The sequence below is a fragment of the Podarcis pityusensis genome, assembly GCF_964106645.2.
Source record: "Podarcis pityusensis genome assembly, chromosome: 7".
Classification (NCBI taxonomy): Eukaryota; Metazoa; Chordata; class Lepidosauria; order Squamata; family Lacertidae; genus Podarcis; species Podarcis pityusensis.
Window position 1 is genome coordinate 37,048,849 of NC_138031.1, and position 144,179 is coordinate 37,193,027.

At 42.0% G+C, this 144,179-nt stretch overlaps 1 protein-coding gene and 2 long non-coding RNA genes across 5 annotated transcripts; 1 reads left to right on the forward strand and 2 right to left on the reverse strand.

Annotated features, from left to right (window-relative positions):
* Positions 1–570: 570 nt before the first annotated feature.
* On the reverse strand, positions 571–4,106 carry LOC308481421. Its single transcript, XR_013988663.1, has 3 exons — positions 4,037–4,106; positions 2,601–2,768; positions 571–778 (listed from the first exon to the last, which is right to left on the reverse strand). It is a non-coding gene; the product is annotated as an uncharacterized lncRNA (long non-coding RNA).
* Positions 4,107–6,322: 2,216 nt separating this feature from the next.
* On the forward strand, positions 6,323–57,697 carry CA8 (carbonic anhydrase 8). Of its 3 annotated transcripts, none has more exons than XM_081013616.1 (9): positions 6,328–6,586; positions 9,474–9,665; positions 13,185–13,309; positions 44,122–44,217; positions 48,747–48,809; positions 49,088–49,136; positions 49,791–49,903; positions 53,540–53,707; positions 57,335–57,697. In XM_081013616.1, exons 1-8 carry the CDS (start codon positions 6,511–6,513, stop codon positions 53,672–53,674), a joined length of 849 nt encoding a protein of 282 aa, XP_080869742.1. In that variant the 5' UTR covers positions 6,328–6,510; the 3' UTR covers positions 53,675–53,707; positions 57,335–57,697. The 3 variants fall into 3 exon arrangements, with proteins under 3 accessions (XP_080869743.1, XP_080869742.1, XP_080869741.1); XM_081013615.1 differs by having other exon boundaries at positions 6,329–6,586; positions 55,777–57,697; XM_081013617.1 differs by lacking the exons at positions 49,088–49,136; positions 49,791–49,903 and having other exon boundaries at positions 6,323–6,586; positions 55,777–57,697.
* On the reverse strand, positions 34,819–77,556 carry LOC308481403. The gene is made up of 5 exons (XR_013988640.1): positions 77,310–77,556; positions 73,547–73,682; positions 51,616–51,780; positions 40,265–40,404; positions 34,819–36,442 (listed from the first exon to the last, which is right to left on the reverse strand). It is a non-coding gene; the product is annotated as an uncharacterized lncRNA (long non-coding RNA).
* Positions 77,557–144,179: the final 66,623 nt, after the last annotated feature.

Genomic DNA, 144,179 nt, shown 5'->3' on the forward strand with positions numbered 1-144,179 from the left:
AAAGAAATTTTACAGACTAACATTTCACCCATTCGTAATCTTGGCTAGCTTGGCAAAGTCTATCAGCACTATGATTACCCCACCCTCCATTAAAGTTTGTTTGGGTTTTTTTAAAGAAAATGAGAGAGAGAGAGAGAGAGAGAGAGAGAGAGAGAGAGAGAGAGAACGCAGCAGAAAGAACACAGCTTCAGTGAACATTGCCATTTGTTATATTTGTGGCACATGGCTCTTTCTGCCTTTATAGGGGTGATTTTCGGCATTGCCCTTCAGAAAGATAAGATTTCATTTCAAATTTGTCAACAAGAAGGTTTAATGTCACTTTGGAACTCTGTTCATTAGAGTTTTTTATATTACTTATAAATGCTGAGTACATTAATGTTTTGGAATATAACATCTCATCATCACACAGGCAAATGAAAAGAACCCAAATAAGACTCTCAGTACTTGCAGTTGCTCTAAATTTAAAGCCAGTTAACAAGCTAGAACATGAACAATTAATTATAAATGTTAGCAATAATATCCAGCACTTTAGTATTTTAGAGTGCTCAGAGGTACCCAACTAAAATGGAATTTTAACTGCTATACCAATTTACATTGTTAAAAATCCAAGAATTGAGGATTGAAGTATGAAGAAATGGTGTGCCAGACCAGCTGCAGGATATTCTGCCTCCCTGTTCTACAATCTTCTGTTTAGCATTTTGAGTTGTGCAGAAGCAATTTGTGTTTCACTGATGAAACAGATGGTCCTCTATAATGATGATCAGGTTCAGAAGTAACACTAAAACATGAATAGGAAACCTGTGGCTTTTCAGAAGTTGGTTCTGAAAATCATGGTTCTGGTTGGTTCTATTGGGAATAACAAGAATGAGAGTCTGATAACACTTGGGTAATCTTTAGTAATATGGGGCCCTAAAAAGGTAAAGAACCCCTGACAGTTAAGTCCAGTCATGAACAACTCTAGGGTTGCGGCGCTTATCTTGCTTTACTGGCCGAGGGAGCTGACGTTTATCCGCAGTTTTTCCAGGCCATGTGGCCAGCATGACTAAGCCGCTTCTGGCAAAACCAGAGCAGCGCACGAAAATGCCGTTTACCTTTCCGCTGGAGTGGTACCTATTTATCTCCTTGCACTTTGACGTGCTTTCGAACTGCTAGGTTGGCAGGAGCTGGGACAGAGCAACGGGAGCTCATCCTGTTGCGGGGATTCGAACTGCTGACCTTCCGATTGGCAAGCCCAAGGCTCAGTGGTTTAGACCACAGCGCCACCTGCGTCCCTAATATGGGGCCCTATGTGAGGCCAAAATTTGGTGCCCACAAATGGATCTTCTCAGTTTTGTTCAGCATCCTGTGTGGGGGAACCGCCTGCACTGCCCTAAATCTGGTGCTGTACCTGAAGAACCACAGGTTCCCCAGCACTGAGCTAAACCATAGTTTAATGCTATATGTATGAGCCTGCTCCCCAGTCCCATCTCCTTCAGTGTAGATGCAAAGAGGAGATGGGAAGCATCCACTTCTGTTTTAAACTAACCATTTTGTTGTTGTGTTCAAACTAAAAGCCGTGGTTAGTTTTAATTGAGGTTTATCTGAACAAGGCAGGATCTTGGTTTGGTCTTGGCTTGTTCTAGCAAACCATAGTTCAGATGAAACAACGTTTGCTAGCTTAAAATGGGAGCAGATGGTTCTGATCTCCTACACGCAGAGGAGGAAAAGAGTAGTGGGGGAAACAGATGAGATTGAGGGTCATGTACATAACATTAAACTGGTTTATCACTGCATATCACTATATGTCCAAGGGCAACTTTTGCGCATTAGCAAACAGCCCGATGAGGCAGAAAATTGCTTCATTTCAGCTAGGTGGGCCTGATCAGCTTTATACATTACTGTGAAGCACATCATATCTCTATGCTCCCAAGTAACGTCTGAGGAAGCAGGCACCACTGTGAGCTAAATGTCTCCCAATGGAGAAGTGCAAGCCATAACCGGTTCTGTCTCGGAAGCATGAAAAGTTGCGTCGCTTTTTGATGCTTCTGTGTTATGTCCTAATAAGCAATATTTACTTGATGGGGCATCTCACCCTTGTTCTCACTACCTGTGTTATACCCAAAGTATTTTGCTCTCTTAATATGTTCAACAAGGGGGTTTCCTTCATTAAAAACGGTCAGAGACCATGGCTGTTAAATAAGTATTATGTAAACAGACAAAACAGGAGGCAGGCTAGGCAATAATTAATTCTAATATTTGAAATTCATTATTTCTTTGGTTTTCAAAACTGCACTTACATTATGTGACCTTTTACTCCAGCCCTTGTTTGTTCACATGAATTTTTAGCTTCTCCCAGCTCACTCAGTTACTTTAGGTAATATTTAATTTCTGACACCACCACAATAAATAAAAAGACCAACTGAAGCCAAGAGTGTCCCAAATGACCTGATTAGTCTCCCTAATTCTTTCAGGAATCCCTTCTGGCTTTCAACCTGATTAAGATTAGGCAAATGATCTTTCAGGACCTCATGACGGCAGTTTTTGTTTAGAAAATCTCATTCTATTCCTTTTATTGAGTTTGAGTTATGGTAAAGGCCATAGCTTAGTGATAAAGCACATACTTTTATTGCAAAAAGATCTCCAGGTAGGACTGGTGACTCCTGTCTGAAACCCAGGGCAGGTGCTGCCTCCAGACAGCATAGACAAGCTACGTGGACCAAAGGTCTGATCTGGTACAAGGCAACTTTCTGCATCCTATGTTGCTGTGCATTTTGTATCCTGCATCTTTCCTACAAAGACATCATGGATGAAATTCAGCATCATGCTATGACAGACATTCCATCTGCATCAGCATTTCAGTTTTCCAAACAGAATGATCCTCGCTCTCATCCCCCTGTGTGTTGTTCTGTGGTTTCTACTGACCCCCTGAGCCAATTAAGTGGAAGTCTCTGCACTAGTCTACTGTTTGGTTAATCTTGCTCCATATTGCTATTTCATACCCCTTGTTGTGTGTCATCCCCTTCCCTTGCTCTGCATTACAAAGTTCTTTTTTTTTAAAAATGATATTTATTAAGAATTTTAGAATTACAGAAAAAAGAAAAAAGAAAAAAAGAGAAAAAACAAAAGTTCTTGTTTCCACTTTTGTTTTCCTCTTTGGCTAAACATTTTAGAAAGTCTTTCAACTATCTTGCCAAACTGAATTTTGTTGTAGCTGTAGCTTCCCCCCTCCCATAGTGTTCTTCAGATTTAGCATTGCCTTGTTAAACATGGAACTGAATCACTGCTTGTATATATGCATATTGGTAGGTCATCACACACACTATAAAGCAATGGATGTATCCTTCATATTTGATAGCCACCAGGGTTACTAGCCTGAGTCTACTAACCAGCAGTCAAATAATGTAAAGATAGCCTAGGGGTGTGTAACAGATGCCCCCTTTCCCCCTTTAGAAAAGTAGCTTTGATCGACTGGGATCATGTGGGTCAAGCAGGGAAGATTCACAACCATATGTCTATTCCATAACTTCCCCTAGTGACTCCCTACCCTTAATGTTCAAAATGAGTGCTTTGTGCAGGCAGTAACACTTCTGAAACCTCTTGGGAGAGCAAAAAAGGGCAATTTGGAGAAGGGTGTTGAGATGATTAAACACTGTTTCCCTCACATAATTCCTCCACTCCCAACCATCTCCTCTCAGAGCTGCTTTTCTTAAAAACAAGTAAAAGTGATGGGTATCTACTATACATAAGTGTACACAATGTGTAACCCATGCTGGTGGGCAGTACAATAAAATTTCCCCTGAGTTCTGGCCCAGAGACAACCCTGAATAAGCAATGTTACCTTCTTTATTATGGAAAACCCCTATTATATAAGGTATGCATTTCTGTTTTTGTTTTTCTGAAAAGTTAATCTTTCCCCCAAGCTTTGTTTACACAGCCTCACTGCCCTTGTGGCCATGTAGACTTATAGTTGGGCACATCCTTGTTTAAAGCAAATGTAGAAAGAGGAATAACCTTCTGGTCCCCAAAGGGTCAAATTAGATTCAGCACATTGACTCACTTCAGAGTCTTGCTCGTTGATCAAAGAACAAACAACAAAGGTCCTGCAAAAAGAAGCTTGTGTTGACATTTCTGTTTCAGGGTTTGGTGTTCTTTGTCTTCTTCCTCTTTGCACCTTCCTCTAATAAAAATGTACAAGCACAAAATGTAATTCATAATTTGTTCTCATGTTTCTGAGCACCTTCTGCAGCTGTGTATAATGTGTCTACAATTTTCACTGCCAAGATGCACGCTAAGGGAAACTTTGGAAGTCACTCAGGACACTAGGCATCACTGCTACGAAACAGCCATGTTGAAATCCATTTTTAAATGATGTTTGTGGCATGTGTAAAGAACTACAGGCAGGGCTTTTTGAAGGGTTCAGCTGGGCTTGTTCAGTACATCAGATTGTGTATGGAAAGCAATGTTGATCTGTTCCACAATAGGATGACGAATCAGTGGCTTCAGGATAGACCCACTACCTGCATAGCCTGATGTGAAGAGGCCCTGCAGCACTATATTTTATTTATTGTTGCTATTAGGAACTTCTCCTAAATTTCCAGTTTGGTTCCAAGGCATGCACAGCCTAATATATGGTTATTAAGGTGTTTTCTTATAAAATTAACCTGGGAAGTCATCCTGCTCTCCACAGTGATCATTATAGGCTGGAGGTTTAGGATAATTGATACCTAAGTAAAGTCCTGTCTAATTGGACATGCATATGAGTGTGGCAGGGGACGCGGGTGGCACTGTGGGTAAAACCTCAGCGCCTAGGACTTGCCAATCGCATGGTCGGCGGTTCGAATCCCCGCGGCGGGGTGTGCGCCCGTCGTTCGGTCCCAGCGCCTGCCAACCTAGCAGTTCGAAAGCACCTTCGGGTGCAAGTAGATAAATAGGGACCGCTTACCAGCAGGAAGGTAAATGGCATTCCGTGTGCTGCACTGGCTTGCCAGATGCAGCTTGTCATGCTGGCCACGTGACCCGGAAGTGTCTGCTGACAGCGCTGGCTCCCGGCCTATAGAGTGAGATGAGCGCACAACCCTAGAGTCTGGCAAGACTGGCCCGTACGGGCAGGGGTACCTTTACCTTTACCTATGAGTGTGGCAATTGAGTTATAAGACAATGAGCATTTGTCTTGTTCATTCATCCTGATATGCTTGTAGGGCCTTTACACATGTCCTCCCACTAGTCGTTCATTCACCCCACACTTTTTAGTGCATTTTCACCATCACTTTCCAAATGGCAAAAAGTCATGTTTTTTAAAAAATGAATTTGTTGCAGCAGGGTTTTAATCCGTTTTTATTACACAAACATAAACTTCAGATATGTACTTGAACCCCTCCCTCAAAACAATGAGAGTCTGGAATGCTTAGTAATAGCATTCTGGGGCATGAAAAAGAAGTAGTCTTCCTTTCTTAAAATGCAAGTGAGTCTAACTCAAGACAGATCGCTAGAGGCTCTCCAGCATACAGAGTAAACTTGCTACTCTGGAGTCATGTGGTCAGTGCTTTGGTCATTGTGCCCCGGGATTTTGAAACATATCTTTCACCAGCCTTTCCACATAGCAATACAGTGGTACCTCGGGTTACATACGCTTCAGGTTACACACTCCGCTAACCCAGAAATAGTGCTTCAGGTTAAGAACTTTGCTTCAGGATAAGAACAGAAATCCGGCTCCGGCAGCACGGTGGCATCAGGAGGCCCCATTAGCTAAAGTGGTGCTTCAGGTTAAAAACAGTTTCAGGTTAAGAACGGACCTCCGGAATTAATTAAGTACTTAACCCAAGGTACCACTGTACTTTGTTCTTTGAACAGATGCATTCTAACATGGGACAGTTCCTGCTCAAATGTTGTCGGCTTAGCTACAAGTCTAGACACAGCTGGACACAGACGTCACAGTTCTCCAGTGAGTTGGTTTCAAACAGGGAAGTTGTGGCCCTTCAGATGTTGTTGGCTACAACTCCCATCCTCCGTCTCCATTGGCCATGCAGGCAGGGGCTGATGTGAGTTGTACTCCAACAACATTTGGGTCCTCACCCCTGTTTTAGAGGCTCCTGGAGGCAAACAAATCCCTTCACCTTGTAGAGCATCTATCTTTCTTCACAGCCTAATTGTTTGCCTTAAATGCCTGGATTTGATTGCTCCACCTACCCACCCATTCCTGTACTGTATTATATTTCATTAACCCATATCATACACTGACTAATAATACCATCACATTTCAGGATTCTCTAGAAACGTATATAAAAGTGACAGGGGCCAAACAAACATCAACCAAGCTTCCTGACTCTCGTATGTGTTTGTCACACGCTGTCATAGACGAGCTGTTCTCCAGTGCAAGTCTCCAGCTCCTGCTTTGTGCGCGCGCGCACACACACACACACACACACACACACACAGAGCCTGGCTGCCTGCGGAGAACAGACTTCCTCAAGGCAGCCTTCCAGAGACAGCCAGAGTGCTCAGAGGGAAGGAGCTGCTGGAGAGCGCCTGGGAATGGCTGACAGCTACATTGAGGAATCGGATCTCTTTCCTGAGAAAGAGGAGACTCTGGAGTGGGGTTATGAAGAAGGTAAGGAGGTTGGGGCTTGAAACTGTGAGCTGCTAGGTGGGCTGAGCGAGTGAAGCCTTTTCATTGTGTGCCTGAGTGTGCATGTGTGTGAGAGAAAACTTAAATATAAAGTTCGCATTTACTCTTGTCACCAATACGCCTTGGAAATACTGTTTGAAGATCAGGTGTCATTTTAGCACATTGAAAAAGGGTGTGTGTGCAAACTATCAAGTTAAGAAAAGCATGCTATTTAATTTTAGGTTAAAAAAAAACAACCAACACAAAACAGAAACTCTAGAACTGCTTCAGCAGTAAGCCCTTCTCTTTCCGAAGGCAAAGATGCAGCATTTCCACAAATAAGTTGCACATTCCCTCGCTGTGTTTGAAAGTCAAACACTGTAGCTCTGACAGCGCCACTGGCTGTACACACAAAAAGCTGGGTTGCTTTTGTTGCTTTTTACTGTCCAGTGAGCACTGACTGAGGGAAATCAAAAGGGATTTCTAATCTCCTCTCACATTTGATAATCCAAGCTGAATTTAATAACATGGGTACAGAAATGTTTATGGCTAGGACTCACAAATGGCAGCAATGTGTAGATGAAGCACACAGTCACAGTTGTATATGAGTTGTGTAAATGATGGTCTTGTGACAGAAGGCTAAGAAAAACAAAAGTTGCTGGTTAGATGTGTTAGCCCACTAGCGGGGGATCCTAAAAGTTAGCAGCTGGGTAATACCTCTTTAGTAAAGCCAACTAAACCTTCACGAAGTAGTGGGGTAACTTTCAACTTACGGAGTGTGTGTGTGTGTGTGTGTGTGTGTATTACCTGCAATGTTGCTTGGATATGGTGAAAAGATCCAATCTACAGTTTCTATGAGGAAATGAAGATGTTATGAAAACTTAATAAGACTAGACTGTGTTAAGTGAAATCAAGATCTTGGGTGCAAGCATAGACTGACATTTTCTTCAATCCGAAGAAGCATTCTGGTGAACACAGATACTTGCTTATTTGCTTCAAGATGTTTTATTTGAAACTGATTTTGTCTCAGCAAAGTTTCTCTTCAAAACCAGAACAGGGTTTCCATGATTTGGGCTTAACTGAATCAGATGCTGGTTGAAAAGACATTGCTGTCCAGTTCAGATGGGTCAGTGGTCATGGCAAGCATTTTACATTTGCTTCTTGGAATATAGAAATGTTAATTTCTTTTATCAAATATATTTTGTCCCCTAATGAAACTTCTTTGGCATGTCTCACAGCCACCTGGACCAAATTAAATGTGCCCTTTCATTTAACGTGCATGTTTTAAAAAATATGAATGGCAGGAGCTGGGCTGGGCTGGGGGATGATAACTATCAGGACTGCAATTGATAGGTAGGGGAGAAAAACCTGATGAAAATTGCTCTTTGAAGTATCTGTTTTCACAGCAAATGTAAATTTCCTCCTAATGCAAGCAGCAGCTTTCAATGAGTGTTTTCCCATCAGGACTACAGCAGGGGAGGAGAGTGTTAAAATCCACCTCCTTATCTGTTGTGGATCTTATTACTTTTAGCACCCTAACGGTTTTAAAATATAGGCACAGTAAATGTAAAGATTCGCTTAACTAGTAGTGGCTAGGGTGGTGCTGCAGAACCACCCTCCTAACATTGTCATTACTGCCATTTATTTGGATGATGCAGGGAGGCAGGGGACAAGGTGTCAGGGCTGTGTTGGCACTGATGGAGTAAATCCTGCACTCCTGCAAATGTGCCCACAAAGCTCCGAATGTCACCACTACCCTGCCCCAGCAGTGACACTAGGGTCAGGAGGCCAACAACGCTCCCTGCTATGAGGACCGATTCTGCATTTAATATCATATAGATAGAAATATATAGGTAAAGGAACCCTGCCAGTTAAGTCCAGTCACGAATGACTCTGGGGTTGCGGCGCTCATATCGCTTTGCTTGCCGAGGGAGACGACGTTTGTCCGCAGACAGTTTTTCTGGGTCATGTGGCCAGCATGACTAAGCCACTTCTGGCGAAACCAGAACACATGGAAATGCCATTTACCTTCCTGCCGGAGCGGTATCTACTTGCACTTTGATGTGCTTTCAAATTGCTAGGTTGGCAGGATCTGCGACCGAGCAATGGGAGCTCACCCATTGGCGGAGCTTCATGCTCTGGCACCGGGAGGCAGAGAGCAGGCGGAGGCAGGGCGTGTGGCCGCAGGGGCGTGGTGCCCAGCATGGGAGGGGGGCAGCCACAACAGCACCCTACCGGGATTGCGCTGCCAAGGGCAGTGTACTCCCCCTGCACTCCTCTTCCTCCACCAGTGAGCTCACCCCGTCGCGGGGATTCAAACCGCGACCTTCCGATTGGCAAGCCCTAGGCTCAGTGGTTTAGACCACAGCGCAACCCGTGTCCCCTAATATCATATATAGTTTGGTCCTGAGCCTAGGACTTGCTGATCAGAAGGTCGGCAGTTTGAATCCCCGCGACGGGGTGAGCTCCCGTTGCTCGGTCCCTGCTCCTGCCCACCTAGCAGTTCGAAAGCACATCAAAGTGCAAGTAGATAAATAGGTACCGCTCCGGTGGGAAGGTAAACGGCGTTTCCATGTGCTGCTCTGTTCGCCAGAAGCGGCTTACTCATGCTGGCCACATGACCTGGAAGCTCCCTCGGCCAATAAAGTGAGATGAGCGCTGCAACCCCAGAGTCGTCCACGACTGGACCTAATGGTCAGGGGTCCCTTTACCTTTACTATTTTGCACTTTGGACATCTAGAAGGAACAGGATGATTTGGGTGAATCCTTTTAAGAAACTTGCATCAGCATAAGGAAGTAGATGGAATATATTTTAGGGCTCATGATTCGAAGAGCATATAGAAATACTTTATTTTTTAATTTCAAACAAGTATGATTTCTTTTATCCTAGGAGTTGAGTGGGGATTAGTCTTTCCTGATGCTAATGGAGAATATCAGTCTCCTATTAACCTGAATTCAAGAGAAGCAAAATTTGACCCCTTGCTGTTGGAAGTATGTTTATCACCAAACTATGTTGTGTGCCGTGACTGTGAGGTCATCAATGATGGACACTCAGTTCAGATCCTCTTAAAGTCCAAATCAGGTATGCTTTCCTATTCTTTATTGTTTGCTTTGGGATATGTCCAAACCATCATTGCTGTCACTTATCAATTATGCTATCCTTATCAACAACAAAAAGCAGACAGTTTCATACACATTAGCTCAATATTCTCAACAGCACCCTGTAAGGTCGGTATTATTATCCCCATATTACAGGTGTGAAGACTGAGGCTGAGAATGGCTTGCCTAAGGCCACCTAGCAAGTCTACAGCTGAGGTGAGCATTGAACAAGGGACTGACTGACATGCTTCACACTCTTAGCTACTTCAGACACAGGCTCCCGTTTCATTTCATTTTTTCCCTTCATTGTGAAAGTCATAAACCCCTGACATACCCTTCTTTTTTCTTTATTGAAAAACTCTCAGAGAAAACTCTGTGGATGCTTGTTTGTAACATAAAAATAGTAGTTACAAGTCATAAGACTGCAAAGAAGGTCCCAGAAGCGTTCAAGCAAGGAGTGCAATGCTTCAAGCATATGTGTTTTCAGCCACTTTCTGGCTGCCTTCCTCTGGTTCAGACACATAAAATAGGGAGAAATAATGCTAGAATTGGCTTCTAACCAACAGAATTGTAATAATCTGTAACAGTGATGGAAATTGGCTTGGCAAAAATGGGCAACACTTAAGATGCCCTCTCCATGTTCTTGGGTCTTCGCGTGCATGTCCCATTCCCAAATTTAAAATTGTCTCTATGGTTTTTTTTTTACTTCTATTAAAAAGAAAATCCCCCAACTTGCCACTATATGCTGACATAAGACACCAGCATCAAGAGTTAGCAATAGGAAGAAAGCCTTTTATTTATCATATTCTTGGCAGTCTCTAAATGCTACGAAACAGCTGGGAGACCACAAGGAAAGTTCTCACTGTGTCTCTAGCTGGCTGGTCAGCAGGAAATATTTGTCAATGGACCCGTACCGGATGCTTGCAACTCTTAGGTTGGGAAGAACACAGGAAGGTGGCTCAGTCCTTTGGTCTATCCAGCTCAGTATTGTCTGCACTTACCAGAAGCAGTTATCCAGATTTTCAGGCAGGGGGCATTCAAGGATTGAACCCAATACCTTCTGCATAGCTCTACCTACTGCTGAGCTATGGCCCTTGCCCACCTGCAGTCCCTACCTGCAGGCTCACAATTGAATAGACTTGATACCAAGGGGAAAAGGAATGGGAGGGAAGAGGAAAACCTTTGGCGCAGCTGCTCCTTCAGTGGCCAATGGATAAAGCCAGTTCAGTCTCTCTTCCCCTTGCCAATTTTCTTCCTGAGAGGCAGAGGGTGCTGATGTTACAAGAGCCCTTTATCCCACAGTTGAAAGCCTTTCCCTTCCTGCTATTGCTGGTGGGGGTATTTGAGGGAGGCTCCCTTTCTGCTGCTCTTCTTAGAGCCACTTAAAATATTCTGCACAAGTGACAGGAGAGGAAGTACAATTGACTTGTGCTTCATCTGCCTGCACTTGCAGGCCATGTCCAAATTGGAGAAAAGCATCTAACTTGTATGGGAAAATATCTTCAAATTCAGGGCAGAATGCACATTCTCAGGGATGCGCATAGATTTCCCCCCAGCGATATTATCTGGAAGCATAGCAGATCCTCCTTCTCTTACCTTATGTAGAAAATGTCTAAAATGGTCCATGGTATTTCAAAATAAGGAAGAGGGCTTTAAAAATCACTAACTTTTTCACTGCTGCTAGTATCTCATGGGAAAAAACCTAACATTTCAAACATATTCCCCACTGAAAATGTCCTTACTGCACCTCTAGAACTGATCATTCATGTACAATATATATCTACTTTTTCAGCAGAGAGCAAACCATGAATAGATAATATAGGTAGTTCACTTTTAATAGCGAAAGAGATGTGTTATATGGTTAAAGGTGGAAATGTGCATATTTTGTCAATATATTCTATGCATGTTCTGGAGGAGTAGCCTTATTACAGTGAAGCAGATGAGGAGTTTTATAGCACCTAAAAGACTATCTGATTTGCTGCAACATAAGTATTTGACAATGAAAGCCGGTATTCAGCAGTTCCTGCTGCAATAAACGAGAATTTGTTTTGTTTTTTCATGTTCAGCTTCCTCACAACAAACGTAAGCACTTTGAGGTGCTATAGAACTTCCCTTACCAGTTTGGAACTTTGCATTCAGTTTTCAAAGGGAGAAAAACTATGAAGAGGAAGCTGACTGTCAGCCTTAAAGGTAGCAGTTTTATATGCAGGATCCAAGACAGTCTTGTGTTTTGCCACAGACTCTGCCAGTTTCCGTAACCAGGGGAACACAGGATCACTAATTGCTCATGTAATGGCTTTTCTATAGACCATCCTCTGAGTCCCAGCTCTGAATCTACTGGAAGCCGTCCTGGAAGAAGTTCTTCTAACATGGGACTCATAAAATACCCATTAGAGTTGAGAGAAGTTCTTCATAGCCCTATCCCTACTGAGTCTACAGGCATGTGGAAAAATAATGTCTTTTGAAAAGTCAGCCTTGGGAGATCTTTCTTACTTTCTCTGCTCTGAAAGGACTGAATCAACTCTCTGCAGAACGTCATGGTTACTTTTCTATTATCATCCATTTGTATCCCTTCCTTCTGCATATCTCATTACAATCTGTGTCAGTCAAACCTGGGTCACTTTGATGCTTTTATGTAGACATGTAAAGAAACCCACAGTGTTCTTGGCAATATTCCAAATATATAATGCTGTGACTTGTAGATCCAGGCCATATCACTGTAGATCATTCACTCAGTTTTCTAGTTCTCGTAGAAATTATATGCAGATATATATTTTGATTTTCTTCCTCTGGGCTCTGACATTTGGATATCCTGGGTTTGTGAAAGATTAGCAAGTTTATACTTCTTTTTAAAAGCGAGGCCATAGAATAATAGATAGTTTATTTCATGCATAAGATGATATTGCTGAGGATTCAAGCTTATCTTATCTATCTATGTCTGTCAGTTAGGACAAGCTGTTAGTTTGTTAGCCGTTATGGGCCCAATTCAGATGAGCATGGATGCAGCACCCATGTTCAGAGGGACCCTGCCAGGCTCAATAGACACATGTTTTCTCCCGACATGCTGGATGGGGAAAACAGGGCTCCATTAATCTCTTTAATGCATACAGGTGCTGTGCCTGCACTTGACTAGACTGGGCCCAAATATGACTCAAATGGTTGAGAATTTGTTTTGTTTTTTCATGTTCAGCTTCCTCACAACAAACGTAAGTTACATAGTATGCACAGAACTCCATCAGCTAGTAAAGATGCAGGCCTGATGTATGGATATGTACACATTCACGCCTAGAAGGGATAAATACAGACAAGCAAATTTATCTTCATGAAAACTGCTCTGCCTCATCAAATTAAGAACGCAACAAGAAGTGTGCAGCCATGGAGCACAGCTTGTCACATGTGACCTCTCTCTCATTCTCACTAACTATTGTTCTGTTGGCTGAGAAAATCTTCAGAAAACGGCAGGCTATTTATGTCACCTGCTATTATTTGTGTTCTTTTGCAGCGTTAGCAGGAGGACCCTTGCCTCGGGGGCACGAATTTGAACTGCACGATGTCCGGTTTCATTGGGGGAGAGAAAATCAGCGTGGCTCTGAACACACTGTTAATTTCAAAGCTTTCCCCATGGAGGTAAGAGTGGTCTTGCCCTTATCTAGCCTTACACTTTTCCTTTGAATTTGAAACCAATGTCTTAAAAACCTGTTGGTTTGATTTTAACCCTGCAGCTTATTGATTTATAGTCACTTTTAAAGGCTGTCATCTTAAGTATGCATTGGGAACTTATAATTAACATGTATAGCATTGTGCCTCTGGTGCAAATTCTACTGCATGATTAATTGGTCATAAAGTTAACCTTCAGCACTATTAACTTCTGCATTAATAATATTCTAACAACCTCTGCTAAACTTAGCATTTCCTTGACTACTAGCTGGAACATGGGCAGAGGCACACCTGGCTTCCTGTTTTTTTATGGACAAATAAACGTAAACCAAGCCAAAATCATCAATGGATTTGTTCGTAAACAGTTTTCAATACTTAAAAGGAAGGTCTTGAATGGTACTGATCCACAGTGGGTTTCCAGTTTTTAGTGAAATGCAACTTTTAAAAACAGGTATAGGGTTACTGCAGTCCGCAATGTGAGCTATGTGCGGTAGTCCAACTCCATGCGTGCATTTACGGTGCTAGTTGGTGATATTCAAGTGTTTCCTCATGCTATGCAGTTAATCTTTTTATATTATAAAAGCTCTTTCAGTGCATATTTGTTTGGCTTTAAATATTTTCATGCTATTTATCTTAATCCCCTTAGAAGCTTGAAAACAAATTTCCTTGCCATTTTAATTCTTTGTGGGATTTGTTACGAAGCACTGAGCTGCTGCGATAAAGGCTTGTTTTTAAGTACTATGCCAAAAGGATTTTGGGCCCACTTCAGACATTAGCTCTGCTCTGTCACTAAAAGGGAAACATTAAAACAGTTGAAAATCTGCACAAAACCTTGAGCAGTTAATTGAGAAAATTAAAAGTGGGAAGGGCCAGTTCTGTTCCTTTAGAACGTCAGGAATTTCATCATCATTTGTTCTGAAAATGAGCATAAATCACAGTGCAGAGGTCTACTCAGGTGTAAATCCCATTGAGATCCAGGTAAGTGTGCCTACTCAGAAGAAAGTCTTATTGAATTCAGTGGTGCTTACTTCCAAGTATGTGGTGTTAAGATCACATCCTTGATGTATGTATGAAGGTGGAGTAGCACAATTGGCTTTGGATCTCTGCAACCTATATACACAGATGAAATTGCATGTTATCATCCCCCACCTCTGGGTGTATACCTAGGTACCTAGGGATGCGAATGGGATCCGTTCCGGAGCCCCGTTCGCATCCTGAAGCGAACGCAACCTGTGTCTGTGCGTGCGCGGGTCGCGTTTCGCCGCTTCCGTGCATGCGTGTGACGTCATTTTGACCGTCTGCGCATGCATGCACGGTGAAACCCAGAAGTAACGCGCTTCGTTACTTCTGGGTCACCGCGGAGCGCAACCCGAAAATACTTAACTTGAAGCACATTTATCCTGAGGTATGACTGTACTCTTAATATACATGTAGGTGTGTACTCACTAATTTCATAACTTGTGGACCTCAGGTCTTCATGTATCTCTGTTTCCTCTAGTTGTACAAAAATTAAAAAGAACATTAGCTTAATTTACAGAGTTATAGTCCCTAAAATTCCTAGCTAATATAGCATAATGTTAAAATACATTTCTAAAATACTTTTTTGGGGGGGCCTTTGAAACCTGGAATATATTTTAAAGATTGACAATGAATAATCTGGATAAAGTTTTAAGGAGAAAGCTAATCATGTGGTACAAAAAGAGATTTAGCTAAATCTGTGAACAGCTTTAAGACGGGAACCACAGGCTTTAGCTACTGAATGATGTTAGATATCTAAATCTACTGAAGCCAATGGAGCAAATGACAAAAGATTCTAGCTTTGCATATTCACTTGCTTTTTCATTTTAGTTTCTGCCAGAAAGCTGCAGAATACAAAAAATATATCCATATAGAAACATTGAGAAGAATGTATTATTATTTTTTCCAAAACTTAGAGAAGCTCAGTACTGCCAAGTTCCATGTTATTTTTCATTTTTTAAATGAGAATAAAACAACATCCTGTATCTTTAAGTGAAACAATGTAATTTCATTCTTCCTGCATATCTGGGAAACTGGTACTCAAGGTTAGGACTTTTTGGTTCATGGCTTAACAGATTAGCCAACTAGAGGTTTCCAGTATGACCTCTCAAAATTAATTATTGCGTTGTCTATTGACCAACTCTCCTTATGAAATTCAGAAGTTGTTCTTGGTTGTATTTGTTAACCTTCAGTAAAATCTTCACAAAAATGCTCTGGACAGCTGCAGCCAGGCATGGTAGACCAGGGGTAGGCTGAAGGTAGATTGGAATCTCCTGGTAGACCTCTGGATCATAGAATCATAGAATCATAGAGTTGGAAGAGACCACAAGGGCCATCGAGTCCAACCCCTGCCAAGCAGGAAACACAATCAGAGCATTCCTGACATATGGTTGTCAAGCCTCTGCTTAAAGACCTCCAAAGAAGGAGACTCCACCACACTCCTTGGCAGCAAATTCCACTGTTGAACAGCTCTTACTGTCAGGAAGTTCTTCCTGATATTTAGGTGGAATCTTCTTTCTTGTAGTTTGGATCCATTGCTCCGTGTCCGCTTCTCTGGAGCAGCAGAAAACAACCTTTCTCCCTCCTCTATGTGACATCCTTTTATATATTTGAACATGGCTATCATATCACCCCTTAACCTCCTCTTCTCCAGGCTAAACATGCCCAGCTCCCTTAGCCATTCCTCATAAGGCATCGTTTCCAGGCCTTTGACCATTTTGGTTGCCCTCCTCTGGACACGTTCCAGTTTGTCAGTGTCCTTCTTGAACTGTGGTGCCCAGAACTGGACATAGTACTCCAGGTGAGGTCTGACCAGAGCAGAATACAGTGGCACTATTACTTCCCTTGATCTAGATGCTATACTCCTATTGATGAGGCCCAGAATTGCATTGGCTTTTTTAGCTGCCGCGTCACACTGTTGGCTCATGTCAAGTTTGTGGTCAACCAAGACTCCTAGATCCTTTTCACATGTACTGCTCTCAAGCCAGGTGTCACCCATCTTGTATTTGTGCCTCTCATTTTTTTTTGCCCAAGTGCAATACTTTACATTTCTCCCTGTTAAAATTCATCTTGTTTGTTTTGGCCCAGTTCTCTAATCTGTCAGGGTCGTTTTGAAGTGTGATCCTGTCCTCTGGGGTGTTAGGCACCCCTCCCAGTTTGGTGTCATCTGCAAATTTGATCAGGATGCCCTTGAGTCCATCATCCAAGTCGTTGATAAAGATGTTGAATAAGACCGGGCCCAAGACAGAACCCTGTGGCACCCCACTAGTCACTCTTCTCCAGGATGAAGAGGAACCATCGATGAGCACCCTTTGGGTTCGGTCAGTCAGCCAGTTACAAATCCACCGAGTGGTAGCATAGTCAAGACCGCATTTTACCAGCTTCTTTACAAGAATATCATGGGGCACCTTGTCAAATGCCTTGCTGAAATCAAGGTAGGCTACATCCACTGTGATCCCTTCATCTACCAGGCTTGTAATTCTGTCAAAAAATGAGATCAGGTTAGTCTGACATGACTTTTTTTCAGAAATCCATGCTGACTATTGGTGATCACAGCATTCCTTTCTAGGTGCTCACAGACTGTTTGCTTAATGATCTGCTCCAGAATCTTCCCTGGTATTGATGTCAGACTGACTGGGCGGTAATTATTTGGGTCCTCTCTTTTCCCCTTTTTGAAAATAGGGACAACATTTGCCCTCCTCCAGTCTGCCGGGACTTTGCCTGTTCTCCAGGAATTCTCAAAGATGACTGCCAGTGGTTCTGAGATCACATCTGCCAGTTCTTTTAATACTCTTGGATGCAGTTCATCTGGCCCTGGAGACTTGAATACACTTGGATGACTTGCAGTAGATAGTCAAGGGTATCTGCTTCCCAGTTGCTTACTCATAGCCACAACTAAAAAAGCTCAGCCCTCTCCCACAAAAATTAGCATGCTGAGAAAGAATGCTTTACTCCTTTGCCCCACCATGGTCCCAATCAAAACTAGGACCCCAAGTGCCTGCTAGTCGCTCCAGGAGGAAAGCTTCCATTCAATGAAAGCTTCCCACCTGGAAAAATAGCAAAAGCTTGGTGTCCAAATTCAGATTAGAACTGGGTGGGGGGCAAAGGGTTAAAGCTCCCCTCCTTCCCAGGCCATTGTCCCTTTCCCATCCCACCCTCCACCCCTGTTGAAAGGTATTTTTAGAGTCACTAATGTAAGGGCTCATGACACACTTAATACCCCATCTTGTTTGACCCTTAGAGCAGGCATAGAGAACAGAGCAACAGCAGATGTTTCACAGTCTTCCGTTCACAGTTGTTAAATGCATTCAATGTTTTCCTAGTAGCAGATTGTAGAGAATGGTAAATTTGTATGCTTTATAAAATTGAAGTCTTATCCTTAACCTTCTGTCACAGAATGAAAAGTGTGTGTGTGTGTGTGTGTGTGTGTGTGTGTGAAGCAGTTGATACCACCTTTAAATACAAAGAAGAGGCATGAGAGCGTAGCAGTTATTTTATTATCTGTTGATAAGGTCTTCAGGATATTGGGTTTGTTTGATCAGGTTTTATTTGATGCAAGTGGTACATTCGCAGGGCCTGAGATGGACTTTGGTTTCAGGTAATTGAGTAATGAGGGTACTGAATACTGCAGCTGCTAATTAACTAAGACATATTAACGACACATATTACTTGCAGATAGAACACTTAACAACTTGGCGCTGCACTGCTGTCAGGGGCTGACCTGGGGCATGTTCAAAAACTGGTCTCCTTTCCTGGGAAATGTTGCAGGAAAAGCTAGGGTGGCCTCAAAAGCTAAGTCATCATCCAAAGAAGAGGACAAGGAGTATACAGATATGTATAACATGCATATATATATATATATATATATATGCTAATTTATATGCATCGATGCTAATTTAAAATACTTCAAATAATATTTTAAATAGCAGTATAATAGCATAGTGAAAAAGGCCATGAATTAGGAACCCATCTGCCCTATACATTTAAAGCAGTATTATACCACTCAAAGCAGTATTGAACCCTATGGAAGTAAGCAGATCACAGAAGAGCTGAAAGTGAAAAGACGTATCATTTTAAGGCTCCAGGTTCTCCATATTTTCCAGAGCTATTTCTTTGCATAGATATAGACAGATGCTGCAAACCTACAGAGGCACACAGAACAAACAACAGATCCTTCTAACTGATCTACGGCTACTTTTGAAACAATAACATTAGAATTTCGATCGGGAGTGGTGTGTTTTTCTTTCGATCTGTTCTGCACATAAAATTTAAGACGAGAGAGTGAGAGTGATGCAATTTAAATCTAACAACAATATTGCCACAGCTGGGCTGCTGAAATAGTACAGGGAACTGCAGAGCAGAGATTTATGGTGGTACCCTCACTGCCCCTCTTTCCCCTCTTCTCAACTTTTTGTGGTACCTCGGATTTCTAAGCAAAACCAGAATAAAAGGGTTTGTGTGGAGGGATTAAAAGGGGTTTGTGGATGAATGAGTCATCTATCCTTCCTTCCTCCAAGTCAGGGCAGCAGGGCAACGGGGATATGTGAATGCAGCTAGTGAAGTGTGCAGACTGGCATGAAAGCACAACCTCTCTGTGCTGCACATTCAAAGAGGAAGCCTTCGGAGGTTGGCTGCCCTTCCAGAGGGACTGATTGTTAGGAGTAGGCTTCGTATCCTATCGCCATGCTCAGTGTTATTCCTCTTACATTAGCTGAGGCAGCAATGGGTCTGAAGATAAAGAAAGCAGTGGTGTGTAGCTTCTCCTAAGAAGCCACACGGCTTCTGATTGCCTTCCAGGAGTGGATATGGAGACATGAGACGTTTCATGCTTTGCTGAAAATTAACAGTGTGCTACAAAAGTAGCCGGAACAGATCTACCTCAGGGTGCTTTATTCATTAGACCATGTTGCCTAAGTCAAAAGCACTGTCTCTAATCTCATATTCATGAAAAATAAAATTTCCTCATGCCACATAGTATGCTAGGCTGAAAATTCCTTTCCAGCATTACATGGCAGTCCCATTAGGTGTGTGTTGTACAAATTAAGCTGATCCACCCTCAGGAAATGGGAGCTGAGGAAAGGAAACAGATCTTAGGTAGTGACAAAGACCCGATACTCTGGAAACCTGTTCCCTGACAAGGTGTCTAGCCTGGACTAGCCTGGACTAGCATAAAACAGCTTAACATATTAAATCTCTGCCTTGTGGGAAGTTCTTCTGATAATGCCATACTACTTAAAAAAAATATTTATTCTGTTTGGTTTGAGATGAGGTTACTAACATGTACACTCTTTGATTAAAGTAACGATATCCCACTTCTACTTTATCTTCCACAATTGTTTCCCTGCACCAGAACTTTTGTTGTTGCTGTTGCAGTTGTTAACATTGTACATAGAACTTTCCCTGAAATGTTAAGAAGAGTGAATAGATCAGGTCAGTTTATTTCTTGAAATATTTTGAATTTCAGGCAAGCATTCTGTCTGACCATTTGCTCCAAATTCACAACAAATTTTAACTTCATTGCCTGTAAAACTGTTGCAGCTGCTCTGTGGATAGGAATGGTGTAAAATCTGTGTTCTGTGTGGTGCTTAATGCCCCATTCAATTAAGCACGAAATAATTCCAGTGGTCTCTGAGATTTCCATATCATTAACTATTCATCGTTTCCCCAAAACCAATGTTCTGAACAAACACTGATTTGGCACTATCCTATCAACAAATCCATTCTCTCAAACTGGCCGTTTTTCCTATTCAGAGCTTTCCTGCTTTTGCCCACTTTATCATTCCAGACATATAATCAGCTTCATCTCACCGAGTTGCTGCTATGTTTACTGCAATAACATTTCACTGTTAGTTTGAGGCTTGTCTATTGTATTTGCTTGCTATCTCTCATTTCAAGTTGTAAGCTCACTCATGCCTGGCATTTCTGGGTGTGCGCTGCTATCTTTCATAATTTGGCATGTCATGGGCTTAGATCATTATACACGGCTGGGCCTACTTGTCAAGGGGATTTACTCCCGGGTAAGTGGGATGCGGGTGGCGCTGTGGTCTAAACCACAGAGCCTAGAGCTTGCTGATCAGAAGGTCGTCGGTTTGAATCCCCGCGACAGCGTGAGCTCCCGTTGCTCGGTGCCTGCTCCTGCCTACCTAGCAGTTCAAAAGCGCATCAAAGTGCAAGTAGATAAATAGGTACCGCTCTGGCAGGAAGGTAAACGGCGTTTCCGTGCGCTGCTCTGGTTTCGCCAGAAGTGGCTTATGTTGGGATACTGCCAGGGAGACAAAGTCCATCATGCCCCCACGCCGATGCCGGACGATCCATCAATCTCCCGTAGATACGCAGTATCAGTCAATTAGCGACACGAGGCCTCAGAAATAGCTTGCCACATTCCAGAGCTCATGCACGCTCTATCAGCAGAGTTCGCACAACAAAAGATGCACTCAGGAGAGCATATTTACAAGTTTATTCAGCGTTGGTCAGAACAAAGAAAAAAAACATGACTGCCTGCTTCGATGTCTCAGGCACAGAGAGAGAAACGAAAGCAATAGACAAACAGAAACTTCCTGTAAGCAGGAAATACGTAGGCTGTGACTCACAACAGCCTGTCCCCTTTTTAAGGTGGAACGGAATATCCTAACATCCTCCCCCTTTCCGTGCAACCTGTAGTACCTGTGGTTCAACCCAATTGCAACCTCTGTACATAAACCTTAAGTTGTTCTCTGTTAACAACCTTAGACAACAGATCAGCAGGAATTTCATTTCCTGGCATGTAGGACACCTGAATGAGTCCTTTCTGAATACACTCTCTTGCACGATGTAGCTTAATCTGCAAGTACTTGGTTCTTTGCTTGCAACTCTCTGAGTTCAGCAAAGCCAAACAGGATCTATTGTCTTGATACACTTGTATAGGACATTTCACAGACACTCTGATGTCCTTAAACAGTTGCATCAACCATTCACAATCCATGAGTGAAAATGACAGAGCATTGAGTTCTGCTTCACAGGAACTTAGGCTTACTGTCATCTGCTTCTTGCACAGCCAGTCAAACAGACAGTGGTTGTACATGTAGCATACTCCAGAAGTGCTTGTACCATCCGTGGTGTCACTTCCAAAACTAGCATCTGCAAAGATTTCAAGACCTCCAGTCTTCTGACTGGTGAACCTCAGCCTGTAGTGCAAAGTCCTTTTCAAATAGCGGGCTATGCGCTTCAGAGCTTTCCAATCCTGAACAGTAGGATTGTTGGCATGTCTGCTAAGCAGGTTAGTGCTTACAGCTATGTCAGGTCTTGAACATCTAGCAATGAAATTCAGCTTGCCTAGAATGCATCTGTACAGCGTAGTGTCAGAAAACGCTTCAGCAGTACTATCTACCTGGTAACCTGTCACCATTGGTGTGTCTGCTGGGTTTGATTCAACCAAATTCAACCTGGTTAATACATCAGCAATTTTCTGTGTTTGGTGTACCAGAAAATTACCTGCTTGGTCCCTCTCCACCTGCAGAGAAAGATAGTTGGATACCTCACCAAGATCCTTCATGTCAAAGTGCTCCTTCAGCTGAGCTAGGGTGCTTTGGTACAAAGCCTGATTCTTCCAAAACATCAGAAGATCATCAACAAAACATAAGCAATACAGTTTGTTTTGCCCCTCCTCCTGGACAAACACACACGGATCAGCCTTGCCCTGGTGAAAACCTAGAGAAAGCAATGTCTCAGTGAGTTTTGTGTTCCAACACCTGGCACTCTGCTTGAGACCATATAAGGATTTCCGAAGTTTACAGACCATTCCCTTCTGTATCTGCATCCCATCAGGTGGAAGCATATACAGCTCCTCCCCCAAAACCCCGTACAAAAAAGCTGTATTAATGTCATGATGGGAAACATGCAGTTTCTCCTCTGCAGCAATCTTGAGCATCAGCCGAATGCTCTCATACTTGACGGTGGGTGAGTAGGTCTCGTGGTAATCCTGTCCTGGTACCTGTGAAAAACCTCTGGCAACCAATCTGGCTTTGTGTCTGACAATCTTGCCATTCTGGTCTGTCTTGGCCTTGAAGACCCATTTGCTGCCAACCAGTCTCATTCCTGGGACTACCGGTACCAGCTCCCAAGTTTGGTTCCTGTTCAAGGAATCAACTTCAGCCTTCATGGCATTAAGCCAAGGCTCAGCATCTTTAGAGGTTAACTCCTGAACCTCTTTGAAGCTTGAAGGTTCCCATACCTTCTCTGAGCTACTAAGAACAGCAGTTGCTGTCTTAGCAAACTCATCAGCAAATCTCTTTGGAGCTTTGCCTTTCGTGGCCCTTTCAGATCGGCGTACTATACGCAAGTCTTCTGCACTCATCTCCTCCTTCTTTGGAGAAAAATGACCAATGGTGAACAGTGGTTCTTCCAGTTCATTGTCAGACGCATCAGATGGTCTGACTGAGGCCTTTGCGCTCTTGTAGTCTGCTGTGTCATCACTGTCGCTGACATCAGCAGCAGCGCCGCCCTTTTGGAGCAACCTTCACCTTGTTCTCTGCACAAGATACACATTTCATGTGATACTTACAGGGCTTGATGTTCAAACCCTGAACCAACTCAGGCATCTTGGCCAGTGCCTGCCAAGACATGTGAGCAAACCTTCTGTGTGCCTCGTGAATGCATCCTGCATGAAGAACTTTGTTAGTTTGTGCAACACAACAAGAATCAACATTAGACACAGCAACAGCATTGTCATCATAAGTTATACTGAACAAGCCATCTATAAACTTTGCATGCAAAATGTCCTCTTTGCCTTTCCTGATGACACAGACGCTCCTCTTGAAGGAAATCTCAAAGCCACGCCCAGTCAGCTGTGGGACACTGAGCAAATTGTCTGCAGCACCTGGAACATAAAGTACATCTTTGATGGTTGTGTGCAGACTTGCCAGTTTTACAGTCCCTTCTCCTGCGATTCGCAACGTCTTTCCATCAGCCTGGTGGATCTCTCCATCTTGAGGTGTGAAGGAGATAAAAAGGTGCCGATCCTTTGTTAGATGGCAGGTGGCTCCAGAGTCAATAATAAATCTGGCCTTGGCCTTTGGAGCAGCTTTTCCAGCAAGCAAAACCTTGTTTTCCACCGGCGTGGGCTTTTGCTGCTTGCCCCCCTGCTCCTGGCCATCAAACTTGCCTTTAGCCTTTGGTGAAGCTGTGCCAGCAAACAAAGCCTTGTTTTCCACTGGCTTGGGCTTTTCACCCCCCTTCTGCTTCGGGCCATCTGCAGGCATCTGTCTCTGTTTACTTCTGGCCTTCTGGCCTCTGCAAAGACGATGACCTTGGTTCTCATGGGAATCAGAGCTCTCAGCTGCCGACTCCTTGGCTCCCCCTGGAGGCTGGAATGCTGCCTGGGATGACATAACAGTCAGCTCCCCCTGCAGCTTGCAACCGGTGCCCTCGGCATCCCTGCATTCACTCGCATTCTGGGAAACAGCCAGGACCTCCGATGCAGTCAAACTCTGGGCTGGGATTACCGGCAGATGAGCTACTTTCAAAGCATTCCACATCTGACGTGCAGTCGTGTTGCCAGCTAGCGTAGCAATTTCCTCCAGAGAGACGGACAAGACAATTACGTCTATGGCCCTTGAATCTTGGGCCCTCCATCTATCTGTCAGAGGAACTGGAGGGGCTTCACACACAGTATGCCACACTCCAAACTATCGTAGTAAACTCTCACACCACACAGCCCAGGTCTCATAATTGTGCCGATTTAACTTTGGGCACTCAGTGCCTTCAGAGGCTTGGAAAAACTCCATTCCAGGCTTTTATTTGAGCCGTGAGCCTTTATGCCTTCAAAAACTTCTTATCTCGGCAGCTCATTAATCATGAAGCCTCTGGCGCGGCTCCCAGGCCAATTAAGCCAGCCGGACATCAAAGGCTCTGTGCCGCGGCAACAGAAAAGCCTTACTTTCGCTTTTCCCCACACATACCTCACAGCAGTCTTTTGCAGTCTTACTCTCCTGTAAGTGCCATGAATCTGGGCCCATAACCTGTTGTTGGGATACTGCCAGGGAGACAAAGTCCATCATGCCCCCACGCCGATGCCGGACGATCCATCGATCTCCCGTACATACGCAGTATGAGTCAATTAGTGACACGAAGCCTCGGAAATAGCTTTCCACATTCCAGAGCTCGTGCACGCTCTATCAGCAGAGTTCGCACAATGAAAGATGCACTCAGGAGGACTTCCGAGGTGGCGCCATCGGCAATGGCGGACTCCCTCTGATCTGGAGGGACTAGCTCCACGCGAAACGGGTCTTTTCCGCTACGGCGAAGCGGGGACCCTTTCAAAAATCACAGGCGGATGAAGTCTGTGACCATGGGACTCGGCGGGCACCCTTAGCGCCCCCCCAACCCGCAAAGGAACCCACTAACGGGCTCCGAAGCGAAGAGGGGGAAGTGGCGCGGTGCTGAGAGTCAACTGCTTCTTCCGTGGAGCGAAGCCGCATAGCCGTTGTCAGAGAGCGCTGCCTTTTTCCTGGGACAATTTGGCTTCTAAAATAATCACCTGTGAGTACTTAAATTTCGGACAATTGGATTTTAAATAAGGTCTTGCGAGCAGAAAGGAATTGGACTTAAAAATTTATTTCAATTTGGCACTGAAACGGGAAGGTCTAAACAGGAAGTCAGCCTTCCGTTTCTTTGTAGACAGATTAAAGCAAAGACAAGGTAAACTAGAGCTCAGAAAATCGCTTCTAAAAGATTAACTTTCATCATTTAAAATTGTTGAACCCCCTTCGGAAGCAGGAGAAGAAGGGGGATCTTTTTTTGGACTGTTTAAACCTGCAGAAGTGAGTTTAAAGTAAAGTAACTTTCCACCGTCTTGATCCTGGAGCGGGGTGTCAGGACTGACGTCTTTTTGAGCTCATTGACCAGAGACAAACGTTTTTGACAGTTAGCTAAAAGAAGAGAAACATAGTGATTCCACTGTTCCCCTTCGCATTTTAAAGGAACAAATATTGACAAGATATCTGAAAAAGGAAACTTTGTTGCTAGATTTGTCCTTAAAAGAAAGAACTAATAGAAGTTTTCCCCCTAGAGGGAGACTGTGAAACTGTAACCAATTCCAGGGAGCTTGCAGCTGTTACAGATTACAATCGTGGGAATAGACTTTTGACCTTGAAGGACAATGTATTCAGAAGCTCTGTTGTGTGCTCTCTGTAAAACAAATGCCCTACTGGAACAATTAAATGAGAAGACGGATTTGATGACTGATCAGAATTTTTGAACAGGCAGTGGGAAACTATATGGAGCCCACCCAGGAATTAAACCAGGAGTGTGCCCTGACAGAACAGATGAGAGAAGAGGATGTTGCTGAATCTTGGGCGCCAGAGATGGAGGGAGCTGTGGCCCTGCAGGAACATGAGCTTTTGTACTTGACAAATGAACTTGGAAAAAGCCAGATTTGGAAAGATAAAGTTTGGTTTGGTTTGGAAATGGGGGGTTGGATAGACCCCCCTATGCAGGGATGTTTGGACTTTCCAAGTCTGGCAATGGGCCGTGAGGTGTTTGGGGCTGTGGGGGCTCTTAATTTTGGAGGGATTCTGAAACATGTTTTTAAATACCACATGGAGTTTAGTCTGGACTATGGAAAAGGGGCTGATTTGTTGAAAAGGGTCAAAAACATTGCCAAGCTGGAGTTCCCACGAGTGAAAGGAGAATATGAAGAAGAGCCGCGGAAGGGACATGGAAGGGACTTAAGGGCCTCGGATATAAGGTTACCAGGTTAATGCGCTAGATTAATGGGATAAAAAGGACTGACAAAACCCGTGACCAGGAGGAAGGGACGCTGGATGAAGATTGGATTGTTTTTATTTCTTTTTTTTTATTACTAGGATTGTTTTATAAAATTTATGAATGTTAGAAAAATGTTGGAACGAAATTACTTGGCTTTAGCAAAAATGTTTAAAGAATTAGGTAATAATATTATGGTTATGAGAAGTTGGTAATAATAAGATTTAAGTTTTAAGCTTTAAGGTTCTCTATAAGATAAGATGAAAATAGATTAAGGTAATGTAATGACAGAATATTATGAAATATGGAAAGGATTTGCTGCGACAATTAATAACTAGGATACAAAAAAAGGGAGGAGGAGGAGGTCAAAGAAAGAAGGTAATGAAAGTTGAGGATTCGAGAATGATGGATTTGTTTTTGTGTGTTTGCTGTGTATTTTTGTTTTTTGAATATGTATTGTTTGATGTGGTTTGTTTTTTCTTTGTTTTTTCCCCCCTTCTTTTTCTTTTTCTGCTTTGTTCTTTTTTGTAATTCTAAAAATTTTTCAATAAATATCATTTTTTTTTTAAAAAAAGAAAGATGCACTCAGGAGAGCATATTTACAAGTTTATTCAGCGTTGGTCAGAACAAAGAAAAAAACATGACTGCCTGCTTCGATGTCTCAGGCACAAAGAGAGAAATGAAAGCAATAGACAAACAGAAACTTCCTGTAAGCAAGAAATACGTAGGCTGTGACTCACAACAGCCTGTCCCCTTTTTAAGGTGGAACGGAAATATCCTAACAGCTTAGTCATGCTTGCCACATGACCCGGAAAAACTGTCTGCAGACAAACGTTGGCTCCCTTGGCCAATAAAGCGAGATGAGCACTGCAACCCCAGAGTTGTTCGTGACTGGACTTAATGGTCAGGGGTACCTTTACCTTTACCTTTAGTGGGTATATAGAACTGCAGCCTAAACAGAGTGATCTTTAGCAGGATTTCGTTATAGGTCCTTTGAAAATGGATAGCTTTTATATTCAATGGGGATCATTTTCCTGCAAAGCTTTCAGTGAGTCAGGAGGCTGAGAACTAGTGGTTCTTTAAGGCAATTATTGGAAAGGGTTTTTGTGGGAGGGGATGGTGGCAACCTAGGGGCCACCCCCTTTCCTTACTGTATAGTTGGCACTGAAGCTCGATGCTGCCACGCCAGAGAGGAACTTGCTGTGAAGCACACTGCTCAGTCAGCTCCAGACTGGTGAGATACTGTATGCATCTGCTTTATTGTAATGTTTAACTTTTTGTGAGCTGTCCTGGGAGACAAAGTATAAATAAACTGAATAAAATGCATAGTTCTGAGGATGAGCCCCAAAGTGCTGTAGGCTGGCAGGACTGATTGCACAGTAAGCTAGTCATCAACATGAGCAGTAGAGTTTTATCAGAGTTACTTGATCCATCTCTAAGGATGGGGGGAGAAAGTGAAGCACACCGCCTTTCTTCTGCATCAATATTTTTAACTGTTTCTAATATTCCATTCTTTTGGGAAGGCTTTGTTCATGTGCATTCCTCATGACAGTTTGGGGGAAGGTTTGTCTATCCTTTTTTTTAAAAAAATCTATTTTTTAAAGGTATGAACAATTTTTTGTTCGTACCTAACAACTCTTCAAGGGACGTGGGTATGCTGTGGGTTAAACCACAGAGCCTAGGACTTGCCGATCAGAAGGTCGGCAGTTTGAATCCCTGAGACGGGGTGAGCTCCCGTTGCTCGGTCCCTTCTCCTGCCAACCTAGCAGTTTGAAAGCACGTCAAAGTGCAAGTAGATAAATAGGTACTGCTCCGGCGGGAAGGTAAACGGTGTTTCCGTGCGCTGCTCTGGTTCGCCAGAAGCAGCTTAGTCACACTGGCCACATGACCTGGAAGCTGTACGCCAGCTCCCTCGGCCAATAAAGCGAGATGAGCACCAGAGTCGGTCATGACTGGACCTAATGGTCAGGGGTCCCCTTTACCTTTAACAACTCTTCAAAGGGCTCCTCCATGCTGGTGGCTTTTTTGGGTGGGTGGGTGTGAGAGAGAGTGTGTGAATTTGGCAACATGTCATTGATGTGCTAATAGTGCATTAATGGTGGGATTAGACTGGACCGTCCACACATCATTCCGTTAAATTGTGGAGGAGGAGCACCATTGTGCTACAGCACAACGAAAGTGGGACAAAAGCACACCCCGAAAATATTTATGGTATGAAAAGTCGCAGAGTTTCAGCAGGAAGCTATGGGACATGCAACAATTGGGAACAAAGCAGCATGTCTACCCTGAAACTTTGTGAGCCAAAAAAGTATTGAAAATAGGATTGCCTAGAATCCACAGGAATGCTCACCACTTTGGAGAGAAGTGATGGTGCAACAGAGGAGGTCAGTAGTTCCAAGGCAAAGCTTTGGAGATGGAGTCAAGGTGTTGGTTCAGGACTACCAACTGTGCCCCTGAAGCTGGGATCAAACATTCAAGTCGTTTTAGTGAGGTCTTGGAGCAACTGGTTGAATTTATTGGCAGGGATACATAGTCATTGACTGGAGGCCTCACCGCTTGACATTTAAAGGGCTGGAACCTTCTTTTGTCATTCCATTGAGGTGGGGAGCTGTGTGGTTCCTATCTCAGGGCTCTCTGGAGCGCCTAAGGAGTCTGTGGACCAGGCCATCAGAGTCTGGTGGCATCAATGTCTCCTCATGGCTCAGAGGAAGGGAGGCAGGCTCCGGTGCCTGCAGACCCACATTGTACAAACAAGGGGGTGGATCCATTTCCTCCTCAGAGCTGCAGCTGTTGAAGGACAGTGCCTCCAAGGAGTCCTGGTCAATGGCCATGACAATGAGCACCTGTACTCATTCAGAATTTGAGCAGAAGCTTGAAATAAATGGAAGGCATGGTGCCATAATATCTTTTGAAAAATTGCCCATGGACTCAATAAATGGCAATTCTTTGGAATCAAAGAGACACTTTGCCAGGAATCCAGCTATAAGATGGGATAGAGTCAGTCAACCTACTACCCAGAACAGTGAAATGTTCAGATCAAAGATTTGGATTGCATAGGATTTTGTTTTCATGCAGTGCCTTGAGGTTCAGAGTGGAACAAATTGTCCAGAGTTTAAAAAAGATGATTTAGTTCCACTTAATTCCTTAGGATGACATGGGCTGGAATCTCCACTGTCCAATCAAGCAAAAACAATTCAAATCCTGCTACTTTGAGATGACTATATAAGAATATTTAGATTTAATCAGGTGTTGAACCATGATTCCTTTAATTTGTTTTTCAGTTATAACCACTAGCACTAAGATCCATATAATATGTAAGAAATTTCCAGTGGTTTTACAGACTGGCAGTGTGATGTTATGCTGCCAGTTCAGCTGCAACACTTCAGGGAGGAACTTTGCCCAGTTGCAAGTTACATACAGCGGGCAGAACCCTACAGTTTTTCTCCACTTGCTTGTTGAAAATGCTTTGCTGCGATGCCTTTTCACTGGCACAGTGCAGGCAAGTTCTGGGAAAGTTGCCATGTAATTATCTATTGCAGCTAACAGAACAAAGATTCCCGTGGCCAGCTGGGAAAACTAACTAATTTATTGCAGCTTGAACTTTTGTAGAGTCTACAATCAGATGCATCATGCATGGAGGCAGGGGTGCTCCAGTGGCTTTTGGAAAGCTGTAAGGAACTGTTGTTGGTGCTGCGGCTTCCTTCCTTGTCTCATTTCCATGCTCATCTGTGCCATGTAGTTACTTAGATGGACTGCTGCTATAGTAATGCTTGTGGCTACAGCTACACCAGTCTTCTTTTGGGGGGATCACTCATAGCCGAGTAAGATTGTCTTCCATAAACACAGTTTTAACAGTGAGTCCGTAAGTGACTGTGGAGGCCAATTCTGGATCCACACGTCCTTCCACAGTGGAGGCATAGGTTTCCAGGTGGGAGTTGATCATGGTGAGGGTTTGCCAAGCATGCCTTCTCCCTTTCGCCCTGAGTTTGAGCATCTTCAAAGCCCATGACACCTTTAATAAAAGCTGTTCTCCAACTGGAGCGCTCACAGGCCAGTGTTTCCCAGTTGTTGGTGTTTATACTAAATTTTTTAAGATTTGCCTTGAGAGAGTCTTTGAGAGTCTCTTATGTTGACCACCAGCATTATGCTTACCAATTTTAAGTTGGGAGTAGAGTAGTTGCTTTGGAAGATGATAATCAGGCATCCGTACAACATGGCCAGTCCAACAAAGTTGATGTTGAAAAATCATTGCTTCAGCACTGTTGATCTTTGCTTCTTTCAGTACACTGGCATTAGTTCGCATGTCTTCCCAGGTGATGTGCAAAATTTTTCAGAGACACCGTTGAGGGACTCTTTTGAGGAGCTGGAGATGACATTTATTAGTGGTCCATGTTTCACAAGCATACAGTAAGGTTGGTAGTAGTTTTGGTTTCCCTGAAAATGTCCTGGTCCTCAAACACTCTGCACTTCAGTCGGGAGAAAGCTGCACTCGCAGAGCTCAGGCGATGCTGGATTTCGGCATCAATGTCTGCCCTTGTGGAAAGATAACTGCCCAGGTAGGAGAAGTGACCAACATTTTCCAACGTTACACCAGTGCAGGAGGGATGGGGCATATGAATACACAAGAAGCTGCTTTAACCAGACTATTTGCCCAAGCCTGACGGTAGTTCAGCCTTACCATAAGCCTGACAAAGACCAACATCCTGGGTCTGCACACTGCCATCACTCCACACACCAGCACTGGTGACCACACGCATGAGGTGGTAGATGATTTTGTCTAATTAGGTTCCACCATAACCAGCAACCTCTCCATTGATGCCAAGCTGGCCAAGTGTTTTGGTAAGGCAGTTACAGCGATGGCTCACCTCTCCAAAAGGGTATGGGAAGAATGTGATGCTAACATCCAATACTAAGATGAAAGTCTATCAGACCTGTGTGTTGAGTATGCTGCTTTATGGAAGTGAGCCATGGGCAACTAACAACTGCTGGGAGCGATGCCTCAGTGCCTTCCATATGTACAGCTTTAGGAAGATTTTGGGTATCACATGGCAGGAAAAAGTCTCAAATGCAGATGTGCGCTCCCAAGCCGGCATTCCCAACATGTACACGCTCCTGTCTCAGCGACATCTACACTGGCTTAGTTATGTCCACAGAATGGAAGATGGCAGGATCCCCAAGGATGTGCTCTACGGGGAGCTGGCTTCAAGCACCAGGCTCGTTGTCAGACCAACTCTGTTCCACAAAGATGTCTGCAAACAACACATGAAGGGTGACAACATCAACCCTATCATGTGGGAATCCCTTGCAGGCAACTACAGTGCTTGGAGACAGATAGTCAGATTGTGTATCCACAGCAGTGACCAGAGGAGGAATGACCACTGGGAGGAGTGCAGAAAGAACAAGCATTTGCCCCAGCTTCAACAAAACATGTCTCTTCTGTATTGGTCTCTATAGCCAAAGTGAGCACTGGAACTCTTCAACGATTTGACTTCATCCCCAAATGTGCACTCCTCCATTTTCTCCCAAGACAGACAGATGCCAGCTATAAGGCCTACTATTATCTACCTAGTGTCCCACAGAGAACTTTCCCAATTTTACAGCATTTCAGCTGGAGAGATAATGGACTGAACTTATGAATACAAAGCACATGGTCTACAATTAAGCTATGAGTCCATCACAGCTTAGGAGCTTTGCTGATAATTGGATTCTGTACTTCACCGAAACAAAGGGTCAGGTTATTCTTTCCCCACTTCATAGACCATGTGGGCTTCAGTCACAGCCCCCTCTAATGCAACAGAACCAGTGTTGCTCCCACAGCCTGTAAAATATCTGCTGCCATGAAGAAAGGAGAACAGGAAAGACAGCCTACATTTCCCCCAGATTTGCATTTGTTCAGTTTTATTTCTCTTTGGCTAAATTTCACTTTTAAAACATGCATCTTTAGTTCTGCTGAACTCTTGCCCCTTGCCATTCTCCATTTGCTCTTTGATGAAAAATCCTTTTTTTTGTTTTGGGCAATGCCAAAATACCACTATGCTGTTTTCTTAAGCAGCCCACATACTGATTCTATGAATTTTAATTCCGTTCCTTTCCTCCTCCAGGCGGTTAATGGCTAACATATATTGTTTTAAATCACCTTTATTGAAATTGAATGCTCTAGTATCACCAAGTCAGAAGGAACTCCCGTGAAGATATGGAGCTCAGTTATCATATCAGGATCCTTAGTGGCTTTCTCAATTGATCTAGATAAGTTTTCAACTTGGTACTGATGCAGATTCTTGTAAATTACTAGATGTTATTTTTATTTATAGAAGCTCGTTTTCCAACTTTTCATTTTGCTAAAATGTTAAGTAGTTTATAATAGCTATTGATCAACAGATATAGCTTCCCACCATTGCTTCTATTAGGCTAAATAGCAAAGGCTTTTAAAATCACTGTAGCACTTGTAGGTTCAAGAGGTCATCTAGGTATTACTACTATGCTGAAGTCAACCCCTATATTTGGCTCAATAAGCCCCAAAGGTCTCCAAGAAACTTACTTACAATTAAAAACATACCATAGAAAAAATACTGTAATAGAAAACACTAACAGTTCATACAACATATAAAAAACAATACAACCCCCCCCCCCCCAAGCAATGAGAAGCTCTGACAGCACACTAACAATAAAACAAAACAAAACAACAGTATTTCAAAGTCCGGGGGGAAAGGTAAGATTTTATATGGCACCAAAAAGCTGTTAAAGGTAAAGGACCCCTGACAGTTAAGTCCAGTCGCAGACGACTCTGGGGTTGCGGCGCTCATCTTGCTTTACAGGCCGAGGGAGCCGGCGTTTGTCCGCAGACAGTTTTTCCAGGTCATGTGCCTAGCATGACTAAGCCGCTTCTGGCGCAAAGGAACACCAAAACCAGAGCAGTGCACAGAAACGCCGTTTACCTTCCCGCCGGAGCGGTACCTATTTATCTACATGCACTTTTTGGTGTGCTTTCAAACTGCTAGGTTGGCAGGAGCTGGGACCGAGCAATAGAAGCTCACCCCGTGCAGGGATTTGAACCGCCGACCTTCTGATTGGCAAGCCCAAGAGGCTCTGTGGTTTAGACCACAGCGGCACCTGCGTACCCTGTGAGGATCAAACTCACGACCCCTGGTTTACAAGACCAGTGCTCTAACCACTGAGCTATGAAGCCACCCATACATGCTGTTAGTGCCCTGCAAACCTCACTGGGGAGAGCATTCCACAGACAGGGAGCTACAGCTGAGGTGGGACCTCTGATGACTATCTAAGGGTTTAGGTAGTTTCATATCAGCACACCATTAAAGTCACTTGTTTCCAACGTATTCCCAATTCAACACCTTAACTTACAAAAAACCCAGCCTTAGTAGCTCAAATAATAATGCCTATAGTATTAGCATTTATGCATCTACTTAAAATGTATCTGTTCACCTAAGCTTTCCCTGAGGGGTGATCTAGTTATGTTGCAGTATTAATCTGATCTAGTGTTTACATGTGTTTTGTATTTGTTTTATGAATGCAATTGATTTTATGCTGTTCACTGCCACAATTTCCCCCCTTAACGTTGGCAGCACAGAATTTTAAATAAAGAAGTTAGAAAACAGAGTGTAAGGCAGGAATGGTGAACCTGTGGCCCTCCAGCTGTTGTTGGACTCTGACTCTAATAAACAAAGCTGGCTGGGGCTGATGGGAGTTGTCAGAACAACATCTGAAGAGCCACAATGTCTCTATCCCTGGTGTAATGATATCTACCACAGAATAAATTTACAAACATATTTGTCCAGGTGTGTTTCAGATCCTCCCTATACATTAACGCACATCCAAGAATCCTGGGGACTGTAGTTCTTTAAGTTTGTTAAGGGTGCTGGCAAATGTATTTCTGTAAGGACAAAACTACAGTTCCCAGGATTCTTTGAGGAATGTAATGTGTTTTAAAAGTGCATTGGATGTTCTTTGAATTTTTGTTGTGGATCTACCCATCATTTAACTGTATGATGCAAAAGGCAGAAAAATGTTTTGGAGCATCCAGAATTTTGTCATCCTACTTCACAATGATGTATTTCTCAATAGCTGCTTCTTCCTACACCTATAGCACCTATAGGTGTAAGTAGGCACAGCAAACTCGTCCCTCCAGATGTTTTGGGACTACAACTCCCATCATCCCTAGCTAACAGGACCAGTGGTCAGGGATGGTGGGAACTGTAGTCTCAAAACATCTGGAGGGTCGAGTTTGCCTATGCCTGGTTTAAGCGTATACATCATAAGTTTAAAGCACATCACTTCCCCCAAAGAACCCTGGGAACCATAGTTCCAAACACCCTTAACATGGCTAATTCTGGAATTCTACTGTAAGCCAATCAGGTTGTGGATTCACTTATATCTGGAGCATGATTGGGTGGTTCCTGCCAACCAATCATACTGCTGCATTGTTCTAGGACCAATCAGACTGCTGCATTCTGAATCCTATTGTTCTAGGACCAATCAGACTGCTGCAATTTGGATCCTATTGTTCTAGGACCAATCAGACTGCTGCAGTTTGGATCCTATTGTTCTAGGACCAATCAGACTGCTGCAATTTGGATCCTATTGTTCTAGGACCAATCAGACTGCTGCAATTTGGATCCTATTGTTCTAGGACCAATCAGACTGCTGCAGTTTGGATCCCATTCAACTCAGTACATAACACTACTGCTTCCAGGACTCGGGGGGGGGGGGGAGTCATGTGCTTTAAATATGCTTTAAAATGAATGCTGAAGGAAATGTGCTTCTAGGAAGAGGAAGGACCTACCATCTGAATCCCTCTACTACTCTTGGTTTCGTGCAATGGGTGCTGAGACCTCTGCTCTAAGCCTCTTCAGTCTGTCTGGACTAATGGCGTGGAATTGCCACAGACTTCCTGTGATGTGCTGGCGTCTGGTGCCCAGATCCAGGGTCACTGTGTCCTTACCAGTTTCTTATACTTCTAGCAAATGATGTGAACCCACCTTTCAAAGGGGGTGGGAGAGAAACAGCTGAACTTATTGAGTCAGCTTCCTACCATAGTTTCTGTTTCAAGTCCTGCTCATATACCATAAATGTGATGAAAACTCCTTGAGCTTGGGCCTGAATATGTATAGCTCTGGGATTCTTAAAGAAGAGGTAAGCACCAGGACCCCCTGGAGAAGCACCCCCAACTTCTTGCCTCCTACTTGCCTTTCCTCCAATACTCATTTTTTCCCACCCATTCCCTTCAAATTCCAGGAAAGGAAAAGGAGGAAGCAAACAAATGAGAAGCAAATGTCTACCCAGGTCTTTTAATTTTTTTTTGGCCCGGGGCTCCTTGGTGGTGGTGATAGTGGGCTGTTTGTCTTCTACCTGTGGTTCTTCTTTCCTTTTGTGTTTTTGCCAGCAGCAAATTCAATTCAACTGTCTCCATTTGAATTGCATCAATGGGGGAAAAAATCTGCACCCCTTAAAACCACTGTCAGGGACAAATGCCCACACCTAGCGAAAGGGATCGTGAGCTTTTGTCCCACACTGTGTGGTTTTCTTTGTGGTAGGCCCTTCCTGTGCACTACTCTGAGCAATCCAGTGTCAAAGCTTTTGAAAGAGGGACCTTTCTCAGCTGTACTAACTTGTCAAAAGCTCCCATGGTCTCTGGCTGCCTGCAGATCACTCTACACCAGGTGCCTGCAAAGCTTGTCTGAGGCCCAAGGAAGGAGTCTTGTTTGAACGCAGTTATAAACTCAAACAGAAAAGCAGCCGGTTCCTGGCAGGACACCCAAGGGCTTAGCCCTCTGAGGCCCAGGGCAAGTGTACCTAGGCCTGCTTTGCAATACCAGGAGATTTCCATCTCCTGCTTGGTGAAGCTGTCCTTTGAGGTGGTAGATCAAATTCAGATTGGCCTGGAAAGGAAGCAAGCTTTTTCCTGCATTCAAGGGAGAAATGCTTCCACTTGCTTCCAGTCCAATGCAGTGTGAGAGATGAGTGCCTCATCTTTCCCTGGGTACAATCCATGATTGCAGAGCTAATTATCAACGTTCTTGCCTTAGTGTGCAAATTGCAATATGCTTACATTTGTTTGGGGTGCTGTAGTAAGAGGAAACGAGCTGTGGCTTTTTCATAGGGCATTGCTACATAGAAGCTTGTCACAAATGATGTACTTTTCAAGAATGACGGAAGGAAATGAGAGAGGCGGGGTTCATATTGACCTCATTGCTCTTTGGAGGATATGGTCAGCTAGGAACAGTTTGGAGGAACAAGAGAGCTACATTTCAATCTTCAGTTTGTATTCCTGGATGTCTGAGTTCAGGCACCTGAGATAGTATTTCCTGGCTGGGCTTCTTGGTGTGTATTCTGGTAACAGGGTTAAAGTGCATGCTCTTAGATCTTAATATAATATTTCTGTTCTCTGAACTCACAACCTTTGCAAGCCCCGCATTAAAAATATGAAACTTATTTTTCAAAAGCAAATACTGTCTAAATACCGTGAGCTTTGTTTTAAATGAGAAAAACTTCCCCTGAAACTTCATCAGTAGTACTGAGAGTCCATTTAAAGAACTGCTTTTCCCCAGGCCATTTTCTTTTGATATTGAAAATATGGTAATTGTTCTGATATTCCAAAATACAGAGCACTTCTAAATGGCTCATTGGATATTGCAAGCAGGTAAGTGGGAGCAGCATTTTTAAACTTGCCATCTTTTCAGAGGGTAAATCCAGATTAAATGGAGGGGGTGGAATGCAGGCTGGCATTTTGATGCCAATGCACCCACAGAAATTCTGCCAAAATACACACAAAAAACCCTTTCATGCATGAGCAGCACTGATACTACAATAAATCCTCATGTGGAAGCACCCATAAAAGTTTGAAGTCATAGAACTGTAGAGCTGGAAGAGCCCCCAAGGGTCATCTAGTCCAACCCCCTGCAACTAAAGCATCCGTGACAAATGGCCGTCCAACCTTAAAAGGAAGGATTAAAAACCTTCAAGGAAGGAGAGTCCATAATCTCCACAGGGAACTATGCTATTTGCATGTAATTTTTCCAAAGAAGAAACATTTCCTCCCCTTCCTACATTTCCAATTTTGTACCAGCCACAACTGGGATATTTAGCTGCTTAAAATTTCATATTTCCCTCTATTTTAAACACAAACAACTATATGGCATAGAAGACCCTCTCTCAAATATTGTAACTATTTTCTGTAAATGTTTGCTGATTCAGCCAAATATTTTTTTCAGAACCCAATCCACTTCTACTTGAAATAATTCAGTAGCACAATACCTGTGTGGCTTTTTGTGTATGTTTTTGTTCCTTAGTAACTTTGGAACTACTGTAAATCAAAGTCTTAGATTGAGCAACTTGTACATAACCTTCACTTGTTTTTCTGGTATCTTTGGCTTGTTTGTACTGTGAGTGATGGATGACACAGTGCAACATAATGGCAAATTCCTGGAATCTGAGTCTGCTATTTGAAAAGATGCATGTTCATATTCACATCAGTTATTGATGTTTACTAGCCATATAGTCAAATCAGTGCAATATGTATATGTGTGTATTATATCTCCATGCATCCATGTTGCTCCCCGCATCTATTCAAAGATGAATCGGATGATTTCATGAACAGCTGCAACAGGTTAAATATTGCTGTGAATTTCAGAAGGGTTGTACAGCTTAATTATCTAACAGACCCACTATCTAAAAAGAGGTGCTAGGCTAAGCTGTAGTGTCTGACAACCCCTAGACCTGGTAGGGTGGCGTGTGCCCAAAGTGGCCATGTAGGCAGGGCCTGTGTGGTCACATGGGCAAGCCAAAGTTCTGGTTTTCTTCCCATTCTCATTCTATGCAAAGGTGTAGACACTACAGCCCTTAGTGCCTAACTCACCTGAAAAATGTCCAACCTTAACTATTTGAAAATGATTCATAGATGGTACCTAACTCCGAGCAGGGTTGGCTATGATATATAAAGTACAATCAGATATGTGTTGGACATGTAAAGAAAAGGAGGGGGCCTTTTTTCATATGTGGTGGACATAGAATCATAGAATCATAGAATCATAGAGTTGGAAGAGACCACAAGGGCCATCGAGTCCAACCCCCTGCCAAGCAGGAAACACCATCAGAGCACTCCTGACATATGGTTGTCAAGCCTCTGCTTAAATACCTCCAAAGAAGGAGACTCCACCACACTCCTTGGCAGCAAATTCCACTGTCGAACAGCTCTTACTGTCAGGAAGTTCTTCCTAATGTTTAGGTGGAATCTTCTTTCTTGTAGTTTGGATCCATTGCTCCGTGTCCGCTTCTCTGGAGCAGCAGAAAACAACCTTTCTCCCTCCTCTATGTGACATCCTTTTATATATTTGAACATGGCTATCATATCACCCCTTAACCTCCTCTTCTCCAGGCTAAACATGCCCAGCTCTCTTAGCCGTTCCTCATAAGGCATCGTTTCCAGGCCTTTGACCATTTTGGTTGCCCTCCTCTGGACACATGTAAAAAAGTAAAAGAATATTGGGAAATGATTTATAATGAGTTGGAAAAAATGTTTACAATTACCTTCCCCAAAAGACCAGAGTCCTTTTTATTAGGAATAACCCAGACAGAAATTCCAAGGTGTCAGAAAAGCTTATTTATGTATGTAACAACAGTGGTCTGTGTTTTGTTAGCCCCCAAATGGAAAATAAGCGAGGTCCCAGACAAAGAGGATTGGCAACTTACAGGTTTAACACATAAAATAAAAGAACAAGAAGAACTTATATTTAAAGAAGAGTGGAAAACACTTACTGAATATATGGAAAATAATTGTACACAATTGAAAACGCTGGTTGCATTAAGATAAATTCAACCGCGTAATTAATGTTTGAATGGTCTAAAAATGGAAAACTGACTTGAATAGTTATAAAATATGCAGGAATGGAAGATATATAAAATGATCTATATATATATGTGTATGTGTGTGTTCCCAACCTTGGTTTAGAAGTGGTCCCTGCTGTCACAATGTCTAGTATGGGATAATGTTGCAATAACCATATATTACTCAGAAGTAAGCCCCATTAAATTCCATGGGGATCGCTCCCAGATAGGACTGGAGCCTGAACTGGAGTCTTAAAGCTGCCACACAGAACTATTAACAAAGTCCCCTCTAAACTTTTATTCCTCCTGCCACCAACTTACTCACTTCTATGCCTTCTTTCCAGAATGTGGGGTGATAGTAAATGGATTAGAGTGCAGTAGGACAGGGTTAAAATCACCATTCATTTATGAAATCTTCCTGGGTGACCTTGGGCTATTCCCTGTCAGCCTAGGTCTCAGGGTTGCGAGGGTAAAATGTGGAAGAGGAGAGTCATGAATGCCAACGTAAGGTCCTTCAAGGACAGAAATGAAATGGCTTAATTGGAGAACATATGTCCTCAAAAATATTGCCTTACTAGCAAAAATGAGGAATTAGGAAGGGGCCAAGTACTCTGCTGGAGTTAGCAGAAGACCTCTCAAGGCCACGGATGACAAGAAAGATGTAGCAGAATTAATATCAGTAGGAAGAGGACCAAATGTTCCAAGTATGATTGGATATGCACACACCCACCCAACAGAACTTTATGTGCATGAAAGGAAACCAGACTTGCTTGTTTTTAGTTGGTTCAATGCGGAATAGCTGGCCATGGGAGGGTAGCAACATGGACAAGCCAGTTACATTGGGTCTGTTCATGTATTAACTACATTTATATCACTTCCCTAAACAGGAATTCTCTGGGTGTGTCCCAAAGCAAAGCAAAACAGTTAAAACTGTAAATTAAAATCAAAGCGACAACCAGTGCCCATCTCAGTACAACGTTACCTGCTTAAAGCAAAGCTAAGAAACAACAGGATCGATATGGTGACTAAACCAGCAGCAGGAGTGCCCCGGATGCAGATTAAACAGGACAGTGTATACAGAGCCTTACTCTCAATTTTTTGGGGAGTATGCTAAGTAAGTTTTGTGTTTCAGGTTAAAAGATAAAATGTGATTGCCCTGCACAAAATAGTTAGGCTCTTTTTAATGGGGAGTACAATATTTTCTCTCATTTATGGAGCACACAAACAAACATACTTTTCTTTTAAGAATCCTAAAATAACTCCCAGATATATATTAGTTTTGGGGACTTCGGTGCGGGGGTGGGGAGGGAGTCTGCTTCAGATCCTTACCTCTCAAATGTGACCCGTCATGAAAGTCGTGGTAGTGCCATCCAAGAGGGGCAATGAGACTCAGGAAAGTGGTCACTCTAAACTTGGTTATTGTCCATTGGAGCATTGTTACAGCCGCTGGTGGCAAGGTATATGTTGACCTTAACAAGATAACAATAGGAGTGGAACTGAGCATTGTTTTCCCAATAGGGTCAGTAGCTAAAACGTTAACTCTTTAATTCAATGAGTTTCTTTCCATACATGGAGTTTCTTTTTCGCGCTCTATATATTATGCTCGTCAGGCGGCATGAGTGCCCTCTTGTGGCGATCAAGAGCAAAAGCAATCGATAAAAGGCACAATCCTAGACAAGCCATTCATTGAGCATTAATCTTGATTTCTTTCCAGGAGATTAGATGCAGGTTGCTTCCAGATGGACCTGCTTATTAAGCATACATCCTGATTTCTTTTTGACTATTTAATAAGCATTCATTCCAAATCATTTGCAGAGAGGTCAGATGACGGTCACGCCCACCTCTTAGGCCACATGCACACCATACATTTAAAGCACTATGATACCACTTTAAACAGTTATAAGGTAAAGGTAAAGGGACCCCTGACCATTAGGTCCAGTCGTGACCGACTCTGGGGTTGCGGCGCTCATCTCGCTTTATTGGCCGAGGGAGCCGGCGTACAGCTTCCGGGTCATGTGGCCAGCATGACTAAGCCGCTTCTAGCGAACCAGAGCAGCGCACGGAAACGCCGTTTACCTTCCCGCCGGAGCGGTACCTATTTATCTACTTGCACTTTGACATGCTTTTGAACTGCTAGGTTGGCAGGAGCAGGGACCGAGCAACGGGAGCTCAACCCGTTGCTGGGATTCGAACCACCGACCTTCTGATCAGCAAGTCCTAGGCTCTGTGGTTTAACCCGCAGCGCCACCCACATCCATAAACAGTCATGGCTTCCCCCAAATTATACTGGGAATTACAAACCCCTGAATTCTCTGTGGAGAGAGTTAAACCGCTCTGCACATTGCTCTGGGATGGGAATAGGGTCTTCTTAACAACTGTTAGCAACTCTCTTAACAAACTACAGCTCCCAGAATTCTTTAGGGGAAGCTGTTTAAAGTGGTATCATAGTGATTTAAATGTATGGTGTGCATGTGGCCTCATATAAATTTAATAGTTATGGGGAATTAATTCTAGAAACTGTAGTTTGTTCAAGGTGCTGGGAATTGTAGCTTTGTGTGATCAGCACCTTTAAACTGCAGTTTTTAGGATTCCCTATGACACTGAAAGTAGTATAATAGTGCTTTAAATGTGTAGTACAGATTTGACTGACATTGCATATCCTACACTTTCCAGTTCATTTTCCCATTACTTTTCTTGTCTGATTTAGGAGCAGAGGAGAAACTGGGTTTGTTCTGCAAGAGCACCAAATCAACCGTAATTGTGCAACCTAAATTTGCCATTTTGTCTTGGGGCACCCATTACACATAGACTTCAATATCCCACCTGAATAATGTGGTTTCATTTCTATTGCTTTTCCTGTAGAAGAGACTGGGGGGCTGAAATGTCAACATAGGATTTGGTATTTAAATGGATCATTTAACATTAGTCAAAGGTAGAATTAAGCATGCTTGTAAAATTGACAAACAATTGAAAAGAGCGAAGTATAACAGCATAATTTGCTTCTTCATATTCATCAACATGCCACTCTTTCTGAATACCAAGCTGGGTAATAAGTACCTGATGTATAATTGTATATTGTTTAATCTGAAGATATATATATATATATATATATATCTATCTCAAAGGAAAGTATACTATGATTACAGGTGAAGATTTTTTCAGTGTCCAGCACTTAACTAGCTGGTGGCGAGTAGGGCCAGCCCAAGACATTTTGGTGCCTGAGGTGAACCACAAAATGGTGTCCCTCTCTCTGCCAGGAAAGTAGGGGCAAGTGAAGAAATACATCAGGAAAGGGGGGGAGGGGGGAATAATGATCTATACAGTGGTACCCCAGGTTACATATGATTCAGGTTACAGACTCCGCTAACCCAGAAATAGTACCTTGGGTTAAGAACTTTACCTCAGGATGAGAACAGAAATCGTGCTCTGGCGGCACGGTGGCAGTGGGAGGCCCCATTAGCTAAAGTGGTGCTTCAGGTTAAGAACAGTTTCAGGTTAAGAACAGTTTCAGGTTAAGAACAGACCTCCAGAACGAATTAAGTTCTTAACCCGAGGTACCACTGTATTGGGATCTGTGGCCCCTGTGGCCCCTGTTGCCTAAGGTGGTTGCCTGAGGCAGTTGCCTCACCTTGCCTTTATGGGTAGATCAGCCCTGGTGGTGAGTACTTTAGAATTAGGCACTTAAATTTTGGAAGCTTGGGTTTCACTATTCATTTTTCATTTTGTAACATATACTTGATTAAGACACTTAACATACCTTTATCACATGTTAACAAGACTTGCAAAATATTATTGCAAATTCTGAGAGTAGATGCAGTGATATACTCTTCTTGCACACCTAGCGGGCAATTCCGGCCTCTGGTAGGCAGCAGCTGGGCTTAATGGCACAAGGGAGCCATTCCTGCTTATGGACGCTTGCCTCTCACCCTGGGCAAGGCTCAAGGGGGAGGAATGGGGCAGATAAGATCTGCACGTTAGCTGCCAGCTACTGTCAGTGGGAATACAACTGAGAAAGCCCTAAACACTCCAGGGCTGGATCTATACTCACTCTTTAAATGTTCTTAGAACGATATTTTTTTTTATATCACTTTAAAACATAAGGGCATTTGTTTTCACTTCCTTTTCTACAAGGTCTACCCACTTATTTGACGGGGCAAGCTCTGCAGCACCCTCTGGTGTCACATTCTGATAACACATCATTAACATTCTAAAGAACATTACAGTGGTACCTCAGGTTACATACACTTCAGGTTACATACACTTCAGGTTGCAGACTCCCCTAACCCAGAAATAATACCTCGGGTTAAGAACTTTGCTTCAGGATGAGAACAGAAATCGTGCTCCAGCAGTGCAGCAGCAGCGGGAGGCCCCATTAGCTAAAGTTGTGCTTCAGGTTAAGTACAATTTTAGGTTAAGAACGGACTTCCAGAAGGAGTTAAGTACTTAACCCGAGGTACCACTGTATATGGCTATATCAGGGGCCAGCAAACTTTTTCAGCAGGGGGCCGGTCCACTGTCCCTCAGACCTTGTGGGGGGCCGGAATATATTTTGAAAAAAATATATGAATGAATTCCTATGCCCCACAAATAACCCAGAGATGCATTTTAAATAAAAGCACACATTCTACTCATGTAAAAACATGCTGATTCCCAGACTGTCTGTGGGCTGGATTTAGAAGGCAATTGGGCTGGATCCGGCCCCCGGGCCTTAGTTTGTCTACCCATGGGCTATATCATAACCCTTTAAAACTCATTTTTAGTGTTAAAAACCATGTGTAGAGGAGTCCCAGGGCTAGGGTATCTGAAGGGTGTCCTTTTTCTATGTAAACTTGGCCAAATTTACTGATATTATTAGAAGGCCTGCTATAGCTTCCCATTCCCTTTTGTGCTTAGGTGCGTGGCTACTAGACAAGGGCTTTTCTGATGGAGCATCCCAAATTCCAAAAGAGCAAGTCTGGCGCAAACTCCTTTTTTTCAGGTGCAGTGGGGAAATAATATTTCCCCGTAAGGAGTGTGCTGATTTATTATGGCTTTTACAGTGTTTGCTTGGGGTTTTTTTTTAGTATGTTTGATGATGCTATATTACTGTGTAATAGTTTTAAAATTTGTTTTGTGAACCATTTTGGAAATTCCTCTGCTAAGATAGGACAAAAATATTGTAACTCCCTCTCTGTTTCTCTCTCTAGCTCCATCTAGTTCACTGGAACTCCACAATGTACCACAACATTGATGAAGCAGTGGGGAAGAAGAACGGCATAGCCATTATTGCTTTATTTGTGCAGGTAACTTTCTGCTGTCTTTGTCATAATCATAATCATCACTAAATCCATTAGTTGCTTTTTTGCCACAGGCAGCTCATGCCCATTTATCATGACTATTTCTTGTAAACGGGGTGTTCAAAAAATGTCATAATATGTGCAGTAGAATATTTTGAAATACTAGGTTTAAGAGAAGAAAGAGAAAGGTATTCTGAACATAGTCAAACTTAGGTTATAAATTGTCCCTGGAAATGAAAATGATTGTGTGGGGTTATTAGTGGGCTGGTGAGAAAATAACATAATTTTTTGTTTTGTAGTGGGCATTAGAACAAATCTATACTTTAGAAAGATCAAAATGGATCAGATTTAATGACTTGGTTAAAGAAACTTAAGATTTGCAGTGACAATATTTCAAATAAGGACAGCTGCAAATGGACTTATTTTTAATGATATGGCAGAGCTTATCTCTTTGCAGAAGAGCATGAATATGGTTTTCAAAGTTCAGCTTTGTAGCTTATTTGAGTTTGTAGATGACATACAGCAATCAGAACAGAAATAATGCAATGAATGAAGGCAGCAATTCCCATTCTGATCTGTTTTCATCTCCATCAGCACTGTTTCCATTCCACTGCACTTTGGTTTCTGCCAAATACTGTGTTAATCATCTTGCTGTCTGCTATTTAATGTAAGTTGGATGACTTGTATAACTATTTATGTAACTTCCTTTCATTTCCACGTAAAGGAAATGCCAAAATGTTTTTTAAGTCATTAATTACGTATTGTTTGTGTACTAACAAGGATGATGTGAACTACTACCAATCATATTCACCGAAGAGACTTCTGTTCCTGACCACAGACAAACATGCAAACTGATGTCAATTTCCCTTCCTCTTTCCATCCCCCCCCCGAATTCTCCAACATTCCTAAGTGAGAATGGTGTTTTATATTAAGATATAAATTGCCGATCTAAATTCAACTTTACACAAAATATGCTGCTTATCTGTTTAGGTGCTTGGAATATATACAGAGAAAGAATGGTTTGATTATGTCAAAGTGAAAGGGATGTGGGCAGTGCTTTCCCCCCCTAAAAAAATGTTTAGGGGTACTCTCATTTTCCTACTCATATTGAAATACTGCCCCTCAATGAGGCCAAACATTCAGAAAATGTTTAGAAGTATGCGTCCCCCTGCGTCCCCCTAGAAAAAAGCACTGGATATGGGTGTAATGGTTGTTTGGGGTTTCTGTGAAAAACAACTTTACTCCAGAAGAATTCACAAGTGTTTATTGTTTTAAGTACTAGGCAAATGCTCCTTTATGAATCATATTTGTGCACAATGACCCTAACTATGTTTATGTGGAAGTAAGCCCTACTGACTTCAATTTACTTCCAAGTAAGTATGCTTAAGGACGCAGGTGGCGCTGTGGGTTAAACCACAGAGCCTAGGACTTGCTGATCAGAAGGCTGGTGGTTCGAATCCCCGCGACGGGGTGAGCTCCCGTTGCTCGGTCCCTGCTCCTGTCAACCTAGCAGTTCGAAAGCACCTCAAAGTGCAAGTAGATAAAGGGAAGGTAAACAGCGTTTCCGTGCGCTGCTCTGGTTCGCCAGAAGCTGCTTAGTCATGCTGGCCACATGACCCTGAAGCTGTACACCGGCTCCCTCGGCCAATAAAGTGAGATTAGTGCCACAACCCCAGAGTCGGTCACGACTGGACCTAATGGTCAGGGGTCACTTTACCTTTAAGTATGCTTAGGATTGCAGTTTTAGCCAGAACAAATTACCTTGTATGCTATGGAAGCAGAGTTGCCAAAGAAGACTACACAAATCTTGTTCTAAGACTTCTATGCAGCCCAAACAGGTGGTTGGGCTACTCCTCTGCCCTTCACATATTTTGAGCTTCAATTCCTATCAGCCCAAGCCAGCAAGAACACATTGATGCCAGTTGATGGGAATTGTAGTTTCAAATATCAAGGGGGCACCAGGTTGGTGAAGGCTGCCTTTTCATAACTAGTTGTGCCTTTTCAATATTGTATGGATGGGGTGGGGAAAGTTGTCCTTTATGTTTCAAATTGATTCTGGGTTAGGGTTTTTTTTTTTGCTTCTATTAATATGTCATGTTTTATAATATGATTATAAATGCCTCCAAGACTGTTTGAATGTAAAAGTGTATTGATTTTGGTCCTGATGCAGAAATAGGACCGTTAAAAATAATGGAAGCAGCTCTCAGTTCACTCGGTTTTGTATCCTAGAGGACTCTTCCATAATTGCTTCTGAAGCGGCCTTCCAATTTCAGCAGAACTAACCTTGGAGTTACTCAGAAAGTTATGTAAAATTGTGAAATAAAACTCTTTAGCTTAATAATCTCTCTCCACTTTTTCAATTCAATTTAATCAAGGGGCTCCCACCCACCCCTTTTTTCTTTTTTGAGTTGCTCAGTATTTTTATTTTAATTGAAAATGTTTCTGCACTGCATCCTTAAACTGGATGGAGAGTTGGGTGCCCTTTGCTTAATGGCCTACTAGAAGAAAACCAACTTCACTCAGCAGATTTCATCCAGCTGTAGTTGTCCTGTTTCAGTCCCCAGCATCTCCAGGCAGGGCTAGGAGACATCTCTGCCTGAGCGGTGGGGTTACTCAGTATGAGACAGTTTCCTCCATTACATTGAAATATTCAAGGAATAGCTTTCTTATCAAGCAGCTGAAAAATGAGGAATATTGGTCAACACTGCATAAAATTAGAATTTCTTCTGGCCAATGAAAACAAAGGCATTCCTGGCACCATGTCTACTTTTGCCTTGACAGCCGCAAAACAATTACAATTCTCGTAAATGGATAGTAATCAAGAAGCAAGCTCTTAAAGAACTTTCTGTGTACGTTTCAAAGTTGCTTTTTGTGTCTCTGTTCCCTGATCGCTGAGATTTATTTATTTATTGCTTAAGTGGTTACTTTTGTCTGACATTTTTCTTGTTATGGCCTATGGCTTAAAGCAAATCTGATGCTAAGCTGAACAGATGGCAATCTGCATTGGTACGTCTGCACTGGCAACACATGTATAAGGTTGTTTAACCATACAGATCCCTCTTGCTGGGTTGGGGTGAATGTTTTGACACTTGAAATGCTTCTAAACATGTTGTTTGAATTTGGCATCTGAAACAAATTTATGTAAAGTAACAGAAATCTTCTGACAAGAGTCCCGTGTACCCTGCAATGTTGAGATGGGAGTGTCCTCCATTTACTTTATCATGAGGGGTGAGGGAAGGCTTGGCACATTTGAGTTTTCTTAGTTTCTAATTTTTATCAATCTTAAATTCAGTTCTCCACATTTGTCCAGCAAGTTGTGAATTTTTCTTTTTTTAAAATCCTGAAGGATTTCTCCTAATAACCACAGTTCTGGATGCAGTTTTGACCAACATACACATTTTTGCAAGCAATTTCCCCTAACATAATGCATTTCTGTAAGTTATTTTCAGCAATGCATTCATTTTTATTTACATTTCTCCCTGATTTACACATGTTCACAAGTGTTGTTGGGTTGTAGAATTATACTGCAAAATTCTGATAAGTGCAACTGCTGACGAATGTCTTTGATATGGTTCTCATATTATTATTTTTTGAAAGTGCAAATTGGACAAATTCAGTTTTAAATGTGAACTGATTGAAGTTCTCCTCCAACCCTACTCATGAGTTATGGAAGCCCCATATGTACACAGGACCCCCCGCAACATGACTGAAGTGACTGAAGGGCTGACTTCCTGGCCTTCTCCGGATATATGGTATAAGGCAGCTTTCAGTGAAACCATACTGACCTCTTCAGTCACAATGAACCAGCTCTCTGTAAAGACTTCTAGCTCTCAAAACCCCGAGTGAGGTGTATGGTGTTGGCATGCACATTATCCTCATGGTTCATAGCATATGGTCTTCAGCTACCTGTGTAGTAGTTAGTTGTGCTAGTTGTGTAGTAGGTTATATCAGATTTGAACTGGGGCTCAAACTCTGCAGGTACCGTAATCTTGGGCTAGTCACCTAAGGTGGTTGTGAGGTAAGATGGGGGGCGTGGGGAGTATATATATATATATATAGGCCACCTTGAACTGCTCAGAGGAAGGGCAGGATACAGTGCCAGGAGTAAAATAATTTACTCTTGCCCTCTTTGTAATGTGCAGATCCACTCAGAACAAGAGGAGCCAAAGATCTGAACTTTATCCGTGTACTTTTGGGAGATGAGCAAACGATAACCTTGCTCTCTATGTCACGCAATGATGCTTGATTATGACATAACATATGATAATTACTGAAACATTAAGGCAAAAATAGGCAAGTTGGCTTATCCTGAAGTTTGATAGCTTGGTACTCTTGTTTTTATCTTGTCCACTCTATTTACCTTTTTGTCAATTACTTCATTCTGCATCTTTGCTTGAACGTCATGCAAAAGGTCATCCAATTTGGTGGAAATGAATACGGAACTGACTTCACTTATTGAGAACTTTGAAACCTGTGTTTCATCAGAGGAGGGAATACTGTGTGTTTATCTTTATTTATTGTGCATTATGTTTCAGATAGGAAAAGAGCATTCAGGCCTGAAGGCTGTTACTGAAATTCTGCAAGACATCCAATATAAGGTAAAGCTGTTAATTCTGCTTTCTAAAAATGTTTTGAAATGAACTAAGTATGATAGCTGCAGGCTACATTTGAGTTCTCTGATTTATTAAGTAGCTTAGCTATATCCAACATAGGCGGCATAATTTTGTAAAAATAGAAGCACTTTAAAAAAAGAGAGAGAGAGTTTGATAAATAATTTATCTTATAATTTGGTATTTTTATTAGATAGTCAATTGTTTCAAAATCTGCTCTCTCTTAAAAACAAGAGAGACAAGACTGATTTCTGTTAAATTTTCAGGGAAAGTCCAAGTCAATACCGTGTTTTAATCCCAACACATTATTACCAGGTAAGTGCTTATTTGTATGCCACTAAACCATGCATGCACAAAAGACTATAGAGGCCAAGAGTGGTGCTGCCAGTGCCTGCAGCCAGACCCTGAAAGCTTTGATGGAGGCAAACCCACGGCTGTACCATGGCTGCTCTAGGCATGTTTCCTCTTTAGAAGGTAGTTACCTGGCCATGGAATGCACCTTGCACAATGATGGCAGCAAGTGAGGAGCACAGACTGACCTCATATCTGACCTGCTCAGACTGCCTGGATTTGGGGAAATCTGGGCTTTACTGAGGAAAGCCCTTGTTCTGGTGTTGCGCAGAGAGACACATAAACTGAGAAGGGGCATGCTAGTGAAATCCCTTGCTGGTAGTCCATGACGAGAGGAGAGTATCTCATGCCAGTGGGGATTGCAGCCCATCTTAGACCCTTCTTGGGAAAAGCATTCAGATGCAGTTTACTGCAGTCTGATGTTCCATTCAACATCTCTCTGCAGGGATGTAGTTTGGGGATGAAGTGCCTGCAGCAAAAGCTTGTTTTCCAACATGCCCCCTGCCGGCTGCACCTGGCACAGCTCTAGACTGAAGATAGGATTGTGCCCTTGATTTTGAAAAGAAAGATGGAGCATAATGGCATGTTTTCAAACCAATCTCCTCCATTTAATTTCAGACCCCCTCCTACGAGATTACTGGGTGTACGAAGGCTCTCTCACGGTTCCCCCCTGCAGCGAAGGTGTTACATGGATCTTATTTAGATATCCTTTAACTGTATCCCAACTTCAGGTAATGGCTGTGCTTATAATGACCTTAGAATGTAATTCCGAGCGAAAGGTTATAGCGTGCAAAATATATTGCAGGGCAGGATACCTGCTTCATCTTGAAGATCTCATTAGATCAGTTGGAGCATGGCTTTTAAAATAAAGGTTAAATCTTTTGTGTCACTGAAAGCAATAGAAAGGTCAGAAATGGAAAAAAGAACTCTGTTGACTTTTATTCTATGCGCCAAATATATATATATATATATATGTGGGAAAGACAAAAAAAGATCACAGAGTAAAAAAGAAATGTAGCCCCTTGTCATTGTTTGCCTTTAAATAATTACTGCTAGTTGTTTGAACAAAGGCACACAATAGCTCTGTTTGTGCAGTGAGGGTTCCTGTGGGTACTGAACATGCCCACCTGCTTATGTCTGACCGCCCCCCGCCAGACACAGGGCTCCTGTTCTATTGGGGATGCATTATGCAACATAGTATTGACAAAATAACAGTGCATTAGCAGTAGATTTCTTCAGCTTTACTTTGTTCTGAAACTTCCGCAATGCTACCACGTTAATGGTATCCAGAGGGGCTGTAGCGCAACAAAACCAAAATTAAACCAGGATATTTGTGGTATAAAAAGCTATGGGATTTCAGCAGGGTGCTACAAGAGATGAGCTAATGTGAAACGAAGCAGACCACCCCAAAACGTTTGCTGGCATGTGTGTGAGAGAGAGTGCTTCTACATTAAGCATTTAACTTCCAATGGTATCCTGCAACCTGCTGCACTTTGGGTGGGTGCAGCAGAGGCCCCCATGGGGGTGGTCAGTGTGGTCACTGGACTAAGGGGACCAGGCTAGTCCCCTAAATGTTCTCCTGGTGTCTCCTTCCCAAAGCCCGGGAAGCTTCTGCCCGGCTTAGGGAGGCAGGCGCAAGTCTCTGATGGGTCCAAGAGCTGTCCTGCCATCTTCCCAAAGCCCATCTGGCTTTTGGAAGGAGGCAGTTTCAGTCATCCTGTCAGAGCCCTGGCAGCTCCTTCACAAAGCCTGGGAAGCTTCTGCCTGGCATAGGAGGGAGGCATGATGCTCACGTGTATGACGTCAGGACATTAGAACATCCCACGCATGACACTGACCCCCCCCATGCCCCTTGCAAGCTAGCACCTCTGGCCCTAACTGTTCCCCTATGAAAAATTTTACCGCATGCCACTCATGGTGGAGTCCCCTCATCAGAGGAACCCAGTGAAGGGGCACCTCTGCCAGATCCTCCCCCTGCTAATCACCTTAGGATTTCTCTGCCCATTTATGTTCTGTTATGGTTGTTCGGAGTAAACAGTTGTTAAGTATATCTGGTATTCACTTCTTCTACTGAGGTAAGGACTGAGAAGTGCTTTCCACTGAATGATGTTTAGTCTCTCCCTTATCAAAAACATCATTAAAATAAAGCTTTTGTTACAAGTGTGAGGCATTCTATTCAACATGCATTTATTTGAAGGTCTCCTAGTACTACTCAGAAGTACTGCAACTGTGATGGAGCTTTTTTCTCATCTCATTTTTGTTTGCTTTATCTCTCCAAGACTCCAAAGATTGAAACTTTTGAAGTGTGTTGGAGAAAGCACTTTTTCCTAAACTGCAATGACATCAAACTATCTTAGTGAAGTTTCAGTTCAGGTTTCATTTGAAGCATGTTACCTCTCTGTAAGATACTCAAGATCTTACTGTTCTTCTGTAAGATACTTACGTTTTCAGGGAAACTTATTTTTTTTCTTAATCCACTTAAATAGACATAAAATCAATGAACATCTTCACAATCTGAACTTTCCCTTTTAAGTATCTCCCAAGAACCTCCATCATCTTCCTTCCTTTCATCTCTTCTATGAAAGCTGCTCCATTCTGCCTTTCAAAGCTAAAAAGAAACAATATGGATTTCAAAAGCACTACTCTGAGGAACAATAATCTTAGCAACCCAAGCTGTTCCTCAAATAAACAAGCGTATTCAAAGAAGTCAGTTTTGAAGTAGATGGCAACCATAATTATAGTTATCTTCTGAAATGTCATTGTTCTTGCACTGTACCGATGTGAAGATAAATCTTGAGTTGAATCTGATCCTACACTGACTTGCACACAGAGAAGCCTCCTGTCCCCATTCTTAAACCTTGGCAATATTTTCTATGAGGAGTAAAATTTGTCATCTGGGTAAGGGCAAGAATAGATTGTTGTTGTTGTTGTTTTTAAAGCATGGGGGTGTGAACGTACCTCCTGTGGAATATATGATACACCTAATGCAAATGTTATCTATTTTAGGGGTGATTTTTCCCCTTAACTTTGGGTTCAGAAAAATAGGGGTTGTCTTATATGTGGGGACTTCTTATACATGGAAAAATACGGTTCAGTCGTACCTTGGTTATCAAACAGAATCCATTCCGGAAGTCTATTCGACTTCCGAAAATGTTTGACAACCAAGGCGCAGTTTCCGATTGGCTGCAGGAGCTTCATGTATTCAATCAGAAGCTGCAGAAGCTGCATTAGACATTCGGGTTCCAAAGAACGTTCACAGACTGGAACACTCGCTTCCAGGTTTGCAGCCTTCAGGAGCCAAAATGTTCGAGTTGCAAGGCGTTCGAGATCCAAGGTACGCCCGTACTTGCTTAGCATATAACCCACATTTTCATAAAAATATATCAAGAAGGTGTAAACCTAATAAGAATAAAATCAGAAAAAACTGCATTAAAATATAATTGAAAACATTAATAAGAACCAAGTGGTTAAAAAGAGAAAATTCATATTGCAGAGGTTTGTCTAAGCAATATATATTTAACATCTCAGCTATTGTGTGGATCCCAAAGCAAATGGCTCATTATGTAGTGGGAGCTTTGGGAGAAAGCAGCTTAAGGAAGAGCTTAGTAGCAAATCACATGCTTTGTATGCCAAAAGTGCCAGGTTCATTTCCTGGCTTTCCAAGCAAAGTGTGGAAGGGAAGCACTTCTGAAGCCCTGGCAAGCTGCTGCTCATCAGTGTAAAGAAGTTGTTGTTGCTTCTATACAACCTGGCTTCCCATAGGAACCCAGGGCAGTGAACATCATAAAAACAATCCATGAAAATGTGTTACAATACCACAAAAACAGAAAAAAACCCATATGCTAAAAGAATACCACCAGCTGAAATTGCAGTCAACACTCATGTCTCAAAGGCCCATTTGTGTTTAAAAGCCTGTATGGGGACAGACGTACCTTCCCAGGGAGGGAGTTCCACAAGCTGGGCATAGAGAATGCCCTGTCAAAATGCGGCAAGGCAACTTGTGGGATCTACTTTGTTTTTTTTAGAACCCTGAGATCTGCCAACCACAGTCTGGTGCAAAATACACAAGGCACTTAAAGAATTCTGGGCCTAGGAATCTGTACCAGCACTGAACTGATGTCACAGTCCTTCCATATGAAAACTCACTTGTAAACAAAACCCTGTTTTCTACAGGATTTGGAGTAGGAATGTGTAGGGATTATAATAAAATTCCTGATTTTATAAGGTTTTCTTTAAAAAAAAAAGCTATACCATAAATAGTAGAATGGTGGGACATAGTTTAGAGAGAGAGAAAAATAAACAGTATTAACATTTTCTTACAATGGAGCTGATGTATAAAACAACAACTGTTTTCTTGTTTTTATTAGATAGAAGAGTTTCGAAGACTTAGGACACATGTTAAAGGGGCAGAACTGCTAGAAGGCAGCGATGGAACACTAGGAGATAACTTTAGACCCACACAGCCACTAAGTGACAGAGTCATAAGGGCTGCCTTCCAGTAGCAAAGACAAATAATGGAAATAATCATAATGTAGGTAAGTAAAAACAAAATAGAAAGGGACATGTGGGAGTGGAGACCAAATGCAAAGAGGGCAGAACTCTTTAAGGTTTGTGTCCAACTTAGATTTTGGGCAGGTGTAGTTTGCCTCCATCCTTACAGGACAAGCTGCACCTGTCAAAATTCACTCTTCCACACAACTGTTGAAGGCCTACAGATAGAGGAGTGCTGTCTCCCCTATCATGAGCAGAGAAGAAAAGAGAGAGTCATGCATGTCATAGAAATAGCAGTGTTTCTTGCATTGGCACTCAGTTCAATGTGAGTCCCACATCTGAAGACTTTGCAGATGACTGCATAAGCCAAGGAGCCACTGCCCTCTCTTCCTGAATTTTTGCTTGTTCTCCCGTTGTGTGCCTACCCTTCGCCATATTGGAATTTCAATTATATAGTACTCTTCTGCAGTTCCAGTGGCGTAGCGTGGGTTGTCAGCACCCGGGGCAAGGCAAGTAATTTGCGCCCCCTAACCCGTGGATTTTAGTAGGGGCAGAGAGCTGCGAGTGCGAGCGCCCCCCCCAGATGTTGCGCCCGGTGCGGCCGGCCCCCCCTGCACCCCCACGCTACGCCACTGTGCAGTTCCACAATATAATTACTTTGTTTTTGGAAGGAGTGATTTCAAATGCATCTGGATTCCTGCATAGAGATTACTTGAGGGGGAAGTCACAGACATACTCATGTAAATTTTATTTGTGAGAGAATGAATAATGTCCTAAGGCCACTGCCGGTAATTCAAATATCAGTAGCACCAAAGTTATTTGACAAGATGACTTTGAATTTTAAGCATGCAAGAGTTACTTCTAAAAGATATTGATCTGAAGTGGCAGAGCTCTTTCAATACACTTAACAACATCTAAAAATAATTCTTGGGAACAGCTTTGTCAACCTGCCCATAACTTACAAGGTAATACTTAGATCCAAAACAATATAAGTGGGTATTCACTGGGAAGTTGAGCCAATTAAATAATTTAGGAATTTAGACTCAAAAGAATGTGTTTTGCCACACATTATTTTATCCCACGCAACAATTTAGTATCCTTCAGATCCTGTTAATCTTTGGTTCCCTTCATCCCTGACTGACCACAATAAGCACCACATTGACAGGCGCACTGTGGTCAGCTTCCCAAACCAGGTAGAGATTAAATAATACAGGACACAGGTGTGGGTGGAAACAGGCCACAATATTTGTTGACCAAAGTGAGGTAAATGGGGGTTGGCATGGCATTGGGTCAGGATTCATTAACCCCCTAAGATCTGTGCAAGTTGACCAGCATACAGGGGCCCAATGTGGTACACATCATGTGACTGGAATCCTGCTGGTAACCTGAGATGAATGGCGCTGGCTTTGGCCTAGACAGAGCTCAAGTGCAGAGTTGTGTGCCAACTTAAGAGGGCCTTGAGATCCTACTCAATGCCATTTAAGCCCAAGTTATGATCAACAGCTATGTAGATGATGCCTAAGAGTCACCTGCTATCCATTGAAAGAAATCTCTCAACTTGAAGGCTAATTGTGGTTAAAGAGTAAGATTACTTTCCAGCTCTGTAAAATAGCAGCCACTCAATACCTCAATGGAAGACTTTAAAACCGAGGACCACTGAGTGTGTGTGTGTAGGCTAGGAAACCCCACCTCCAGCCACAAGGTGAGGGAGGACTAGAATGGTCCCAAGATCTCACTGGGCCATGCAAGAGGAGGAAGCCCCACAAGATCCCAGGGAGTATTGGTCCTTCCCCTGGCCATGGCTATGTCACAATGCTGGGCCGACATTAATGCTGAGAAACTGGTAAAAAGTGTAATCAGTACAATATTAAAGTATTCATGTTGTGTCATGACTGAGCTCTTCAAAGGGATCTTGAGTTAGAGGATCCTGCCCTGGGAATCCTGTGTCCCCTAGACTTACCTAATCAGATCAATGGGCAATACACCCCAAAGGCAGCACTTTCCAAGAGGACAAGCTGCTGCACTCTGTTCTCAAGAGCAGTCAACCAGATCTTTCCAGCAGGAATTCTGAATCAACACACCAACTCACCTATTACTGTTTGTTCCCCTGTAGGCTCTCCAATAAAGATGACTGGATGTGGAACATTAGGCCATTCATCAATGTCACAGAGCTAGGATGCAATCTGGAACACACTGTTCCTTTCAACCTCAGCTTAGACAGCCTTCAGATTGCACTGAACTCAGATGAATTTTAGCTTTTATCGGAGCAACTTCTCTTACCTGTGAAGCTGTTCTAAGTTTGGCAGACCTTTGGTACCCTTCTACACTACTTGCTCAGTTCCAATTACAAATTTCCACCAGATGCTGGTAACCTCAAGCACCTGAGTCAGTCGTCCATGGCCTAGCCCAGGATCTAGAAGATGCCCACTGCATCTGGAATAGGACATCTTGTGCCTGGTTGAATACATGATTATTGCTTTTGCTGGAGGAGAGCTGAAGGAAAATGTATCTTGGAATCTGTTCCCATATAGGAAAAGTCCAAGTAGTTATTGTATCCTTCTCAAGTGTTATTTCATTTATGTTACTGTCTATTTTACTTCTGCAATCAGAGAATGGAAGAATAGACCTGAAGGTAATTTGAGGCATCTACAGGTATGCAGAAAGCAAGGCGTCACTACACCCCAGAAAAACATTTGCCATTTTTTTGTCACACATAGCTAACCCATTCTAGGGCCCATCTGCACTATGCATTTAAAGCAGTACTGTACCACTTTATGGCTTTCCCCAAAGAATCCTCAATACCCCTATTCCCCTCAGAGAACAACAATCCCAGAAGTCCCTGGGGAAGAGGGGTTGATTGTTACTGTATTTTTCCATGTATAACACAACCCCATGTATAAGACTATTTTTGGGAGCCCAAAATTTAAAAAATTAAAAATTAAGGAAGTTGTTGAATATAAGATGAACCCCAATCTATTACTAAAAATTTTAAGAAAAAAGGTTGTCTTATACATGGAAAAATACAGTAAACCACTCTGAAATTTCAGCTCTGTGCGGGGAACAGGAATCTCCAACAACTCTCACCATCCGTAATAAACTACAGCCATGACTGTTTAGGTGGTATAATACATCTTTTAAAGTATTTTGCAGATGGGACCCTAACATCCTCTTGAAAATAAGAGTTGAAAAGTGCATAGTAAAACCTGTGTAATGCTGGTAAATATATGACTCCCTCTGTATCCTACACATTTTGAAGTGATTTATGATTCATATGCTTTGATAAACAATTATACATGATACAGTATATCCCTGTGAAATAAGATTGAATTAAATAAGTTGATTTCTGCTGGCTTGATGTTTTCTAAGAGTCCTTGATGTTTCGAGTCGATATGTATTTATTCTATCCTGATTACTAGAAGCCTTTGTGGATTTCTGAGCCATACTAAGGAGTGGCCTGAGGGAGAGAAACATAACGTTTTAGAATTCTGTCTTTTTCCAATATGTTAACTCAGTAGCTGGAATGGTCTTCCATAAGTCATTCTTCTCTCTTTCCTGTTTTTTATTTAATAATGTAAACATAAGCCTATTTGAAAATATGAATATTAATTTATTGAAAGTAATGAAGAAATAACAATGGGGAAAGTCAGTATTTCTTTATTTTTGGAATCTAGAGATCAGACGGTCTCTACCAAAGGGATCAGATGTGCTCCTGCCAATATGAAGAGGCCTGACGGGAAAGATAAGAGACGGAGAATAAAGAATTCTCTAACACGAAGAAGAGAAAAATGGGACTTAGGAAGTAACAAATCTCACTCTCAGAATATTGAAAAAACATGAGCCCCTTTGAACTTGCTTCAGTGTAATCTGTCCACAATATGTATTAGTACTAATTATTTGAAATATTGTTTACTGATCAGCATGCACTATAGCAAGAAGAGTATGCATCTCTATGTCAACCAAATCATAATTACATTTAAACAGCATTGCAAATGATGAGTACTGTCTTTCCCTCGATTAAACTTATTAATAACAAATGATACATTCATTGGTTTTCCAGAAAATTCCTGGGTTTTCAGCCAATAGTTTCACAATTATGGTACATTTTTGGAAGCTGTAAAATAATCTCCAGTTAAAAGTAAAACAGACAATATATGTAATGTATTGATGGAACCCTGAGCTTCCAATATTCTGTAAGCATTTTCTGACAGGGTTATGCTAATGTCTAATTCAATGAATGTCATTCAAGTCAGGACATCACACAGGCCTTTAATATTTATTTATTTATTTATTTATTGTATTTATGTTACCTTTTCTCTAAAGGTGCATGCATACAGTTTTCTTCCCCTTCTGTTATATTCTCACAACAACCTTTTGAGGTAGTTACAAAGAAAGAACAGAGCAGGCCTAATATCACCCAGGAGTGGGAATTTGAACCCGGGTCTTCTCTGTCCTAGTCCAACACTCTAATCATTGCACCACACTGGTTCTCATCAAATATAACAAATAAACAAACCAACAAAAATAAATAACATGAATATATGAAGAAGGGATATAAATCCATATCCAAAATCAACACCTAATGTCGGGATGTGTTTATTTGATAATTTCCAATAAAACTTTTTCCTAAAGCATTTCTAATTTTCATATTAAGATTTGTTTTTATATCGAGACTTTTACCTTTAAGGAAAACTATAGGTCACACATTTCTTTTCAATTAACCTAATTTATAATTAACACGAAAAGCTGTTTGTGCCGCCTTCTGTTCAACACAGGTATAATAAATGCAACAAAACACGCTTTCCCGTGGTTCCTTACAGTTATGTTTCATTTCTTTAATACAGTGGGTATATTTCACAAGCTGGTACAGCTTAATTTCATTTCTGAACGAATATTCTGCTTGAACAAGTGAAAAGGGTATAATGTGTAAATTCAATTAAAGAGTAATTAGCTACTCAATCACTCTTACATCACACTTGGGACTGGCTAAGAAAGAAAAAAGTCACTGTTCACAAGTATATGGGAGAGCAGTGTGTTAATTAGTTTAGTGCTAATTGAAGCTGAGAAAGTATGTGACTGCCATGAGATAGATTTTAGCAAAAGCTGTCATAACAACAGTGCTTCAGTTTATTTCTGCATATTGTAACATGGAACTTTCACAGTAAGCCACAGCCCAAATTAAACTATGTGTTTTCATCTTCTCTGAGGAGTGCTTGCTTGGTGTGTGTGTGTGTGTGTGTGTGTGTGTGTGTGTGTAAACTGTGCTCTCTTAAATCAGTACTGTACTAATTTTCTCATTTAGTCAATAGCCAAACAATGAGCTGAAGATTCCTGTAATTGTATCATTCTATTATTTACAAGAGATGAGCCTGAATCACTGAAGGTGATTTGTGATTTATGCAACTGAGATCCAACACAGCTCAGAATTTTAACTTCTATTAATATGACCCTTAATACAGTTCATTCTTATTATTTATTACACTTATTAGCTGCCTGTTATCTAATAGGTTTCAAAGCAACTTGTAATATAGCATGGCGAGGGGGAATAATATATAATATCAACTTTTTCATGCAGCACCGACAATTCATTCACAAACACCACATATCTACCCCCTATAACAGTCACATGAAGCTTTGGAAGCTAACAGCAGAACAAAACCAGCTTAGTCCCTCAAAGGCCTGGGAAGTGGTTGAATGGTTCTTTATCTCATTGTTTGACTGGTAATTCTCTGAGGACCGCAGGTGTGATTCTGCTTGACTTAGTCAAGTGCCTAGCAGTGGCCTGTGATGCAATCACCTATTTGGCTACATGGGTAGAGGGAAAAAATTGCTCACACTGAAAGGTGGCTTGCACTTTCAAAGCAAATTTTGCCAATCATCTGTTGGGTGGCTACATAGGTGCAGTTGCACCCAGTTGTACCTTGTCAAAATATTATAGTATAGACTTGTTTTGGACATTGTTATGGAAAACTGATGAGTCACTTAGCTGGGGAAACCCAGCCAGATGGGCGGGGTATAAATAATAAAATTATTATTATTATTATTATTATTATTATTATTATTATAGCTGAAGTCCTGTTAGCAAATTCTGAAGCCAGTATGTAAACTATGCCAAAACTGATACATTATCAATATTCTAGCTCAGGGCCTGGCGAAAGTACCAACAGCTGATTATTCAGACCATGGAGAAGTCTGCGATAGTAATATGGAAAGTACAATGTAAGTCTGATATAGAAGAATAATTTATAAATCTAAGAGCTTGATCCAGTCCATGTCCTACAGGTGTAGGGAGGAAGAAATCAACAGCAGGGGAATATCACACATGGAAAAGCTAAAAGCACGAGTGGGAAGTAATTGGTTAGTGATGGATCATTCTGTAGGTTTGGATATAACACAGGACACTGGAGGTTATAATTAGAGGCTAGCAGAAAAAAGCAAAACTAGACTTCTGATCATGGAAACAATCAAGAACTTCTAGAATGTGAGCTACTGAAGAGATCCTGTAAGGTATAGAGAGGAACTGGTGGGGCAACAACCATCAGACATACTCAAATTAATACTTGTGAGATGCTCAGGAAAAAGAGTTTAGGCAATCAGTGAGCTCGCAGGTGACCTTGAAGGCGGTGCAAGCAAGTGTGAAACATCTATTCAGTAAAAGCGAGAGCTGCAGTAAAAGTCAGTGAACAACAAACATCTTCACAGTTCTGATGATAAAAAATAGCAATTAGCAAAAACTCTGTGCAAGACTGAAAATAAAAGACATCAGTTGACAAGACATCTGTGGAAATCTGACTACATGTGCAAAATGCAAGGCTGCTTTCTCCATAATGCTAATTAACCATTCCATAATCATTAGAGTTTGCTGCAGCTTTCCAATTATAAGCTAGGATGGTTTTTTGTGTGTGTGCAGCAACTAAGAAAATCTGCAACAATAGCTTCAGCTTCCAAATAATTCAGAAGTAAAGTTAACACATCAAATCAAAGCCTTATACCAGTTCGACTATGTAGACTATGTGTGCCATGAAAGGCTGACTTTTTTTCAGCTATTCAGTCCACCCCACCTCTACCCCACTGCTGTTTTGAACGTGCTGCTGGAGGAGAGAGATTCAAGAAGCATGGAGCCCTGCAAAGGAGAGGAGGGGAAGGGGAAGTTCTACTGTGTAAATGGAAGTCTGCTTCAGGTGTGGAACAGCATTGTTGGAGGCAGCGAAGTTCCACTTCATTCTGGGACTTACTCCCAAGAGTAACTTCTTGTGGAAGGAGAGCAGGCTGCTTAAGATAATCTCTGTGCATTTGCTCTTACATGCTTATAGTATTCTTGGCGCAAAATTAATATCAGTAAAGAACACTATTAAACAGACTGATATAATCTATAGTTGCAGCTGGGCAGTTGACAAGGAATTATGGGTGGCTATTCCTGACTCACCCCAGGAGTGATAGATCATTTGCTTTAGGAGCTGTGAGGATCTCATTGCCCTCTATGTGCACATCAAAAGGAACTAAATGTATCATATTCAATGGGAACTTTAAACAACTGGACTCCTAATAGCTTTTTCCTTTTTAGTTCAGGAAGGGAAACTTGGTATTATAGTTGTATACAGAGGATTTGTTCAAAGCAAAAACTGTGGGAATTTCCAAAGTTCTGTGCACCATTCAAGACATTGCTGTTTTCTGTTTCTGTACAAAACATAAGGCTTTTAGGTTACATTTGGAAAGAAGGTACGCAACCGATTGAAAGTAATAAAATCCACAGTGCACAGAGTGGGGCAACTCGATGAAAATGTCAGGGATAAGTGAGACTTGTTCTAACTAGTTCCACTCCATTAGCATTAGTGGATTTTCTCCTGATTTACACTGCTGAGAGAGAGAAGAGTCAGGCCCACCATACCATTGAAGAATATATCGAGAAACCTCCACCCCTGCTGTCATGAAACTCCTTTCAGTTTTCACTGTCTCCCTGGCTGGACATAAACAGTCTTTCAGGCTCACTGTGGAATTTCAGTAACATAATTGTTCCATTCTCTTTTCAGAGAGGGGGAAGACAATGCCCCCACAGTGCCTTTGGATGAGAAATGGAAACGTTTGAGGCTGCAGCTTCAGTCTCGCCACAAAGCCTGCTTTGTCTGCCTTCATCTAATTCAGCCTTGATAGACAGCTATGACAGTTGCCCTGTCCACACGGTCCAGTGAAATTCTGGGAATGAGCTTTATATTACAAGGAGAAAACACATTAAAACTCCCAACTAGCTAGTCTTAACTTTTTATTGCTCATGACATCCAGGTTTTGCACTGCACTATTCTATAGTAGTCTCCAACTCCCAGCGTGTTTGGTGGGAAAATGATGAGTGTAAACAACACACCTCAAAGGGATTGTATAAATAATGGCAGCTCTCAACATCTTTTTTTAGTATTCTTCTCTCTTGCATCATTCTAGTATAAAAGGCGCAGATGCTCCATCTTCATCATCATCAGCCCACCTTTTCTCCTGACAGGACCCCCATTAATGGAAGGCAACTTGTACTCATTGACGTGATCTAAATGGAAGCCCCTTCTGCAAACAGAGCAAAAGTGACAGATCCAAACCACTGACTGCTTTTATATCCAGTGAAAAGTGATGCTGCAAAAAAGGAAGCTCTAACCACCACAAAGAGATTTAAAATGCTGGCTAGGCAAACCTTCTAGCAGGCCATACTTTTGCCCAGATTTGTCCCCTGCCGAGAGCCAATGTGGTGCCTTTTAGAAGCTGGTCTTCAACTTTCAACATCCCAGACCATAGCTGGGACTGATGGGAGTTGTAGTTCAACAGTATCTGCTGAGTACCATAGTGGCTATCCTTAGTCTACTCTGCTTGACAGTGGCTTTCCTGAGTCTCAGACTAAAATCTTTCCCAGCACCTGTAGCCTATTCGTTTTAACTGGAGATGCCAGGAATTGAACCTGGAAACTTCTGCAGCTGAATCACTGAACTAGGGTCCTTTCTCAAATGAGAACAAAATTTATTTTGACTTATATATCTGGGTACATAGTTCAGTTCACTGCTATTCTTTGCCACACTGCACAGATTTGACTGCACAACTGCAAATATTAGTGCAGAACTTACACCTCCTCTTTTGAAGCAACTATTGGGTAGGGGATGAAGTCAAAGGCCTGGATATAGTGGCCAAAGCTGTTTCAGCAACAACAATGCAATCCTCTACATATTTACACAGACACAAGACTACAGTTTTCAAACAGCTTAGTTCTCGAATGTTTTGGCTTCTAAACATCACAAACCCGGAAGTGACTGTTCTGGTTTGTGAACTATTTTTGGAAGTCAAACATCTGATGTGGCTTCTGCAGCTTACGATTGAGTGCAGGAAGCACCTGCAGATAATCAGAAACTATGTCTTGGTTTTTGAACGTTTTCGGAAGTCGGATTCCATTCAAGAAACAAGGTACAACTGTACTGAGTTCAATGGGTTCAATGGGACTTAACTCCCAGGCAAGAGCATATAAGATTGTAGCCAAAAACATTATAGGAGTTGGCCAGAGATATCCCCTTCATCACAGGGAATATTAAGATTATATTATTGAGATTGGAAACCATATAAATCATATTTTTGTGATTGCGAAATAAAGGGATAGCTGGTAAGACCAAGTTATAATGAAATGCAAAAATAATAAAAATATCCTGAGGCTCACCATTCATGAAGACATCTATAATGGTTATATATCTCCCACCTTTGCAACAGTCATTGACATGTGCATTCATTAACACACATCAAACTCTCTTCCTGTGCAAACAGTCCTATTTATTTAACGCAGCAGAGCTGCTTGGTATAATAGTGTAAATGTAAACATCAGAGTCCAGATGAAACAGAGTTGCAGCAAATGCAACTATATATCCAGCAGTTATTTGGATTCTAGCACTGACCAGTAAACACACACACATTGGGTTGGGTCAGGTCCAGAGATCTGTGAACAGTTCCTCTTCCAGAATGGGTACTCTCGGCTCCCGCAAATGGAAGGAGGAAAATAATTTCTGCCGATTCCCTTGCACTGTTTGAAAATTTGCACATACCCTATTGGAGAAAAGCATGTTAGGTGATGTGTATGTGTGCATGTGTTTTTTACAGGATGATAGGGGAATAAACTAAAACAGCCCCTCCTCTTCCACTCATGGTAGTCTATACTGGATAGAACCCATTCTATGAATGGAAGGAAAATTTACATGAAAATAAGGACTCTTCCATCTGCTGTATACACTTTTACATTTATATTTATGTAGAAACATGTAACAGTATAAGGATGGCAGCATTTTTCTTTATTTCTGCTGTGTTCTTTGAAATGTAGTACTGAAGACTGATCCAAAGCACCCCACCCCCCAGCTATGCTTTGGGCAACCAGAGGTTTTTTACATTTGGAGTAATCTTACCTAATCAAGTTTTCGTGACACCACTTCCATTTAATCTTAAAACTTATTACAAAAATGGAAGACTGGGGCTTTTATCCAGCAACATCTTTCTCTGTCCCTGACCCCATCCCTTTGTTTTGTTTCCATTTAACATGAAGCCTGACAGAGAGTTCTGACTTTTCAGTTAATCCCAATAAAAGGTGTTTAGGAAGTTTATTGTAGTAATAAATCAAGACGGAATAAGGTAGCCACAGTGACAAAGTCATGCAAATGTAAGAAAATTCTGTTGCATTTTCCACAAACGTAGAAAGCTTGCTTTGTACCAGGGGTTGAGCTAAGCCTAGGATTGTAGGCTCAGGCTCTTTGGCATCTTAGGCCAACACCATCATTTGCTCCATCATACTTTGAACTAGGTTTGCCAGGCATTAAACCCGGGACCTGTTGTTGTTGTTTTTGGAGTATTTATGCTGCCTACTAACTGAAGTTCTTGAAGTAGCTTATAATGTAGTTTAAACGCAATATAATAGGCAATGATACAATAGTAACTGGAGTTGGGCAAAGGTGTCTATAAGTTCCACCTTAGGCTTTAGATGTTCCAGCTGCCACTCAGCACCTGAATATCAGGGCCTGGAACAGAGTGTTGAAGCAGCCTGGTGATAGCTCTCCATAGGCCAAAGTTTCCCTCCCTGGTTGCTGCTGATGTCTCCCATAGCCTCTGAACCTGGGGGCAGATGCAGGGGTTCTGGGGCAACAAAGATGTTAGAAGTTCCCATCTCAGTCCTTAGATGTCCTGTCTGCCATTCTGTTGCAGGATTTTTGGCCTCAGCAGGTCAACAAGGAAATAAATCAAGCTCAGACATGGCTGCCTAAGCAGCTGCATGTTAATTCTTCGCAGGCTCCTCTCCTGTAGGGGCCTCTTTAAGCATCCAAATGCCCCATTATTATTTTCTCATTTTTTAAAAAGAGACAATTTGTACTCCTGAAACCTTCAGGATATTCTTGTAAATAGGCTAGGACATTATTCTTTTAATATAAATATGGTCATTTCAATTCAGGAAGGAAGATCCATAGACAGGGCTAGGCTGCCAGGGTTACAAGTGATGCAGAGGCAAATGTCTATCTGGATATGTATCTGGGTAGCACAAGATTCATAAGGGTCCAGCATTTGTTGACTCAAGAAAATGTAACTTGATTCAGGACAGATGGCAGGGAACAAGGCTTTTTTCTTTAAAAGGGGGCATTTTTTAAGGAAACATTGAGAACAGTTATCTCAGATAGCAGACCATGTGTGCAGCATCCTGGGGGTTGGGGAAGGGTACTCACCGTGTGAGGAAGCCTTGCAATGAGTCTGCCCAAATACTAGGAAGCAGCATGAATCAAGATAACATCAAAAACTATATTTATTAGTACAGAGTAATATTCAGCATAGGAGCCTGGACTTACAGGGAAGACTAAGGTTCTAACCAGTTCCCTCTTAACTATGGAGGGGACCACACCCACTGTAGGGTTGTCATATGTCCACATTTTCGTCAACATAACTGAAAACTCTCAGCTTTGGGAATTTTCTTTAAAAAGCTCTGGATTTTCAGTACTTGAAATATGGCAACCCAAGTTACAGACCAAGCATGCTTCTTAAAGAGGCAGGCCATTTACCAGCTGAACTGTGGTGACATTTAACTAGCCATTTTTATGCTAACTTCACATTTTTAGTAAGCAAAACATGGCCTTTATTCTAGAAATGAATTTGGTTTTTTCATGTGGAGGAACATTTGAAGAATTCTTTTAACTGGTAGGTTTTGTTTTTGTTTTTTATGAGGATATTTTTTACTTGAAGGGCTGGAAATAAACAATCTGTCAGGGCCCTGTTAAAATCACTTGATTTGATGTGGATGTGCATCCTTGTCCCAGGAGCTTCTTATTATCATGCATGACTAGCACTGGATCCGGGCCAATGTGCTCAAAATTAATGCTTGGGTAGTGATTGTGGGTTGTTGTTTTTTAAATACACATGTTGATCAACTACCTTTTCTCACTGTGCAACTTTTAGCATTGGAAATTACAGTGTTAAGGTAATAACTGAAACTACAATAAACACAGGAAAGGAGCACAGGAAAGGAAAATAATGGTTTCTTTAAAGGGGAGACATTACGTCATTTACTCTGCAGCATGTTCTCCATCTCATAGCCAAGGTACTCTAGCACAGTCTTAGATAAGAAGCATGTTTTATTTGGGGAATAAATATCTATTTAAATTATTTAACACAATTCTATACTACCCTCCATTAAAATAAATAAATGAGTTCCAGGGTAGTTTACAGGCAATGCAATCCAATCTCCATAAGATCAATACATGAAAACCACAATATTGGCAGGATCTAAAACAAAAGACTAAGAGCTTTTTATTCATAAACAGCAAGTGTGTTGGTAAATAAGTAGGTCTTTTAACAGGAACCTGGCATGTGAGAATCCCACATGTGCAATTTTAATTTATTTGTTTTTCACATAGCTATACTACTGTTTTGGGAAAGATTGAGGGCACAAGGAGAAGGGGACGACAGAGGACGAGATGGTTGGACAGTGTTCTCGAAGCTACCAGCATGAGTTTGACCAAACTACAGGAGGCAATGGAAGACAGAAGTGCCTGGCGTGCTCTGGTCCATGGGGTCACGAAGAGTCGGACACGACTGAACGACTAAACAACAACAACATACTACTGTTGTCCTGTCCATGCCACTAAGCGTTCTTGCCCCTCACCTCAGTAATTCCTCTTTCACCCTCCACTACCTTTTCCTGTTCAGAGTCTGCATGCCGATATTTCTGAGTCTGAGCCATGGACATTTAAGCTATTTCTTTTTCACAGGAAGTATGCAAGAGCAAACATTAACAGCCCTTAGTTATCATGTTTCAAATTGGGCACAATGGAAGCTTGTGCTTTGTTGGGTGTGGTGCTTTAAAAAAAAAAGATACAGAGGTATTGTACAACAGTTATATTTAGCTTGCACAAGACCTCTGTATTAAAACCCTCTATACCTGGGTTCTGAAGGGACTGCATCAAAGGAAAAAACCCCTCTATAGCTTCAAATGTATCAAGGTGCATGTTTACTTTCTTACAACCAAATTTAGGGCACACTCTCAAGCAGATTCAGTTTTTATAATGATAGAAGATTTAAATTTTGGAGCACAACATGACTGCTGGAAAATAAAAAACATGTTACTTATTTCCACAGTTAAAGAAATCAGATTCCTGTTTCATGTCTCCTGGATCCTGTGGTTCTTTTAAGCCTTTCATACACATGGAAGAAGGCATCCGAAAGGATGCTTGTGTTGGATTAATCCACTTCTTCGCTAAATATCCAGGAAACGGGGTATATATAGAAGCCAATCACCAGCAGAGAATATATTTTATGAGAGTTTCATAAACCCTGCCTTCTTCAGTGCATTCCTTTGCTGTGATATCTTTACACCCACACACCCACACCCACCCACACACCCTGTAATTACTGTGAGTGGATGAGTGGCTTTAAAAGAACATAGAAAGTTTCCTAATCTTTGACTCACAGCAGTGGATTTAAGATTCACAGAAATGGAAGCTGAAAAGACATACTGATTCCTCTTCTGTTTAAAGGTGATACTCAAGTATTTGAGAACAAACAACCCAGACAGCTAATGCATTTGATTCCTGTTGACACTAATGGAAGTCAGTGGGAGCAGGATCCAATGGGAAGGTTTCTACACAAACCTGGTTACAGCAACCAAAGGGTATAGATGTGCAGAAAAACATGTGCTGCTTCTGTTCAGCTCAGTAGTGCTTGCGATATGTTCCTGAGATTATTTGAGGAATTGGAACCAAGCTTCTACTTTCTGTCATCAACATGGGCTTCAAACATGACCTTAGACACACACTCATGAGAGGCGGGAACTTTTGCAGGAGAAGCAGTCAAGTGCTGTTCTAAAGTGGGCCTGCCTAACCCTTATTTAGTCCCCCAAACATATAATCATACAAGCCTTATTTAAAAAGTGAGATTTTTCATTACAAGAAAGAAAGCATTTATTAAAGGAGTGGCAACCAATGTGGAACAGCATATAGAAATACATGGAAATCATGAGTGCCTAACACACTCACCATTTATTTAAATGAAATACTCTAATCTACAAGAAAAGAGAGTGAGTGAGCATAATGTGAGTTCTGAACTCTGAAAATAGGGACAGGAGCAAGGTTATACCTTTCTCAGCTTGTATTAGAGTGATCCTGCACTTGGATGAATAAAAACAACCAGGACGCAAAGTTAGATTTCTGTAGTTGTGAGAGTTAAATTATCCTTCTAAACCTTCAGGCAATAGAGCCTTTACCCATTTATTGGTCTGATGTCCAGGGAAGTATTAAAGTTGTTCTTGAGATTGGTGTGGAGAAAGTGGAAGATTGTTAGAGGCACAATGTGATTAACTGAAGCCTTAAATGGGATTTTAGATCTCATGGCTATGCATGTAAAATGGGAGGGGGAGAGTTTAATTCATACATTGCAGGTGATGTGATATTGCACCTGCAAAGAGGCTTCCGGTGGTCTGTGCAGACCAACCACATCATGTGCTTGCAGCAGCCTTGCAAACTAGCTAGTCCTTGCTTATTTAGTCAGTGCTTGACCATGGCACCTGCTGGAGATCCATCCCAACATTTACCTTCCCCCATGGTATGAAGTAAAAGTGCCATGGGTACACCTTACACCACCTTGTCCTGGTCATTAGAAGTAAGCCATCAGCCTCCTTCTTTGTCCCAGAACTTGCTTTAGCCCTTGGCATGGGAGTAGGTGAGTGCAGGGAAGGACCCTCCATGGCAGCCTCAACCAGCCTCTGAACAATATCCACCTGCTGCTTTCTTTTATGCTCAAGACATGTAGCAGAATAGAACCATTTGCTCATTCAATGGGTCATGTATAAATTGTTCTTAAGGAGCTCTTCACTAACGTCCACCTTCTGGTCGGCTTAAAATACATAAAACTGGCCTGAGGGAAGGGAGCCCACACTTTCCTTAGCAAATCATTAGTTGCATTTTTACTCGGCTTTCTGCTTTGCAACTTACTTTTGGGTGGAATAAATTGGTGTTTGTTGCAAATTGTCTTTTCTTATGCAAATTACTAAAAAAAAAGTTGTCTGGCTGGATGTATAGAAATGTAGCAAATGAACAGTCAACCAAACAAACTCCAAAGACCTATTCTCATTTTTGACAAGTATGGGTCTATTACAAACACAGAGAATACACCACATTTACTGTAACAGCACTGTAAAATGAAATGTGTTGGAGAGGACACACAAAGACTCTTCTTGCCAAGGACAACTCCATTAAGCTTAACTGTGCATTTATATTGTGTGTTGGTTTCAGTGAGATATAAGTATGCCTATCTTGCTCTGGATAGTGTCTGTTGTCTTCAGTAGAAGAGAGCAGGCATAACTGAAAGGTTGGTGCCAAAAGTGATTAGTAGATCATATCCATAACTCATCTTAACACAATAATACTACTGACTGTTGACGTGTCCCATGGGTCAGGGGGCTGGTGGGCAATGCGTGTAATGTGTACACAGATACTCAGAGGCGCATGGAGAATCAAGCCTGCTATCTTGGCATTTGACTGCTCCAGGTGTGAGGCGTATATTTTAGAAAAGAATGTCCGTGACTCTCCCAAATGCCATCTGTTAGATACAAAAGAGAGATCTGTTCTATTTCATTGCAGTGTGTACTGCTGGTATCTTTTTGGATTATTTCTTCTAGCTCTGAATTTCCAGTCACCCCTCGTACCCTGCTCTTTGTCTGGCCCATTGCCAACTGACTCCAGCTATAGAGGCTGGCAAGGCTGCCCCAAACTCTTTCTCTGCCTGATGCAAAATACAAGTTTCCTACTTCCCACCCTTCAATTTCATGTACAGCAGTCAGCCAGACTTGACAGATGACATACTTCAGTAGAGGGAATGACCAGGGAGCTCAAGGAAATGGCTGGAGTGGTGGTTGCTGCTTCCCCCCTGCACCTGCTACCTGAGGAGATTGCCTCTCTCTGCCTAATGGTGTGGTCAATCCTGGAGGTGCTCAACATTCCTGGAAACCACCGGCTACTTCCTTGAAGGCCAGATTTCTTACTTTCTCTGGTCTACTTCCACCTGGTTTGGGGACTATAGCTACCAAGGATGCTGCCAATTAATTAATGAATTATTTCATTTATTTATTCAATGCAATTGCGTGCATTTTTCAAAAATGCAAATTGCTTGTGCAAGGCCCCTTGATCCAGATTGGGACACAAAATCTTGCTCCCCATGGTTCCTACCCAGATTGGGGACCCTGCACCTGTAATTTGCATGGAGAAAATACCTCCCACTGAAGTAAACAAGATGATGATGATGTTTTCTCATGCACTGACTGGATTGGGGTGTTGAGCTGGATCATAACCACTGCAGGGATGTGGTAAATGCTTTAAAAATATTTTGTAACTACTTTGCCAAGCTGGCTTCGATAAAAATTAAATTACGAAACAAGCTCCCTACACTGATTTCTCACTCTGGATCAGGCCCTTTGCGTTCGCCATTTGTGTGTGAAAGAAAAACAACCTGTGCATTTAAAGACACAGAGACATAGCTAACTAAACATGTGATTTGGCCCTAAGACGGTGCCACCTTCATCCTCTGAAGAAATTACCTACTTAGATGATGTAACTCGTTTCAAAATTATGTTCACATATGACATAAGACTGCTCATGTCAGTAAAAGTATATATACAATTCAAGCCCATAAAAGTCTTATATGTTTTAAAGAGGATATACTTGCCACTTTTGCCTCCCCCGTTATCTTTAAAACATATAAATATATATACAAATATATATACTTTTACTGACATGAGCAGTCTCACTGCTGACCTGCACCTGGCAATGACAATATTACATATAAGAAAATATCTGAGACTCTCTTCCAATTTAGAATGCAGATTTCTTGGTTACTCAGTTGCTAATAGAGGTTGACCCAAGAACTTGCCAATGTTGTTTCTCTCTATGAAACAGCAGCATGCAATATCAGACCTGTGGAGTGATAGTGCCATCAGCTGTCCTGAAACTACATAGCAAACAAACACTTGCATATCTGCTAAAAGCATTCCTATGTGTTGTAGGGCAGCTGTCCTTCTGGCGCTTTGGGTTGCTTGTGAAATCTCTGTTTCCCATGCACACAGCAACGCCAATGTTAAAGAAAAGGTAACACAAATGCATTTAGAGCATTAGGTCAGCAAACAGAAAGACAGGCATTTCCATATGTTGCCACCAGAGGATGTACAAAGCACACACATTGCTGGACCAACATCTAAACAAAAATTAAGCCTGATCTCCCAGAGGTACTATATTTCTAAAGGGATGAAAAATGTCTAAAATAGTCCATATGAACATGCTGGGGACAGATATTTACTAAGTTAATTTACTAATGCATTTATCCCACAGTTTCTGTTAGCCAAAGAGTAAATAAGTATTAGTTAAGCTGTTTTGATGAGATACACTGCTAATGGAGATCAGAAGCAGTCCACCTTTAACTATATTCCTGATAACAGAGCAGTCATATTGTTCTAATACAGAAGACAGATGAAAAAGCTGTAGCAAATTAAGAAGACACGTGAATAAAGAGATATGTACAGGATAACGTATTTATTTTCCTCTGCCATTCCTTTCCTTCTCCTTTTGTTGTTTGTTACTCTTCTCTCTTCCTTCCATTGGCCCCTTTGTTGTGGAAACACCAGTGTGGAAACTTAGGGTGATACCCAACATTGTGCCAGCAAATGGGGCAGGATTTTCCCCTTCTTGCCCCTGCAGCTGCCTGTGTGCCCCTAAAACATGCGCTAAAGGGTTCCTCAGCTAGGGGTGGATGAATCTGTCAATTCTGGCTTCTCTCAGGTCCTCATTTTTCCATTCTTTAGTTCTCTAAATGTCCACATCCTTTTATAATTGTTTTTAAGAAAACCTTCTCACAAAATGTGTTAGCATTTCAGGTCCCTTCTTCACTTCAACCAGTACTTCAACCAGGGCCATGTCATTTTAAGCAGCCATGGCTCCCCTCCCCACAAGAACCCTGAGAACTTTACTTCCTTAAGGGCTCTGAGAGTTGTTAGGGTACTCCAATTCCACTCCCAGAGATACAATTCTCAAATTGGTTTAACAACCAATTCCTCTTCCCAAAGAACTCTGGGAACTGAAGCTGTTAACCTTTTTCACACGTTTGTTGTTGTTTAGTCATTTAGCTGTGTCCAACTCTTCGTGACCCCATGGACCAGAGCATGCCAGGCACTTCTGTCTTCCACTGCCTTCCACAGTTTGGTCAGACTCATGTTGGTAGCTTCGATAACACTGTCCATCCGTCCCCTTCTCCTTGTGCCCTCAATCTTTCCCAACATCAGGGTCTTTTCCAGGGTCTTCTACACATATTTTTATGCAATTTCCCCATTCATACCCAAGTTTGCCAGGAAACTTGCCCTAACATATTACAGTGGACACTCGGGTTGCGAACGTGATCCATGCGGGAAGCACGTTTGCAACCCGCACGCGCAGGTTGCGATTCGGCGCTTCTGCACATGTGCAAGCACCAAAACCCAGAAGTAACCCATTCCAGTACTTCCGGGTTCAGCAAGGTGCGCAACCCGAAACTGTGCAACCCGAAGCGTCTGTAACCTGAGGTATGACTGTACATTATCAAAATAATAAATACATGTTTTATACACACCTCAACCTAGTACATGCATTTTTGGACACTATTTGACCAGAGAACTGTGTTGCAGAATTTGGAGAAGTGAAAATTTCAAAGGATGGCTGTGCTTTGTTCTTAGGTAGCTTTGCCTTTAAATGCAAACTGGACCAAATTCCTCCCCAATCCCTACACTCCACCTTCCACCCTTCACAGTATATGTTAGTTGTACAGCAAAGGGCTGCAGAAGCAGGATGACACCTAGAGAGTGTAAGAACTCAAGGAGAGAGTCTCTTTTTAAAACAGTGTACACTCTTTCCCCTCTGGTCCCTCCAATGTGTGTGCATGCAAACAGTGTTGAAAGAACTGTATAATACTAGATTGTAAAAAAATGATTCGCCAATCTTTGCAAAATGGCTTTTTGAAAAGAGCAAGTGTGTTTATTGTAGATTTCATGGTAATAGTTAAAACATGTATCTCACACTATGGGGATAGCTAATGTCCTCCAGATTTCTGGACTACAGTACAAGTTCCATCAGGCAGCATGACTAACTGGAGTTGTAATGCAACAACTTCTGAAGGGAACCATATTGGATATCGCTATCTCTACAAAGAGAAACATCAAAAAATATTGAATGGGCTGCTCCTGTGTCAGCAAGGTAGACTTCCTTTGAAAAGCTACATATTACCTCTTAAGATGGACAATTTTTCTTAAGAGAACTGCATGTTTTATGTAGAGGTTGCTATGTAGAGGTTATTATGGAAACATATAATTTCTTCTCTTATTTTACCATATGTACCTCTTGTGTGTTTTGTTCAGTATGACTGAACGAAGACATATTACTGTTGCGCTGCATGATCTAAGAGGTGTCATCTCTTGCATTACCACTGAAGATAGGTCATGTTCTTGCATCATCGGTTGTTTCACCAGTGCCCCTAAAGCAGATCACCAAAAACAACTTGTTGTTTGAGTATTTGGTTTCCATTCCAAACCCTATTGCAGAATGAATAAAAGACACAAAAACACCACTCGGCCACCTCAAAAGTAAGCTATGTGCAGTGAAAACACTGTATCCAACCCATTAAAAACCACAATTTTTCCTTCTGCTCTTTGAATAAATTTTGAATGCAGATTATTTTCTTATTAGTTGTTGGAGAAGGGTTGGGAGAAACACAAGACACTTTTTTTTTTTTTGCCCAGCTGAGCTTCAAACACTCCTCATATTTAATTTGGAAAGGTGAAGATATGGTGTCAATGACATTATGATCAGTCTGGAAGACAATCTTACTCGGCTATGAGTGATTGCCGGAAAAAAAAGAAAGAATGTCAGTCTCAAATCTGCTTCATTATAGCCACCATGGCAGAGCTGGAGAAACAGTTGCCCTCTAGATGTTGCTAGGCTACAACTACCATCATCCCCACTATTGACCATGCTGGATGGGGCTGATGGGAATTGGAGCCCAACAGCATCTGGAGGGCTGCAGGGTCCCCATGCTTGCACTATGCTTATCATATATTCTGTGCAGTTCTCTGACTTCCCTGCTTCCCTGTCCTTAGAGTAGTTCTAGGCAGCCACTGCTTTAGTTTTGTTGTTGGAGACTTACATAAATATGAGAAACTGTTCCACTCAGTGTTGTAGTAACGTGGCTGAGAGACATGAAGTGAGTCTGTGTATTGAGGTATACTGAGGGTGAAGGACAGATCATAAAAAGGGAAATCAATGTGGCAATTCACATGTTGGAGTGAATGTGTGTAAAAGAAAAGAACTGGGTTGTGATTGCTGCCCGGCAATGTTTTGGAAAGAAATCAACAATATATTTTTCAGCTAATACAGGCATGATTCATGGTCCTTTCTGTATGTTGTGATGCAAACACAGAGAAAGTTATGCAGGGATTGTGAGGCTTTCTACAACAGAGACTCCTCATCTTGTAAACAGTTAATAAAGTATATCTTATGTTTATCTTATGTTATCCTGTATTCTGCATGTTATTAATCTAAGAATAATACATGATACCAGAAGTGGTCAGGTGCGAGTTGGACAGACTGCACTGAGCAACAAGGAAGGTGGAAAAGATATAAAAAAATCAGGAATAGAGGATGCTAAAGAAAAATAGATGGAACAACCCAGAACTCCAACACCTCTTTCTCTCTCCAGAAATGCAGCAGAAAGCTGGAAAAGGTTCAGACAAGAATTTGACCTCTTTATGAAAGCAAATGGTGCTACAAAGAAAGATGGTGAGCAGAAAGTAGCTATTTTTCTAAATATTGCTGGGTCGGAAGCATTAGATGTATTTTACAGTTTGCAACTGAGTGAAGAACAACAAACGAATTGTGAGACTGTGTTACTTACAGAGATTTCAAGAATATTGCACTCCTACATTAAATGAAACCTTTGAGAGATACCAGTTTCATATGAGAGCACAGAAGGATAGGGAAACATTTGAATCCTTTATTACACATCTTAGACGGTTAAGCAAGACATGTAATTTTGGAGGACTTGCAGATTCATTCATTAGGGAGCAAGTTGCCATTGGAATTCAGGCTTCAGACCTAAGAAAAAGATTTGTTGAAGAATCTGACTTAACTTTGGAAAAAGAAATCAGAATTTGCCACACACAGGGCCAGGTCCTTGAAGGAAAGCAAGAAAATGCAACTGTGTACTGAATCAGACAATATTCGAACCAAAGGGGCAAAGACGGACTATTCCAGTGTGAACTGTTGTTTGGGAGAAAGCTAAGAACCAGATTACCTGGTTAGTTGGACACAGACTTGAGGCACAAAGATTATGTAAATTCATGGAGGGGGGAAAGATAATTCCAGACAGAAATTCTATTATGATAGAGGCTCCAGTGACCTCAAATCTTTGCAACAGAGTGACAGTATATGTATATGCAGTGGAAAAATGTGGGCATAGAAGGCTGTGGTCACTTGAGAAATAGCTTCTTGGTCTTATGAGGCGGATACAGCAAAATCAGAAGAGCTTGGTAGTGATCAAAGGCATCAGGCAGCAGAAGTGACCAACTGCAAGCAAGAAGCTGAAATACCAACTACAGTGGTACCTCAGGTTAAGTACTTAATTCATTCCGGAGGTCCGTACTTAACCTGAAGCACCACTTTAGTTAATGGGGCCTCCTGCTGCCGCCACGCCGCTGGAGCACGATTTCTGTTCTCGTCCTGAAGCAAAGTTCTTAACCTGAAGCACTATTTCTGGGTTAGCGGAGTCTGTAACCTGAAGCGTATGTAACCCGAGGTACCACTGCATACCTCATAGATCTACAAGGCTGAGGAAGACAACCTAGAGGCTAATAGAGAACTGCTGACTGACACATTCCTTTTTGGAGGAAGTGGGTGTCAAGGAGGGGATCACTTTCCCAAGTCCTCCCTCCAGACTACTAATCAAACACATGCAGACACCGAACAGGTTATCAGGCTTTACTGGCTTCTTCTCTGGCACCAGCTATAGAACATCAAACAGCAAGTCTAATACATTGTGTGTTCTCTCCCTCCCCCTACAGGTTAACTCAAAGATTTATAGGGGCTGGGGAATGCTGGCAGCCAGTCAGCCCCAACGCATGCTCCCACTTTGGGGACTAATTGTTACCACCTGCCTGAGGGGCCCCACCCAGTGATACTTGCTCACAGGATCACTACTTCATGATAGTGGGTTCCTCACTTTAAGTGTGTTTTGCCTAAGTGCATCACATGAGATGAGAAGGGGGCTCTGGGTAGCAGAATGATTCAGCAACAGAGAAGCTCTGGCTTTCTATAACAGAGACTCCTCATCTTGTAAACAGTTAATAAGTCTTACATTTAAACAGTCTTACATTTATGGACACCCTGTACTCTGCAAGTTATTACTCTAACAATAACACAGGGATTTTGTCTATTGTGATTAAAACTGCAAAGGTCATGGAGGCCAGAACTGAACCATGTTATTGAAATAATCAAACAACTTCCAAAAAGTGTTTCTGACAAATTGCTAAATTAAAGACATACTTATGATATCATCAGGAACATCATATTTTATTCTGTAACATCTACATGGTTTGCCCCATTCATAAGTCTGCTTAATCATAATAATTGGAACTGCCCAATGCAATTAGCCCGAAGTGAAAGTGCTGCCATTATATTAGGCTGTTTAACTTTGAATATCCCTGCATGAATAGGTAAACACCGAACAATTCAGTGGGTTGGAAAGCTAGAGGTTTCAGGTGAAACAAAGTAGGCTTTGGCAAGGTGAGCTGCTTTCTTGCAGCAAATGAATGGCCTTTATACTAAAATGAACTTCCACAGATTTTACTTATTCACTTTCAATTCCTAACTAATCAACTTGATCAATGTAAGCAATGTATTTTATCATTTATCTTCATCATCATCATTAAGCCCACTTGTGGTGCTTATATTGAATCTTTGTTTTAACAACATTTTAGTTAACTATTCTGAGTTGCTAGATAAAAAGATAAGCTATGTAGAAGGAAGCAAGCAAACAAACAAACAAACCAAATAAAAAAGCAACAGCCTTTTCAGAGGCCTCTTACATTACAATCTTATATAAACTTACCTGGGAGGAAGTCCCACAGAACTGAGTAAGTGCTTGTCCACACTTCCTCTTGTCCTGCTGCTTCTCTCCAGGAAATTCTTCAAAGGTCAGAGGCATATGCTTTTCCATGCAACAGTAACAAAACACAAGCAATAAAACTTAGGTTCCAAAATGGTAAATGTTTCTAAATTACTTCTATAGAAACACAAAGATGGCTTGCTTAAATCACAGAGTCTAAGCTTGGAGCATTCAGCTTAGACCTCCTTACTGGTAGGGTTCACATGGTGGAATGGGAAGAACAAAGGCTTGATAACTCTTCCTTCCAAGGTGAGAAGGAGTGGCCTACCTAAGCCTGGCAGGCCAGCTTACTCTATGGTCTTAACCCCTTCATGCATCAATCCAAGTTAAGCATGTTGGTTATATGAGACTGCTTATCCCACAAAGTATCCATCTAAAAACAAATGACCAACTCAAGCCCTTTGTCTATTCACATGTGCAGTCAAAAGCATTTGATCAGTGAACCCAATAATAATAATAATTCATGCAGCTGATCAACCAAGATTTCTTTAGTCAAGGGACCATCCTAATATACCCTAGCAGCACGCAAGTTGGTCCATACACCAGGAGCAGTTTTTCATGCTGATCTTCAAAAGACTTGCCATGAAATGTTTGATCTGATGTTTTTCTGTTTTTGTGCAATAACAGAGAAATACCTTCCTTCCCCTCCCCCTTCTCCCACTCTCGAAGTCCCTGAAAAATTTGTTACACATGGCAGCTTTCAATTATAGTTCTAGCATTCTGCTTTCTGTAATGGACATCTCCCAGCCAATTTCTGGGGAGTAACTTAATCCACAAGTTTCCTTATTTGACTAGGACTTTTTGAGCTTTTCCTCAGCACAGGGCTGACAGAAACTCTGGAGCATCAGGTTGATCTAAGATACAGTACTTGCTTGAAGACTTTCAAAATATAAAACAATGGAATATAAAGCAATATCCATTTCTGGTCTGGGCAGGAAAAAGTTCTATTCCAAAAAATGTTCATGGTACTCTTTAATATAAAGCAGCTCTCTTCTGCTCAACCTAGCAATTTGAAAATTTAAGAGATAAGAAGAGCATTTATGTCAAGCGTGTTTAAAAATAAGATGTTCAGTCATTATGGCCACCCAAAATCTACTGCCTTAGATTTGTGGTCTGAAAGTCACAAACCCAGTAATGTTCCAACCTTGAAAACTGGGCTCATCCTGCTTCCAGTAAAGTCGATTAGAGTTTCCGCATTGAAATAAATAGGATTTCAGTAAGTTTTTTTATGGTAGCTTCATAGGAGTTTTTATAAGCCAAAAACCTTCTGCTTTCAAGAGACTAAATATTTCCATCTGCACTCTGCTGTCCGCCACATCTCCAGGAAAGAATTATAAGGAAAACTCAAGCATGTCAATAAATGTATCTCCGTAGTGGGACCTGGTTCTGAAAATGTGAAGGAAGGGTTTTACTGAATTGCATGTGCTCTCTATAATAAGCATCTTATTTCAAAGTCTTATGTCCTAGTTATGAATTTTACTGCTGATGAGTGGACTCCAGAGATATATTGGTGCCTTACTGACTACATGGGTGGAGGGGTCTTCTCACACAGAGTTATTTGTGGTATCAGGGTCTCCAGGCTGGATTAGCCATTAAGCAATTTGTGCTTAATACAAGTATGAACCCAGCCCATTAAGAGCCTTCTTTTAGAGTAATTGGGATGCGGGTGGCGCTGTGGTCTAAACCACTGAGCCTCTGGGGCTTGCTAATCAGAAGGTCAGCGGTTCGAATGCCCACGACGGGGTGAGCTCCGTTGTTCGGTCCCAGCTCCTGCCAACCTAGCAGTTCAAAAGCACGTCAAAGTGCAAGTAGATAAATAGGTACCACTCTGGCGGGAAGGTAAATGGTGTTTCCGTGTGCTGCTCTGGTTTTGGTGCTCCGTTGCACCAGAAGCAGCTTAGTCATGCTGGCCACATGACCTGGAAAAACTGTCTGCAGGCAAATGCCAGCAGTATTGGCCTGTAAAGTGAGATGAGCACAGCAATCCCAGAGTCGTCTGCGACTGGACTTAACTGTCGGGGTCCTCTACCTTTACCTTTTTTTTTAAGCGTAATTATCTTTGAATGGCTGTGACTGGAGATAATTCATCATCTATTGCGGAATTTTATTATAAAAAGTCAGGATGATATCTACATCGTATATTATACAGCTATGAGAAATATAATGTCACACCAATTCTGGGCAAGACAAACTTAACAAAACAAGAGTATATTTTATTTATTTATTTATTGTTTGTTTTACATATAGGAAATCAAGGTTGTCAAAATGATGGAAGGACAAAACTCTTACATGTTCATTCTTAAGTAACCTACACCGTGTTCAATAGGACCTGCACCCTGGATCAGTTTTTATTATTGTGGTCTGAGGATGTAGACTAGAAGTGCAGTCAACCACCTATCCTCTTGACCCTTGCCCATCTTGGCTTCTTAAAGCTTGCTGTAGGGGAGTGTCTGTGTGGGTCTAGGGAGTGATCAAAGTTTCATTGGAGGATGGAGAGGTATTATCCACCTTGAAGGAGGTGATGGTTCATTCCCTCCATAAGAAGGGTTCTCTGGACCCAGAAGTGTTGAACAACTATTATCAAGTGGCTAATAGCCCCATTTGGGGGACTGAGAGGGTGGTGGTGGTGGTCCAGTTTCAGGCAAAACTGATCCAGGATAGAGTTTTTCTCTTTTTCTTAGGATTTTTTCTCTCTTTTTTTTGCTGGGATAAGTCCCCCCCCCCCCCCAAGACACTTGTTTTGATTTTAAGACTGAAGCTAACTATTGTGTGCAATTTCATTCCTAGATTTAAAATAAAACTTAATAACGGATATGTGCACCCCATATAATGCCATCTTCACACTACATCTTAGAACTGTAACTGTAGAGCTATGATGATGATGATGATAATACCCTCAAATATATTGACCTTTATGGGTTAATATTTATAACTGGAAAAAGATCTTTTGACTTTTCTCTCAGTTTCTACCCAACGTATTTCACCAATAAACAGCTACTTTCTTATTCCACGATAAAAGTGAGTCAGAGACATACCCAGAGGTTCCGCTTTAGGAACAACTGCTATGCGAAAATTCACTTATCCGAACATGAGGAATTAGCATTTTTTACTTCCTTGATTGCCTTTTGCTAGTTGGCTGAGGAATGGAGGCAGGGAGGGTGTCAGGCACTGACAAAGAGCAGTCTGAAAATATTCATTTTATTCTGCAAGATGCAGCAAACAAACTGCAATATCACACACAGAAATACTGGATCCACACAAACATTGGGTGTTTTTGCAAGTGTGCACATTGCAAAGGCAGTGTGGACGGCTCCAGGAGAACGGTGGGAAGACAGTTACAGATGGTGGGAAGACAGACGGTTTGCTGAAAGAACAGTCCTGATAAATGCATAATAACTTTAAAGCACTTTGCATACTGAGAAGCAATATAAAATGCTAAAATAACAATAATGAATATATAGGAAAGTATGAAGAGCCAAAGCATTTTATACTAAATTTAGACAGCTCTTTATGGTCTAGGAACTAGTATTTCCATTGTGAAATTTTAAGTTAATTTTGCCAGCAAATCCATAGTTTCAAATGGGCCTCTGGGCATTCAGCCCTTCTAGATTAAAATAAGAGATCTGAATAGTGTGTATTTAGAATTCTGCAGTATATTAAGTATCTTCCAAGCACAACTTAAAGCTTATTATGCCCTTTACGTTTTCCTATGAAGTTCATTGTTGTCATAGTAATTCTGTCTCACTTTGGATGAAGAATGTATTTCATTTATTTGGGAATTACTAAGGTTTGAGGTACAGTGAAGTGGTTAAATAATTGCCAAGTCACCATAAAGACATGACTCTGTTTAATGTGCACAATCTTAAATCCATTCAACTACAAGCCAAGCAGAACTAATCAAAATATTGAAGATAGGTCCTTACTGCCAAGCATCTCTTCAGCATTTGCCATTCCAGGCATTTACAAGACCAGAATACGAGTTATTTTATAGCAAGGGAATTGGATTTTTGTGTGTGTGCGTGTGCATGAAATAAGCCATAGCTTAAATGAAACAAAATAAAAATCTTCTAATATAATACTACAGAGTTAGAGGCTTGAGTTCTTTTTATTAAAAAGTTAATATAGCCAAAAGGAAGAGCTACTCTAATCTTGAGGCTCCCCACTATTCTATATTTCATGTTAACTATACTGTTACACCTTAAGTACCACATTCTGCTAGACCTAGTCTAGTATGAATATGAAACAGAGAGATAAAGAAATGCTTGTTAAAAATTTGGAAATTTCATAATCACAGTTAGATTTTTCTCATTTGGAATGATAGTATCTGTGTGTCTGTTTATTTGTGTTTTTGTGTTTATTTGCATTACTTGGGAATAATCTATGACAATTGTGATTGTTCTGGGGAAGATAATGATTGGCACGAGTGTATGGCAGGGGCAGCCAATATGGACTCCACACCCATCACTCCTGACCTTCGGCTATGCTGGCTGGGGCTGATGATGTTCAACAGCATCTGAAGGACACCATATTGGCTACTTCTAGAATTCCACACAAATATTCCAGAATTTTCTCCACAGCATGTCTAGAAAATTGTTGTTAGTCTTCAGCCCAGAAATATGGGATTGCCAATCTTGGAAAGCTAGAATGATGAGGAAAGTGATGGGTATGAGGATGAGAAAGCATCCTTTTGGTCATTGAGTAAACAGTATCTGCTAAGAGCACAGCCTTTTCAGTGGTGGTCCTGCAATGTCTGAATGTCCTTCCCCAGGAAATCTACCTTCCTTCTTGTCATTTTCATTTCATCAGGCCTTGGGGCTAAGCCTTTTCATTCCTTTCCGGTTTGATTTTAAGGATGGGTTTTGTTTTGTCTTTACATTCATTTTAATCCATCATTGGTATATAAATATTGTTACTAAATAAATTATAGGGTTCTGGCTTCTTTTTAAAATGAAGAACAGTGCCTTAGATGAAGAGTGTACTTTCCTAGCTGTTCCAGACAGCTGTTCCAGTAAAACTCAACTCTTGTGTATCTGACGCAAAACAGAAACAAAGGAAGAGAATGATGGTTTAGAGCTTATAATGGTCCATATCTGGCTTCCCTCTTATGGTAGATGGCCCTGTCAACAGGTTCTACCTGCTTCAAGGTAGGCAGAGAACCCTGACAAACAGCTGATATTCAGCCACCTTCACTTCGGCCAAGAAAGCATTGTCCTAGAAGCGGAATATCTGTAGCCGTGAAGAGACTTAATGATATTGCTGCTGGGGGAGGTTGACCCTAAAACATGACTCATCTGTACACTTCTATGGAATATTTTAACTTTCTGCCCTGTGTCTCTTAATCATAGAATAGAATCATAGAATCATAGAATCATAGAGTTGGAAGAGACCACAAGGGCCATCGAGTCCAACCCCCTGCCAAGCAGGAAACACCATCAGAGCACTCCTGACATATGGTTGTCAAGCCTCTGCTTAAAGACCTCCAAAGAAGGAGACTCCACCACACTCCTTGGCAGCAAATTCCACTGTCGAACAGCTCTTACTGTCAGGAAGTTCTTCCTAATGTTTAGGTGGAATCTTCTTTCTTGTAGTTTGGATCCATTGCTCCGTGTCTGCTTCTCCGGAGCAGCAGAAAACAACCTTTCTCCCTCCTCTATGTGACATCCTTTTATATATTAACTGTTAAAACAAATTTTGGATTGCATGTCTTTCCAACTACAGTAACCTCACATGTGGATTTCATTTGCTGTCAGTGATGGCTTGCCATTATGTGGACCTTCTAATAAAGATTTCTTTGGGCGCTTTAACATTTCCCCATAATACATGTATGTCAGAATCCACAATGATGCCCCTTTATTTTGCTTCTAATAAAAACATGAAACATTGAAAGCACAGCTGATGGCTGGAGATCCATGCTCTCCTAACTGCTGCTCTTATTTAACTCCCTTCTTCAGAGGTTTACTATGAATGCTCTTTCTCCTAAATGAGAAGTCTCTGAATATGTCTTCTTCTTCTTTGGCGATCACTCGTAGCCGAGTAAGATTGTCTTCCATAAACACGGTTTTAACAATGAGTCTGTTAAGTGACTGTGGAGGCCAATTCTGGATCCACATGTCCTTCCAAAGTGGGGACATTGGTTTCTGGGCGGGAGTTGATCACAGTGTGGATTTGCCAGTATGTAAATGCTGCTTGTTTAGAATGCCAATCAAAACAAAATGGAAGAAGCTACTTTCTTGGCTTGTTGGGCAAAATGTGCTGCTTCCTTAAGAATGGGCTCCTTTGGCATCATATTGAAAGGCAAAAACATATCACTAAGAAAAAGGCCTGTATCTCCTTCTCATCATAAGCTTCATTAGTGTGGAATAAATAGTTGATTCATAAGAGATGGATCACATTTCGATAGGATCAGAGTCATACTGGAATATGCATAAACAACCTTTCCCTCAGAAGCAGTTCTGTGACTGGAAGTAACTTTGGTGTTATCAGACTTGTAAGCTGTGGCATTGTTTGATGGAGCTCTACTCTGTTAATAACAGGATCAACACTGAAAAGCATCAATATTGCTGCCATTCCTGGCAGGCACTGGAGTATTATGCACCCAGATTGGAGTTGCTATCTCATTGTGCAGATGCAGAGACCCGGATAATGTCCAGTTATTGAGACCCTGCAGTAGGAGGACAATGTTCTATTCATGGGCTCTGCAGAGCAAGGTCAGAGAATGAAACCTGAACTAAGTGTAAAGCTCAAATTAGTTTTGATGAGGACCTCCCTGTGATGAAGTGTTTGGAAAGATGGGCCCTTTCCCAGAGCTGCCTGCCAAAAATGTGGCCGACTCACCTGAATACACGTAACGGGATTATTACAGACAATATACTTGGAGAGTCAGTGTAAAGCTTGCAAGAAGATTTTTTTTTTTTTTTAATGTTGATCAGGCTCAATTTCCTATTTCTGGAAACACAGTAGCAGCTCTATCAGTCCTTTTATAGCTGGACCACTATTTTAGGAGATCCTTTGGAGGCTGGTGATAGAAAGAGACACAATAATATTTATGCATGGTTGGCTGGCTAAAACTATATTTACATGAATTTAAAAGTTGGAGCTGACAGATATAATCACGTACACACCCCCCCCTTAACATTGCTGACACCCTGTGGTCCTTCTTAATAGCTCTTCTTTATGTAACCGCAGCTTGCAGAAACAAATTTAGAAAACTCTTTTTTTATTATTATTTTGCAGAAGGCATAAAATAGAAACCATGTCATCAGCATTGGTTATCAGGAATAATACTAGACAACCATTCTGTACCATTAGGCTTCTGCAAAATTTTCATATAAATTGAAAATAAACCTATTCTAAACCATTTCTGAAAACATTCTTATTTCATGGGAAGGCCAGTCCCAGAGCTACTATAGTTTTGCATAATAATATTATCACATTGTGAAGAAAGTGTGACTTGGATAGACTTTTGTCACTCAGGGGAAAAACTGTCTGCATTTCCTCAATACATGATGGTCATACTTAGAGAGAGGTAGCCGGGTGGGAGAGAGAATCAGAAAAAGGCCTAAATACAAATTTCTAAATATAAAATTGCATATCTAGGTGACCTTACCTATAACACAATTTCAATGTTATTAGTGGTGGTGGGGACCCTCAATTTCAATGTTGTTAGTGAGGTTAGAAGTGCTTGTTTATTATGGTTGATGTCTGTAGGCTATGCAGCTTCATTTACAGTCCCTCGGACAGAAATGTGTTGAACTCTGTTTTCAATATGCAACTTTTGGATAATGTTATTGGTAATTGCTTTTTAATACAGAGCCTGCTTTGCACTAAAACAGTCACCAAGATCCAGATGGAAGCAACCTCAGTCTAATTCACCTTTTCTTTCTTCCCCCTGGATTTTTCTTTAAAATAACTCTTCGCTGGCTTTAGATTATATATTAATACACACTTACTTTCATCCCCTCCCCATAATATACCTTTTCCAGGCATGCAAATGCCAGGCATCAAATTTGCAGATGCAGATTGTGCTTTCAAATGCCCTGGATATAAAAGTGGAGAGGCTACATGGAACAGGACGCCATCGTTGACTTTCAGCACTTGTGTTGCATGTCGAGACCCCGCAGCCACCCCCTTGTTGGAAATAACTCACACAAGGACACAGATATTAGGTTTATGCTATTGGGCAAATTTTTGCCAAAACTTTATTGAAATTACAGAATGTGAGCAGTATTGGCTTAGGCATTGATTGGACCTGACTATATCTGACTCCTGCCCATTGTGCAGGAACTCCAGTAAGGGTAAGCCACCGGTAGGGGGAGCCCTGTCGATGCAAACCAACTCAAGCTCCCCCTGGTGTTCCCGTCGGGGTCGTGTCAAGGCCTTAGCCCCCCCAGCCAGGCTTCAGACTAGATCAACACCCCCAGGTTCCTTTAACGGAATACCCTTAAGCATGGAGGGGCAGGTGATGGCCACACCTCCCCTCCCCCACCCAAGGTCAAACAATGCCTAACTGCCACAAGATCCCCAAAGGCTTGCCGCCAAATATCCTCACATCTGTAACCAAAGCCTCAGGCCCTCTGCAATGTCAGCCAGCCATATATCATTCCCCCAGTCGGAAAGGTGCACACCATCGTCACGAAATAAGGCCATTTTACTGAAAACAGTGGAAGGGTACTCCTCTGCCAGTTTTCACACCACTTCAAGAAAGTACACAGGCATTATTTCATCAGCACCACCACCTTCACCATCACAACCACTATCATGTTTCTTGAAGATTGTATCACTTTTCTGATACAGATAAGCAAATATATACTGCCCCCTATCTGTACGCCCTCAACACCACACCAACCTCATTTTCAAGCTGAAGCATTTTAACAAGGGCACTTACAAATATAAACATAGCCATGTTCTTGGTGCTACCTTTCTCTCTAGTTTCAATGCTGCTTTTCATTTGTGACAATAGCAAAGCAGTTCACAATACAAAAAACCCCCCAAACTTTAAAAACTCTATAACACCAAAATTATCAGTTAAACCATCACAAAAACTGAAGCAAGCAAACTCAGGTAAAGAGATAGATTGGCAAAAGTACCCCTAAGTAGGTGCCCATCTAATTTCCAGTATCCATGCATTATATTCATTTCATAATTGGCAGCTTCATAACTGGTGCAGAAGATTATTGGAGGGGAGGGAGAACCCTACTTAACCACAGAGAGTGCCACACAAATAGTCCCAATAGCAAAAATACACCAACTTGAGTTTTATTTATTTATTTTCATTTATTTATTGAATTTATATACTGCCCTATACTCAGAGGTCTCGGGGCAGTTCACAGAAAAGATCACAATATATAAAATCAAAATAAGAACAATAATACCCCCCAACAGCCACATTTTAAAAGGTTATAGGATGTCAATCAAGTCAACCAAAGGCCTGGTTAAAAAGGAACATTTTTGCCTGGCGTCTAAAGGTATATAATGAAGGCACCAGGCAAACTTCCATGGGGAGAGCATTCCACAGACAGGGAGCCACGGAAGAAAAGGCCCTTTCTCATGCTTCCACCCTCTGGACCTCTTGAGGAGGAGGCACACGAAGAAGGGCCTCAGAAGATGATCTCAGGGTCTGGGTGAGTTCATATGGAAAGAGGCGGTCCTTGAGGTATTACGGTCCTGAGCCATTTAAGGCTTTATAGGTCAAAAGCAGCACTGTGAATTGGGCCCAGAAGCTATTTGGTAGCCAGTACAGACAAGGATCGGTGTAAGATGCTCAAACTGTCTTGCACCAGAGCAATCTGGTGAGTTCATAACAGATAAACACCTGAACAAGATGTACACCATAACATTCCCATCTCCAGTGACAGCTGCAACCGGGATGGACTACCATCCAACTTTGCATATAGAAAGTCCCGGTTCAATCTTTGGCACCTCCAGATAGGACTGGGAATGTCCTCAGTCTGCAACCCTGGAGAGCTGCTGCCAGTCGGTGTAGACAATATTCAGCTAGATAGACCAGTGGTCTGACTGTGTATAAAGTTGCATCCTGTGATCCCAACTCCAGCTGTGCTATCAGGATATGCTCCAGCTCACCTAAACGTCCCTGGATGTTGTGGTCGGCCCCATTTATACACGCCCCTGCAGCAACGCTTCCAAGCCTGACCAGTCACAGTCATGCACATCATGTTGATGAACTTGTATTTTTCTCTCAGAGGTGCTTTGTTCTCCCTTCCTTTCTCCTGCACAAAGAGAACGGAAATATTAACAAGAGGCAAATAAAACAAGGGTTTTATACAGATCTGTACAAAAGTATGCAGACATGATTCATAACCAGGAAGTAACCTGCCTGCCTGCCATTATTTTAGGAAGGTTTCTCAATAGGTATTTAATGAGCCTTAAATGCTATCTCCAACCAGCTTGAACAGGAAGAGGAATTATGTCTGAAACAGGTGATCGCAAAAGCTGTGGCCTAGTGATGATACCGACATGCACGGAACATGGATGCCTGTTGATCTCTGTACATGTACACAGTACAGTAATGTCTGCAGCATCAATCTATTCTTCCCCAGTAGCTATTTAGTTGTGGTAGCCAACATGTACATAGGCCCATCCTATATGGATGTTGTTTGATGATGGCAGCTGTGGATTGCAGCTTCCTTGGCCACCTTTTATTTATTTTGAAGTATTTACCTTGCATTTTGGTAAAACAAAAGGTAACAAAAACACTCTCAAAGCAAATATCAGTAATAAGACAGTCTTTGTCCTTGGACTTACAATCTAAAAGTCGTGGCATGAAAGGAAGAGGGAGCAGGTTGGAAGAGGGGGAAAGCAAACTCAGACAGTAGTTCTTAGTTACAGAATTTTTGTAATGACCAGTTGGAATGGAATAATGTTCAAGGAAAGGAGGAGCCAAAAGCTGCTGATCTTTCAGAATAACCAGTGGAGAGACCCTGCAGCCTGTCCATCTGCTAGTGTTTTTAAAGAATTATATGGATGTGCATAACATGTTAGAGACTGTACACCAGAGCTTTCTTAATGATTGATAGAAATGCATTAATCTATTGGCTTTGGTATTTCTTTCTTTTTAGACATTTTGAATATAAATGTATGCTAGAGCATCACTTTATTATTTACTTGAATATTTATGTACCTCTTTTATTCCATGGGAAAAGAGAATCTGGCTCACAGTTGATGTAAACGTATTTCTAACCCTTTCTGTGAAGTTATTTCAACTGGTATCAGCTGAAGGTTCAGATGAGAAAAAGACATCCAAACCTGAGCATCCCTTGACTGGCCCCTCTGTATTTTCTAGAGTAGGTAATCCAATTGATTTGCCTTATCGATCTTAATATTTTAGTAGATCTGAAGGAGACCTGCAGAATCAAAACATAGTGTTTAAGACATATGTGTTTCCTTTCCACAGAGTACCAACAGAATACAATACCTAATTAAATTTTGTTCAGTGATAATGGGTACTACCAACAGCAAGAATATAATCATTATTAGCTAAAGGGAACTAGTGAGAAAGAAGTGCTATCATGTACACTATGGTTGAGGCCTTGAAAAGAGTTGTGGCTGTAAAATCAATCTACCATACCAGCAAGCAAATAGACTGCCAAAGTATCCTTTGTCCATTTAATTTGGCATTACAGACAAACCTCAGTTCTCAAAGGGATCTGTTTTTTAGTGTTTCAGCTCCTGAACGCCAAAAGCCTGGAGGTAAATGCTCTGGTTTCCAAATGTTTTTCGGAACCCGAAAGTCCGACACGGCTTCTGCTTGAGTGCAAGAAGCTCTTGTAACCAATCGGAAGCCACGGCTCATTGTTGAAAGTTTCAGAAGTTGAACGGTCTTCCGGAATGGATTACGTTCGACAACTGAGGTTTGACTGTATATGAGAATCTGCCCTTCTCCACCTGAGGTTGCTGAAAATAAGGTTGTAGCTAGGGATGAGATTCAGTCCCACAGTCCAAACAAATGATCAGTGACATCAGTAATAGTGTCAATAATAATCTGTGTTGTGGTAGTTGTGTGTGTGCATGTGCGTAGATACTAGATGCAGATTCACCCCCCAGCACCATTTTGAGAGCACTGTAGTACATTGAGAAGGGCAAGACCTTGCATAGAATTTCTGAGTTCAGTCTGCCCCTCCACTGAACATTCATCTCCATAGTAGAGTATTGTGATTTAAGTTTCTGACATTCCAATGAAAGGGACTTGGAATTTCTTGTATGAACTGGAGCTTCAGTGCCAGAGGTACCTGAGCATCTCTACTACGCTGTGCAAATCCTTTCTTTTACTCTGAATCCAGTTTCAATTCATTTACATTAGAATGCAATGTGAAAATGGCATTCATTCAGCAGGTTTTTTTTTTAATAGTACTCCTAAAACTTTTAAACCTTGTAGATCAATAAAAATGGGCTATGTGAACATAGCTTCCTAAAATTCTCAATACTATTTGCAGAGAGCGAGATTCAGGGGTGGGAATGCATTTTGCCAAATATTCTCTGGAGTGGACAGAAATTGTTCAAAGGCTTGGGAGCATGAAGAAAGAAAAAGTTCAAAATTTTGTATGTGTGTGTGTGGGGGGGGGATTCAAAGTAATTTCGGCTGAGACTTAAAAGAAAACCCACTCTAACCCCCTTGATATGAGGAGCAAAAGTCCCCCAACTACTCTCAAAATACGAACAAATGGCAATATTGTCCTATGGGGAAGAACTTTCTGTATTGATCAATTATTTCTCAGCTTGAAACGTGCTACTACTGTACATCTACTTGATTATGAGCCTTGTTAGCACATCCCCAGTTGATTCAACTTGAATGCTTCTGACATTAGCAAAGTTACTCACATATTCCACCAAGCAGCAGGGAAAAGCTTGCTAATGAAGAAATAACAAGTTGAAGATTTGAATAAATATATAGCTGATTGCAGGGAGGCAGAGTTAATTTTTTGTTTTTATGCTGGCAACTAAGAAAACACGGTTAAGATGGTTGCTCGCACCCTCTGAAAATATGTTCTTGTGGTGTTACTTTTCCTGTGCCACAGGGCAGTTTCATTTCCTGATTCTATTATATACTAAGTGGCCACCTGAACCTGCCAATGAACTTGTTCCATTGTGTTTTTCTATTTTTAATCCTGAAAGAGTAAACACATTTCTCATCAGATGTGTTACAGACTGCTATACATTGCCGAGATTTATGAAGGTGCCACTGGGTTATTACAGAGCCATTCATTTATAAATAAGTGTCCATTCGGAAAGGAAGCCAGAAATGATAGCAGCATTTTCCATCATTTCAAAAATCTATATTAAAAAAATGATGCACTTTTTATGGTGGCAACAGCTCTATTGCTGTAATTTGGACTTCATGCTTTTCGACGTCTGTATGCTTCCAGACCTAATGTATGATTCAGGTACAAAAAAAAAGAAAAAGGGTGAAAAAGATGATACATTAGATCCTTAAGAACACAGGCGGCAAAAATGAAAGTAACGGCTGTTTCAATATTCATTTATGAAAGGTGGAATGCATTCAGCAAGCCTTGCTCACTCCCCATCATCCAAGCTGCAAATAAATACTGTATTTTGGATTTCAGGAACCCTTTGTGAACTTCTCTGTGAAATAACTTCTTTCACATGTTTTTCAGATGACACACTGGTTTTTTTCCTGGGAATAGTAGCAACTTTCCATAGAGATGACAATGATTCCCCACTCTTCACCAGAATGCTACTGCAAGGTGGGTTACTGCAATATGAAACACAACATTAAGGGTGTGTCATCATCAGTGTATCCAACCCACTTGTGGGAGTGCCCACTTGCTTGCCCAATCCCATTGCTTGGGACAAGAACGAAGCAAATGACTGTGCCCACCCCACTCTTCAAAAGAGGAGCCCAGGGTGTGTGTCAGGTGTTGAGACAATGTTTTAGCTTGTTCCTAGTCATGTATTTTAGAACTCTGCTTTTGAACTTATCGACTGTAACCTGATCTGTGTTTAAGAAGTAGATTCGGAAATCCCCCAACCCACTCTAGTGCTCTCTACTGTTCTTACTGTAATTGTAAGTGATAAAGGTTATGACAGTATTATTCACAATACTAGTGTTAGTCTCTTTCTTCCCATATGCAGTTGTTTGCCCTGAGAAAAATGCACCATGGGAATCCTTGAAAATACAGTGTTGGCATGCAACTGATTCAGCAAAAGCTGCAGTGCAGGCAGGCTTTGATTTCTTTGCTGAAGTGCATCCTACAGGTGTAAAACTGTGCTACAAACTTCTGCATGAGGGACCCGAATCCATGTTGGATCAGCTGCCAAATATGATACCAAATAGATAAATGTCAGCTTTATGCAAGATCCAGTTCCATGGCTTCCTTCACAGATGTTTAACACCAATCTGTTTAACAAGCACCTGTATTCAGATCGCCATGTATATCTATGGGTTGAGTTCCTAGTTACAAAAGTCAAGCAAACACAGGATAATTACTGTTGTAAGCTTCATGTACTTTATTTAATCTGAGCATCAGATGAATGCATGTGCTATTTTGTACCTTTGAGATTGCTGTTTAATAAAAAGCCAGGTGTCATATTTTTGACAGGTGTTTTGGTCTTTATTTTGCCTTGAATTCAGTGAAAGGGTCAAAAAGAAGACCTGGATGCATCAGTTATCACTGCAGAGTTTCTTGTTTCCATTCAAAAATAATTTAATGGGATGTCTGTAAGGTATGTAGTCTTTTGTTTTCCAAATGATATTAAACACTTGAGATGGTATCTTGGAGTGGTTGATGACTGCATACATAGATTAGGGAGGATGCCTAGCCCTGCTTAAATAAGATATTGTTCATTCTTGATCTGCAAGTTTAAAATAAAATTGCTTATTCCCCAAACACACAGCTGAAAAATGCTGTAGGCTGCAATCCTATGCACACTTGTGTGAGAGTAAGTCCAAAGGAACTCAGTCTGGTGGTGCAAGACACCCTGAATTCTTAATTAAGGTTGGGACGTATTAGGATGTGTATTGTGGTGTAGTCAGAGGTGTGGTGGATCCCCAATAAGCCTCTCTTGTTATCAGATATGACAGCTAATTAAGTCAGGCAGAAGTCTTAAATTATGACCCCTCCTTAATCCTAGAAAATGAATATGAGTTAGGTGCTAATTAAGTCAGGAGAGCTTCCTGGAGATGGTAGTATGGGCTAACAATTAGGAAGTTCAGAGCATCAAAGGGGCTAAGTGTGAAAGTGTATATTGAATAGACTTCCTCCCTCAGGGGATAAAAAGCCAAGGATTTAGAGACCAGTGTGCTTGACTTAACAGGGATGTAAGCTGGAGAGGGCTCAGGGCCTGATGCTTACTGTTTGGGTGCAAGGCTATGGAAGAAGCAGGGACCTTTTGGGGTGCCCATGCTGGGAGCCCCTCCATCTAAGTTCAGGTTGCATATATATGTGTGTGTAAATAAACCATATATCATAAAGACAATACAGTCTCCGCTGTGCCTCATTTGTCCAAAAGGAAACACAGACCCTTCGTTAAGGCATGCTTGCAAGTCCTGGAATCTCGCCCCGCTTGTGGAGATTGGGATGGCAAATAACAGTAGGATGTACTTTCAAGTAGACATGCCTAAGAATGTGTTGGTAAGAATGTCTAAAAAGAAGATCTTTATTTATTTCCATTGATATCTTAGGCTTAGTAAGGCAAAACCTGCTTACTGCAAATGCAAGAATTTACACCAGGCATCACAAGTAAAAAAGTTGACAATATAGAAACCATTGTTTCCCTTTCATGTCATTACCCCCACTCCCATTTTGCATAGGTTAATCTCCATACACCTTCACATAGCTCTCAAAAAGCAGATTTAATGCTTTGTTGGAGATCAGACCAATGAATGGATAATTTCTCTATTGCAGGGCTGCCTACTGGATTAGGAGAACTGAACTCTCATGGGCATTGAAATCTTGATCCTAATTTTGGGTCCTGATCTCCTTTCATTCATCCAAGCACAGGATTGCTCTAATGAGGAACTGAGAAAAGTATGTTTGTTCCCACCCACTTTTTCAGAATTCCTTGCTAACATTATGCTCATTCACTTTGTTGCCTTGTAGATTTGGATCTTTCCTCTATTTCCCGCTGCCTGCTGAGTTCTACAAGGGCAGCACGGTGAGATCCATGAGGAGGAAGCAGACAGACAGGGCCACTCTTTGCACTGGTTGAAAGTAAGAAGGTAGACAGGTGAGGGATGGCTGATGGAAGATGGAGGTTTGGCCTAACATACCAGTCTCCACTGAATGGGCTAGATGAAATACATATCAATGACAGGTGTGGATAGCTCATCCGGTAGAGCACAAGCTTCTTAATGTCATGGTCATGAGTTCAAGCCCCACATTGGACAAAAGATTCCAGCAATGAAGGGGTTGGACTAAATGACCCTCATGGTCCCTTCCAATTCTACAATTAAATGATTCTAAACAAAAAACAAGTTTGTATTGTGGAAAATCAGACTAACCAGAAATAAAAAAAACAGCTTATGAACTGGAAATAACAGCTGATTTGTAAAAACTGTGCGGTTCCTGGTTGTGCTTAACTTGTACTCAGATTGGTGGATCAGACTCTTTTTGGGGCTGCCTTCCCCAAGTTGGCAGATGTTTTGGACTACAACTCCATCAGCCCCAGTCAGCTTGGCCAATGGCCAAGGATGATGGGAGTTGTAGTCCAAAATTTCTGGAGAACATCAGGTTAGGGAATGCTATATACTCATTTAAGTATCTAACTTTGCTGGTAGCAACATTGATCATGTAGGTCTGGAAGTTGGTGCTGTTTGGGGACAACTGACAAGGCTAGGTTCCATTGCCAGAGCAAGGGGACAAGAGGTAACTTTGAGATGACTTTCATGCTCTGTTGCTTACAAAGCAGAATGCATAACCAGGCTCAAAGCCCACCCTTTTAGCTTCCTTGGAGTACTTTCATATACAAAGTTAGTACAGGTGCTAGTAAGAAGATAACATGATGGAACTCACTATTCTACCTAAGCTGCATATTTCTACTTACTTTGGCATACTCCCATTGATTCCTGAATAAATGATAAAACTATCAAAGCTGGCCAGATACCAGAATGCATTGTGTACCAGGGTCATATTTTATTGTACTTGGAGACACCATAGATTTCAAAGTCTGTCTTTCTCTGGATCTGCAATCTTTGCTATCATCCCACAACAGACTGCAAATGGTTATTTGCCTGTATTCAGTGATCCAACCCTCACACACTCGAAATTGCAACCAGCTAGCTCTAGCTCTGTTCATTTAACTCCCATTACCTAATACTTCCATTAAAAGGACATACTTAATAAGATTAGCAGTACAATCTGTGACTTTAAATCCACTGGGGAGTAAATAACAAAGACCCCAGCCAATGTAATGGCTCTTCTACATACTCGACTCTTAGATGTCTGCGTCCCTTCTGAAGTGGCATAAACAAAGAGCAGAAACATGGCCACAGCTGCCCGAAAGCAGGAGCATTTACTGTGCCTTGAAAGTTGGCCCCAGATGTTTCCAAGCATTGGCTCAAAAACTACACGGCACCTGGGATTTATTTAGTTTGTAATGTCCATAAAATTAAACCAATTAAATTAGTTGTAATTTACTGTAGTAGTTTTTTAAGTACATGAAGCAAAAGCGTGCCTCTGTTGAGGTCAATTGAATCCTTGCTGTTGAACGCAGGATTTATTGTGGAAAGGCATTTGGTGTAGAACCTACATGATTACAGGATTGGAGCTCCATCCATCTGAAACCCAAGCTACCTACAGCTCAGTTCTGATAACTATGGGTGGGTCTTCTCATGTGGAGCTTGCTCATCAGCTACCAGTCCACTGGAAGAAAATGTGCCTTCTGGGTGCAAATGACCCCCATGGGCTGTACAGTCTTAAGCAGTTGAACTTTTCACAGAAGCCTTGTTCAGGAATTCAAAGGAACAGATGGGGGGTGCAAACTGTGTAGAAGCACAAGGATGTGCAGGTTGGTTGCACCTCATTGTCATCACCTACTTCTCCATGCCCTCTCTTGAGCTTTCATACAGTGAGCACAGAGGTCTGCAGGAGATTCTAATATCGGAATCTGCAACCAGGAACATGTAGAATTCATGATGAAAGGGAGGGTTCTAACCATGTCTGACTGAATATGGTCAGAATCTCACTGCAGATCTTTGTTCTCAATGTGCAAAACTTTTGGAGAGGATGAAGCAGAATCAGTGGACATAGGGTTGTTTGTGGATGTGAGGGCGATCTGGCTGCGACATCTGTCACCCCATTGATCGCCAGGGTTGATTCGACTGATCTGGCTGGCTAGGCGGGTGTCCCCTTCCTCCCTCACCGCTCCATGTGCGTCCCTCCCGAAGCTGTGCGCTCGGTGGAAGAGGACGACCATCCCAGATAGAAGGAGTGTACCGTTCTTCAGTCAAGGGTATACGATAGCTGCGCTCCCCTGCTAGAACCTCCAAACAAGATCATAGGGTTGTTTGTTACAGGGACAGCATGGCTGCCCTACATGGTTTGAGCCCTCACAATTTCTTTTGAGTGCCTTAAGACATTTGAGCTATTACCCCCCCCCTTTTTAAAGAGTGTTATACTATTGGGATACAGAATAAAATCCCCATCACCTCCTATATAAATCAAAACAGGTTCACACACACACAGTTATACACACATACTTTACTATCACAATATTCTTAGTTGTCCATCTTGGAAAGGTAAAGAGGAACTACACACACCCACACACCAAAGCTCAGAGCTTCCTTCCTTAACATATATTTTAAAGGTGCAAAACAAATAAAACAGAATGATATCAATCAGGGAAGTGATTTTCATATAGAGTAGGAAGCAATGTTTACACTGCAAGATGGGAGGAGCGACCCATGGAACAAAGGACTACTATTTCATTCATAGATGATAAATACTGAAGTCTGGGAAAAGAAAGGGAGGTTTACTTCTCACTGTCTATCCTTCAGATTTACAAGGTCGTAACATATGGATAAGAGTGAACTGTTACTTTCTTGTTAATTGCTTCTCAACAGGGAAGAGGGGCCTCATTGGGGAAAGTCAATGTGAGTCCCTCAGCAAAAATGGCATACAGATTCCTATAAAATGTTCATATTCTAATTTATGTGCAGGAAACACATTTATAAATAATTACCATAATCTAAATAAACTTATTAGAGTAGGTAAGACTCAACAGGTGTTCTGTGTGGCTGCTCAGTTTGCTGTCCAAGTGCTGATTGCTGAGTGACAACTTCAAGGCCTCTGCTGTTAATTCTTATGGATATCCTTAAACTGAACTCGAACCAGAAAACTGCAGACCTTCAGACACAGAGAACTGTCCTTTGACAGCCAATGAAATAGAGGGCTGCCTCTGTAAAGTAGGACACAGGGCCACTCTATTGGTGGGAGCCTTTTGAGCAGTGACAGTGTCCCTACATTCAATCATATCAAGTTCTTACTCTTTCACTGAAGAAATGAGTTGTGCATCAATCATATATGTGAGAGTTATAATTGTAAAGAAAGGCAGTGGCTGTGTAATCATCCCTCAGATGATGTGTGTGGGTGAGTAATGCAGTTCTGAAAGCAAAAACCTCATAGAAACATCATTGTATTTAAAATTATACGAACTGTAACCACACAGCTTGCTTATTTTTCACCTGTCACTAAGAAGCTTCTCAACCAACCACATGTTTCAGGAGGCATTGACGGGACTACAAATGATCAGCTTTTATCATCTTATTATTTTGTGATATAGCACAGAAAGGCCAAGAGAGGTGCCAGCATCTGGAGTCAGGCATGGGTCAGCAACAAAACACTAAAGCACCTCATTGTTCTGCTCGGACACTGAAGTCTAGTGCTTTCTGTCAGTTCCCTTGCTGCAAGAAGCCAAGTTACAGGGAACCAGGCAGAGGGCCTTCTCGGTGGTGGCACCCGCCCTGTGGAGCGCCCTCCCACCAGATGTCAAAGAGAAAAACAACTACCAGACTTTTAGAAGACATCTGAAGGCAGCCCTGTTTAGGGAAGCTTTTAATGTTTGACGGACTATTGTATTTTAATATTTTGTTGGAAGCCGCCACCCAGAGTAACAAAACAGCTCGGTCCTAGTGGTCACAGCAACTCTTCCCAGTAGATCTTGCCCCAATGAAGCTGTTGTGAGGACTGAAAGTCCCCACCTTCCCACTGCTCTCTAAGGCTCCTCCCCCTGGTTCCTTCCCCAGCAGCCCAAGGCTTTGTCGTCTTGCCTCTTATCGCTCCACCCTCTTCATTTCTTTGCATGTTCTGGGAGAAGAAGAAGAGAAGAAGAGTTTGGATTTGATATCCCGCTTTATCACTACCCGAACATTCTCCTTTCCCTTCCTCCCCCACAACAAACACTCTGCGAGGTGAGTGGGGCTGAGAGACTTCAGAGAAGCATGACTAGCCCAAGGTCACCCAGCAGCTGCATGTAGAGGAGCGGAGATGCGAACCCGGTTCATCAGATTACGAATCTACCGCTCTTAACCACTACACCACACTGGCTCTCCAGACTGGAGGGAGAGGAGCTAGTTGCAGCAGGAGGGGAAGATTCCCTAGATTCTTCAGCAGACTGTCTCATCTCTGTCTCCTGGCCCCCTTCCTCTCCTGCCTCTGAGTCTGGAGTGGCCTCTTCCTTCTCACTAAAGCCTCACTAAATCTCTTCAGCTTCCAACACCTCATCCTCCCTGTCTGCCCCTTTTCTCCCTCTGACCACTCATCATCATCCCACCACCAGTTCCCTGGCTGTGAGCTTTCTTCACTGGGGGTTCCCCAGCTGGTGCCTCCTACTAGTCCTCTGCATCCAGCCAGTCCATGACATTATGACTATTTCCATCAAAAGAATATAAATCATGTCTTTTAAAAACATATGACTGTTCCACTTTTCAGAAATCCATTTGGTGGCAATTGAAGGAATACATTTCATTGTCAATTGCAATTTCTCAGCAGCCAGATTTCTGAATGTAAGCACAAGAAATATTTGAATAAGGAATATATGAAAAACATCTTTTTTCAACTAGCAATGAAGACTTATCCCTTCAGCATATTACTGATCAGTAGTACCGTTCCAGAGTAATTTGAACCCATTTTTGCATTATTTGTACAAATAACATGCATTTTCTCACCATGCCATCTGGTGTCTGGTGGTAAGATGCTCATGGATCTTTGGTCTATTTGGAGCAAAGGACAATAATTATTGTCTTTATATTATGGAAACAGTAGCCTGGGCACAAATTATATAGGATGCACAGAAATAGTTAATGGCCCTTCTTTAGTGTTTATGTTACTAAGGAATGGTGATGAGTAGACACATTGAAATTAATGAGCATGACTCAGCTAGTGGCATTAATCTGGCCTTGACCCAAATTAAATTTCAATATCTAAAACTTCATTTGGCCAAATAAGTGCAATCTTCATGTCGTCTGAACTGGACACAGAATTGCTCAAGAACTTCCACTTCTGGTTTGCATTTTGCATGAGAAGCCTATAGAACTACAACATTCTGAAGTTGTTCCTGTTAATAACCTAACCAGATATGGAGGCCTGGTCTGTGACCATGAATGGCTACAAATCTTTCCTCTCAAATCAGCCCACATGGCCTAGTAATAGACATCACTGGGGGAGCTAAGGCAATTTCTGGAAAACACTGCAGGGACAAGACATTTCTCTTCTGAATATAATAATAGATACACCCATTTTGTATCTTTCTTAGAAAATAATATCATAGTTATGTTCAGTCCCATAAAAAGCCTCTCCATTTTATGGCACTATCTGCACAAAACAAGTCATTTAGATATTATAACAGTATTTTATATTATACCTTATACCAAAGGCTCTTTTGCCATAATAGCAGAAAAGCACAATATCGGGTTCATGAAATAAATACTGGTTTTAAAAAATTCTGCACCCTTGTTGTATTGTTGATGGTAACCAAAGCCCCCCCCCCCCCCATTTCTGTTCCTGGAATTGTTGCAAATTACTTTTAACATACTATATATTTCAATAATATCTAGTTAAGATTTTATGGTGACATTTTAGTCTAAAATATGATGTACTGTTTTTTCCATGTTTTCATAAAACATTACCGTGGGTGAGATTTTCACATTAACTACAATTGCAGGAATGACTGATGTTCAAATCTAAAGACAATTTCTGTCATTATTAAACTTCATTATAAAATAACGTACGTGGGTGGAATTGCGGTTTGATGCTTTTGTAATTTGCTCTACCTTTCCCAATGTACTTTTCAGTTACATTAACTGAATCATTTCATCTTACGAATGCAAAGATGAAGGAGAAGAACAAAAACATACCCATTAACTGAAGCAGTGCAAATGTGCATCGTTAATGGAAACCATTTTGACATATTGTGTTTGATTCCATGGTGTATCTACTCAAACAATTTCAATGGCATATTAAAACAAAATGCTACATTGTGCTCTTCACTAAGAATGCAAGTAATAGACTTCAAAAATTACTTTTCAGCTGAAACTGTTGGAAATGAAGAAATGTTTTACATTATGAAAAGCTAATGCTAGCAAAGGGGTAAAATGGGCTGGAATGAAAATTTGGGCTTGGAGGGTTTTGTAGTTGTTGTTTTCGCAAAGAACAAATGCTACATACAGTGGCAGAGTTTGCTTCAGAAGGAACACACTAGCATCTATTCAGTAATAATTAATTCATTGATTTTCTTACAATTAAAGCTTTCTTGGTGGGAGGCCACACTGAGTAATTTGACAGTATTCGCTCTGGCAGAGCCAAAAGCTAATTGCATTTAAGCATCATGATGTTTCAGAACCGCTGTTTCAAGCATGTCTCCACCGTAATTCTAATGCATGCTTTGTTCTAGAAACAAATCTGGCAGCGTAGCACATATAACGGGACAGTGCATAAATAAGGTTGATGGTGAAAGTATTTTCAGCTGAAAGCTCCTGTTGCTGAAGTTTCACATTTGACATTTCATAGAGCTGCCATTCTTCCAGTCCCTTAAAAAAAGTCACCACTCCTCTGTGATATAAGTAGAGCTCTCGAGGCAGCTAACACTGGAATGCATTTGGGGAAGGGGGTAGTTCTACATATATGTTTCAGCTAAAGGCTAGTTTTGGCATTTCGATGAGATCTGGGCCAGGGAATTTTATTTTAGATTTGCAACTGAGTGTTCATTTGATGGATGAACTGCAACCTTCTCTGGGCTGATCCAGTGCAACAAAGAGCTTAAGCTAGACTTGCTTGTGCTGTTTGTCTGTCTGAATTGCTGGAACAGCCTGTTAGCCCAGGGGATGTCTGTCATGATACTATGATTAATATGCAACCACCAGTGAAAAACTAGCTGTAATATCCCTAAATGTAGCCCTTGAGGAGCTCTGCACAAAAATGATGCTTATGGACTTTTATTTTACAAGGACAAGGAAGAAGTAAATAAGTTGTCATCTTTTTCTCTATCTTCCAAAATACTTGAGTCCAAACATACCATTTCAAGCAAATCAAACACTATCAATAAAACATACATATTACAGACCACAACAACTTCTTTTGTTGTTAAGCTGATACAGCTCTGCTGGTTTGTAGTCTATAGAAAAACAATACAGAAGCACATTAATTCCTCAGGCTTCAAACCTGTGCACACCCGTTAAGGAGTAAAGGTGCCTCTACACTAGGTATTTTGTGGGGAATTGCCATGCTTCATTCAATCACTTTTTATGTGACATCCATATGATGCCATCATCCATGTATTGTCATCCTGTATTTTCCCTGTGGTTCTTCCATCTCTTTTTTTCAGATTGCAGAAAGTCCAACTTTTTTCACTGGAACAGGAGACTAGCATGATATCTGCAGTTGTAGATGCTTTTAGTGCTACTCCTCAATCTTTTCAAAGGGGTGGAACTTTGACATCAGGAAAGTGGACCTGTCCCAGCTCGTCACACATTCATTATACTGTAACAATTGTGATGAGCAGCATTTCATGACCTTGTTTTTGTTTTTTTCCAATCAACCTTTCAATGATTGTTAAAATGTTTTCCCGGCCATTTAAATAAAAGAGAAAAGAGATGTACAATATTGCAACACCATAATGCTGTAACATCTTTGGAGTATGGTGTTACAGTGCAATCACACCTTAATAAACAAATGTTATAGCAGTTACAGCACTATAGCAGACTATAGCCATAAAAGTGCTTCAGCAATATTTGAAAACAATATAAAATGACACCCACAAGTGTTATAATGACTATGTGCTGAGCATGGGCCCACCCAGTATGGACAAAATACAGTGGAATGCACACAGAGATAAACAGACAATAACGTTGATAATGTAGAAAGTCACCTGGGTCCTATGGTTTATAACAACTATACACAATCTGGTCATGAATACCCTTTTCTTGGGTAAGGTGGTGGAGGGGGTAGAACCCAAGCAGCTCCTGGAGAATATGAATTACTTGGATCTGTTTCAATCTGCATTCAGGTGCAGTTTTGGAACTGAATGGAAGACCTGTATAGCAGGATAGGGGAATTGCGAGTCTGCTTCTTCTAGGAGCACTTTTTACCAACTACTGCTGGAATATCAACTATGGTTGTTCTTGGACAAGAGTAGTCTGCCCATGGTGATTCTTGCATTGGTAATCTCAAGACTCAGTTATTGCAATGTACTCTATTTGGCGCTACCCTTGGGCCTCGTCCAGCTAATGCAAAACACTGCAGTTAGACTGTTAATGAGCACAGACTATCACCAGAACATAACCCCAGTGCTCCAAAGACTGCACTGGCTGTCAATAGATTACTGGGTCATGTTCAATTATTTGTATTATTTTGTATTAATTTATAAGGCCCTACTTTGGGTGTACGGGGTGTTAGGGGAAGGGTAGTACCTCTGGTGGGGGAAATGTCACGCTCCTTCTGGGGTAGTTTGTCCACCTTTGCTCCCCACCCTGCACTCAACTCTCACCTGCAGCTCCTAGAAGCTGTCAGCATGTGACAGCAGCCACAGCCTGGGAACGGCTTTGACTGGCTGGGTAGTCATTGGGTTTCAAATCCTCGTAGGTGAAGACAAGCTCCAGCGGATTGAGTGGATAAGACCAATAGTGGGTCCAATGGTCAAGAAGAGGGTTACAGCACATGCTGTAGAGGGAAATGAGGGGCAGATGGGACTCATCAATCTGGGAAGGTAGCCCATGATGGAGAAGAACTCTGGTCGTAAACCTTGACTGCCTTGTGGCTATACTCATTCATGAGAAAGGTTTCAGGAGTAAACCCTGAGGAAAATTCCATGTCTGCTGCTTCGGGAGAAGAAAAGGCATATTGTCTGGGCAGCCCAGGACCTTCAACACACTGCCCAGGCTTACACTCCAAAGAAGTCACTATGGTGCTAACACAGCAAAAACAATGTGTGAGGCAGCAGTTATGAGTTACTGACCTCTGCAGCCGCAGCAGTTGCTGTGATTCTCCAGTAAGGTAAAGGTAAAGGGACCCCTGACCATTAGGTCCAGTTGTGACCGACTCTGGGGTTGCGCGCTCATCTCGCTCTATAGGCCGAGGGAGCCGGCATTTGTCTGCAGACAACTTCCAGGTCATGCAGCCACCATGACTAAGCCGCTTCTGGCGAACCAGAGCAGCACACGGAAACGCCGTTTACCTTCCCGTCGGAGCGGTACCTATTTATTTACTTGCACTTTGACGTGCTTTCGAACTGCTAGGTTGGCAGGAGCAGGGACCGAGCAATGGGAGCTTACCCCATTGCGGGGATTCGAACCACCGACCTTCTGATTGGCAGGTCCTAGGCTCTATGGTTTAACCCACAGCGCCACCCATGTCCCTGATTCTCCAGTAGTTTGACTTAAACCACTCTGGAGGCACACTTCATTGTATCTCAAAACAGACTGATGCCAACAACAAAATACTTCAAAGACTGCCTAACCCCTTATATCCCTGCCCAGTCACAGACATCTTTGAGGGGAGTCACTGTTAATGGTCCCCCATGAGTTGGATTCATGGCTGGTACCAATCAGGAGCCATGCATTTAGTATTATGAAGCTCCCTTCTAGTTGAAGTCAGACTGGTTCCCTCCCAACAGAAGTTCAAGCGGTCATTTTAACTAAAGTTTGATTTTGTAGTGTTAACTGATTTTTGTTTTTTTGTGTTGTATCTTTCTAAACCACATAGAGACTACTGTATTTAGGTACTATATAATATCAATCAATTACTTAATCATGGAAACATCTAACATTTTGCAATATACAATCACAGCTGACTTTAGCAACGCGCTACACCGTTGTGTAGTAGTGGGTGCTTGTCCTGGCTCCCGACTGATCTTCTGGAATTGTAGAATAGGGAGTTGGAGGAGATGGATTTGAGTGTCAGTGGAGATCAGGACAGGGCTGACAGAATGTATGAGGTAAGTGTTATGATGGGAGGAAAGTGAGGTGTGGACAGGAGAATGGTGAAGACAGGAGGCGATTTTATTTGTATAGTTTATTGTGCTGTATATGTTGAGAAGACTGTATAAACATAATATGTTAAAATGTGAATAGAATCTGGAGTTCCTGATCAGAATTAGTGTTGGTTTTCTGTACCTCAATGTTTCCATGGTTTCAGTGCAGAAAAATTCTCTGCAGATACCAAATGAAGTTACATGTCACAGGGCTGAAGGGATAATTTCTGTCTAAATACATTTTTGATGAAGCTGTTAGTGACCTGGAACAGAGTTAAGAAATAAATATGCCATCCTCAGATTTGTGGGATAATGAGTGGCCTTTGAATGCTAAAAGAAATATAAACATTAATATAGTCCCTGGAGGAAAGAATTAAAATAAATCAATTAACCTTTTGATATAGCGGACAAATGATCTGTTGGATCCTTCAGACTATTAGAGTGTAACTTATGGTTTTAGCAGTAATTAGGAAAATCATTAGCAACACCTAGATTATGTAAAGGCAAACAGGAACAACAACAACAACCCCTACCCATTGCCAATTTTACAAACTACTTGTTTCCTTAGACAGACATTCAAATTCAGATCACCATGCCAATACAGAAGACTGGGTACATTAATTCAGTGCAAATATTAGTTTAGTTCTACCAAGCATAGCTCAGAAAATCACAGACATTTTCTCCAGACCCTCATTGTTGTTGTTTAGCCGTTTAGTCGTGTCCGACTCTTCGTGATCCCGTGGACCAGAGCACGCCAGGCACTCCTGTCTTCCACTGCCTCCCGCAGTTTGGTCAAACTCATGTTCGTAGCTTCGAGAACACTGTCCAACCATCTTGTCCTCTGTCATCCCCTTCTCCTTGTGCCCTCCATCTTTTCCCAACATCGGGGTCTTTTCCAGGGAGTCTTCTCTTCTCATGAGGTGGCCAAAGTATTGGAGCCTCAGCTTCACAATCTGTCCTTTCAGTGAGCACTCATTCCTTAAGAATGGATAGATTTGATCTTGCAGTCCATGGGACTCTCAAGAGTCTCCTCCAGCACCATAATTCAAAAGCATCAATTTTTCGGTGATCAGCCTTCTCCAGACCCTCATATTCAACTCCAAAGAAACAATTCCCTCACCAGACCTTGACCCACATAGCACCAGTTCCAGCCATAGTGAACCTCAGCAGCATTTAGTCCATCATCCTTATCCTACACAACTACATTGCCCTGCACCATATGTACCTGTCCCAATCAGGCGGGGCTAGATGTCTCCACAGCTGCCACCTGTGGCAATTAGGGATCCTAATCTGGCCAATCAAACCACAGCTGGGCCACCCTCAAAGGCAGGAGTGCTCCTGCAAGGACTCACAGGAAGGGTTGGCTGCTCAAGGCCAAAGCTACACCTCAATTTTTCTTGCGCGTTTCCCACTACATTAGGAATGGGGAAGGAATTTTATTAATGTCACATTTAAAAGCTAACCTACCAAATTCACACTTTCTGAAACAATGTGTGAACTGAACTTCTCCAAATTTTTCAGTGCACGTTCTCTAGCTTGGTAATGTGTATAAAATGTTGGTTTCTGCTTTCCTTCACTGTGCAGCGAAAGGGCTTGTCACGAGACAGGTGTTTACATTCCACAGTCTGTACTGTTGGAGTTTCTCACGGGAAAGGGAGGCTGGATGTGACGTACACTGGTTTCCTGTTTTTCACTGGGTGATTCTCTCCGAGCTGTCGAGGAGAGAGGATGCATTTTTCTGCTCCGGCAGAGGCAAGATGTCTATCTGTAATATACCAGCTTTGAACTGTAAATAAAGCAATATAGAGTATGCAGCACGTACTCCTCATCCTTCCGCTGGGCACGAGACTCTGCTTTAAATCAACACGTGGTTATGGGCCCAGAAGTCGAATCGGAGTGCCGGCAAAGCATCGGAATGCAGAGGGACAGATCGGAACGGAATCTGCTCTGCGCGTAAAAGTGATTGATGAGGTATGTGCTACTGCTCCGGGCAGCCTGCCAGCTTCTAGTTAATGGCTTTATGGCTGGACTTTGAACTTTCAAAGCCGTTTTGCCGGGAATAGGCAAAAGGCTCCCAGGCACAAGTTACTATGCTGGGGAAATCGAAAGTAACTTTTAAGTGCGCTTTTGGAATAAGGCAGCTGCAGCAGTGACGCAGCAAGATTTAAAGCAGCATATATGACGCTGAAGGCTAATGCCAGAGTCATGATGGCCCTTCAGGATGCTTGTGGGATTCCTAAGCTCAGCAAGAAAAATTACGCGGACTGGGTTCTGTATGCAGAGGCAATTCTGCGGAAAGAGGGTTTGTTTGAGGTGATTACAGAAACCCCCCCAGCTCCAGTTACAGATGCATGGGAAGCTAAGGATTCCAAAGCAAGGGGAACTCTTACATTGATAGTATCCCCAGAAGAGCTCTGTCTATTGCGTGATAAGACCTCAGCCAGAGAAATTTGGGACTCTTTGAGAGAAGCTCACTTAAGGACAGAAGCTGGGTCCACTATGTTTTACTTTAACAAGCTGCATAATATGGCTCTTGCTGAAGGTGGAGATGTGCGTTTACATCTGATGGAGATGCAAAATCTGAGACATGAGCTGCAACAGAGAGGACTCAACTTTCCAGAGGCTGTGTATTCTTTCATGATACTACAATCTTTGGGTTCAGGTTGGGAGTCTGTTGCAACCCAGATTGCTGTGCAGCCAACCGCTCAGCTAACAGTGGACTATGTAACTGCCGTGATTTTAAATGAAGCAGATCGCCGGGGTGCTAGCTGCATGGGCAAGGGGGAGTCTTCACAGACGTCGTCCCATAGTGCAGTGGAACCACCAGATGGCGCCAAAGCTTTGAAGGCAGTGAAATGCTACTCGTGTGGACGTCTAGGCCATATGAAGAGGGAATGCAGATATCCCAGGGCCAAGACAGAGCAGCGCAGCGAAAGCTCATCGCGCGGAAAAGGCCGAGGCAAAGGCAAAGGTCCGGTGTCTAGGACAACGCAGCACAAGGCTATGGTTTCACGCTTCACTCCAAAGGTTGCAGAGGTTCAGAAGACGTCTAGATCTTTCTTCGTTGTTGATTCAGCGGCGACCCACCACATGTGCAACGATAAGAGACTGTTTGTGTCTTTTACACCGCAGGAAGGTGCGATTCACCAGGCGGATGACCACACTATTCCCAGTAAAGGCTACGGAACTGTTGTTCTTCACAGTTTGGACTTATCGATACAGAATGTGCTTTACGTGCCAGACGCCAAACATAATCTGCTCAGCGTTGGACAGCTGAATGAGCGGAACATTGACGTGTCATTCAAGAACAAGAAGTGCATCATCACAAAGAAAAATGATTATGTATTGCATGCAGAATATATTGATCGTTTGTTTGTTTTGTATTATGATGATGTTGAAAAGGATGACACTTGTTGCATTGCAGGTTCTAACAAAAGTTTGCATGCAGAATGTATTCACGATTTTCATAGAAAATTTGGTCATTTGCATTTTGAGGCAGTATCTAAAATGCCTGCCTTGGTTGAAGGTATGACTATTAAACCCTGCAGGTACCACATGAAGTGCAAAGCATGCGCAGCAAACAAGGTGAAAATGGCTGCGAAAGGTAAGGTGTCTAGTAGGCAAGCTACAGAACCATACCAGGTTGTTCATGCTGATTTGGTTGGACCACTAGCGCCCTCTTTGGGTGGAAATAGGTACTTCATGGTTCTCATTGATGCATTTTCTAGATATATTTTTGTGTACAATCTCAAGCACAAATCAGAGGCTTTTCCTAGGTTCAAGGAATTCTGTGCTTGGTTGGAAAATGTGCACGGTAAGAAGATAAAGACTCTTTTCACTGATCGCGGGGGGGAATTCACTTCTCAGCAGTTTGAAGCTTTTCTGACTGAGAAAGGAATTCAACACGATTTGTCTAGTCCTCGCTCGCCATGGCAGAATGGACTTGCGGAAAGGGCAAATCAGACATTGCTTCAAGGGTTAAAAACCTTGCTGCATGATGCCAATCTTCCAGAGAGTTATTGGGCCGAATCTCTCTCGTGTTTTGTTTACAGTTACAATCGCAGATTATCTTCAGCGATTGGTTGTACCCCCTATGAGAAGATGTTTGGCAAGAAGCCATACATCAAACACATGAAGATTTTTGGTTCTGACATGTGGGTTCGCTCACCACAAAACTCCAAGTTAGACAAGCGTGGATTGCATGGTATCTTTCTAGGTTATCAGAAAGGGTCTTACAGAATAATGATGACTGACTCTAAGACAATTAAGCTCACGAGAAGTGTTGAGTACAATGCAAAGTGGGGGGAGAATGTGGGAATTTTCCAATGTTATCCTGGTGACGGTGATGAGACTGAGGATAGTCAAAAGCAACCACAACAACCCACACCCACTGATGAAGGTTCTGAGTCTGAATCTGAAACTGAATCGGGTGATTCAGAGGATTTCAAGAGTGCGAAAGCCTCTATGCGACCCTCTGAAAGCTCTGATCAAGAATTAGAGGAACCATTGTTCACAGTAGGTCGCTTTTCTCCTAAGAAGGAAGAGGAGAGTGTTGAAGACTTAAGGCTAATTCGTAGGTCACAGAGAGCCACAAAAGGCAGACCTCCAAAGAGATTTGCTGATGAGTTTGCTACGATAGCAGTAACAGCTGTTAAAAGCTCCAAGAAGGTATTTGAACCTTCAAGTTTCCAAGAAATCCAGGGTTTGGATTCAAAGGAAGCTGAGCCATGGTTAAATGCCATGAAGGCTGAGCTTGATTCCTTAGAAAGGAACAAAACATGGGAGCTAGTTCCAGTAGTTCCAGGAATGAAACTGCTTGGAAGCAAATGGGTCTTCAAAGCGAAGACAGATCAAAATGGCAAGATAGTCAGACACAAAGCCAGATTGGTAGCCAGAGGTTTTGCACAGGTACCAGGTGAAGACTATCACGAGACCTATTCACCCACAGTGAGATATGAAAGCATTAGGCTTATGCTCAAGCTAGCTGCAGAGGAAAATCTACACATTAGTCACCATGATATTAATACAGCTTTTCTGTACGGATCTCTAGATGAATCACTTTATATGCTTCCACCTGATGGCGTACAGGTAAAACAGGGATTTGTTTGTGCTCTGAAGAAATCCCTTTATGGTCTCAAACAAAGTGCACGGTGTTGGCACACAAAACTCACTGAAGTATTGTTTTCTCTAGGTTTTCAGCAAGGAAAAGCTGATCCATGTGTATTTGTCAAAGAGGAGGGGCAAAAGAAACTGTACTGTTTGTTTTATGTTGATGATTTATTATTCTTTTGGAAAGATGTCGCAATGTACAATAACGCCCTAGCTCAACTGAAAGAGCACTTTGACATGAAAGATCTTGGTGAGGTAAACAACTACCTATCTCTGGAAATAGAGAGAGATCAAGATGGTAACATTCTAGTACACCAGTCACGGAAAATTGCTGATGTGTTAAGCAAACTAAATCTGATGGATGCTAACCCTGTAGACACACCGATGACAACAGGTTATCAGGTAGATGACACTGAAGAAGCATTTTCTGACACTACACTGTACAGAAGTGTGCTAGGCAAGCTAAACTTCATTGCCAGATGTTCAAGACCAGACATTGCTGTTAGCTGTAATTTGCTAAGCAGACAAGTCAACAATCCTAGTGTCAAGGATTGGAAAGCTCTGAAACGCATAGCGCGGTATTTGAAAGGCACTATGCATTACAGACTGAGATTTAACAATCAGAAGTCTGGTGGTCTTGAGATATTTGCAGATGCAAGTTTTGGAAGTGACACTACAGACAGGAAAAGTACGTCTGGAGTTTGCTACATGTACAATCAAGGTCTGTTTGATTGGTCATGCAAGAAGCAAACAACAGTTAGTTTAAGTACTTGTGAAGCCGAACTGAATGCACTATCGTATTCACTTAAGGATTGTGAATGGTTAGTACAATTGTGCAAAGATATGAAAATTCCTGTCAAATGTCCAATCCAGGTTTACCAGGACAACAAAGCATGTTTGGCTTTGCTGAAGTCTGAAGGTTGTAAGCAAAGCACGAAGCACTTGCAATTAAAGTTGCAGCATGCTAGGGAATGTATTCAGAAGGGACTCGTAACGGTGTCCTATATGCCAGGTAATGAAATTCCTGCTGATGTATTGTCCAAGATTGTATCAAAGGATCAACACTGTACCTATGTGCAGAAGTTGGGTTTGTACTGATATTGTACGAACACGCTGCCCAGTGATGTTCACAGAAAGGGGGAGGATGTTGGTTTCTGCTTTCCTTCACTGTGCAGCGAAAGGGCTTGTCACGAGACAGGTGTTTACATTCCACAGTCTGTACTGTTGGAGTTTCTCACGGGAAAGGGAGGCTGGATGTGACGTACACTGGTTTCCTGTTTTTCACTGGGTGATTCTCTCCGAGCTGTCGAGGAGAGAGGATGCATTTTTCTGCTCCGGCAGAGGCAAGATGTCTATCTGTAATATACCAGCTTTGAACTGTAAATAAAGCAATATAGAGTATGCAGCACGTACTCCTCATCCTTCCGCTGGGCACGAGACTCTGCTTTAAATCAACATAAAATGCACATACTGCGGTAAAAGGTATATATTTGGCAAAATTGCATACAAAGATATTTGCAAAAACGCATTGCATTAGAGTAAAGCTGGTTGGCAAAAAGCATGCATATTAGGCAAAATTGCTTACCAAAATGTACTTATAAGGAGAAATTTGCACTAAAATGCTGGTGAATATTCTTGCGTATTTTTTTTTAATTGCAGAATGCTGTAGAAAGGTGGAAAGCTGACTGGGAAAATGAGATACAGAGAGAACCGAAAGTGACATATCCACCCATCCCTATCTGCTCAGCCCAGTAATTTGCTTTCATTACCAGAACTGAATGTTCAGCTTTTCACACAACAATGCCTTTTCCCTTTCTACACTTGCTGGGTCTCATTCCACCTAAAGCTCCTTCGTCACCTGTACCCTTTTCATCAAAGGCTGAAGAGAGTTTGGTTCCAACGAGGGCTCCTCACCTCCAGGGTATCTTAGCCGCTCTCCACTTTCCACTGAATAGCGATCAAATAGGTTCTTCCACAGAGGTTGGAGAGTTTCAAATGGTAAAAGAACGCCATGTTAATCACATCACTAACTCTTCATGGCTGTTGTTTTTAAGATAGCAGCCTGGGGAGGGGGACACACAAAATGGTTCAGACTGTTACATGAGGTTAGGGAGGGCTTTAACCTTTCAATGGTGTCATAGTCCCAAGCAAGGGTGCCAATTTGATTACAAAAATTTTTGGGGGAAGGCCTAGGCAAGCCACCCCCTGCATAATCTATCACAAGATGCAGTACACACACACCATTTGAATGGTAAAGCCCATTATCTTTGGGGACTCCCAGCCCCCTCAAATATTTTATTAGAGGGGGGTGATGGGACCTTGGCCCCTAGGAGTTGGCTGCTATGGTTCCAAGCCAAAATCACCCCCTGCACCTGCTATTTGTCCTGGAAGGAAAGCTTTTCATTGGTACCAGGGGAAGGAGCAGACTCATCTTCCCTGTACCTGATTAGTATCAGGAACATAGCTGGGGCAAAGGATAAATGATGATGATGATGGTGGTGTTGATGATTTATATTTGTTAGTCACTTTATCTTGCTCAGAGTGACACAAAGCAACTTCCAACCAACCAACCAACCAACCAATCAATCAGACAACGAATTCAACATAGATACATAGAAAAGAGAAATACCCCAGAGTCAATTCCTCATGTCTCCAGAAAAGGAACCCTGTCTGAAACTCTGGACAGCTGTGGCCAGACTGTGTAGGCAATACAGAGCTCAATAGTTTGAGTAGGCATAAGGTAGCTTCCTATGTTCTTAGCTTGAAGTTCAGGCATGCTTCCCATGGCCCCTTGTAAAGTCTACCTCCCCCCACCCACTTGCCCCCTGTACAGCAGGGATAGGTAGAAGGTAGATCATGATTTATGTAGACCTTTGGGTGATTTGCAGGGGCTCAGCAAGGGTTTCTGACTGCCAGTCATTTAATAATAGCAACAGCAAAACAACTTTCCCCACTTGAATTACGTTGATGAACTGGACTGTGAGCTCACTGCAGATCTGATGCTGAAAACAAAATCCTTCAGGCATTCATTCTAACTGGGTGTCCCTTGCAGCTGGCTGTGACTGGTAGAACTTGGTGGATCTTGGGGTTCTAGTAAAGGCAACAATCTAGATCCAGCAATTCTGAAGTCTGCCTGCCTCTGCCATATTGGATTCCCCCCTATGGTGCTGATATCTAATTTCCATCTGCAGCACGGGATGAGAACAGCAATCGATGGGATTTGCTTAGGAGAAATAAGTCCAATTGAAGACAGTGACAGTTACTTGCAAATAAAGGTGCCAAGGATTGGGCTGTTTTAAGTACTGCCACCTGAACGCTCTGAAGTAGTATATAAATGTTAAGTGTTATTAAGTGAGCAAACTAGAAGCAGAATTTATTTGCTCTGTTTCTTTCCATACTTCATCATGATCAGTGCAGGAATGATGTTGCACTAAATGTACTGCAACAAGAGTAGGAAGAGAGGGCTTTTTCCATTTAATAAAAGGACTGTTGAAGTCAGTGTAATGGCTTATTTAAAAGAAGCGTTCATACAATATAAGTGAAGAGCAATTACAGAGAAATGCTTATTTTCTTGCAAGTTAGAATGTTTGTGGAGCACCACAAAGTACAAAATAGGGCTCTTAATCTTGTTGGTTATCTTGGAAGCTTCAGTATTTTTTAAAAAGTATATAAATATGTAAGTACTATTCATTTTAGAGGGGAATATTAGAATGCTGTAAAATTCCCTTTTCATTTCAGCCTGTTGTAAATAAACTGAACCTTTACAGTAGGTTTTTGTCAGGCTCCCAGAAAGACAATTTTATTTTATAGCACATCCTAGACTGACAGCCAGAAACTGTTCTGCACCACCTCAGTACAAACAAAATTAGCTTCTCACAATATTTTTGCAGATGTTAAAGGTCATTAATAGAATGAAACCAGATGACTAAAGCAATACATTTGGAATGATTGGGTTTTATTTTTCTCCCTAGCTTAAAGACACAGAGTCCCCTTTTCATGACTACTTGGCTGCATTTCAATTTTTTTTATTAAAAAAAAAGCCATTTAATGGTTTCCAAAACCATAAAAGTAAAAGTGTTGGTATATGTATATCTTGGCTTATATAGTCTTCCTTGTGTGACAGTTCAGGGATTTTTACAGGGATGGATATAATATTAACTGTTCAGACAACACACTGCTTTAACAATTGCTCAATCTCTATATTCTTACCAAGGTCAAATGTTCTTTAGTGATCCAATCAAACAGTATGATGCCTGGGATACTACTCAATGTAAAATTAAAGGAGAAAATCTATTTCAAAACAAGGAATTTCCATTTATGTAATTGTGCAATTGGGTTAATTGTTGCAGTGGTAATGACTTGAGGCATTCACAGAAATTCCAGATTCAAAACCTGCTTAAATCAGTGTCAGTTATTTTAACTATATTTGCTAATGTGATCTGAAGCAAAAAAAACAAAACAAAAAACAAAACAAAACAACAACAACAGAACAACAAAAAACATTTCCCCTGCTCTAGTGATTTCTTCTGTGGCTTCTGATAAACGTATGAAGGTGCCCCTCACAAGGTCTTTCAGCTAAGATGGGTGCAAGGAATGTGATTGTCTTCTCAGGTGATCCTTGAGGTACCCTGGACCCAAGTTGTTCAGGGCTTTGTTTATCAATATAAGAACCTTGAATGTGTCCCAGTAGCACTTGAGAAGCTGGTGTTGTTGTTTTGGAAGAGGCATCACATGCTGTTGGCTGTTTGCCTCCAATAGCAGGTTCAAATTCAGTTTATTGGCACTCACTTAGCCCACCACTGCATTAAGGCACTTGTCTAGGATGTGCGCCGCTGCTGATTCAGAGGTCAAGAAAAAACAGAGCAGTGCATGTCATTGGTATACTGGTGGCACCATGCTCCAAAACTTCCAATGACTGCTCCCAGCAGCTTGATGTTGATGTTAAATAGCATTGGGTGTAAAAGGGTGCCCTGCAGAACATGGGGAAGCATGACCCTACTATTTCTATTACAGTTTTTCCTGCTCCTCCCTATATGACCGGTTCCTGAAAGCAACAACTGGAGATGTTTGCTGGGTCCCTTGCCAGTTGTGGAGCTGAAATGAAGAAAGTTAACCAAGAGTGGGCTTTTGTGCGAAATTACTATGAGCTCCATTCAGTTCTCGTTCTGAAAACAAATTCGGTATGTTCAGAATGTGCTTACAGACACCCCTCAGAAGTTGTGGTTTGTAGATAGTTGGATGCTAGTAAAAAAGCAAAGTAGATCCAACAAGGCTGAAGTCTGCCCATGCCTGGGATGATTCCATTTTCTCAAAAGGAATAAGGCCAGCATTCTATGTTCTATATTGTCGATGTACAACAACTGGAGAGAATTATTCCAATAATATTAAGATACTTTTGTACTCAAGTGTGACTGACTAGATAGGACAGCTTTTGTAGGGGGGGAAAATTCTAGTCTCTAATTATCCAGATCAGTGGATATTAAAATTGGGAAGAGGGAAAGGGCTCCTGGAATAATTGAAAGTGATTTCCCTTTTTGCTTTGCTTTCTCTTTACATTTATCTGGAAGGACTGTGTAATGTTTGACTTCTGAGTAGCTCTGACAAACATCTGGGTTTTAGTGTAGATTTCACAATGGATGGAAAAACCAGGGAAAGATACATCAATTTAAAAGACTGGCAGCCAAATTCTACACAATGGTACCTGGGTGTAAGCCCTGCTGAGTTTAATGAGACATATTTGGAAGTATGTATGTGTAGGACTGCAGACATGATTATATCATGGAATCATAGAATTGTAGAGTTGGAAGGGACTCCAAGGGTCATCTAGTCCAACTCCCTGCAATCCAGGAATCTCAGCTAAAGCATCCGTGACAGATGGGCATCCAACATCTGATTAAAAACCTCCAAGGTAGGAGAGTACACAACCTCCTGAGGGGCCATGCAACATTTACAAAGAAAAAGATATACAAAATATATGCAATATATACAATGCGTTGCAAAATTCCTACCCCCATACAAAAACATTTTGTAAACTACAGTGGTACCTCGGTGTCAGGGCTGCCTCAGGTCTCAGCTCACAAAAGACCAACGCCAAGTTCTTCTTATATACAAAAGTGTTTATTGGAGTTCATTGTTTGCTTCACATCCGAGGCGCGCAGCCCCACGTCTGCTACGCTTAGACCGTTGAAGTCCCCTCTGAGTCAGTCCCTCCCCTGCACCAGTTTAAGAGGCTTGCGCTGCTCCACCTCTTCCTCTCTTTCCTTTTCCGCAGGGTCTTCCTGCCCGCTGGGGTTTTGCCCCTCCTGGATTCCCCTGACGCGGAATCCCCAGATTGCTCTTCCCCCCTCCTGCGGGCTTTGGGACCTGGCTCCTCCTCCGGGCTCCCTGTACTTCCGCGCGCCTCCACATTTGAACTTGGCGCGCGCGCCCAACCTCTAACCTTCCTTTTGACAGTTACACTACTCCCTTCACTACTCCCCTCCCCTTCCGGGAGGGTGGCTTGCTCCGACCTCCCTCCCTTCTCTGCTGCCGGAGCTGCTTCCCCTGATACACTGGAACCTCCACCCCCTTCGCTGCACTCTGGCGGGGAGGCTGGTCCTGACGCCCAGCTGCCACTTTGGGATCCCCCGCTGGCCCCCTGCTCCTGACACGTCCCCCCTGGGGCTCCCCTGGCCTTGACCACCAGCGCCCCCTTCTGGGAATCCTCTGATTCGCTGGAAAGACTCATGGAATCTCTTGAGTCATTGTTCTCCTCTTCCTCGCTGTCCTGGGATTCATCCCCATCGCTCTCCATCTCCTGCCTACCCTGTGCCTCTGTCCCTGAACCCCTGACACTCGGTTTTCAAACATCTTAGAAGTCAAACATTTCGGTTTTTGAACGCCGAATACCTGGAAGTAACTGCTTCGGTTTTCGAATGCTTTTCGGACATTGAACATGCCACGCGGCTTCCGTATTGAGTTTTCTGTAAGTGAATGCTTCCAGAAGTAAATGCTTTGGTTTTCAAACGTTTTGGAAGTTGAACGGTCTTCCGGAACAGATTACGTTCAAAAACTGAGGTATCACTCTATTTTGTAACAAGTCAGGAACACCACACCTTAAAGAGGTACCAAGTCTGCTGTGGTTGCACCATGCGCCAATGTATCCTGCAGCAAGATGTGAAATGTGAAAATAATCATGTACATCAGGGGACAAGCCAATTAGGGCTGGCAGTGGCGTGTTGTAGTGTTACTTGTTTTGATAAATGTAAGCTGTCCAGAGAAACTTACAGGTATATCATGCAGTACAAAACAAAAGCAATATAATCACATTCAACCATACATAAAACGAATAGCAGCATTAAAAAGCTGTGTCAAAATTTATTAGCAGGCAACTGAAATAAGTAAGTCTTAATCACTCTGTGAAAGACAAATGACAAAGCCTCTCCTCCTCCCGGAGGGGAGTGGTTGTGATCTGGAGCCGTTCCCGTGCTTCACAGGGGGCGTTCCGGTCCCTGCTTGCCGTCATTGCTGCCGCGCCACGCTCCCCGGTCAGTCTTTCAATCGGAGGGAAGCTCAGGGGCGGGGTTTAGCCGCTCAAATGCGGCCATGGCAGCTCTTTCCCCTCATTGTGTTGCCGGGTTTCAACGGGTCACCCACCCACCCTTCCCTTTAGTTCATCGCTTCGTGCTTGACCTTGCTATGGACCTCTGGTTGGTCGCCTTGGTTGCCCAAGGGTCCTGGTAGGAGTGTTTACCCAACTGGCAAATTGGCACCGGCCACTTGGTTTTTCACCTACCTCGTAGCAAATTGTCACAACTTTTTGGTATTGGCGGTTAGGAATTGGAATATGTTGTTGGTGTATGGAAGGGCAGGGTGTGGCCATCGCCTACCCTTTCACTTTATGGGTATTCCGTTAAAGGAATCCGGCGGTCGTGGATCCTGTCCGATGCCCAGTGTGGCGGGGGGCCATGACACGACCCCTGGTGACATCAGGGGAGAGCTTACAGTTGTATTTGCATCAACAGGCTCCCCCTACTGGTGGTTAACCCTTGTTAGACTCACCCCTCCCTGAGGGGGTGGAGTCAAGCTCTGCTGTTTATCCAGTGCCTAAGCCAATACCTCTCACATGCTGTAATCAATAAAGTTGTGGCCTTTTCTAGCCCATTAACCTTATATACTGTGTCCTTGTGTCTTTCTTATCCCCAAGTTGGGGGGGGGGCAGGTCCTTGAATCACAATGGAGCCAAGGAGATCTTCCTTGGAAGAACCCCATAGCTTAGGTGCCTCTACGGAGAAGGCCCTATCTGTTACACTTGTCTGCCTGCCAAACTTTGGTGGTGACAAGCAGGTTGAAACTTCCTAGATATTCTTCGTTTTAGAAAAGCTATGGAAATGTATGTCAGACAATTACCTCTTATTATTTTCAAAGCAAAGGGATTTGTGACTTTGGCATGCATGCAGAGCCAGACCACCTGTGAGGTGGAGTGAGGCAACCATACCCTCCAGCATTTCTCTGATGAAAATGGGGATGTCCTATTCCATAATAATAATAATAATAATAATAATAATAATAATAATAATTTCATTATTTATGCCTCACCCCACCTATCTGACCGGGTGGTCCCAGGCACTCTGGGCAGCTTCCAACCTATATAAAAACATAATAAAATTATGCAGGGCTGCCTTCTGATGTCTTCTAAAGGTTGTATAGGTACTTCTCTCCTTGGCTCAGGTGTCACATAACTCATTTCTCCAATGAAAATAGGGACGTCCTGAGAAAAATTAGGACATTCTGGGATCAAATCAGAAAACGGGATGGCTTCTGTAAATCTGGGATTGTCCCTGGAGCATAGGGACATTTGGAGGGTCTGGGCAACTGCCACAGCTGGCAGACCCACAAGAGGGGCACCCCGCACATGCCACCATTTCTGCTGCTGTCAGAATGCCCACCTCTTACCAAGTTTCAGCAAGAGGGGAACGATCTGGTGAGTGGTTTTGCTGCTCATCTTCCCCTCTCCTGGAGCACGGAAGATGAGTGGCAAGGCCTTGCGGACTGCTCTTCCTCTTGCCAAGTTCTGCAAAAGGTGGGGGAAATGGGGGGGGCGGTACAAGTCCCCCCCCCCCAGGAACAGTCACAAGGGATCTAAAGCAGGAAAGAGAGTGATTTTGCCCCCCCTTGCCGTTTTTCTTAAATAGCATCCCTTAGCATGCAAAACTTCTGATAATAACTTCACAAAAGACTTCCAGATGTTTTTCCGCTTTTTAATTTATTGTGTATTCCATTTTCATTGCTATGATAAATATGTGTTAAAAACCAAGTTTACTAATTTTTCAATAATAATCTGTTTTGCTTCCCTTATTCTCAAGACAACAATTTGTATCCCAAATGATAGGTGTTGCATACTTTACAAACAGATTGTGGCTAATATGTATATTATAGATGTACGAACAGGACTCCACTAATGAATTGTCAAATGAAGAAATAGCTGGATGTAGACAGACTGAATATACCTCATTTCCTTAGATGGTTCACTGCATATTACTTTGTGAGGGATATACCAATTATTATTTTGTTAGTGTCAGGATTATTTAGCTTACAAAGGAGATCAGTGTGAACTCATTCAGCAAACATAGTAGAAAGAAAATGTTTACACATCGTGATGAGTTCCAATTAAAGAACATGCAAATAATTGAGATAATTCAGAATTAAAACACTATGTGAATAATCCAGGAATTACATGGGAAAGTATATTATGTGTGATTGGAAACTTAATTGAATACAAGGTGCGAACTACTTCACGGCAATCTTGAATGAACTAGGATGCAAATATCCTTGTACATTTTTATGAATAAATATTTTAAGGCAAAAAGATGCAAGTAGTTTCCATTAGTTAGCAATAGCATAATTTTACACGATTAGCCCAATCCAAACCCAAGATCTGGTATCTGAAATAGGCAAATCTTGGGCTGTCCTGGCTGAGCTGGGGCAGAACTCTCTCATCGCAGATCAGCTGGGGCATCGCTCCTGTAATTTCCTGAACCTGGCTCAGCTATCTGAAACTTCTTTTGGGTCAGTCACATGACCTGACAACTGGGCAGAATGTACACTGACAAAAACAGTGCTCTAAGTCAAACGCTGCCAGGCTGAGGCAAGCTCAGCAGTAGCCCCACTTCTGAGAGCCAGTGTGGTGTAGTGGTTAAGAGCGGTAGTCTCCTAATCTGGGGAACCGGGTTCGCGTCTCCGCTCTTCCACATGCAGCTGCTGGGTGACCTTGGGCCAGTCACACTTCTTTGAAGTCTCTCAGCCCCACTCACCTCACAGAGTGTTTGTTGTGGGGGAGGAAGGGAAAGGAGAATGTTAGCCGCTTTGAGACTCCTGAAGGGGAGTGAAAGGCGGGATATCAAATCCAAACTCTTCTTCTTCTTCTTCTTCTGAATGGAGTTTGGACTAGGGCATATTCCACCTGTGCAATTTACCCTGGCATAAATTATACTGGCTTCCTATATTTAGGATTGATCTGTATGAGCTTGAAATCTTGTGGAACGTAGTGGAGGTTGAACAGAAACAAGCTAGAAAATTTGCCCCCCAATGCTCTGATCCCTGTGGCAGATAGCTTCTTGAAATGCGTGTTTTGATGGTGAAGTTAAGCATGCTACATTTGGCTTCCCCAGCCTGGTACCCTCTAGATCAGTGGTGTCCAAACTTTTTTCAAAGAGGGCCAGATTTGATGAATTGAACATGCGTGAGGGCTGGCCAAGTTTGTTGAGCTTTTTTTAGCAAGAGATTGCTTTTTCAAAATTGCCTGGCCATTTGAAACCAGCCCAGGGGCCGCAAGTGGCCCCCAGGCCAGACTTTGGACATGCCTGCTCTAGATATTTTGGACTACAATTTCCATCACCCCTGACCATTGACCATACTCGCTTGGACTGATGGGTATTGTAATTCCCCAAATCTGGAGGACAACAGTATGGGGGAAGGCTGTATTACATCATCAAGGATGCTCCAAAGAATCCTTCTCTTGCCTGTTGCTCCTCTTGTCTGAAATACATTCTGACACTTAACCTGGGTTTGAACCCCTCCTTCTTGCTTCCCTACTCTTATGACCATCAGGCTATTCCACATTACAGTTTCCTAGAAGCTACAGAAATCTACTTCCTAGACATGGCAAAATGGCTACATCATGCTTGTATGGTGGATGGCTCTTGTAGTAGGGCATGAGACTCTTAATCTCAGGATTGGGGGTTCGAACCCCACATTGGGCAAAAAAGATTCCTGCATTACAGGGGTTGGACGAGATGGTCCCTTCCAACTCTAGAATTCAGTGATTCAATGAAACTGCTTCTGCATGTTTGCCTGAAGAAGAAAGCTTCCACTGATGTCAATGGGACATTCCCTGCCAGGGCTAATAGCAGCCAAAGGAGAGGGGGCTTCATTGAGGTTCCAGCAGTGGGGAAGGGTTAAATGTTCCCTCATTGCAAACTGCAATCTTTGGGCTCCCCTACAGTGGATGAATTTATACAAAAATATTTTATATTATTAATAAAAAAATACCATACATGTCAACTGCTTTCACGCAGTTGACATCCCAGCTGGACCTTAGAGTAAAAGCCACACCTGCCCTATTGAATGGCCAAGGAAATGCTGTATTGCAGAAAGTGACCTGTATATCATCTCAACAGTTAACCTATATTCTACAGAGCTGAAACTTGCATGTTTCTAATATTTAAAGATGCTATTTATTCTGAGAGTTACCAAGAATGTTTTTCATCAATACACATGACTTTCCATGTAACTTGCTCAATAATATATATGCTTTTCAAACAGACTGTCAACAGCTTTACTGTGGAGACTTTTTTTCAATTGATTCTAGCACGAATCTTTCAGAATCACAAGCAAAGCAGCTGGAATCACCATCTGAGCATCCCTTCATTTGCATTCAAAGCGTTTATTCACTTAAGAGCTTGGAAGGAGCTAAAAGAGAAGAGGAGAGAAAATCTAATAAAGAAAACACAGTAGTGGGCTTGGTCACAGTGCTACACTTTGGTAGCACTGTATGCTACTAGTGGTACTGGAATGATGTCTGATAGCAGTGCATCTCTGTTTTCCAGGAATACTTACTTTTCACTTGTTGAGGATGTATAAAGGAAGAAACCTCACTTCCTGTTATGCTGCACTGCAACCTCAAAATGAGTTGCATCAGGAGTTCTTATAAGGAGAAAACATTTGACAACTCGAAGGGCTGTAACTGGCTGGTGACCACCAGCTGGGAAGACATTTCATTCATTCAAGAAATGTCTATGTTGCCGTTCAAGTCTGTGGAACCAAGATGGAATCTCAGGGGAAAACATAGCTATGAAATTTGCTTGTGTTTTGAGCAAGTTGGTCTGTTTATGGAAGGTATCCATCAGTGGAGGAGGTGAGAGTCAATTCTCAGCAATTCTCTCTTCCTCTGGATTCCTTAGATGAGAAATGGGGTTTTTTTGGTGTGTTTTTTTGGCAGGTGGGGGTTTGCTGGAAATTGTCTCTTTCCCATTTCCATTCCTCCCATCATCATAGGAGAGAGCTCTGAATACCACCCATTATCTTTTCCTCTCTGCTTCCATGACTCATCTGAGTTCAGCCACTAATTACCTAATCATCACAACACATGTGATTGCAACTGTCTTTAAACATATTGTTTTGGACAAGCAAAAAGAAAAGAAAAGAAAAGAAAAGAGAGTAACCACTGTACTAAATCAAGACTCCGCAACACAACACATGCACACAGCACTTACAGTGCAAATACATGCACTGTAAATGTTGGTTAGTGTTTGGAAGAGGCTAATGCAACATGTCAGTGTTCCTGGAAACAGCAGACAACAAGGCAGAGTGCATTCACACTTCCTTGATAGGATTTATGAAGGCCTTAACCAACATAACAGCAGTGACTCTGAATGCTGCTTGCTGACTTTCATCATACACTGCACCCCATACAAATAAAGACAATGAACCTGGCTCTGGCTAACTGATCCTCTCTTCAAGTGAGCAAACACAGCGCTCAGCAAGGATTGTATCAGAAACAGTGTCTGTTCCGCAGCAGATTATAGAAGCAAAAAATAATTCTGCTCTCAGCATGAGGCAGCTGGAAAAGAAGTGGTGTTGGAAATGCTCAGGACAGGGGGAGGGAGGGAAGGGCACAAAATTCAGTCCGGAAAGTAGCTACTTCTCCAGATAATGTCTAACTGATTGATTGATTGATTGGCTGCATTTATGTACCACCTTCCTGCCAAGACAACCAAGGCAGCTCGCAATTTTAACATCCTAAAGCAAACAGATTAATAAAGCAAATCTAGAGCAGTGGAGTCCTCTCAGGCCAACTATTGACACAAGTGCCGAGGTATGGGGTCTCTTTCTTCTGCCTCCCCTCAGGATGCACAGGTCTTAAGTAGTCCATGGGAAGGTGGGGTGGGCCTGGCCCTCCAGTTCCGTCAGGCCTTGGCACAGTGACAGGAAATAATTGAATAAATAGAATCATACCAGGAAATGGCAGGAGAGAGCTGAAGAATCCTTGTGACTCATGATGAGACCCTGAAGCCCGAAGAGGGCACCAGCATGGGCAGAAGAAGCCCTGAACAGACCTGAGGCACAGTGTGGCTTTCTTTAGGCTGCTCAGCCTCCCTGCCTAACAGCTGATGTCTGGGGTACTGCAGCAGCCACCACCACCACTTTCTTGCACATTCTCCAGCTTCCTGCTAGCCCCAGAAGTTGAATTCTAGTCGAAGAGCAGGTGTGCAGAGTGGGGCAGGGGGCAGGGGGCAGGGGGCAGGGGCTCTGCCCCCCTCCAATCAGTGAAGAGCCTGGGCACCCTCAAAATTCCTCAGCAGCCATTCGTACACACTGCAGGGCATGCTCGCATCATGCACGCCATCCACACACCCCAGAGGGTACACCTGTGACAGCAGCATGCCGTGGGACATATGTACACAGCGTGAGCACACCACGAGGCATGTTGATGTCATGCACACACATTGTGGCCCTGGGTCCCCTCAATCCCAGGGGCAAAGCAGCACGCATGTTGAAGAGACAGTTGTATGGAGAGAGAGCTGGAGAGCAGAAAAAAGGGTGTTTAGAGGTTTTTTAGAGGGGGCTCCCCATTTTACATGATTTCACTTATGTGCACCGGGGCTGTAATGTAACCCCCGTGCAAATGTGGAAACACCTGCACTTAACTCCCAGACCTTTTATCGCATCTGCATATGTCATTCATCTAAAGATTTATGGGCAAGAGTCACAAACCTCATAAGTCCACCTTAATTTCCTCCCTGAATTTTCCCCACCAGCTCTATTCCCTTCTCCTCAATTTTCTGCCATTCCTGATACAATTGTTATACAGTGTACTGTGATTCTGTGAATGGAACAGGCATATGGAGCTGTGGAAGGCAGGAGTAAGTACTAAGGAGAGGGCATGGTGTATAGGAATAACAACAATATTACATAAACAATATTACATAACAATATTACATAAACAATGGTGTATAGGAATAACAACAATATTAATTTTGGCTGTGAGATCCTGCTTTAGGGTTTGTGGGCCCATGCCCCATTTTAAGCACCTTATCTGCTGGCACAGCAATTCTTAGGATGAAGCAGTAATTACTTAAATAAATCATAAGACAGAGAAAGAGAGAGAGAGAAAGAGTCTATAAGTAGCCAATGTGACTTCTCCCAGAACCCACATTTGTGCAATGAAAACAAAAAGCAATACCAGAACGTTCCCATTAAGGTAGCATTTGTGCAACATGAGTCTTAATGAATGCTTTCAATAAAAGGTCTTATTTGCTCACTCTGTAAGTGAACAGTATTCCACTTTGCTAGGATTAGGAATAAAACCCAAATAAATACTCCTTTTCTCTCTTGCTCTATCCACATATATATATGCTACAAGACAGGCCATCTTGCCAAATGTCATCCTGCCAAAAAAACAAGTTAATGCTACAACATCAGAGTGATCAAGTTGTCAGTTTGTATGAAATGGAGCTTCATGCAAAAGGCACTGTTTGGAAATAACTCTGTACCAATTAGAAAAGACTGAATCAGAGTGCTGTCGTTTCACATTTCTAAATGTTAATGATTTAACTCCAGGAATATGAGGAGGGGGGTTGTTTAATATAAGAAAAAGATTGAAATTCTTCATATCATTTATATAACTCATAATCAAAATGAGACCAAAATGGTTTCCTGTACCCCATTTCAGATGAACTGAAATGCAAAAGGTAATTGACAATGCTACCTCTGAAAAGATCAAAGGTACAGCGATCTGTGTGCAGCGATTCAATTTGATATAGCAAGATTGCTAGTCAGAAAAGATCATTAATTTTTTTTATTGGCAAACTTCTCTGTTGAAGGAAGAAAAAAAAAGCCTCCAGAACATACTTTGATAATTCTATGTTTCTCAGTCTCAGGAAGGTTGGAAATTATTATATTGATTTAATTTCCTTTGAATAATTTTGCTATTTGGTGGGTATTATTTGAAATTTGAGTTGTGGAGTAAAAACAGAAGCCTCAAACCACATAAAGTTTTAAGACCCCTTCATACATATATAAAAAAGAACATGTGAGGACTTCAACTGAGCAAGTGATGGGAGCAGATCCAACCCATCTTCCTTCACTGAGTGGAAGGGTTGGATAATGCAGCTTTCATGATTCTTGGGAGGTGTCCATGAACAGTCCGCTGAATACACTTAAAAGTACTTTACAGACTTTCCGTCTCAACATAGAAAATTTGGGAGAGAGCAGGTGCATGCAAATATATTGTGGGCAGGGGCAGTGCATTTGACCCCATCCTTGTCACAGTTTCAGTCCCCAATGCATTGCTTTAGAATCCAGTGTGGTGTAGTGGTTAAGAGTGGTAGTCTCGTAATCTGGTGAACTGGGTTCGCGTCTCTGCTCCTCCACATGCAGCTGCTGGGTGACCTTGGGCTAGTCACACTTCTCTGAAGTCTCTCAGCCCCACTCACCTCACAGAGTGTTTGTTGTGGGGGAGGAAGGGAAAGGAGAATGTTAGCCGCTTTGAGACTCCTTCGGGTAGTGATAAAGCAGGAAATGAAATCCAAACTCTTCTTTTTTAGAATCCCTGAGAAAGGATTTTGTCCTGACTAATTTAAGCCCTATTGCTTCAGAAGGGACTTTAAACTTACAGAATTTGGCTGTATAGAGCCCAAAATATTTTGTACGTTCAGAAAAAAACCTGTTATTATTCTTAATTTGATTTATTGCCTGCCCTTTGCCATAAGGGTATAGCCAGGGTGGGATAGAACAATGTAAATATACAACATTAAACTAACTTAAACAAACAATTGATAGTCAGGATGGATAGATATATAATGTCAATGGCCAGGGTAAATTATTTCAAAGTACAGTGGTACCTTGAGTTACAGACGCTTCAGGTTACAGACGCTTCAGGTTACAGACTCCACTAACCCATAAATAGTACCTTGGGTTAAGAACTTTGCTTCAGGATGAGAACAGAAATCGCACGGCGGCAGTGGGGGGCCCCATTAGCTACAGTGGTACCTCAGGTTAAGAACAGTTTCAGGTTAAGAACGGACCTCCAGAACGAATTAAGTTCTTAACCCCAGGTACCACTGTATAGGATCTGCAAAATGTTTTCCAAGTGTCACACTTCATTGTGCTATAATTTTTGTTATCCAGACAGCTCAATAAAATGTAAAACCTTCACATTTATTTGCTGTAAAGATATATATATATATATATATATATATATATATATATATATACATACATATATATATATATATATATATATATATATATATATATATGTATATGAGGGGTGGGGAATCAGAGGCCCTGCAGATGTTGCTGGACTACAGTTCCTATCATCCCTGACCATTGACGGTGCGGACCGGGGCTGATGGGAGTTGGAGTGCAACAGCATTTGGAGGGCCAAACATTCCACAGCCATGCTGTACATACCACAACTTTGTTTATCTTCCAAATTGTAATTGTGTCAGAACTGTGAAGCTTTTTTCTTGCAATAGCTCATTAACAACTGAAATGAGTGAAAGAAACAGAAAGTAACACCTCAGTTCTAAATGCTATATGTTAGGTCCTCTTGACAACTCCGTGTAAACCTATAATAACCTCATATTTTTCAGATGTGTCATACAGTCATTAGCAGTGCTTTCCCCCCTAGGTGCCTAATACTCACCATGTTCCTTTCCCCCCACTTTCTCTCTCTCTCATACACACAATCTCTCCTGTCCCCCCTCAATTAATTAAAGCTCCTCTTTGCGCCCCTCCCCCTTCTTCAACCTCGCCCCCACCCTGCCCTGTCTCCTCTTCACACCCACCCAGGATCCTACCCTCCCTCATCTCCTTCTCCCCCCTTCCGGCTCCTCCCAGCCACCAGCAACACCACCTGCGCTTGTCTCTATGGCTTGCTCCAACCACAAAATGGAGGACAGCGGCGCTAGCAGCAAAGGCAGCTGCCTCCTCCCCCTTCTCTCTCTCCCTCCCTCCTCTGCCTCTCCCCCTCCTTGCAGGCATGAAAAGAGCAAGCAGAGATGAAAGGGAAGTGGCACTTGCGCCCGCCCGGCCACTCATGTGGCAGTGAGGCAGTGGCATAACAGCATGTCCAGGGGGAGAGCGCGCACTGCAGGCAGCCGAGGGGGAGCGGTGCAACCTGTTGCCTGGAGTGGCTACTGCAGCCCTGAAAAGGGGCTTCCTTTTCCTCACCGCCGCCTCAGCCTGCTGCTTTTCGCAAACCCCCTTTGCTTGCTTGCTCTCCCAGTCCTCCGTTTACCTTATCACAAGATTTGAAAAGAAAAATAAGGCACTTTGTACCCTTGAGTACCGCCAGAAAAAAAAGCACTGGACATTATACAGTAAGCTGGCTTTACTTGGAGTCCAGTTTGTATGGTACTAGCCTCTCATTTCATAAGAAGGAAAAATCTTAAATCTTGACATTTCCAAAACACACTGTAAAAATGGATGAAGATCCCAGTTTTAAAAATTCACTCTGGTTTTGTTGGGCAATGTTTCTTGGAAATGCTCAGTTGATGGATCTGTCGCACACCAGAAAATGACACCTTTTCAAAACACTGTATTTTATTTTGGGAAAACAGAGAAGTACAAGGTTATAGCTCTGTAATCTGGTATTAAACTAGAGCATCAAACCCAGTGCGCAAGAAAAGACTACTGGGAGATGTCTACAACTGATCTCCCCGCCTTGTGAGGCTTAAGATTACATAAACACGTTCTCTTTCATTTAACCTCCTCAAAGCCTGTCTCTTTGAATCAGAACTCATGTTGGCCACTCCAAATTATTGAGACACAACTTATCTACAATAGACTGCTCCAAAGATTACTGACAAATTATAAGCAATTTCAGCTGCCTGTAAATGTTTCCTGTGGATCATTTTGACTGACCTTGAGATCAACCTTAAGCAACATGGATATTTGTCTTTTCATATATTTCCCCAGTGGATATGAATATCAGTTGTATTAAAAATGATGGATGGTGGCAATTTCCTATTAATTTCGATTAAAAAAAAAACCTTTAACACTTTTGATGTTGACCACCAAAAAAGAATGACTGTATTTCAGGTGAATGTTTTGTCTGGCAGACTTTGTGTAAACAAGGTTTGAATGATCCCTTTGAATAGTTAGGGAGGTGGGGAGCACCATTGGCAATTGTCCTAGAATCACAAATAGTTTCAGAAGGCAATGAAATCACCTATTCAACAGAAGCGATTGGCAGACACTAGGAGGAAAAAGAAATGCCTTCTTTCTTTCCCCCTAAAAAGAGTGAACCCAATTGATACATCCTCCTAAGAAACCTGAGTTTGCAACATGTGTATGATAGAATTGATGCTATTTGAAAATAAAATGGCATTCACAATTTTTTTCAGTGCTCTTCAGCTTTGTTCACACGCTGGACAAAGGGATGTGGCAGGAGAGTTGCAGTTCTTTATCCCTAACACACCTGATCTACCTACTCGCAGAGCTACCTTGCCTCAACATGTACATAACGTGAACTGATATGCATTCATTAAATGAATATCATATATGCTTATTAAATATAGGCCCAGCCCAGACCTCATTCAGGGGCAGAAGGGATAGAGTTCAAGATTGTGCTATGAAAAACAGTTCCCTATGTTCAAGCTTTTCATTTTGCCAAATGGAACAATCCCCCCTGTTCTCCTTCTGTACAGTTCTGGGGATTCTCCTGACCTGCACCAGAGCCAATTGACCAGAAGGCTCCACAGGCCAAGTCTGGCTGGTGGCTCATCTGAAAACAGAGCATGTCATGGCTATGTCATGGAGACATGGTGGAGGATGCCTAGGATTCATTGGACAAACACAGTAACAAGCATGGTGGGAGTATACTGACCACACTGAGAACCAGTGTGGCATAGTGGTTAGAGTGGCAGACTAGGACCTTAGAGAGCAGAATTCAAATCCTCACTCAGCCAAAAAGAGTACAGGGTGGCATTGGACCAGTCAATGTCTCTCAGTTTAATCTATCTCACATGGTTGTGAGCTCAATAGGGAAGAAGACCCATGCATACCACTTTGGGCCCCTTGGACAAAATCTGAGGTGTCAATTTAATCAGAAATAACAGTAAAATAAATTTCTCTCCATTGAATCCAGTGGGATTGAACAAGGGCAGGGCCTGATGCTGAGAGCTGGAGGATCCCTGCCTGTATGCAAATACTTCTTGATTGTTTTGGGTACATTTATATTGAAGACTAAACTGAGTATTATTATGCAGAACTAAAATATTCAATCTATGCTTTATATTTCCCCCCCTCCTGGGGTTGATTTACAGTGCATTTATTATTTCAGAGGTTAATGACAACTGATGCTCCAAGCTTGTCATGGATCTTTGTAGTTTTATGCAGCTAATAGCAATGGCTATGAAATAAGCTCTCTCTCTCTCTCTCTCTCCTTTCATAAAAAGCTTCTTTTAAGCCTGAAGGCACAGTCTGTGATAAAATAAATGTTACAGACATAAAGCCCCAATAGGCAGGCCCAGAGTCATTGTGATGTATCTTGATAGTCTCTCAGTTACCTCTAATTCAGATATATTCATATACAAATATAAATGTACCACCTTCCCCAGAGCTTCAACCAGATATCGGAGAGTCAAGCTGGGTTCTTTCCCTTCTATGCATCATCATCAGTAATAAACTCTCTGCAGGCCAGATGAAGGCCTCAGGCCAGGTAATTGGAATATAACATTTTTGATAGCACATAAAAATGAATAGTATCTAGCTCATTTTCTCCTACCTGGGTTACTCAGCAACTAAGAAGACAAACCTCTTAAATGAAAGGGAAGGGGGGGGCACACAATGCAGAAGGAAAAAGGGGTCCAATTTAAGAAATTGTGCTGCCTCTGAGGTCCAAATCATTTCTATATGATATACTATAGCATGGCATAGTGTAATAGTACCAAATGCCTTTTTCTAAGTTTCTCTGACTTGTGGGACTTTTGCCACACTGCACCCCATTCCCCAGCCACACTACATCTCCCCAGGCCACACCTCTAATCAATTCTGCTTTTCACCATTCTTGGGTGCTTTTATTCGGCAGGGGTATGTCCCTAACTCTGACAGTGTTTGCCTGGTCCAAGTGAGGGGTATGTGAGAGAGTGTGTAGAAACCAGCCTACCATACAAAAGTAAGCTTTACAACTGTTGCTCTGCCCACTTTTGCCTGGGGCCCCCTACACCTGTAAATGCGGCCTCTGGACGCTTGTCCAGAAGTAATGAAACCTCAGGATTCCCCACCTCATAAGAGCAGCAAATAGTATGCTACGGTATGAGTACTTCCTTTCCATTGCATGATCCAGAAATTTCATGCCCTGCATCACCAAGCTGCAAGTGATCCGTTCAAAAGTGGCAAGGTGCTATGACAGGTAGAAGTGTGAGCAATTTAAGAGTGCCTCATCCAGAATACTATTACCACACATAAACACTTGTGTGAGACTTGGAATTTACTAAAGTTGTAAAGAATCCTGACTACTAGTATGTATTCAACTTCCATGTTGTACCTCTGTACTCCTAACCTTTGCCTGCTGGTACTTCTCTTGATACTGCTAATTGTGTTAATCTTTATGGCTATAGTTATACTAGAAGAATAATGGGAATAATGTCTTCACTAGATGTCTTTTTCCTTGGGCAGCTGCGTACTGACTTAGCAGCTATCCAGGCTTTCCAAATACCATGATTGTTTCAAGCTCAATGAGACAAGTTACAATGAGACAGAGGATGAAGCCTTAGCATGAAGACACCTTAATATTTTTTAAACCATTGCAGAAGTGGCTTTGAGCCCTGAAAACAAGCACAGACATTCTTCCTGAAACAAGTTCTGGGGTAAAAATATATGATTTTTCATGTTTCATGCTTGTCGGGCATGATGGTACCTATTGGCTACCTCCTCTGAGATCACCAACATGCTACAAGTACCAATTCCTGGAGCAGTTTCCCTCCAGTTTTTTGTTTTTAATTATCATAGCCTATATCTGTGTTGGATTTGAAATGGATTTTTATATAAGAAATTATTGTACTGTATCCAACGCGATTGCTCTGCTAACCTACAGTTGTTAAGTCGCTTTGAGTTGTTTCATAGAAATTCATAAATGGGAGTAAATAATTAATTAAAACAAATATTTTTGCAACTTTCAAGGGTTTGTGATCCCCACCTTTCCAAATATGAAGGTGAATGTATATGCAGAGAAATGCCTCTTAGGTATGCATTGCCATCATTTCACATCACATGCTAGCAAGACATGCAGGTATAGAAGCAGCACAAGAGTAGCTGGACATTTTGGGGAAGTTTTGCCATTTATTCAGTGGAATAGGTGTATACCTTTTCATTTGAAACCAGCTTTCTTGTTCAGCCTAGTAATCCATTTCAGTAAACACTTCTTTCCAGCTGTGTCAGGTTTTGCCCCCACCCTCACAGATGCTTGCATGCTTACTGAGTTGTAGAGAGAGGTCTAGGTACTGAATCCCATGTGCCAAACTCAGAATTTGCTTGTAATACCAAAACACACAAAGGCTTAAACCTGTCTACTTGACTGCAGTTACATTACATGCATCTGCATTCTAAATAAGGGTTTTTAATATAGGAGTCTGATGCAATAAAGTGCCATTCATGTTTGTAATTTAGTTCTAACAACATTAATATTTATAGCAAGAAATATAGCTAATATACATTTACCCAGAATTACATGCTACACTTTTCTTCCCAGTCAGAGAAACCACAAATCAACCAGTATTCCCCCCCAACCCCCCTCTGAGCAGCTTCCTCACAATTCTTCCATAGGCCATGCTAAGTTAATATATCAGTAGAACAAAGCTGGGCTTTATGATGCTATCCAGACACATAGAGTCTTTTGGAACAAAACAGAAATGAAGCCTGGTGTGTTATCTGGCAGCAACTCATAGTAACTGTTCAGTTTTCAGCGGACATAATTTTTTTGACAGAGCCAAAGAAATCTTATGAAAACAATCCTGCCATATTCTCGTTAGAATGTAACACAGCAGCCTCTGAGAGTTCAAACATAATGTTGCATGCCACCCCAATCTCTGAGCGGTGTGAGATTTCAGGGGTACCAGGTACACTTAACCAGGGTCTATGTTTCCTTTAGGACAATGAGGCACAGCAGAGACCGTGTTGTCTTTATGACATGTGGTTTATTAACACATATATACAATCTAAGGCCTACATGGAGAAGTCCACATCATTACTCCCCAAGAGGTTTCTGTTTTTTTTAAAAAAAATAATATTTATTGATTTTCCAACCATTTAAACACAATAAAACAGAAAAAACAAAGAAGGAAAAGCAAAAGCAAACAAAAAAAAAAAAAAATAAGATTAACAAAACAAGACGCAAACCATTTAAAACACAAAACAATTTCAATATCTTAACTTTCATTCCCTTATTTCCACGACCTCCCCACACCTCCCTTTTTGTATTCCACTTCTATTAATTGTTTCAGCAATTCCTTTCCATCTTCCTCTGTTTTCTATCCTATAATTATCTTAACATATTCTAATCTTATTTTTCCCTTTAATACTCTATTAGTCTATTTATACTTAATTCCTTATAGCATTTCTACTAAAGCCATATAACTTCATTCCAACATTTTTCTAACTTTCATTATTTTTACAATATTTCTATAAATAGTCTTAAACTTTTTCCAGTCTTCTTCCACCGACTCTTCTCCCTGGTCTCGGATTTCTGCCAGTCGTTTCCGCCAATTCCATATAGTCCATCAACTTCATCTGCCATTCTTCCCAGATAGATAAATCTTGTGTCTTCCAGTACTTCACAATGAGTATTCTTGCTGCTATTGTTGCATACGTGAAAAGAGTTCTGTCCTTCTTTAACACCAATTGGCCGACCATGCCCAGGAGAAGGGCCTCTGGTTTCTTCAAAAAGGTATATTTAAATACCTTTTTCATTTCATTATGAATCATCTCCCAAAGTGTCTTAATCCTTGGGCATGTCCACCAAAGGTGAACTCTAATCCTCAAATTTGTCTGTTTTTCTTTAAGTTCAGTCATAGCAAGCGTCAACTTATATTCATCAAGTTGCCTCTGTAGGGCTGGGGCTCTCTTGCTCTTTCTCTCTAGTTGTATTTCTTTACATTCAGCAACCACAGCTTTTTCCCTGGCCTCCTCCGCAGTTTGCCGTATCGAAATAGGTTCCTGTGTCAATTTCTGGGTAGTTTCTATATTAGTATTATTTATACTTTCTATATTTGAGTTAGTTTTAATGATTGAAACATCCACTTTCGCATTTATCGTGTCCATTTTCCTATGAAGCTGATCCAATGAATCATTTATCTTAAATAATGCAGCCACTAGAGCCTCTTCTGTCAACATTTCTTTTGGTTTTACATATACTGGTACAAAGGCTGCAACAAAAAAAAAAAAGGAGGAGGGCCTGATGATGGACCTCTCCTGGATTGTTGCCAAGTCCTCCCAGACCTTAATGTTTTGTCAACAGTTGACTGGTCTGTTTTTCCTCTTCCATTAACCATAACACTTAAAAGATTCAAGGTCAGTCCCAGAGTCTCACGGTTTTTAACTTGCAGCTGGAAATTTCCCTAACCCAACTCTTGTAAAGCAACCGGTTTCAAAGGCTTCCACTAGGGGGAAACAGTTTTTATTTGTAATAGTCAATAGTATCCTCTTTTAAACAATCCAAAAATTAGTTTCAAGTTAGTTTCAATTTTCAGTTACTTTTACTCCTTTTTAAAGCAGCCGGGAACAGTAGAAACAATGTACTTCTCTTGTTTAACTAGCTGCCAATGAACGTTCTAAACACTGTCAATGAACATTCCAAAATACGTCAGTCCTACTAGCAGCCCGTTTCCAGGGTCAGAGCGGCGGTGTTTTAGATCTCTTCGCTCTCTCCTGCAGGCATACTCAGTCCACAACTCCCCCCCTCTTCTCCTGCCTCCAAAGGGGGTTTTTGTTCTTTACTGATGGAAATTTAATATTTTACAAAAGACTTTCCAGGACTCCAGCTTGCAACTTCATTGCCTCAGTCTATTTACAAAAGGGGAATGCGGACTTCCTGTTTTGAACCTCCCCGCTTCGATACCAAATTATACTTTTAGAAATCCAATTCTCCCGTTTCAGCTCTACTCACGGGTAATTACTTTAAAGTCAAATTGTCCACAGGAAAATGTCAGCGCTCTCCGGCAAGGGCTGTGCAGCTTCGCTCCGTGGAAGAAGCAGACGATTCGAAGCACCGCGCCACTCACCCCACGTCGCTCCGGAGCCCCGAAAACGGGTTTCCCCACGAGTAGGGGAGGCGCAGAAGGTGCCCGCAGAATCCCAGGTTCACAGGCTTCTCCCGCCTGTGATTTTTACGGGTCTCCGCCTTCGCCGTGGCGGCCAGACCCAATTTCCCACGGGGCAAATTCCTCCCGGTCAGAGGAATTCCACCATTGCCGATGGCGCCAACCCGGAAGTCCACTCCCCAAGAGGTTTCTGTTCCTCTCTGAACTGCAGCCTTGCAGCTTAACAGCAAAAAGTACCGTAATGTCTCTCTTGTTAAGTGCAGTTGTTTAATTGTACATTGAAATGGAAAACAACTCTGTGTATGTCTGTATGCATATTGCTGAAAGCATGGTATGGAAAGTTCCATCGAGCTAAACAAAAGTTCAATACTTAGTTGAGAATGTAGGTATCTTTGCTAGCTCTCACAGGGCTGCTTAGATCACATTGCAGATCTTCATTTTGGGTGTGTTAGTTGGTCTTTGTTCTGAAGCATCCGAGAAGAAAGGACGTGTGCTTAATCTCTCTCCAGGAAAACAGCCCTCAGGCTAATGGAGGCTGTTTGGAGAGACAGAGCTCTTGCTTTTTACCTCTGGATTGAAGAAATTAATATTTCTAAGATGTTTTGCCTGTGCATGGTATTACACAACTATTTGGCTGTAACATTATTTGTTTTATATCTGTTTTGAAGCAAGTTCTGACATTTCATTTTAACATACAAGTTATAATTATATCCCAACTTTAACTAAACCCAGGCATTTAGCACCCTCAAACTTATAACAATATATACAATAAAGGGAGGTTGAATATTATTATTATTTTGCTGAACAAATGTGAGGAAATTAAATGGATTGTACCTATGAAAGCTGTTTGAACATCTATCCTGTTCACATTACTAACTTATTTAGAGCAAATATTCTGGAACCAATAAAACTCTAGTTATAGAAGAATAAGGAAGTGATTGGACCAGCTATCCCTAATATTACAATGCAACCCTTTAATTACCTAAACTTCTTCCTGCTTCCACTTATCCAGATAATATTTTGGAAGAATTGGGAGTTGCCAAATACTGCAAGATAGATACCTGGTTGGCTGTTGTATGTAAAGCAGGAACAAATGTCTTGGGAAGGCAGGATAAGCTGTAGCTGAACATTAAACAAATATACATTCTTCTAGTGCTCATTCCCCCCCCCCCCGAGTTTATATTGGACTTCAGCTTACATGCACATGCAATAATAAGCAATAGTACCATTTTTAAAATAACATTTTGTAATAAGCAAGGAGCCAAGGATTAAATGCTGGTTACTGAAAATTTCATAACAATTTTTATATTGCCTATTTCCACACATGTACACCATGCAATAATGTGTGTGTGTGTGTGTGTGTGTGTGTGTGTGTGTAAAGTTATTACCTTATGAAAAGAAACATTTCTTTGCATACCCAGAGGATGGAAGGAGGAAGGCAGTATTTTGTGTGGCCCAACTACCTTGCGCACGTCAACATTTGCCACTTAGTACTGGCTCAGACATTATAGTCTTGGTCCAATAAACCTTCTATCAGAACAGATTTCAGGGCAGTGCAAAACTAATGTAAAATGCAAAAGCATGCAATGTACACTGAGATATTGCATTCGCTTTAGCATGCCTGAGTAAATAAGTATTTCTTAACCTAGTGCCTGGGTTCTTGTTTTTTTTGGGTTTTTTTTTGTAAAGTAGGCACCAGATGCACCTCTCCTGGGAGGATATTCAAAAGTCAGGACACCATCACTGGGAAAGCCTAACACACTTACATTAAAGAAAGCACTGTTGGATCTCCTGGCTTGAATCTTCTGACTTGCAGATGGAGCTACAGAGAACGGTGGAGTGCAAAAGTAAGAAACCCTGTGAATCTCTCCTGATGCTAGAAACCTGCTGTTTCTTATCTGTGGAGAAACTTCACTTGAAGTGAGACATCCGGGGTAGGAATGTGTGTTGTGGGTTGGATGCACGCAACACTGTGCATCCAACCACTGTGAAAGTGGATTGGTGGATCCTAGCCACTCTTCCAATGTGTCACTGATGCCAGTGATTTCTCTCCAGATGCTCCCTTGGTTCTCCTAACATCCAGTTTATGCTTCCATGCCTTTATCAGAGGCAGCAGGACTCAGGATCAGAGTAATTACCAGAGTGCCTTTGATCTTTTCCAGAGAGACAGGGTCAGTGTTTCTTTCCTCTGGAGACACCAGACCAAAAATACCTCACTTTGGCATCCACCTAATTTGTGATCTGTTTGTGGTGGTGTCTTCCTATCCTCACTCTTGATCCCTGGTCTTTGAATCACCTGCAGGTGTGTGTTTGCTATTATTATTAATAACTGAGCACTGATATATGTTTTTGTATGTATGTGGGTTTTTTTGAACTGATGCCCTATACTTCGAGCACCTGCCCATGCATTTCAGGTTTCAGTCTGTGACAGGAAAGTAGCTCTCTTTCCCTATGCCAAAATGTAGGATGAGCATTAAGGTTTGCATTGATAAAAGTACAAATCTTTTAGCCACAGATTGTATGTTTATTTCAACAAAGACTAGAAGGAATGATGATTTGTATGAGGAGTTGCTGTAGCTTAGTATTGGAGTGAATACGGTAGTTCTTATGGTTGAAATGCCAGTTCAGTCCCTAGCAGCACAAGATCTAAAGGAAAACCTACCCATATCTATAGCCTGATTACCCATATAAAACTTTGGAAGTGGGGCTGCAGAGGTGACAGGACCAGATAAACAGTAAATAGATAAATAGTAGAGGAGGGGAACCCACCCCACCCACCTTTTCTCTGCTCCAAATGGCTTCCCTCAAGTAGCTTGAACCCATATGAGGTTTCAGACATGTCCTTGCCTTTGTCAGCATGGACCTGGAACCCCACAGAGAAGAAAGCAGCTGGTGGAGAAGTCATATGGAGCAGAAGAACAGGAAGTGGGGAAAGGGTTAAGCACTACCTACCCCCTCTGCCTCTTAAGCTCTGAATAAAGATCCTGACCTTACTCCTATGTTGTTGTGTTTGGGATCTAAGTATTTGCTCTCTCCCTTGCTTTTTTGTAAATTGTAACCTTTTCTCCATAGAATATTAGATTTGACATTTATTATTTCCAGAATCAAAATGTCTCTTTGTCATTATCCAAGTAATATCCGTTTCCCATCAAACAGCAGGCCTATATATATAGAGAGAGAGAGAGAGAGAGAGATCATGTTCTTTTTCTGACTCCATGGTGAGTCACTGCTATCATTAGTTGTACATGCACATTTATCAATCTATATTCCTGAGTCATGAATATTGCAAAACAGCAAAGTCAAATATAGCTAAAGAGTGGTTGGGGAAACCCAGTCAGATGGGTGGGGTGGGTGTATGTGTATATATATATATATATATGTGTGTGTGTGTGTGTGTGTGTGTGTGTGTGTGTTATTGTTATTAATGCTCAGAGGAAATGTGACTGAACATGAGCTAGAACCCAGTTGAAGGCCTATTCCATGGTAATGGAGGCAGCAAAGAAATAATTCTTCTCTGCCACCCTTGCAACTGCACAAAGTCATCTAATGGAGATATTATGGGTGGTCAATGGCCTATTGTCCATAATATTACAATTCAGACAACTGGATAGCAAAGAATTTGCATGACACTTCACAGACAAAATCATTTGAATTAGCTCTGACTTGTGTGGTAAGAATTCAATTCTACTCCACCTTGTTTGTTACCCACCTTTTCAATACACCACAGAACCAAATATACTATTTCAAGTCCAGTATCCAGATTTAGGGACCTGACATTTATTATAGCGATTGCAATAAGACAGAGCTCACTCAGCTCAACGTGCCGGTTAAAGTGCCTCAAGGCACTTCAGAACAAAAGCTTATATAGTTGTTCAAACACAGCAAACAAAGAGTCATAAAACATCTTCACATACATTAAGAAAGGCTACAGACCATGGAATAGAAGACATGTATGTCATCTTCCTCCACTATCACCTTGGGGTTGACCAGAAGTGTGTAAGCCTTTTGCCCATTTTAGGTATCAGATGTCCCACGTTGTCCTGGCAACCTAGACGATGTCTTTACTGACATTCCTGCCATTTGTGCCACTTTCAGCGTCAGAGAAAGATGGATGGAATGCAGCGTATGTTGGGGTTCCTGGATGAGACAGATTAGTTAGATTTATCTCAGGTCTGGTTATGGAATAGACGCTACTTTGGTCACCTTGGTAGATGATCTACACTGGGAATTGGACAGAGGGAGTGTACCTCTGTTGGTTCTGCTGGACCTCTCAGCAGCTTTTGATACCATCAACCATGCATGCTTCTGGACTGCATGTCTAGGATGAGGCTTGGGGCAGTATTTTACAGTGGCTTTGGTTGGACTTGGAGAGGCGAGTGTGGTGCCAGTAGACTCCTTTTTAACTCTGTGGCTATTGACAAGTGGGGTCCCCCAAGGCTCCATCTTCTCCCCCATGCTAATTAACATATACTTGAAAGCACTGAGAAAAATCATCCTGATTTAGGGGGTTTGGTGCCATCAGTATGTTGATGATACACTGCTCTATCAAAATTTCCCTTTCACATATATTTTATTTTTATTTGTAAACATTTTTTGGGGAGGGATTCCCTATAGTTTGTAAGGGGTGGGGGGGGAAGGTAAGAGATTTCAGGGTAACAAGATTTGTGGGTGAAGCAATAATCCTTATTTGCACAAAACTGTTCACCAGAACTTTCCTGTGAAATGAGCAGTTCTGTATAGGTCAAAATTATGCCTAGTGTTACAGACACAAAAGTTGACTAAATGATATATAATCCATTTGTCAATCTTTTTAGTACAGTACTTTTCATTTCATGATCAAGAACTTTGGGACCTAAGATGAACTAGAATACAGGATTACTGTATTTGAAATGTGGAATGTAATTTCACACTTGTTCACTTTAGCTCATTTCATATGGAACTGTATCCCATAGCACTTTTTCTCAACCATGCCAAATTCTCAGTAAAAGTGAATAATGGGTAGTTAGTGGGGTTTTTCTTCTTCTTCTTGATCCACTTTTGGAGATGTTTTCATTTGAGCCAGTTAGTGCATTCAGGAATCCTGCTTTCTCTCTCCCAGGTCTTGATAATACCTGCAGGTCATTTATTATCCATTATCTCATCCATGATCAAGCTTTGCTTCCATTGATAGGGTATGTTAGGTGAATCTTACCCAGAAGGTTAAACTCAGTATTCCTCCCATCTGCAACTTGTCAAGAATCTGTGAAAGTGGAGGCGTTATAATGCTTACTGTGTTCATGCGAGGTTACCAATTACTACCTACCCACATGGGTACAGATATGATAGGATATGATGTGGTAAACTTTTATGCATCTGTTGATTTGACTCCCAGCTATGTGTATCAACCCTACACCATTCAGATGTGGGGGGAGGGGGGCAAAAAAGAAAGGGAAATAAAACAAAATTTAAAAATGATGTACCATGAATTTTATTTTTTTTAAAAAAATCAAAAGGTGATGCAAAAATGATAAATTAAATAAAGGTATAGAAAATAATGATGTGATGGAGTAGAATGAGCACAACCATGGATTGTAGTTTGCCTTGGGCAGTTAAAAGGCTTGGAGCCAGCTCAGGGTATAAAGTCGCATTAGCATTAGATGGCAACTTGCAGGTGCTCACATCATATATTTTTATTATTTTAGCCTTTAGCTCTTGTATTCCAGAACTGCCATGTCTTTTGAAATGTGTTTACGACTTAGGAAGTACATCCTACTGTTGGTTACAGTACTTTTTATAATAAGCACATTTCTGATAACTGGCTATTTTTGTTTGTTTGTTTGTTTGCTGGAATGAATACTAATAAGAGGGCTATCTTATCCAGTTGTCTAAATAATGAGCATGACTGAAAAGTAATTTATAACAATGTGTAGTAGCCCAGATTGGATGGGATTATAACATGTTTTTATTATGTGACTTGATGACGTGACTGAAAGGTAGTAACTAAAATACCCATATTAAAAAAACCAAACACATGTGTCTGCACTCTCTTCTCTTTCTCAAAAGTGCAGCCCTTTCTATTGTTGCATGCCACCACCATCTCTGAGTGGTGCAAGATTCTGGGAGTTCCAGATGCTTACACAGGATTTGAGTTTCCTTTTGGAAATGAGGCACAGCAGAGACTGTGGCGTCTTTAGGATAAATGGTATATTTACACATATATACAACCTGAGCTTTTGATAGAAGGATTCACAGCATCAACGCCCCAAGACAGCCTTGCTACCCTGATAGCCACAGCCTTTGGTTAAAGCAGAAATTAGCCATGGCTTTTTCTCTGTTTTTCCAGCCTGCAGCTTCTTCCTGTAGGTCACATCACAGCCAACTTTGCCCTCAAAACTCCTGCTTTGTCCTACTTACTATCTAAGAGAGGGAATAATAATAATAATAATAATTTATTATTTGTACCCCGCCCATCTGGCTGGGTTTCCCCAGCCACTCTGGGCGGCTTCCATAGAGACAAAAAATACAGTAAAATATCACAGATTAAAAGCTTCCCTGAACAGGGCTGCCTTAAGATGCCTTCTAAATGTCAGGTAGTTATTTATTGCTTTGACATCTGATGGGAGGGCGTTCCACAAGGCGGGCGCCACTACCGAGAAGGCCCTCTGCCTGGTTCCCCGTAGCTTTGCTTCTCGCAATGAGGGAACCGCCAGAAGGCCCTCGGCGCTGGACCTCAGTGTCCGGGCAGAACGATGGGGGTGGAGACGCTCCTTCAGGTATCCTGGGCCAAGGCCATTTAGGGCTTTAAAGGTCAACACCAACACTTTGAATTGTGCTCGGAAACGTACTGGGAGCCAATGTAGGTCTTTCAAGACCGGTGTTATGTGGTCTCGGCGGCCGCCCCCAGTCACCAGTCTAGCTGCCGCATTCTGGATTAATTGTAGTTTCCGGGTCACCTTCAAAGGTAGCCCCACGTAGAGCGCATTGCAGTAGTCCAAGCAGGAGATAACCAGAGCATGCACCACTCTGGCGAGACAGTCCGCGGGCAGGTAGGGTCTCAGCCTGCGTACCAGGTGGAGCTGGTAGACAGCTGCCCTGGATACAGAATTGACCTGCGCCTCCATGGACAGGTGTGAGTCCAAAATGACTCCCAGGAAGGGGGACACCCATTTATTACCTGGCACAGATACCCCTTTCCTTGGTTTTCTTAATGGCTCGTCACCCAGGCTAGACTGGCTATTCCAGCAGTTGAATCCACACTGGATCCAGGAATTAGAAGGGGGTCCAGGCATTCTGCCTACCACCCCCCCATCAAAACAAGATCATGCCATTCTGAGACATTAGTCTGAAAGTCGGTAAAGGGAAATTTTACAGAAAAAATTGTTTGTGTGTATGTTTGCCTTTGTGTCATTATTCAGTGCTCACCAAGTTGTTCATTTTACATGAAAGAATATCAAATCTGTTTTAAATATTGTTATAGGATTGGTGGGGACGGGTTGGATGATGTCTGAGAGTCCCAACCAAACTCGTGATTGTGTTTCCATAAGACTGTGGTTGAAAAAACAGGTAGATGGCAAACTTTCATGTAATATTGCGGGAGAGCAGTCTGTACAGTTTAGAAATCATTTACATTTATGAGTTGCCTTTTAACCTAACCCTTTAGTAGTCAAAATACAGCAATTCAGTCAGCCAAATTAAAAATGTGAATCAAAGAATACAATGAAATATCAAAACAGATAAAATACAATATCAGCATGAAAAATGTGAATACATCAAATGGGGGTACAGTGATCCCACAGGGGTAAAAAAACAAAACAAAACCCAGAGTGCTCAGACACTGTCAGACTAGACTAAATTCATAATGTCAGCTTTTAAACAAAATTTAGATGCCCAATATTAAAAACGGGGAAAGGGCCTGCATGAATGAAAAAAATGGTCTTCACTTGCTGCCCCAGAGATGTCAATATAGGTGTCAGACAGGCCTCTTCAGGCCCTCTCTCTCCTTGTCACCCTTTGTACTTCAGTTGGACGGAGCCCTCATAGCAGGGTCTCCACTAATGATCTTAGGTTAGGGGGGAAGGGACATTCTTTGGAACACTGAGGTCCCAAGCTATGAAGGACTTCATATGCCAAAACCAGCACTTTGAATTGGTCCCACTTTTATAGGATTGCACTCCAGTTCTTAAACTTCAACTAAAAAACTGTGAAACAGCTCTAAACGAAAACATGAAATGTGCCAGGTGGGGCTGGGGAAGATGTAATGAGTATATTGTTTTGACACATTTGTTTTCTGTTACAAAAGGCATTCATAATTTCCTGTTTGACGTGATCTCAGCATCCAGTAAAAAGCTGAGGATTTTTCATCCTTCTGACAGGACTCCATTAATAAAACAACAATCTTTTGTGTGTAGTAATCTTTAATCTTATTTTGTCACACACTTCTCAGTAGCATTTCCCCTCGTTTTACAGTATAATTTATGGCACTGAAACAACTCCCTGCCCTGAAAAAGGTCAGTCTGTCAAGGTTTGCTTGTCTTTGAGGAAAAGTAATAGAGCATTATTTATGAAGCAAAAAATACGCTTCAATACTTTAATCAATCAGAAAGATCCTTGGACTATTGTATCTTTTGCACACACACACACATGCACACACACAAATAAGCAAAGGATACATCAACCTTGCGTTCTGTTTTATGTTACAAAGGGTCTTTACCTTTTATGTCTCCTTCACCTTTTGTATTTGCTGCAATATGAAAAATAGAAAGCTGATGATGTCTGATATATGGGAGCAATTTGTAAATTATGAGTGCACAGCCAATCTTTTTCAAAGATCACACAGTCTTTGGACAGATTAACTAGACCTTTCGAGAAAGCTCAGCATATTAAATTCAACACTGGGGAGCAGGGTGGGAGTGGGGGGTAGGAAGGGGAAATGAGGAGGACAATGCAACTGAAACAACAGCAAACGGGGGAAACTGCAAAAGGCTCAAAGACTATTATCTTAGAAGGTTGCTCACAACATTCAGAAGCATTGGGTAGATTTAAGACATGCTCATCATGCGCACAAGATGCTATATGGGGAAACAAATTGCTAGTCAATTAGCAGAAACAATCACACTTAATGGGTAGACAAATCCTACACTTGCATTATGCTAGAGTTGTAGATAACGGCAGTGAAACATTTGCAAAAGCATAGGAGGGGAGAGGAGGGGGAAACATTCAGCCCGAAAATACAAAAATAGTGGGGAAATGACAGGTACTTCTCCCCGCCCCATGTACCTGGAAATACTACTGGTGGCCACCAATGAGGGACTTCTGTGGCATCTCCCACACACTGAGGGAGCCAATCCACATAGACCGACCTGGGCACAAATCTGTCACATTTCCTCCCTGACAACACAGAAGAAACACAGAAAATAACGCAGCAGCCACAGCCGAGAGAGTTCTGTGGTGCAGTTTGTTAAAGCAGCCCCAAGCACATTCTGGAGGTAGCTGGTTTGCATCCTCCAACTGGTAAAACCTTTCCCCCTTCCACAACGTTAGACATAAACCTAAGTAGCAGAAACAAGCAAGGTGCTGGCAGCCACATGCTTGAGAAGCTCTTGCTGAGCTCCACACAGAGAAAAACAATTTTTCTCCCCCGATCCTGTCAATGGAAGAACGACATACAACCAGAAAGCAGCCACAAGAACATGAATTCTGTGGTGCAGTCTCCTTCAGTATGCTTCAGTTCAGGTCTGTTTGCTCTCTGGTCAAACAATCAAGGAACTTTTGTTGTTGTTTAGTCGTTTAGTCGTGTCCGACTCTTTGTGACCCCATGGACCAGAGCACGCCAGGCACTTCTGTCCTCCACTGCCTCCCGCAGTTTGATCAAACTCATGCTGGTAGCTTCAAGAACACCATCCAACCATCTCATCTTCTGTCGTCCCCTTCTCCTTGTGCCCTCCATCTTTCCCAACACCAGGGTCTTTTCCAGGGAGTCTTCTCTTCTCATGAGGTGGCCAAAGTATTGGAGCCTCAGCTTCACGATCTGTCCTTCCAGTGAGCGCTCAGGGCTGATTTCCTTAAGAATGGATAGGTTTGATCTTCTTGCAGTCCATGGGACTCTCAAGAGTCTCCTCCAGCACCATAATTCAAAAGTATCAATTCTTCGACGATCAGCCTTCTTTATGGTCCAGCTCTCACTTCCATACATCACTACTGGGAAAACCATAGCTTTTACTGTACGGACCTTTGTTGGCAAGGTGATGTCTCTGCTTTTTAAGATGCTGTCTAGGTTTGTCATTGCTTTAATCAAGGAACTAGCCTTCATATAAAGTTATTTTAATATCTAGCAATTATGACTGATAGCTAGGGAATGTAATCTGGATTTTAGTGTTCCGGATTACCAGATCTTGTTTCTGGAGTGGCACCAATTCATTAGTGATTCCTACTAACACTTCCTCTTTTAGTTTCTGGACATTGTTCAGAGTGCTGGACATCATTTTGAGGT

Bases quoted from the DNA above. Each gene is read 5' to 3' on its own strand.
- CA8 (XM_081013616.1), top strand. From the start codon at position 6,511: ATGGCTGACAGCTACATTGAGGAATCGGATCTCTTTCCTGAGAAAGAG. The intron at 9,666-13,184 runs GTATGCTTTCCT...GTTCTTTTGCAG, and splicing joins CCTCTTAAAGTCCAAATCAG to CGTTAGCAGGAGGACCCTTG. The intron at 49,137-49,790 runs GTAAGTGCTTAT...ATTTAATTTCAG, and splicing joins TCCCAACACATTATTACCAG to ACCCCCTCCTACGAGATTAC.